The sequence below is a fragment of the Notamacropus eugenii genome, chromosome 6 (assembly GCF_028372415.1).
Source record: "Notamacropus eugenii isolate mMacEug1 chromosome 6, mMacEug1.pri_v2, whole genome shotgun sequence".
In the NCBI taxonomy this organism is placed as follows: Eukaryota; Metazoa; Chordata; class Mammalia; order Diprotodontia; family Macropodidae; genus Notamacropus; species Notamacropus eugenii.
The window spans coordinates 314,103,639-314,225,534 of record NC_092877.1 but is presented as its reverse complement, the minus strand read 5'-3'; the positions used below and the strand labels follow the sequence as shown (position 1 = coordinate 314,225,534).

At 37.4% G+C, this 121,896-nt stretch overlaps 3 protein-coding genes across 4 annotated transcripts; 2 read left to right on the top strand and 1 right to left on the bottom strand.

Moving 5' to 3' along the window:
* Window positions 1–4,976: 4,976 nt before the first annotated feature.
* On the top strand, window positions 4,977–29,509 carry LOC140512381 (peroxisomal trans-2-enoyl-CoA reductase-like). Its single transcript, XM_072621517.1, has 8 exons — window positions 4,977–5,008; window positions 6,806–6,968; window positions 10,921–11,086; window positions 12,200–12,281; window positions 17,506–17,602; window positions 18,304–18,414; window positions 19,866–19,977; window positions 23,790–29,509. Exons 1-8 carry the CDS (start codon window positions 4,977–4,979, stop codon window positions 23,867–23,869), a joined length of 843 nt encoding a protein of 280 aa, XP_072477618.1. The 3' UTR covers window positions 23,870–29,509.
* Window positions 29,510–45,995: 16,486 nt separating this feature from the next.
* TMEM169 (transmembrane protein 169) lies at window positions 45,996–70,686 on the bottom strand. Of its 2 annotated transcripts, none has more exons than XM_072617603.1 (3): window positions 70,511–70,686; window positions 57,599–57,909; window positions 45,996–48,010 (listed from the first exon to the last, which is right to left on the bottom strand). In XM_072617603.1, exons 1-3 carry the CDS (start codon window positions 70,684–70,686, stop codon window positions 47,388–47,390), a joined length of 1,110 nt encoding a protein of 369 aa, XP_072473704.1. In that variant the 3' UTR covers window positions 45,996–47,387. The 2 variants fall into 2 exon arrangements, with proteins under 2 accessions (XP_072473704.1, XP_072473705.1); XM_072617604.1 differs by having other exon boundaries at window positions 57,599–57,993; window positions 70,511–70,604.
* A 203-nt stretch (window positions 70,687–70,889) lies between these two features.
* Window positions 70,890–88,454, top strand: LOC140509749 (peroxisomal trans-2-enoyl-CoA reductase-like). Its single transcript, XM_072617605.1, has 8 exons — window positions 70,890–71,027; window positions 73,685–73,818; window positions 77,273–77,438; window positions 78,791–78,872; window positions 80,146–80,242; window positions 80,893–81,003; window positions 82,452–82,566; window positions 85,661–88,454. The coding sequence occupies exons 1-8, from the start codon at window positions 70,901–70,903 to the stop codon at window positions 85,741–85,743; spliced, it is 915 nt and encodes a 304-aa protein (XP_072473706.1). The 5' UTR covers window positions 70,890–70,900; the 3' UTR covers window positions 85,744–88,454.
* The last annotated feature ends 33,442 nt before the right edge of the window (window positions 88,455–121,896 follow it).

Here is a 121,896-nt window from a genome sequence, read left to right as displayed (position 1 = left end):
ATAGCAACGGCTACACATCTGGGCTTGATTTATTGTTTTGTTGATTGACTTAAGAAGGTATTGATAATGCAGATTTACCTTCAAAGTGTGTGCGCATGTGCTTTTTACCTAGAGAGTACAGTTGTCAAATATTTAGCATACCCTTCTAATGCTCTATCAACTTTCCTTGGCCCCAGGTATCTTAGTGATTAGAATCAGCTGATAATATCTAGTGTTTATATGCACTTTAAAGGTTTGTGAAATATTATACAACCATCAACTCCTCTGAGTCTCATAGCAGCCATTTATATAGACCTGGTTACCTGGATGATATCTGTAATCTGTCCCATTCATCCCTGAGAGAGATGCAATTTCTGCCTTGCGGGAAGCAGGTGAAGGGACATGACTGAGCATTTGCTCTTTTCCTCATCTATCTGAGGGGTATCAAACTGGATTTATATTTATCTTGGTCCTCAAATATTTGTAGTCTAGAGGCCTAGTTTTTAGGGGACAGAAGGAAAGCTGCTTCTTTAGTTGCTCTTAAGGGTCAGGGCATTCCTTAACTTAAAATCTGCTTAATGCCTTCCTACCAGATTTTGGTTACATAAGAATTCATTAAAAATAGTGAATAGTCAAGAAATACTTTTATCCAAGTACAACAGTCAAGAGAAATTGGAGCTCCACTGATTAGAACATACCGAATACTACCCAAGAATGAATGAGTTCTTCTGGGAGAGAGGAAAAATTTTGTAGTTTCTAAGGAGGCAGGCTGAAAAATCAACATTTTAAGGAGCCAGCTTCCCCTACAAATCTGCAGCTTTTCCCTCCTTGTGTCTCTGTCACCATGTGTATTTCAATCTAAGACTTTCTCTGAAGCTGCTTTTCAGAAGTCTTTGCAACCAGTGCTGGCCCTTATGCAAAGACATATCCCAAAGTCCAACTCCTGTTAGTTATTGGGAGTCATATCTTTCTTCATATCCTCATTCCTCATGCAAAATGTCTCAGACTTAGTTGAAAGCCAGTTTATATTTAATTGACATTATCTTTTCCTTATTAATCATTGTCAGGTACTGCATAGAGTCTACATGTGGAAAATGAATTTAGGATAAATACACACATATGCTTAAAACTTTAAAGTATAGCTATTAAAATTGGTTTAGAACACTCTCTGGATGGAGGTTTGGGGTTATATAAGCAAAAATGTGCAGAATGGAAGTCAACTCCCTGGAACACTGGTGTGAAGCTTTAGAACTGAATTCCTTTGAAGGACTCTTCCTAGTTGGAATATTTCCTGTTTCTGAGGACAATGACCTTGAGTATAGCCTTAGCCATAGTGTCAAGAGGCTGCTGTGATTAGTAACTGATCTATTCAGGAGGGAGGAAAGAATTCTCTCCACTGATTGCTCATCCCCACCTTTGAGACAACCCATCCACACTGAGGTAACCACTAACCCCTTTCTGGCTCTCAGAAATCTGGCCATACACTTCACTGACCTCCTGATAGAGCATACTGTATAACATTTTATTAGAATATTAGGAAAAAATTATGTTCACAAATCAGTATCCACAATCTAGTTCAGGTATACTACCCTCATCCTATACAAATCCTCTCAGATGAGGTAGCCAAAGTCTGAAAGTTCAATCCCTCCCTCAGTTCTTCATATGGGGAGCTGGCAAGGCTCTCCTATAGAAAAAAGTCTGTCGATCAAGGCCCAGTCTTTTGAGAGATGATTCAAGACCTCAAAAGAATTCTGATGTTTTCTCCTGACCTTAGGCAACACAGACTCCTGAGGAAGGATCCATCTGATGCTGATCTCAACTCAAAGTAGGTGATTCTACTCATTCATCCTAAAACTATTTAGTTACACTCCATTAATTTGTATCTCTTTCCCTTTCTCATTGGGAAAAGTGTGTGTGTGTGTGTGTGTGTGTGTGTGTGTGTGTGTGTGTGTGTGTGTGTGTAGATTTTTCTCTAATAGACATGAAATGTTGGCAAAATCCTTTACAGGAAGGCAATGGTGGTGGATGCTAGACTCTGCTAGAAGGATGTCAATTCTTTTCCCATCTGTCACCCTCAAACATCCTCCTGCTATTCCCTCTCTGAAATTACAAACTTTCTTTCTGCTGTCCCATCAGCTGTAATGATTATTGAAATTTGAATCAGTCAGAAAAAAGTTCAAAAAAGAAATTCAATATATTGGCAGGTGCTTGTTAGACAACTAATTAAAGTACTCCTCTTTGTTTTCCAGTCATTGAACTTGTTTAATCTTATTCTGTCCAATTTACCCCAATTTCAGCCAATCAACAGTCTCTCCCTTAATCATGTGGTTAGCAGACAAGAACTAGTCCAGAATATCAAAGCATGCTCCATTTCAGGGAATAGGGTCCTTCCTTTTCAGGTCATGATGTCCTTTTGGAACCTCCCTAGCCTCTTTCAAGTGGGGATCATATTAGATGAGCTGCATGTACATGTTGACCATCCTTATTCTCCCTTTTCCACCTTAAACAGAAAATTTTTTCTATGTGTTGCTAGTTAAACTTCCATTTGCAAAGATAAAATTGATGTTCCTTTAAGTCTATCATGCTAGTAATGATCATCTGCCCAGAATTGTGTGGTCTGAGTAGGAATACAAGATAAATGTATGTAGGACTTGTGCATGTGCTCTGTTCCTTTTTGGCAAAACGTGCACATTGTCTGGTGTAAGGACAAGTAATTTGCTTTGTGATGAAGAGCAGGACCATGAATACTGGTATAGTCTTTGTGAGGTGGCATCCAGAATAAGATAACAATTATGGCTTCCTTCAACACACTAGCAACGTCTTTCTAGGGCCATCTTTTGGGTTGGATTTATGGCGATCAATTCTCATCAGCAATGATAGTGAGAGTAATGTATTTGAACTGCACCATCTCAGTGTCTGATGTACAGTGTTTGGAAATAGTGCCAGCCATTCACCAATTCATATCACCCACCTTATGCCACCTCCCACCCCCAAACTAACTCTACTTTGTATCAGTCAAGGAAAAAGTTTGACAAAATAACCAACATCAACTTCACCTGACATCAACAATCCACACACTTCTCTACTGAGAGGAAAGGAAAGTAAGTTTCACTCTCTTTCTTTTGAAAGGCAGGTGGTCATTGTACTTCACCTGAATTCATTTCTCCTTTCTTCATCCATCTTTTCCCTTTATTTCTTCCCCACACCATAACTGATCCTGTCTTTTGCCACAATCTGATCTTACTGTGCTAACTTTTATGACTAACCAGGCATTGATGTTCCTCATATTCAATGTGTCAAGTTCATTAATTTAAAACTCTATTACATAAAAAGAAAGCCTGAAAGGACTGGTATCATAGAGAAAACTACTAGAAATGAGAAAAAAAATCAATTTCATACTGAATCCAGTAAGTCACTGACAGCAGGCAATGACCTAGATAGAATCTGAAACCTATTAAAGTAAACATGTGGTATTCATATCACCTTTCATTTTTGGACCTCAGCATTTAAGACCTAGTCTGTTAGCACTGAAAACACAAAAATCTGAATGTTAAAATTATGTGTATTTTTATTTTCTTTGTCTCTATTACACAAGAGTACCAAATTGTACAAAAACACAGACAGCTAGCTGAAGATAAAGCTTAAAAAAAGAACCACACTAAATTCCCATCATATTTCAGTCCTCCTTGAGCGTGGGGTTCAGCACCAGAACTAGGGCTGATATGACCTGAGTGAGAATCTAGCTTCACTCTACTTCTAGCCCAAGTAGACCAAGAGCTGAGATAGGAGAAAAAGGCTGAACCTCTGCAGATAGGAACTGGAGATACTCACTTTCACCTACTTTTTTGGGGTAGATTTTAAAAATCAAAATAAATCTTTAAGCAAGAGAGAGGGAAAAGGTAGACCATTTTATAGGGGCAGTGAATGACCTAAACTATATTAATTTGGGTAATTAAGCCCTTGGTGCCAGAAAGATAAATCAAAGTTCTCTGTCAGATGCAAGACTGTACTTACTGTTCCATGCTAGAATCCTCTTGGCTCTAAGGGTAGCTTGACTCAACTCCTGCAGAAAGTTTGATTTTTTCAGATAAATGGCCATTTGGTCTTACTGTTTTGCTAGCCACTGTGTTTAGTAATCCAACAGGTACAATTCCAACCTTCAGGGAATGCCCATTTTAAAGGAAACAGCATAGTTGGAAATACATTTCCCCATAAGAGAACTAACTATGCTGGTAATTACACAAGCGTTTTCCCACCAACATCTCCCCCCAACACTCTGCAAATATTCTATCTTATACCTCCCTTTACAAAGTTCACATTGCCATTTTTCTAGGCCCCCTTTATGTAATATGTAGCTTAAAGAAAAGTCAACACTATCATCTTGTGGGGTGAAACTCTCAAAGCTCTAGGACAGTAACTTACTTCATAGTTCATACTATTTACTAGCTGTTATATTCTCTGTGAAGTGTGATGGTTCTTTCCATTCTAAATATTTGGTGCTCTATCCTACCTCCTACCCCAAGTCTGTCAATGAACTTGGTCTCTATTGGATTCTCCTTCCCTACAGTCACTTGAGTCATAAACTGTTATGAGGTTTAAAGAATGTAACCAAATTGAGAACTGAGGCATTATTCAGGCTGCTGTCACAAAGCCATTATTATTTTCTTCTCTACTCCAGATGTTATCACTTTGGGGTAGGGATGACAGCCAGCCTTGGCACACTATTTCCCCACCCACTCATCCACCCTATCTCCTCTCCCTGGCACCAGGGGACCCAGATTGAGCCAACAAAGTAGGAAGATTGACAGATGCTAGAAGGAATGTCTAGAGAAAGTTAATTTTACTCAGAAGAACAAGGATGGTATCTTTGGTCCAGGAATCATTCTCATGTACTCCTTACAACTTTGAGGTGGCACAGTATTACTGTTTGAGGTGTTTGAGAAGAATCAGTATACTGTAACACTAAATTTGACAGAAAAGACACAGGAAAAATCGAGATGCCTCCTTGTCTTGCATTACCCAGGCATAGGTAAGGAAGTTCCTCTTGCCTCCATCTCACATACTTGCAGAGATAGAAACTCAGCATGATCTGCTTTTAAGAAAATCTGTTATCGTGCAGCCTGAAGTGAAACTAGCTCATCTCAGATGATTCTGAATCCATCATCCCCCTCCTTCTTTGTTCCCTGTGGGTGCAGATGGTAAGGCACTGGCTTAAGAGAACTGGGAGATACTTTCCTCATTTTTACCGAACTCTTCCATTATGGTCCAATGTATAAGCAGATGCAAATGTCAAGAAACCCAAGCAAGCACTAAACCTAGCACATCGGCAAACTGGAAGAAGACACTGGAATTAACCCGCTGCTCCTGCCACATCTCACCTCTGCAAAGCCTGTTTCTTGTCCCCTGACCCGCTAGTATGCTGCTCATAGGACCAGCAAGGACACCCATTGCGGGAGATGGAAAGTGGCCCAAAACGAATAAGTTCTAGTCGCAGTCGGTGAACCCAGGGCTACGTGTATTGTTTTTATCCAAGACTTCAAATGGAAATGGTTATTTTTAGTTGAAGAAAGTGCATCATATTACCCCTGGTCACTCTTTTGTTGCCCTGGGTTTTTCCTTCCTCCCCCCTTTTTTTTAACTTGGCATCAAAGCTAAAATGAAAACCAAAAACTAAAACCAAAACAGAGCCAGAATCTGTCACCAGAAGCTGCATCTGAATGGAGGGTGGGGAGATGATGCTGGATTGCATAAACTACCCTACCTTTTCCACAGAGTTAGTAGAACATTCAGGGAACTTCTGTGCAAACAAAGCACGAGGGTGAGATGAAAAACCTGGTGGGATTTGGAGTGGAGAGGGAAGGGGCAGAGAGGAGGAGAAAGAGGAAAGGGGCCAGAACGGCCCAGCAATTTCTCTTCCCCACATGCGATCACCAGGAGCACAAGTGGGTGGCCCTAAGTGGGCGGGAAATTGATCATATCCTAGAGTTTTCAGCCTACCTCTGAACTGTTGCATTCCCTGACCAGGATCAGATAAAAAGCTAGCCTGGGAGGGCATGAAGGCTGTCAGACTGGTGTACAGGTCTCTCTGCTTGTCTTCCTTTAGGCCTAGGATCATTTGCTCTGTGGGTCAGGGACAAACCAGATGATGGGGACAGTGGCTAAGATCAAGAGCTGTCTGGCTGCAGGGCTGTTATAAGATAATGTTCAATATAAAATTTTGGAATAATTTCTTTGTTCTCTCTGAAGCAAACTCAGAAAATGCCTCTTCCTATGTCAACAAAAGCCAGCCAAGGTTGACTTAACATTCCTTGGGAGACCTTTAACCTAAGACACTATCTTGAATAATGGGACGTTTTCCATATCTTAATATTTGTAGACATATACTATGTTATGTCATGTTAATGGTAAAGGAAATGCAGACATCTTAGGTCGTAATTTCTATTTGAACTTTGTTTACTCTTTCCTATGTCAGCTATTTTGAATATCTGTTTAGGACAGGAAGCCTGCCACTCACTAGTTGTGGGATTTCCTTTCTTGTCGTATGTCACCGAGATATATGTTTACCCAGCCTGGAATCACAAGGCTCAACTGACATTGCTCTATTAATTGTCTTGACTTACTGAATTTATGATTTGTTCAACTAAAAGAGTTCCTTTCTCATGGCAAAATGTATATAAACCAGAAGATTTCTGTACTGGGTAGCCAGAACATTTTTTCTGGCTCCATAATGCATTATGTTACTGTTTTCTTTAATAGGAAATTGATTAATTAATTAATTAAATCATAAAATGTATGCATTTAGCCTGTTGCCTTTTCTTTAACCAAGTTTTCAGGTCAACATATGGAACCAAGTGGCTATTGTCACCAGCGGTAGCTTGGGCATTGGCAAGGCTATAGCCACAGAGCTGCTGCACCTAGGTGTGTCCGAGTGTCAGGCCAGCGGGAGTGCAGGGGAGGGCAAAACTGGGGACATTGGGAGAAGGGGCAGGGTTGGGGTAGAGGTCTCTGGGAGATGTTGAGGCAGTTTGAAGGATTGTTGGGATGATGCCAGGACGCTGAGGGAGCAGTGCAGAAGACCCTCAAGGAGAGATGGGTAAAGGGAAAGCAACTCTGGGGGAGAGGGAAAGGCATTGAGGTGAAAGGGTAGGGGCCGAAGGTAGGAGTTGGTGGGACCCTAGGAGGGGGTCGAGGGAGCATGGGATGATGTGGGAAAGGAACTGAGGGGACGTTAGGAGAAGGGAAGGGGTCACTGTGGAAAAAGGTCTGGGGAAGAAGAGCGGAGAGGGAGAGGGGCTAATGGGGCATGGACTGGGGGGCCAATAGGAGAAGTGGGATAGAGTTTGCTTAAGAGAGACAAGAACTCAGGGGTCAGAAACTGGGCTAGGAACAAGGTGGAAGGGAGCAGGCTCAGGTCCTGGAGGGTCACTGGCAAGAAGAGCCCTGGTTGGCAAGTGTAGGGGAGGAATGGAACTTCTGGGACAGGAATACTGGCAGGGGGTCTAGTGATTGTGGGAAGCTGGGAATTGTATTGGCTTGCTAAAGAAAAACTGCTGATGGCAGCATCAGCTTCTGATATTCTAACATTTACTTTTTATAACATTTCAAGCCTGTAGTCCAGAATCAATTGGCAGCATTCCACCCACAATTTAGAATAAATTAGTAACATCTTTCACAGTAGAAAGATCAGTGTAGAAAAGGAGAGTCATTCAAGGGAGGAAAGAGAAGACTTCTGGGGGAGCATTTTCCAAGTAGCTGGCTAGTTTGTTATTGGAATGAGAAGACATTCACTGTGGAAGGGCAGGCGTGATAAAAGGAGGTGACCAAATACTTTAACAACTGTGAAAGTGGCCCCTTTAGACAAAACTAGACCAGACTTCAGCTGGCTCTCATCTAAAGACTAGGACAATAGTTATTGCAACAGTAGATCAGATCATTTACTGTATTCTTGCATAGATCATTATATCATGTTTCTTCTTTAAAAGCAGTTGAGGGCTTTCCATTACTAAATCACCAGAGGGGTGAGGGAGGTCTTAATATTATTTGTTCATCAAAATGTTGCAAAGTGACTGTGGTTTCTATCTGAGTCTAGAGAGTGAGATTTGACTTGGAGTCAAATGTGACTTGGGTTTGAATGATGCTTTGCACTTAATTGCAGTACTGTAACTATGGGCAAGGTCCTTAACTTCACCTTCAGATATCTCCTCTGGAACAAACAGAAAATTCTTTTAGCTTCTACCTGTCAGAATTGTTGTGAAGATCAGAGGATAGAATAGTTTGCTTTGCAAACATTAAGTATTGTATCTTTATTTTCTTGTCACTCTAGAAGAGACAGAAGGGACTGAGAGGAAAATGGAGAGAGGGTCAAGTAGGTGAGGAATATAGCATTGAGAAAAGAGCATTTTAATTGTAGTAAAGTAGATGGCATGAGGGTTTCACATATTCTTGGTATTATATCACTCCTCAGTATGCCTGACATTATATTCATTCTCTTATTTTCATTTTTCATCCCTGCCTCTAGAGAAATTAGGGAAGCTAGGTGGTATAGTGGATAGAAAGGGCATACAGTCAGGAAGAGAAGGGTCCAAATCCATCCCCAGACATTTATTAGCCATGTGACCCCGGGAAAATCATTTAACTTTGTTTGACACAATTTTCTCATCTGTAAAATGGAAATACTATCTTTAATACCTACCTCAATGTTATGGGATGAGATAACATAGGTAAAGTGTAACCTTTAGGACATTTACATAAATTGAAATTATTATCTTCTAACTATTTGCTTTCAGTCAGTCATCTAAGTGACACTGCACTGTGAGAACTGGGGTAGATACAAAGCTAAACAAGCTGTCTAACCATTCCTATGTTCCACTGGTTCATTTCCCTTCCTTAGAATACACTACGGGTATCCTATAAGGTTCTTCCCTGGGTTTTCCTTCCATCTCTACATTCTTTCCCTTGTGATTTGATCCACAGCCTTGTCCTGTATTCAATTATCACCTCTTCGTCGATGACTCCAAACTATATATGTTACTTTTCCACCTGAGTCCCTGGCCCACATTTCTACCCACCTAATGGGCATTTTTGCATACAGGTCCCAGTAGTCCCTCCATCTCAAGACATCCAAACCTGAACTCATCCTCTCAACTTCTCCAAATCTACCCCCTCCTCCCTTTCCAGTGTCCCTATTTCTGTTGGTGACACCACCATCCACCTGGTTACTCAGGTTTGAAATCTTTGGCATTAATTCTTTCTTCCCTCTCCTTTAGTCTTAACATCTATTTAGCTGTGAAGCCCTACTTATTCCACCTGTGAAATATTTCTCATACCCATCCCTTTTACTCTGCTAACTATCCTGCCACCCTTATTCAAGACTTTAGAATTTCTTCTTGGACTCTTGACTGCTCTCTGCCTCCATTCTTTCCCTTGGTTACTTCTTCCTTTTAAATAGCTGCCAAAATAATCTTTCTTGTCCTTAGATATGACCAGGTCACACTTCTGCTCAAAAACGTTAGTGTCTCCTTATTGGAGTTAGGAAAAAATATAATTTTTTAGCCCTGCATTCAAGGCCCTCTGTCTTCTATCCCCAAATTACCTTTCCAGTCCTATTTGTCTCTGTCCTCCTTTAAGTATCTATGTGCCAGCCAAGTTAGTTAGCAGTTTCTTGATCTTTTTCTGGCCTCTCCTATCTTTTCTAATTCTTGCAGATCATCTACCAGACAGGGCATGCATTTTTTCCATAGCTCCATCTGCTGAAATTCCTTTTTCAAGGCTCAATCTAGGTGCTACTTCCTTCATGAAGCCTTCTTTTCACCAGTCCAGATGAAAGGGATCCCACCCTCAAATTGCTTGCAATCCACTGTCTGGATTTTTTTCTTGGCACTTGTCACAGACAATATTGATAAAGAATGTGTAAAGAACTTACTTCTTTTTTTCATACAAGCTCCTTGAAATCAGAGACCCTCATTTTGTCTTTGTATAGCTACCCAGTGCTATATAGCCTTTTTCTTTTGACTCTGACTTGTGATTTCTTCAGTTTGGGATATTCTGATGTGGACATTCCCTCTGTGTTTTATTTTTTAATTGATTTTTGTAAATATTTCTCAATTACATTTTCATCTGGTTCCAGCCACACTTAGGCATGTCTTGGGCCAAGTGTTTGACACCTCTGCTCTAGAGAAATGTCTGCTCTTCTTGACTGTGTCTTTGAAATGTCACCAGCCCACCAAATTTGGGGTTAGTGTGGATTTTACGTGCTGTGGCAAGGTTTCTAGCATCATTTCAAACAGAAGCATCACCCACTTCACCATATTTAAACATTTGTGTTTTTCTCTAAAATTTATGTGAATTCCTCTCCTTATTTATAACAGCCATCTCTGTGTCCTTCCTAAGTCATCTAGGTGTTGAGAATGGATGAAAGTCTCATCTGAAATGCAGGTGAATGATTGACCTGCTTCAGCTCTCCATGGGCAGCCTGCTCTGAACTACAATCTCAAAGATAATTTTTCTCCTCAAATAAGGATTCCTGTGAGCAGAAATACAAGTGCAACTCTGTGAAGTACTGAAATAGGCAAAGCTATGTGGCTCTCAATTTTAACTATGAAAACTTGATTACTTAATTTTTATTGCCCCTTCTCAAGTGTCCAAAGAGAAACTTCAGTTAATTAAAATGGATTTATATTCAAATTATTACTGCAAAGACTGCACTAAGTATACTTCTCCCTTCTGGGCACTTGAGAATTTTACTTGTCTTTTTTGTTAATTTAAAAAATATACTGAATTTATGTTAAAAAACCAACTGTGCAAATGGATCTCAACATAAATCTCACAAACCAGAAATGAGAACTCATTGTGGAGGAACACCAGTCATGCTAATCTTCATTGCTGGGTCACCAGTAACAGTTTGGGCCCATTGGCCAGTTTACTTTCTTATGGTTGCTTTAGGTCAACAATTTGGTTAAATCTACATTAGATGTCCACGGTAAGGTCAATTTCCTGGTGAACAATGGAGGAGGTCAATTCTTATCTCCTGCTGAACTCATCACTTCAAAGGGCTGGAATGCTGTGGTTGAAACCAATCTTACTGGCACTTTCTACCTTTGCAAAGAAGGTAGTAATGGGAAATAGTCAGAGACACTAGGTCTTTCTTCATTTTTAGATCATAAACCCTCCTAAGAAGTATTACTTGCACTGAGGTGCCCAATACTTAAAAGAGCTTTGACTCTGCAAATGTGAGTGTTCCCTGCAGTGATGTCCCTTGAAGCCTCTCTACACTTTAGTAGCTGGCCTTTGTGAGTAGCTAAAATTCTATCATCTTGCAGCCTTCCTAGGGGTGAATACCTCCAGACGGGCTTAGACTGGTCCTCAGGAAGTGAACCTGGAGGCCTTCCCCAAAACATACTTGGGGTGGAGGTTTGAACTGTGACCTGTCAGAAGGAAAAAGCCACACATAAGTGGAAAGTTGGCTTTTATCTAAGGGAAGAATAAAAGAATTAACTTATGTGGTGTTATTTAACCTGGAGATGGTAAATTGAATGGTTAACTGAACAGCAGTCTTCATACCCAGCATTAGTTTGCTAAGGATTACATGGGAAAGCCATTTGCTCTCTCTACTGACTTCAGAAATAGAGCAAATGGAGGAGAGTGGGAGAAGCAAAGTTCTGATGATAGCAGGCTGGGCTAGATTTGGCTTTAGTTACCCAACTTCTGAACGAGGTTCAGAAAGTTCTTGTTCTAATTTTTACATTCGGGGAGCTTATATTTAAATAGAAGATATTTAACATTCAATTTCTTCATCTGTAAAATAGGAATATAATACCACTTGCCTCATGGGGTTATAAGGACCAAATGATAAGACACATAGAATACTTTGAAAGTTGAAAGCATAATGTAAGTACTAGCTAAATATTATGAAGAAAACTGGTAGTGTTTTGTTAATTTGCATTGATTTGATGTTTGGATGTCCTAAAAAGTGAATGCTTGACAGAATAAGTGTCTTGGGATGAAAGATCTACAGCTAGATGGATTGTTAGAGGTCATCTTGTCCAACTCCTTCATTCTATAAATGACAAATCTGAAGCTCAGAGAGGTCACTTGTCCAAGGTCACTTAGGTAGCATGTGGCAGAGCAGGGATTTGAACTGAGATGATCTGATGTCACTCCTTACTTTATTACCCCATGGTGTCTGGAAATGATTTAATTGGATTGTCTTTTGTCAATACAGTTTACAGGTCCTGGATGAAGGAACATGGAGGGTCTATTGTGAACATCATAACCATGTTAAATGGTGGATTTCCTCATGCTGTGTAAGGATTTTTATATCCTTCTTTTCTCTTGGGATCTTGCTTAAAGTCTTATAAATAGAGTTTTAATGCCTCCTGTGATTTCAGACTGCCTTTTTTTTCCTTCTGATCTTCAGGAAGATACTTTGAAAGTATTCCTACACTCTTGGCACCATGCTTAGGTCCACTTTTATTATAGAATTGCTTCTTTGGTAAGGTGTAATATTATGCAACCTCATAGTCCTCATAGCCAACACTGCTAAAGGTTCCTTCCTCATGAATGCCATAAATGTTTCTTATGATCTAATGTATATTCTCTCTGAGATTCATATCATAGACACAACATGCATGCCAAGATCCTGCCTTTCTTCACAATGATTTACTTTGTTAACTGTCTACAAAGAACTCTAGGATAGAGCCAGTTTTTTAAACCTTCTCAGGTTTCGGCCCTTTCTTGATGTGTGTTGCAATAGATGCAGGTCAAATTTTCTGTAAAAATTCTTAGGTACTACTTGGAGTGTGTGTCATTTTGTTTGAGATGTTTTTCTGCCTTTTTGCTTTTTCATGTTTCAGATGAGTTGAAAATACTTTTTTTTGGCAGGGGTAGGAAGTGTTCTTCTAAGAACTGTCTCTTAATTTTTTAAAAAATTAATATTTTATGTTTCCTCAATTACATGTAAAATATTTTTAACATTCATTTTTTAAAAATTTGAGTTCTAAATTTTCTTCCTCCTTCCCCCCTCATTTGGAAGGCTATCAATTTGGTATAATTATAAGTGTGCAGTCATGAAAACACATTTCCGTATCAGTCATGTTGCGAAAAAAATACAATTAATAAAAAAGCAATTAAGAAAAATAAAGTAAAACAAATGCTTCAATTTGCATTCATTCTCCATCTGTTCTTTCTCCAGAAATGGATAACATTTTCATCATAATTCCTTCAGTATTGTCTTGGATCATTGTATTGCTGAAAATAGCTAAGTCATTCACAGTTAATCATCATGCAACATTGCTATTGTTGTATACAATATTCTCTTAGTTCTGATAATTTTATGTTGCATCGGTTCATGTACATCTTTCCAGGTTTAACTGAGAGCATCCTGCTTGTCATTTCTTTTGTCACAATATTATTACCTGACAATCATATGCAATCACTTGTTCAGTCATTCCCAAATAGATGGATGACCCCTCAATTTCCAATCCTTTGCTGCCTCTAAAAGAACTACTGTGAACATTTTTGTATATATAGATACTTTTCCTTTTTTATCTTTATCTCTTTGAGATATAGACCTTGTGGTGGTATTTCTTGGTCAAAAGGTATGCATGGTTTTATAGCCACTGGGGCATAGTTCCAAATTGTTCTACAGACTGGGTAAATCAGTATACAACTTCACCAACAGTGCATTAGTTTTAATTTTCCCATATCTCCTCCAACATTTGTCATTTTCCTTTTCTATCTTATTAGCTAATCTCATAGGTGTGGGTGTAGCTCAGAATTGTTTTAATGTACATTTCTCTACTCAGTAGTGATTTAGGTAATTTTTCATATGACGGTAGCTTTGATCGCTTGTTCGTATTCTTCGACCATTTATCAATTAAGGAATGGCTCTTATTTCTATAAAATTCAGTTCTTTTCTCTCTATATTTGAAAAATGAGATCTTTATTAGAAAATTTGCTATACATTTTTTTCAATTTTGATTACTATATATTTTTCTCCATCTGATTTTTCTCCTACTTTCTCTCTCCTCTTACCCTGTCCATTCTCAAAGGTATTTGGCTTCTGACTTGTATCTTTCCCAATCGAACTTCCCTTTATTCTGTGCCACCCTGCCCCATTGTTCACTACCTTTTCTACCTTCCTGTATGACAAGACAGATTTCACTATGCAAGTGAGTATTGATATTATCTTTTTGAGCCAATTCTGATGAGAGTAAGACTCATGCACTCCACGTGGCCCCCATCTCCACCATCTTCTCCTCAGATAGTGTTCCCCATTCTACCTCTCCCTTTCCCCTCCCCCAGTGCATTTCTGTTTCTCACCCCTTATTTGTATTTTTTTAGATAATATCCTATAACATTCAGCTCACACCTGTGTTCTGTTTTTATATATACTATTCTATAACTGGCCCAATAATGACAAAGTTTTTAGGAGTTAGAAGTATCATTTTCACATGTTGGAATATAAACAGTTTAACCTTTTTGAATACCTTATGATTTCTCTTAACTGTTTATGTTTCTGTGCTTCTATTCAAATTTGTACTTGAATGTCAAATTTTCTATTCAGCTCTAAGTTTTCTATCATGAATGATTAAACATCTTCTATTTCATTGAATGTGCATTTCCCCCACTGAAAGATTATACTCAGTTTTGCTGGGTAGATAATTCTTGGTTGTAATTCTAGGTCCTTCACCTTCAGGAATATCATATTCCAAGTTCTCTGATCCTATAATGTAGAAGCTACTAAATCTTGTGTTATACTGAGTGGCTAAATGATATTTTAATTGTTTCTTTCTTACTGCTTGCAATATTTTCTCCTTGACCTGGGCACTCTGAAATTTGGCTATAATATTCTTGGGAGTTTTCATTCATCTCTTTCATATGGTGATCAATGGATTTTTTCAATTTCTATTTCAGCCTCTAATTCTAGAATATCAGGGCAGTTTTCCTTGACAATTCCTTGAAAGATGGTGTTTAGGTTCTTTTTTAGGTCATAGCTTTCAAGTAGTCCAATAATCCTTCAATGATCACTCCTTGATCTATTTTTCAATGTCAATTGTTTTTCCAATGAGATACTTCACATTTTCTTCTATTTCTTCAGTCTTTTGATCTTGTTTGATTGTTTCTTGAGGCAACATGGAGTCATTAGCTTCCACTTGCCCCCATTCTAATTTTTAAGGAATTATTTTCTTCTGAGATCTTTTTTATCTCCTTTTCCATTTGCCCAATTCTGCTTTTTAACTTGCTGTTTTCTTCAATGAATTGTTGTTCCTCTTTTACATTTGGCTAACTCTGTGTCTTAAAGTATTCTCTTCAGTGAATTTTTATACATCTTTTTTGTATGGCAAATTCTGCTTTTCAAGTCATTTCTCTCTTCATTAGATTTTTATGCTTCTTTTACTATTTGGCCTATTTTGCTGGTTTTTTTAAGGTGTCATTTTCTTCAGTATTTTTGATGTCTCCTTTACCAAACTGTTGACTCTTTTTATCATAATTTTCTTACATCACTCTCATTTCTCTTCCCAAATTTTCCTCTGCCTTTTTCACTTGATTTTTAAAATCCTTGTAAAGTTCTTCCATGACCAGAGGCCAATTCATATTTTTTGAGACTTTGGATATGAGAGTTTTGACTCTGTTATCTTCTTTGGTTTTGTGATCTTCCCCATTCCCATGATGATTTTCTATATATAGAGTGCTTTTATGCTCTTTGCTCATTTTTCCAGCCTATTATTTCAGTTTTTATTCTATGTTAAGCTGGAATTTTATGTTAAGCTTGAGTGGAAGGGGCATTGTTCCAAACTTCAGGAATTTTGTACAGATTTATTCAGAGATAATTCTGAGGACCTGTAAATTTTTGGTATTTCCAAGGAGATATGATCTAGGGTGAGTTGTATTTACTACTCTACTGTGCTCTAGTTTCTGAGGGACCACAACCACTCTTTTCTGCCTGAACTGTGACCAGGATCCCAGCTCCTCTGTGACCGCTAGCTCTGGTTTTCTAGTGCTTGTCCTCACCCTGGAACTGAGACACAAGTTGGCAATCCAGATTTATGTATGGAGAATACAACAGAGTCCTGCTCCTGGTGCAAGCACAAGGGACTCCTGTAACCTCCTTTTGAACAATTGTCTGACCTCTTCACCATCTGTGGGCTGAGAGGTTCAGAAACCATCAATGGGCATTACCTCCCTCTGAGTATCTGAAAAGGCCTTAGCCTAAAAAAGGCCAAAGTCTCCCATTGCATCCTGGGGCATCTGCAGTCATCCTGATGAATATCTGGTCATTGGATTCAGATGGCTTAGGAGGAGAAAGTGAACAAAGTCAAGTGCAAGTCATGTCACCAATTCTCTGATGTCATGGTCTTCTTTGAAAATGAGGGATGAACACAACAACTTTTTGTCTTTTATCTTCTCAAGTAAAAGTTTTACTTCTATTCTCAAAATGTCATTCCTTACATCAAAAGTATCTTAGTGAAACAGTCTAACTTGAGAGAGTTTTTAGTCATGAAACCTGTCAGATAAAACAAAACCAAGACAGTGATAAACATTTGATACCAGGTTACAGACTGAGTTGAGAACTTTAGGTAGAATGGAATGAAACAAATCACCAGAAACTAAAACATCTAGTAATTTTTAAAAATGATATCAATCCTAAATTCTTTGTTTTTCTACAAAAGTTGTGCTACTCTTAAAATCCCAGTTGTTCTTTATTTCTTACCAGCATTTCTACTTGGAGAAAAGATACAGGAGGGAATGTCTTTACATCAAATAACTTCGTATAATTAGATTTCCAAGCTCCAACCATGGGCTGTGCACCACCTCTATGATATTAAAGTTGCTTTTTTAAATTTTTGAGTATGTGTTCCTGGTGCTTAACAAAGCTTTTTAAAGATTTATTTCTCTGCTTATTTTGATAAGTTTAAGTAGATACATATAGAGTTTTCTTTTAAGATCATTTGGTTTCCTGAATAACTTCTTGGAGCTTGCTTAAATGCTAAAGTGTTTCCTCTCATCTTCTAAAAGACAGTCAGTTGTGGTGTAATTCCAAGCATTTCTAAGCAGGAATATCTTATTTGAACTGTTCTTCTGTGACTTAATGCACCACTTCATTTGAACGGGATTTATTGGGGCCATTCACCCCAAGCCGACAGGTTTATCTGACCAGCACAATGAGGCGGGAGGCAAAGATGTAAGGCAACTCCGTTTATGCAAACTAGCTCAGGCACTTATATAGTATCATGTATGCCTTAGTTACATAAGCAACACAAGCAAGATTAAACTAGTTTAAGCAAGTTTTGCTACTGCTTTCCAGCCATGTTTCATGAAGTATCTGGTGGTGAACAGGGGCGGAACCCTTCCTCCCAGCGCCATCTTGTTCATGCCTTACCAATCTCCCCTCAGATTACCTGAGCCGTGATTGGTGTACGTCGTCCAAGAGAGCTGAGGGTTGGCAATTCCCTTACATTCATTTTCATGAAGATTTGAATGATTAGTGGAAGTTGAATGAAGTCTTTAAATTTTTTTCTTTAAAAGGCACAGTGGAGCAGCAAGAGCTGGTATGGAAAATAAGAGCAAAACTTTAGCAATGGAATGGGCCTGCCATGGAAAAAGAATCAATTGTGTCATTCCAGTAGGTAACTAGTTATGTGTATACAATTTGTGTACTTGCTACTTTTTCCTTGTTAGTCATAGGTATGTTCTAGGTTAATATTAACTACAATATAAGACATTAGGCAATATACTTGTTAGAAGGAGATTCTACATATTGTCAAAGTATTCTTTGATGTACAACAAAACTCATAAAGAATTATTCTTGTTCATTCATGCATTTTGTCTTTAGTTTGGCTTTATCTCCATGAGAGAGGTTGGAGGCAATGGACTTCAAGTCCAAGTTGTAAGGAGGGAGAAAGAGTACTAATTCTACAAAACATATGTAAACTAGTAGGAAAATATTCTGTGTATAGTAAAAGACCTAAACACAAATCTCTTTCAAAGGTGAAGGGTATCTGGACGTTGGACCTTTTTTAAAAATCTAGGACACACTTCCAAGAAGTACTGGGAAATAAAGTCTCTCCTCTTTCATCCTCACTATTGGCTGACTTGTCAAGTAGGTCAGAGACCCCAGTTGGTATGTATTTCTATGTTAGTAGGCAATCCCCTTGGGGAGGATAAATTTTACATGCTATTACTGAGAAGCATAAAGAGTAGCTCCAGGGACCTCTATAGCTAATCTCTTCAGCTGTTTACGTCTCTTTGTTGGTAGTTCTAACTGAAACTCAAGTCTTCTTTAGCTTAATTTTAAAATGTTTCCCTTTTTGTCCCTCATCCTAGGGAATAATTTATTCTGCAACAGCTTTCAGCACCTATGAAGATTTTGAAAAGGGCAAAATTAGAAGATACTTTGAACGTTGTGCAGCTAAGAGATTTGGTGTTCCTGAAGAGGTAATCTCTCTTTCTGTTTCTCTCTGTGTCTGCTTCTTTCCCCCTCCTCTTCTTCTTCCTCTCTTCTCCATGTCTATCTCTTATCCTTTTTCCTCTGTTTCTTTCATCTTTCTTCCCTTTCTCTGTCCCATTTCTTCTCATATAGCCACAGGATGTTAGAGCTTCAAATAACATTGAGGGGATGAAGGAGGAACAGAGAATATTTGAGGGAACATCATCTGACTCAATTTTTCAAAAAACTTTAAATAGTTAATTGATTCATTAATGTTTTTGGTTGATAAGCTCTTCTGGAATGCAAAGTACTCAGTTGACAGAAATTAGTTGTGGAAAGATCTCTACACTAGGCTGTGTGAATAGACAGAAAAGAGACATGTGGTCATCAATGCCTTCAAATGCAGTTAGGGAAAAACTATCAAAACCATATGCATTTCATGTACTAATCATTTGGGGGTAATGCACATACATGTGCACTTTCTCAATTAATGTAGTCTTTCAGATTAGTGAGCTGTTAGGAGGCAAGGGCTAGGTCATTTAATTATGTATACCAACTAACATCCAGCTTTCTTAAGTTAATTATCTTGAGATAATAGATAGGAAATTTGGAGTATGTATGTTTAAATGAATAGATAGAAGACTTTTCATATGTGCTGGGAGGGACAGTACTTAAGGTGAATCTAAAAACAACAAAAATTTTTATCCTAATACATGAACAAAAATAATGCTGGCTTTACGTTGTGAAAATATGAGTCCTATATATAATCAGATCTGATATTGAGGGTATCTAATAATGTGAATAAATCATATATATGACAAATGAAAATTCATTTTCTTTCCATATTGTATATTGAATGTATACATATATCTGATTTTATTCAGGCAGTCCCCACTCCATACTATTTCATATTTCACTATTAATTAATTCCAAAGAGATTAAACAAAAGAATTGGTCTTTACTTTTTCTACTTTTACCCTCTTATTCAGTATTTCCCACAATTATTGAGACAAAAACAACCAAGCAATATATAGTTCCACTACACAAAGCACATATGTAGTCAGAATTTTGCTTTAAGTATCTAAAGTAGAAACCATATATGTGTGTAGGGCCATGGGCCTAGGAGCTGTATCATGTTGATTTCCAACAGAAGGAGAAATTTTCTAGCAATGAAGGCTAGCTAAAAAGAAAATGATATTCAGAAAACTATTGATTAAAACAGAGTTGATATAACCAATTGACCATGAAGTTATAGAGGGGGTTTAGTTTTAAGTAGGTGGCACTAAATGATATCTAAGAATCATAGTTGTAGACTGATTCTTATATGAATGTGTGTGTGTATAAATGTATATATACACACACATACACATACATTCAGTTAGAAATGTGTGTGCACATATATATGTGGATCTATATGTCATGTTGCATGAATATAAAATAGTTATATTTCATTTCTTAGATCTCGTCCATCGTGTGTTTCTTGTTATTTCCTGCTGCCTCATATATTACAGGACAAGCAGTGAATGTTGATGGTGGTAGTACTTTATATTCGCAAACTTGGGACATACCAGGTGAGTCATAAAGAAAAATGATGATCAACAACTTTGTACTTTGCTGTTTGGGATTTATTAAGATTCTCTCTCTCTCTCTCTCTCTCTCTCTCTTTCTCTCTCTCTCTCTCTCTCTCTCCTTCTCTCCCTCTCTCTCCCTCTCTCAGGACATGGAAGGAAGGAAAAAACTACTAAATTTATGCTAAATAATTTGAAAAGGCAATTGTTTTTTAACATAAACTCTTTGTAGAATTTGGATATAGAAAATCAGTTTTCTCTCTTTTTCAGTTTAGGTCAATCAGTCAAAATGTATTAACTATGTATTGACTGTCTTGACTGACTGGGTTGGTGGAAATAGTGTCCCCCAAATAATTCTGTATGTAGTGAAATGTTTGACTAGTTAGAACAAAATTATATCAGTACAAATAAGAATAAGTACCAATAAAGGATAAGAATGAGAAGAACTCTGCTTGTTTCAGTGATACCATCATGACCTATTAAAACAAGCAGTTGATGCTGATAATTAGGATATATGTAAAGAAAAAGACATTATTGTTGATCATCACTGTCGCCTAAATAGTTTAGCCAATGTAAAATAGAAATCACAGCAGGAAAGTCAAAACAGCTCAAAACCTTCTTAACAACATTTAAGATCTTTGCCAAACAGAGACACCCAACATCCAAATATAATACTATTTTAGGATATAAGTTCATTTGCAGAATTCATTTACAGAGAAAGAGAGGGGAAAATTATGATTGTTATCACCTCACAAATCAGTGCAGAGAATGGAGGGGAAAACAATCCTGAAAAAAAACTTTACTTAAGCCCTAAGTCAGATTATATTGAGAGAATCCAGAAATGAAATTAGTACAACAACAAAAATGGAACAGCTGTGACAGTATTTCCATAATAGATTATGTCCATCATGAGCTTCCTCTTCTCTTGTGGCTACTTAGTCAACTCCAAAGTGTACCCTATTGCTTCTAGAATAAAATGAAAACTCCTTTTTAAAAAATCTTTTAAGCTTCTTTACAAAGTGGCACCAACCTAGTGTCTTAACTTCATTGGACATTATTCTCCTCCCACAGTCTAATCCAATCATACTGGCCTTCTCTGTGTTCCTCACACATAACATTCCACCCACCCTTTGCCATGTTTTGGCATTAGCCACTCCAAATGTGTGGAGTGCACTCCCCTCCTACATCCATCTCATAGAGTCCCTTTCTTTCTTTAAGACTCTTCTCAGCCACCATCTTCTGCAGGAAGCTTTTCTTGACCCATCTTGACTGCTAGTGCCCTTCCTCCCAGACTCTCTCATATTCAAATACTTTGCACATATTTCTATTTATTAACTTTATATGCATTGTATTTATGCATATACTTGCCTCCCCCATTTTAATAGCTATTTGGGAAAGCATTTATTAAGCATTTCTGTGCAAATCACAGTGATGAGTGTAGGAGATATAAATCAGCCCAGAGGATGTCCAATGGAGTGTGTGTGTGTGTGTGTGTGTGTGTGTGTGTGTATGTGTGTTTGTCCCTTGCTGCCAAAGAAGACCATGCCATCAGAGAAATGATGACATGATTTGCACTTGACTTTGTTTTGAGTGAGGAAGGGCTGTGCAGGTCACCAGCCTCACTTCTCCTCCAGAGCCATCTGAATCCAGTGACCAGATATTCATCAGGATGACTAGAGATGATCCAGGATGAGGCAATTGGGTTTAAGTGACTTGCCCAAGGTCACACAGTTAGTGAGTGTCAAGTGTCTGAGATGATATTTGATCTCAGGTCCTCCTGACTCCTGCACTGGTGCTCTATCTACTGCACCACCTAGCTGCACCCCCCCCCCCCCCCCATGGAGTGTACGTTTCCTGTGCATAGGGATTCTTTCACTTTTTTGTACCAGCATCTAAGATCTTGGGAGAATACATCACATGTAGTAGGCTCTTAATAAATACTTTTTGATTGATTGAACGATCGTGTTGGATTTTTCATACCCCATCACCAATGTGACATATTAAGAAGTGGAAATGGTACACAGTAGATAAAGATGCAAAGAACAGCTGAATCATACCAACTACTTATGGAGGAAAGGTGTAGTGAGTGTGGTGCAATTTTAAATGCATTGGGGAATTGATGTGATAATATGAAAAAAAGAGAAAAAAATTGGAAAAAATCAAAGCCACTCTTATCACCAACAAAAAGGCTATCCAGAAAATATTTGTAACTACAGACCCATTTGTTTTCTTTCTCATCTCTGTAAAATCTTTAAGCGACAGATCTACACATTTATCAGTTCAATACAGCAAATATATTAAGCACATATTATGGGCGAGGTAAGGTAGTTAGTAATGCAAGATAGAAGTTCGGGAGAGAAATTTGGGCTGGATATAGAAATGATTTGGGTCCAACGCAAAAGGAATATACATATTTGGACATTTTTTCTGCATAGAGGTGAAAATTGAACCCGTGGAAGCAGAGGAGCTCGTTAGGGGAGTAAGTAGTTAAAATAGGTTGAAGATAGGTCCTTGTGGGACACTCATACTTAATGGGTAAGATAGGATGAAGAGGATCAAAAGATTGAGATCTAGAAGTGGGAGATACCTGAGAGGTGGCTGGAGCTGTCCAAGGTCATACCTGTCTTCTACTTAAAACCCCACTGCCTGTCAAATAAAGCAAAATCTCCTTATTTTCCAAGTCAGAGGTCTTCCAATCTGACTCCTACTTTCATGTTCAGTCTTATAGCATTCTCCTTCAGGTATTCTGCCTTCTAGCCAAATTGTACTACTCTCCATTTTTCAGGTGAATTCTCCTCTCCTCTTTCCATACCTTTGCTCACTCTGTTCCCCATGCTTGCAATGGATTCCTTTCCTCTGTGCCATTTCCATGTCTTGAAATTCTTCCTTTTCTTAAATGCCCAACTCAGGTGCCACATCCTCCAGGATGCCTTAATATCTCCTCTCCTTCACCCCTCCATCTCTCTATTAAAGTGATAGTTTGCTGCCATGACTTTTTCTAGCAATGTTTAACACCTCACAGTTAAGGATAATTTTGACAAAAAGAGAAAAAGAAAAAGTTTCCCTTTATGTGAAAAAATGAGGTTGGAATAGATGTCCTCTAGGGTTGCTTCTAGATCTAGATGTATGATACTATTATCATAGGGCTTCCTCATAACAAACCTGGGAGATAGGTGCTATTATCCCTATTTTACAATGAGCAAACCAAGGAAAACTTACTTGCCCAAGGACACACAGCTAGTAAGTGTGTGAGGCCAGATTTGAACTTATCTTCCTTAGGCCAGACCCAACACTCTATTCACTGTACAATCTAGCCAGGAAGCAGTACCAACAATATTAAGATTTTGGATCTGTTGAAGCACTAAAGTATGTTGTGCTGAATATACGTCACCTTTGCATAAAAGCTGAATCCCCCAAAGAAGATATTTTTTCAATAAAAAAAAGTGCTGCCACTAACATAAAAACCAAATCCACCAATTATAGTCCATACTCATGTTTTTTATGTCATATTTTGATTATACAATATAATCTCTGTTCAAAACAATGTCATATAATGCTTTAATAATGAGTTAAATAACTCATTAGCGAATGTGTTCAATGTTGTGATAATGATGGGGATAGTTTTAGGGGATTTAGATAGGCAGATTTAGATTAGACAGATTTAGGGGATAGTTTACTAGTTTTAGGGAATTTATTGGAAAGATAGTCCTAAATCTGGAATGGGTTAAGGAATAGGCTTATTTCCTCAAAGAAAAAAAATCCACACATTTGCCAATAATAACCCAAGGGTTATTTAGCTCATTTAATCTTAACAGACCATGACAACTGGCCTGATGGACTATGGGACCTTTCCACAGTCAAAAGAATGAAAGCTTTCTTTAAGGAGAAATCCTAGCCTTAAACTGAGGAAGATAAGAAAATGGAGTCTTTTCTACTTCCAGCTAAAGAATGAATTTTAGTATTTTCTGGGAATTTGTTCTTTTTATGCAAAATTGCTTATTACTTTTTAAAAATTATATGAAGGCACAAACTATGCCCTGAAAGAATTTTTAGACAGTGCTTTGGCCTGCATATTTTTCAATGTTTTTAAAATGTTGATTCAGATGACTAAGAAATTAGAAAAGTATAAACCTCAAGTGATTATCTCTCTTACCCTGATCCTTACTTGTTATAATTTGGAGTTTATAGAGAGATTAACTATGCCTATTTATCCTTTTAAGCAGTTGACTGAAGAAAAAAATAATGGTAGTGTTCTCTCTTCCTTCTTAGCTCTCTTGTATTACCCCAAAGTGAGAGAACCAGTCAATAGAGATGAGATTCTGATTATTGCAAGCACTGATACTTAACTCAGTTAATAGAAGTAGAAGCTTTTTATGGATTAATAAACTTATGCTTAACGGTGTCTGTTTTTGTTTTGTTTCTAAAACCAAACTAAGTAAAAATTCCATCAGGTACACATACACACACTCATACATATGAAAATCACAACCTTTATTGTAATTTTTTGTATGCACTTGATAAATGTTTCAATTAATTTTTTAAAAATAGAGATGATATTATCAGAAGAGTGAGGCTTCTTCACATATGCAAAAGCACCCTTGTAACATCAGCAGGAAAGAGAAGCCAAGTGGAGCCCCTAAACTTCTAGGGAAATTTGGACTGAATGAAAAAAAAGTGTCATTGCACTGAATTTTTCTGAAGTCCATCCTTAATCTTTCACTTTTTCCCTGGTTACAAATAAAAACAAGTTTTAATCTTAAAAAAATTTTTTTTTGAGTTCCACATTTTCAGCCTCCTGAATCTAGGGGTCAGTATTTTATCCATTGTGCCACCTGACTGCCCCTGTTGAAGAATATTCTTAAAGAGTTCTTCCAATTATCCTCTTCTAACCCTGTAAGAAGAAACTATCCTCATTACCCTTAAGAACAGAAAGCCTCAACTATGTGAGGCAATCATTGAAGAAGCTACCATGCTGCTATAGACACCACTGAAGAGTCTACCATACCATTATAGGAAGCCATGGAGGAGGATACTGTACCTGTACAGCTTGCCATTGAGGAAGCTGCCCTCATAACAACAGGTGGAAAGCATTTCCTCACAATTCTCTCAAGCAGAAATGCAGGAGTCTTTTATCTCTTGGACCATTTTTTTTCACCAGATAGGTTAAGAAAAAGTAAGTTGTAATAAGAGGAAACAAGAAGGATTAAGTATAATAAAGTAAATTTTGATTAAAGCACCATACTATGTACATTTAAATTTTAATAATTTTAATTATTATGAGAAAAGAGATTATGAAACTCTTTTGTCCCTTGAAGCTAGAAATCCTCAAAATTTTTTTATCTTGAGACCCCTTTACAGTCTTAAAAATTATAAAGGATCCCAAAGAGTTTTGGTTCATGTAGGTGATGACTATAAGATTATACGTTAGAAATTAAAAATGGTAAAATTTAAAAAAATAACACTTTTTAAAATATTAAACAATGATGCATAAATATAACATATTTTGTGAAAAATAACTAATTTTGTGAAAAAAATTTATTGAGGATAGGATTATTTTATAAATTTTGCAATTTTTTAAAAAGTCTGGCTTAATAGAAGGAAACTGGATTCTTATTGCTTCTTGTTCATCCAAATTTTTGCAGTATTTTGTTATGGTTTAAGTATGTGAAGAAAAACTATAGTTATGTAGTTGGAAAAGGAAGAAGTATTTTAATAGTGAAGTAACATGTTACTATTTTTATAGAGCTAGATTTTACCACCTGGATCCCAAAAGAGGTCTCAGGGAAATTTGAGAAATATTGCTTTAAGGAATTATTTGACTGCCCCTTCAAAGTTGAGATTTAGAAGAAAAATACTTTTCTTCCTGATTTGATTTCCCCCCACCACTTATGTCTTCATTCATTTTTCTAAAAATAATACTATAATTTTATTAGTAAAGCAAATTATACATTTTTTATGTTCCTAAACTAACAAGGTAACTTTAGACTTGAAAAATAAGTTTTTAAGAAGATGATATTAGAGATATTATTATACATTTAAGTTACTCAAGCCCAAGTCATGTCTGACCACCTCCTTGCAGCTGCAGTTATCAGGACTGGCTGTGTTGTTTTAGGATTAGGCCCATTCTGGTAAAAGCACAACTAGGACAAAGGATGCTATTAACTCTTCAAAACTCACTGATAACTTTTGGGACACCATTTTCATCAGGATTTTTTAATGGATAAGTCCTGAAATAACTCCATACCTGCTTCCTCCTCAGCATAAGTTGTTTTTCAGGAATATAGAGGGCAGTTAGAAGCCAGATATTACTGCTTCATTTTCTAAGAGCTTACAAAGCATCCGTCTGCTAATCCTTTATATAACTTTGCTATTGCACAACGTGGAGCTCATTGACTTGTTTCTGGAATTCAATTTTTTTTTCTGAACATGAGGACACCATTTGTTAATTTAATAATGCTTGCCTTCATTCTTTCTGATTTTTCTCTTTTTTTTTAGAATTTATATAAGTACTTTATTATTTATATATTAATTTTATTTATTTTCAGTGTTTTAAAATCACTACCATATAACTTAGAACTTTTCCCCTCCCTCTCTGAGACGGCATACAGTTTTATATAGATTCTACACATACATTACTATTAAATGCATTTTCACTATAGTCATGCTGTGTAGAAGAATTATAATGAATGGGAGAAATCATGTAACAAACCAAAACATAATACACACAAAAAAATGATCTGCTACATTCCATGATTGAATTCCACAGTTCTTTCTCTGGATGTTAAAGGCCTTAAAAGACGATTGGGAATTTTTTTAAGTTCTTGCATTGCTATGAAGTTCCAAGTCTACCAGAAAAAGCTCTCACACACTGTGGACATTGCTGTGCACAAGGTTCTCCTGGCTCTGCTCTTTTTGCTCAGCATCAGCTCATATAAGTCTTCCCAGGCCTCTCTGAAGTCTTCCTGTTCATCATTTCTTATAGCAAAATAGTATTCCATTACATTCATATACCATAATTTATCCAGCCATTCCCCAGTTGATGGGCATCCCCTTGATTTCCAGTTTTTGGCCACCACAAAGAGTGCTGCTATAAATATTTTAGTACATGTGGAACCCTTTCTCATGTTTATGATCTCTTGAAGATACAGTCCTAGAAGCAATATTGCTGGGTCAAAAGATATACATATTTTTGTGGTCTTTGCGTATAGTTCCAAATTGCTCTCCAGAATGGTTGGATCAGCTCACAGCTCCACCAACAATGTATTAGTGTTCCAACTCTCCCACATCCTCTCCAACATTTATCATCTTCCTGTTCTGTCATGTTTGCCAATCTGATAGGTGTGATGTGGTAGCTCAGAGTTGTTTTGATCTGTATCTCTCTAATCAAAAGTGATTGGGAGCATTTTTTCCATATGACTATAGATATTTTAAATTTCTTCCTTTGAAAATTGCCTGTTCATATCATTTGACCATTTATCAATTGAGGAATGACTTGCATTTTTTGTACATTTGACTCAGTTCTCTATATATTCTAGAAATGAGGCCTTTATAACAAACATTACCTGTAAAAGTTCTTTTCCAGTTTTCTATATCCCTCCGAATCTTGGTTGCATTGGGTTTGGTTGTGCAAACTTTTCAGTTCAATGTAATCAAAATTATCCATCTTGCACTTCATAATGCTTTCTATCTCTTCTTTAATCAAAAATTCTTTCCTTCTCCATAAATCTGATAAATACACTGTTCCTTGGTCCACCAATTTGTCCAAAGTATCAATCTTTATACCTAGATTGTGAACCCATTTGGATTTTTCTTGTGTACAGTGTGAGGCATTGGTCTGTGTCTAGTTTCTGCCACACTGTTATCCAGTTTTTCCAGCAATTTTGTCGAATAGTGAGTTCTTATCTCAGAAGCTGGGGTCCTTGGGTTTATCAAACAGTAGATTGTTATATCCATTGTCTACTGTGTCTTGAGTACACAACCTATTATATTTGTCTATCTTTCTGTTTCTTAGCCAGTACGAAGAGGTTTTGATAATTGCTGCTTTATAACACAATTTGAGGTCTGGTAACGTTAGGCCACCTTCCCTAGCATTTCTTTTCATTAGTCCCCTTGATATTCTGGACGTTTTGTTCTTCCAGATGAATTTTGACATTCTTTTTTCCAGTTCTAGAAAATAATTATATGATAGTTTAATTGGCATGGCACTAAATAAGTAAATTAATTTAGGCAAAATTGTCATTTTTATTATATTGGCTCAGCCTACCCATGAGCAACTGATGTTTTTCCACTTACTTACATCTGACTTTATTTGTGTGAAAAGTGTCTTGTAATTGTGTTCATATAGTCCCTGGGTTTGTTTTAGCAGGTAAACTCCCAAATATTTTATAATGTCTGCCCTAGTTTTAAATGGGATTTCTCTTTCTATCTCTTGCTGTTCAGCTTTGTTATTAATATATAGAAATGCAGAAGATTTGTGTAGGTTTATTTCATAACCTACAACTTTGCCCAAGTTGTTTATTATTTCAAATAGTTTTTCACTTGAATCTCTGGCATTCTCTAAGTATATCATCATATCATCTGCAAAGAGTGATAACTTAGTTTCTTCTTTGCCTATTTTAATTCCTTCAATTTCTCTATCCTATCTAATTGCTATAGCTAACATTTTTAGTACCATATTGAATAATAGTGGTGATAATGGACATCCCTGATCTTATTGGAAATGTATCTAGCTTATCTCCATTGCATATAATGCTTGCTGCTGGTTTTAGGTAGATACTGCTTATTATTTTGTGGAAAGTTCCTTTTGTTCCTGTGCTCTCCAGTGTTTTTTAATAGGAATGGGTGTTGTATTTTGTCAAAACTGTTTTCTGTATCTATTGAGATAATTATGTGGTTTCTGTTAGTTTTGTTGTTGATAGGATCAATAATGCTAATAGTTTTTCTAATACTGAACCAGCCCTGCATTCCTGGTATGAAACCTACCAGATCATAATGCATTATTCTCACGATAAGTTGCTGTATTCTTTTTGCTAAAATCTTATTTAAAATTTTTGCATCTATGTTCATTAGAGAAATTGGTCTATTATTTTCTTTTTCTATTTTGTCTCTTTCTGGTTTAGGTATCAAAACCATATTTGTATCATAGAAAGAATTTGGGAGTACTCCTTCTCCAATTTTTCCAAATGGTCCATATAACATTGGAATTAACTGTTCTTTAAATATTTGATAAAATTCATTTGTAAATCCATCTATCCCTGGAGATTATTTTCCTAGGGAGTTCATTTATGGCTTGTTCAATTTCTTTTTCTGAGATGGGGTTGTCTACGTATTCAACTTCCTCTTCTGTTAATCTGGGCAATTTATATTTTTTAACATATTCATCCATCTCATTTAGATTTTCAAATTTACATGCATAAAGTTGGGCAAAGTAATTTATAATTATTGTTTTAATTTCCTCCTCATTGGAGGTGATTTCACCCCTTTCATTTTTGATATTGATAATTTGATTTTCTTCTTTATTTTTTTAAATCAAATTGACCAAAGGTTTATTAATTTTATTAGTTTTTTCATAAAACCAAATATTAGTTTTTTATATTAGTTCAATAGTTTTTTTAATTTCAATTTTATTGATCTCTCCTTTAGCTTTCAGTATTTCTAATTTGGTATTTACTTGGGGATTTTCAATTTGTTCTTTTTCTAGCTTTTTCAGCTGCATGCACAATTCATTGATCTCCTCTTTCTCTATTTTATTCATGTAGGCATTCAAAGATATAAAACTTCCCCTAAGAACTGCTTTGCAGTATCCCATAAGATTTGGCAGGTTGTCTCATTATTGTCATTCTCTTGAATGAAGTTGTTGATTGCTTCTATGATTTGTTGTTTACCCACTCTTTTAGGATTAGATTATTTAGTTTCCAATTGATTTTTGGTTTATCTATCCACAGCCTATTATTATTTATTATAATTTTTATTGCATTATGATCTGAGAAGGATACATTGACTATTGCTGCCTTTCTTCACTGGATTGTGAGGTTTTTATGTCCTAGAACATGGTCAATTTTTGTATATGTGCCATGTACCACTGAGAAAAAGGTATATTCCTTTCTATCCCCATTCAATTTTCTCCAGAGATATACCATACCTATCTTATCCACTTATCTTATTCACTTCCTTAACTTCTTTCTTGTTCATTTTAAGGTTAGATTTATCAAATTCAGAGAAGGGAAGCTTGAGGTTCCCCACTAATATAGTTTTGCTGTCTATTTCTTCCTGCAACTCCCCCAACCTCTCCTCTAGGAATATGGATGCTATACCACTTGGAATATACAAGTTCAGTAATGATATTGATTCATTGTCTATGGTGCCTTTTAGCAGGATATAGTTTCCTTCCTTATCTCTTTTGATTGGATCTATTTCTGCTTTTTCTTTGTCTGAGATTATGATTGCTACCCCTGCTTTTCTTACATCAGCTGAAGCACAGTATATTCTGCTCTAACCTTTGACCTTTACCCTGTGTATATCCCCTCTTTTCAAACGTGTTTCTTGTAAACAACATATTGTTGGACTATGGCTTTTAATCCCTTCTGCTATCCATCTCCATTTTATGGGAGAGTTCATTCCATTCACATTCACAGTTATGATTACAATCTGTGTATTTCCCTCCATCCTCTTTCCCACCATTTGTACTTTTAGTTCTCCCATCTCCCTTTCCCTCCTCAATAGAGTTTTTGCTTTTGACCGCGACCTCCTGAAGTTTTCCCTTCCTTCTTTCAGCCCCCCTCCCTTTTGCTCCCCTTCACCCTTACTACTTCTTTTCCCCCCTTTTAGCTACTCCCTTTTCTTCCCCCTTCCCCTCCTATTGCCTATAGAGCTAGTTAGATTTATATACTTAATTAAGTTCATTGTTCCTTCCCTGAACCCAATCAGATGAGAGTATGTCTCAAACAATGTCTCCTCTCCCTCCCCTCTTTCCCTCTACTGTAATATAATTTTGCACTTCTTCCTGTGATGCAATTTATCATTTTCTGCTTACAATCGCTTTGCATGCTTGAATTGCATTTTTATCATCACATCATTTACTTTATACACTTTCCCTCTATCTTTGTATATCCCTTTTATACTTCATAATGGACATACAATTCTCAAAATTAATATGTATCATCTTCCCTTATAAGAATGTAAACAGTTTGCCCTATATTGAGTAACAAGTTTTTCCTTTCCTCTGTTTATCTTTTTATTCCTCTTTGAGACCTGCATTTGAAGATCGAATTTTCTGTTGAGTTCTGGCCTTTTTGTCAGGAAGGTCTGGAAATCCCTTATTTCATTGAATGTCCATCTCCTTGCCTGAAGTGTTATGCTGAACTTTGCTAGGTAATTCATCCTTGGTTGTAGTCCCAGCTCCTTTGCCTTATGGGATATCAGATTCCAGTTCCTTAGATCTTTTAATGTAGAAGCTGCAAGGTCCTGTGTGATCCTGACTGTAGCTCTTCAATATGGCTGTCTGTAGTATTTTCTCCTTCACTTGACAGTTCTGGAATTTGGCAAGATACTTCTTGGTATTTTTAGTTTGGGAACCTTTTTGGGAGGTGAACGGTGGATTCTTTCAATGACTATTTTGCCCTTTGGATCTAGCACTTCTGGGCAATTTTCTTGGATTGATTGATTGATGATTTCTTGGAAGATATTGTCCAGAGTCTTTTTTTCATCATGGCTTTCTGGTAGGCTAATAATTCTCAAATTTTCTATCCTGGACATATTTTCCAGGTCAGTTGTTTTTACAATTAGATATTTTACATTTTCTTCTATCTTTTCATTCTTTAGATTTTGTTTGACTGATACTTGATGTCTCATAGAGTCATTAGCTTCTATTTGTCCAATTCTAATTTTCATTAAATTATTTTCTTCAGTTAACTTTTGCATCTCCCTTTCCATCTGTCCAATTATTCCTATTAAGGAATTATTTTCTCCAATAAGTTTTTGTACTTCCCTTTCCATTTGTTCAATTTTCCTTTTTAAAGAACTATTCTCTTCATGGAATACTTTTTTCATACTTTTAAAATCATTGGCCATTTTTTTCTGCTATTTCCTTCTTCAGTTGTAACATTAGTGCTCTCTGCGCATTCAAGCAGTTCACAGTCCCTTCTGAAGTTTCAGATAGGAGTACAGTCTCAACACTGATCTCTTTGGAGGGGCGGAGCCAAGATGGCAGACTAGAAAGACACACATATGCAGGCTCTCCCCACACAACCCATAAAATACCTGTAAAAAGGGACTCTCAACAAATTCTGGAGCAGCAGAAGTGGAGAACAACAGAGTAGAGGAGATTTCCAGCCCAGGGTCACCTGAAAGGCCAGTGGGAAACATCTGTTGCACCAGAGGCAGAGTGGAGCCCAGCCCAGCCTTGGCCGTGAGGTGCTCAGCTCACTAATAGCCCTTGGGGGTGGAATCTCCAGTCGCAGCAACAGCAGTTCACGGATCCCTCACAGGAAGGGAGAAGCGCCTTCCCATAGCTCTGGCCTCAGGCAGCAGGCTGCAGAGGCTGCATCAGGCAGGCAGCAGCAGTTCCCACAGCAGCCCCTACAGCAGCCCACATCCACTATTGGATTGTAAAACCCCTGGGGGCACTGAGCAGCCCATTCTTGCCTCAGCCCTGTGTAGAGGCCCTGAGGGAGCTGATCTTTATCTCACACTGAATGGCGGCCCTGCCCATGCAGCTTATGTGAATCTCAGCCCCCAGTGCTGGCTTGGAGGAACTGGAGGCCAGGTGGCTGTGGAGAGGAAACTCTGCTAATAATATTCTGGGCACAAAAATCTCTCCCTGCTCCCACACCAGTGTACATGCTTGATTTTGCTACCTTGGAGGGACTGAGATCTTACAGCTTCCCAGAGTATACCCTACTCTTGACAAAGGACCCAAAAGTCAAGTAACTGGTTGGGAAAATGCCCAAAAAAGGGAAAAAAATAAGACTATAGAAGGTTACTTTCTTGGTGAACAGATATCTTCTCCCATCCTTTCAGATGAGGAAGAACAATGCTTACCATCAGGGAAAGACATAAAAGTCAAGGCTTCTGTATCCCAAACATCCAAAATAAATATTCAATGGACTCAGGCCATTGAAGAGCTCAAAAAGGATTCTGAAAATGAAGTAAGAGAGGTGGAGGAAAAATTGGGAAGAGAAATGAGAGAGATACAAGAAAATCCTGAAAAGCTGGTCAACACCTTGCTAAAGGAGACCCCAAAAAATGTTCAAGAAAATAATACTTTGAAAAATAGGCTAACTCAATTGCCAAAAGAGGTTCAAAAAGCCAATGAGGAGAAGAATGTTTTAAAAAGGAGAATTAGCCAAATGGAAAAGGAGGTTCAAAAGCTCACTGAAGAAAACAGTTCTTTCAAAATTTGAGTGGAACAGATGGAGGCTAATAACTTTATGAGAAACCAAGAAATCACAAAACAAAACCAAAAGAATGAAAAAATGGAAGATAATGTGAAATATCTCATTGGAAAAACAACTGACCTGGAAAATAGATCCAGGAGAGATAATTTAAAAATTATGGGACTACCTGAAAGCCATGATGAAAAAAAAAGAGCCTAGACATCATCTTTCATGAAATTATCAAGGAAAACTGCCTTGATATCCTAGAACCAGGGGGAAAAATAAATATTGAAAGAATCCATTGATCACCTCCTGAAAGAGATCCAAAAAGAGAAACTCCTAGGAACATTGTGGCCAAATTCCAGAGTTCCCAGGTCAAGGAGAAAATATTGCAAGCAGCTAGAAAGAAACAATTTGAGTATTGTGGAAATACAATCAGGATAACACAAGATCTAGCAGCTTCTACATTAAGGGATCGAAGGGCATGGAATAGGATATTCCAGAAGTCAAAGGAACTAGGACTAAAACCAAGAATCACCTACCCAGAAAAACTGAGTATAATACTTCAGGGGAAAAAATGGTCTTTCAATGAAATCGAGGACTTTCAAGCATTCTTGATGAAAAGACCAGAGCTGAAAAGAAAATATGACCTTCAAACACAAGAATCAAGAGAAGCATGAAAGGGTAAACAGCAAAGAGAAGTCATAAGGGACTTGCTAAAGTTGAACTGTTTACATTCCTACATGGAAAGACAATATTTGTAACTCTTGAAACTTTTTTCAGTGTCTGGGTAGTTGGTGGGATTACACACACACACGTACACACACACACAGACAGAGAGCACAGGGTGAGTTGAATAGGATGGGATCATATCTTTAAAAAATGAAATTAAGGGGTGAGAGAGAAATATATTGGAAGGTGAAAGGGAGAAATGGAATGGGGGCAAATTATCTCTCATAAAAGAGTCAAGTTAAAGACTTTTCAGTGGAGAGGTGAGAGAAAACCATGAAGCTTACTCTCATCACATTTGACTAAGGGAAGAAATAAAATGCACACTCATATTGGTATGAAAACCTATCTTACAATACAGGAAAGTGGGAGAAAAGGAGATAAGCAGGGTAGGGGGGGGGATGATGGAAGGGAGGGCAATGGGAAGAGGGAGCAATTAGAAGTCAACACTCTTGGGGAAGGACGGGGTCAAAAGAGAGAATAGAAGAAATGGGGGGCAGGATACGATGGAGGGAAATATAGTTAGTCTTACACAACACAACTATTATAGAAATCATTTGCAAAACTCACAGATATGGCCTATATGGAATTGCTTGCCTTCCCAATGGTGATGAGTGGGGAGGGAAGGAGGAAGAAAAGTTGGAACTCAAAGTTTTAGGAGCAGCTGCTGAGTATTTTTCTTGCATACAACTAAGAAATAAGAAATACAGGTAATGGGGTATAGAAATTTATCTTACCCTACAGGACAAAGAGAAGATGGGGATAAGGGAAGGGAAAAATGTTAGAAGGGAGGGCAGATTGGTGATAGGGGTAATTAGAATGCTCAGTATTCAGAGGGGAGGGGAGAAATGGGGAGAAAATTTTGTGGAAATGAATGTTGAAAACTTAAACAAAAAAATGAAAAAAATACTGACCTCTTTGGTATTTGTGTTTTGGTTCTTGTCCCTGTAAAAAGATTCTATGGTCTTTCTCTTCTGGCTTTGCTTCTTCTTGCTCATAGTGGTGAGGCTTTGTGTGTTGTGGCCTCTGGTTCTTTCAGTTAGAAGCTGGAGAATCTGTTGTTGAGCTACTGGTGTGGGAAAGCTAAGGGCAGGTGCTTTTGTTTTTCCTTTTGTTTTGTGTTTCCCTGCTTATCCCTGGGGCTAGCTTGTTAAGTGTCAGGGAGGGGTGGTCTGGTCACTGGAGATCTCCTCAGCTGAGCTAGAGCAAAGGCAAGCTGGTCTTAGGCCTGGGTCCTAGTGGGAGTTTCCATCCTACCTCCTAGCACTGAGACATGCCTGGGTCCTAGTGCCAGTTTCTACCCCCTCTGGGGCTGCTCTCCTTCTGGTTAGCCTTTGCCACAGTAAGAGGAATCCCCCTTAGCTATTTTCTTAGCCTCAGGTGCTATGAGACTGTTTGCCCCTTCAGCTGTTCCCACTGATTCAGGATTTTTCTGGGGAAATATTTTATGGTTCTTTTGAGGTCAATAAGGGGAGAGGGAGAGAGGATTTACCCATCTGTCCACCATTTTGGCTCCTGGAAGATCAAGTAGGTGACTGACAGGTCTATCGCACCAGGCACAGAGTACAGTGCAGCTCAACCTTGGCCATACTGCTGCAGGGACAGGACTGGAATGGACTTCAAAGCACCACCAGGAGCAGCTGCAATTCCCAGAATCTTCAACCCACAAATGCGAAAAGCAACTTCAAAGGTCAGTGAGAACTGAATTCCCCTGGGAAAACTGAGCTACTGATCTGCATCTTAACCCTGAGTGTTGACCCCAGAGTGAGGAGGAGTGCTGGCTGGCATGGTGCAGATGGTAGAGGTTCTGGAGAGGGAATTCTACTGGCAGATCCTGGGTAGAAAAGAGGTTTGTAGTTGCTCCCAGACCAGAGTGCAGATCAGGAGAGGAGTAATTCCTCTCTCTTGTTTGTGTCACTTTGGAGGAACTAAGAACTCACAGGTTCCCACGGTATACCCTCCTCTTGACAAAAAACTAAAAAGTCAAGTAACTGGCTGGGGAAATGCCCCCAAAATGGAAAAAGAATAAGACAATAGAAGGTTACTTTCCTGGTGAGCAAGTATTTTCTTCCATCCTTTTAGATGAAGAACAACAATGCACACCATGCATCCAAAACCTCCAAAATAAGTATGCAGTGGTCTCAGGTCATGGAAGAGCTCAAAAAAGAATTTTGAAAATCAAGCAAGAGAGGTGGAGGAAAAATTGAGAAAAGAAATGAAAGTGATACAAGAAAATCAAGAAAAGTGAGACAACAACTTGCTAAAGGAGACCCCCCTCAAAAAACCACTAAAGAAATTAACACCTTTAAAAATAGACTAATCCAAATGGCAAAAGAGGCCCAAAAAGCCAATGAGGAGAAGAATGCTTTAAAAAGCAAAATTAGCCAAATGGAAAAGGAAGTTCAAAAGCTCACTGAAGGAAATAGTTCTTTAAAAATTAGAATGGAGCAGAAGGAAGCTAATGACTTTGTGAGAAACCAAGAAATTACAAAACAAAACCAAAAGAATGAAAAAATAGAAGACAATGAGAAATATCTCATGGAAAAACAACTGACCTAGAAAATAGATACAGGAGAGACAATTTAAAAATTATAAGACTATCTGAGATTGTAGTCCACTAAACCTTACAGTTCTTTTCCAGAGCAATTTCTATCTCTGCATGCCTCCCTCATGCTCTATTTATGAAGGTAGTTTTTTTTTATCCAAGTGTAAGACTTTACATTTATCCTTATTGAATCATCTCTTATTAGTTTCAGCCCAATACTCTAGTGTGCCAAAAAATTTTTGGATCCTGACTTGGTCATCTAGGATGTTAGCTATCCCTTCTACTTTTGTGCCATCCACATATTTGGTGAGCATACTATTTATGTCCTAAATATTCTCTCTCATATTTCTCTCCATAGATTCACCACTTTCACCTCTTTTCATTCAATGCTGCTCCCCAACTCAGAGACTACTCCAATTACTAGAGCTGGAACTTGTAGCTTCATTAAAGATACCTGAGGGAAGCATGGTTACCATCTCTCTTTCTGGTGGCAACCAGGAGTAGGCTACTTGCTTGCTTGCAACATGAGCACCATTCACTAAGCTGGGAGCAGGGAAAGCCCACTTTCCCTTTCCCCTTACATGTCATGGGTCAAAGAAATGGGCTTGGGGTTCATCTTGTTTGTCCTCTTCAGTTCTAGGGGGGTGGAAAGGAATCCCTACATTCATAAGTGTGAGCCATGGTGACCCTGGAGGTAGAATTCTTGGCTGGATTTGGCTGTCATCCCAACAGGGAAGTCTTGAGAAATGGATGCCTGGAACTAAGCCCAGGAGGGCTTTGGATTTGGAATTTGGTCGAACTATGTTATATCTGAACCATGTTAACCTATAAACCTAATTCCCCTGCTTTCCCCAGAAACTGAAATTGTACATGGGGGATTATACATCCTTGGTGTTGGGAGGAATATTTGTATGATTGTTTTGGCTATATTTTAAAAATTGTCATTTTACTTTTCTCAATTATGTGTAAAAATATTTTTAACATTCATTTAAAAAATTTTTGAGTTCCAAATTCCCTCTATTCATTCCATCGCTTCTCCTTCCTTGGGAAAGCAAGTCATTTAATATAGATTATACATGTGCAGTCATATAAAATATATTTCCATATTAACCATGTTATTGCTATACTTTCAAAGCAAATGTTCCTCTGTAAAACCTAACCCTAAATGAATGCTAATGCATTGATCCAATTCAATAGTCCATGTTGAGAGCCAAGGTGAAGTGCAGGTAAAGTCCAGAGTTTCTCTGAAACCTGTCCTATAATCTGTGCTCACAAACATCTGTTATGGCTCTACATGACCTCTTGCTTTGTTGTATCCATGGGAACCCAGAGAATGTGCAGAGTACAAGGACCTTGAGTAAAGAGACAAGAGTTCCTGAAGACAACTACCCTGGGAAACAGGATATAGATCAGGAAGCATAAGAAGTAAACTAAAAATGTTCTCATGGGAATAACCTTGCTTACTTGATTGCCTGTAAGAATCTATATAAACCCCTGCCCTCAGTTTAGTAAAAGGGAATTGTCCTTTATGTTCCTTGCTTGATCCATTGTCTTTCTTCTTTGTCACTGCTTCACTGAACCACAAGGGGACTCTGGCTGCCCTCTGCAAGTCCACACATTAATTTCCAGGCAAACAAGAGGAAAGTAATCCCACCAACAAAAGGGCTAAAGTAAGAGGAGATAGGCATCCAGTTCTTTGAGTCAGGGAGAATTTAGCAGTTGTGCCAGAGCACCCTTTGATGTTGGCTAGTGTATATCATAAAGGCTAATTAACACTTAAGTATGTCCCCAAGATTTATCTAAATAAATAGCAGGGGTTTGAGGGAGTCAACTTGAACTGGCTGGAGAGAGTGCCTAGGCAAAATTTTAGTATCAACATTTATATTTTGGAAATAACAATGGCTACATATCTGGCTTGATTTATTGTTTTGTTGATTGACTAGACTTAAGAAGATATTAATAATGCAAATTAACCTTCAAAGTGTGTGTGCATGTACTTTTTTTCTAGAGAGTCCAGTTGTCAAATATTTACCAGCGCACCTGTCTAATGCTCTATAAACATTGCTTCACCTCAGGTGTCCTAATGATTAGAATCAGGTAATAATATACAGCATTTGTATGTACTTTAAAGGTTTGTGAAATATTTTACAGCCTTCAGCTCCTTTGAGCCTCATAACACACCTTTATAGGATTGCTTACTTGGATGATATCTGTAAACTGTCCTACTCATTCCCGAGAGAGATGTAATTTCTGCCTTGAGGGAAGCAGGAGAAAGGCCATGGCTGGGCATTCGCTCTTTTCCTCATCTACCTCCAAGAGGGGCATCAAGTTGGATTTATACATATTTTGACGATCAAATATTTGTTGTCTAGGGGCCTAGTTTTTAGGGAAGAGAAGGAAAGCTGCTTCTCTAGTTGCTCTTGTGGGTCAGGGTATTCCTTAGCTTAAAACCTGCTTAATGCCTTCCCAACAGATGTTGGTTACATAAGAATCCATTAAAAAATGGTGAATAGTCAAGAAATACTTTTACCAACTAAAATAGTCAAGAGAAATTGGAGCTCTACTGATCAGAACATACCAGAAATGACCCAAGAATAAATGAGTTCTTCTGGGAGAGATGGAAAATTTGGTAGCATCCAGGTAGGCAAGCTGGAAATCAGCAACATTTTAAGGAGCTAGCATCCCGTACAGATCTGCAGCTTTTCCCTCCTTGTGTCTTTGTCACCATTTGTATTTCATTCTGTAAAGTTCTATGAAATTTCTTCTCAGAAGTCTTCGCAACTAGTGCTGGCCCTTATTCAAAGATCCAGCACAAAGTCCAACTCCTGTTAGTTACTGGGAGTCATGTCCTTCTTCATATTCTCATTCCTCATGCAAAATGCCTCAGACTTGGTTGGAGGCCAGCTTATATTTAATTGCCATTACCTGTTCCTCATTAATGAATGTCAGTACTGCTTATACTACTCCCTAATTTCTACATGTGGAAAATGAATCTGGCATAAACACACATACACACACACACATTTTAAGGCGTAGTTGTTAAAATCTGCTTAGAGTACTCTCTGGATGGAGTTTGGGGGAATATTTTTTTCAGGTTTGTGTTTGTTTATTTTTGCTTTTGGCATTCCTCCTTCTGATCAGAACTACTCTATTTTCTTTGGTTGTGTATTTCAATTGTGATATCTATTGCATTGTTATGTAAGCAAAAATGTGCACAGTGGAAGTTAATTCACTGGAACACTGGTGCAAACCTTTAGAACTGAATTCCTTTGAAGGACTCTTGCAAGTTAGTATGTTTCCTGATTCTGAGGACAATGACATTGAGTATGGTCTTAGCCATGATGTCAAGGGGCTGCTGTTATTAGTAACTGATCTATTTAGGAGAGAAGAACAAGTTTTGTCCATTGATTGGTCATTCTCACTTTTGAGACAAGTCATCCACACTGAAGTTAAAAATTAACCTGTCTCTGGTTCTCAGAAACCTGGCTATGCATTTCATTGACTTCCTGATACAGAATATTGTATAACATTTCATCAGAATATTAGGAAAATATTATGTCCACAAATAAGTACCCATAATCCAGTTCAGGTGTACTTCTCTTATCCTATATAATCCCCCTCACATAAGGTAGGCAAAACCTGAAAGTTCAATCCTTTCCTCATTTCCTCACATGGGGACCTGGCAAGATGTTGACACAGAATTTTTCTCTCTTATAGAAAACCTCTGTCAATCAAAGCACAGTCTTTTGAGAGGTGATTCAGGATCTTAGTATGATTCTGATGCTCTCTCCTTACATTAGGCAACACAGCCTCCTGAGGCAATTTCTGCCTGATGCTAATCTCAAATCCAAGTAGGTACCATCTCTGCTTCTTCATCTCAACACTATTCAGGCACACTCCTTTAATTTGCATCTCTGTCTCTTTCTCATTGGGAAAAGGTGGGGATTTTTACTTAAAGGGCATGAACTGTTGGCAAAATCCTTGAAAGGCAGGCAATGGTGGTGAATGCTAGACTCTGCTAGTAGGGTGTCAATTCCTTTCCCATCTGTCACCATCAAACATATTCCTGCTCTTTCCTCTCTGGCATTACCACCTTTCCTCCTGCAGTCCCATTATGTGTGATGATTATTGAGATATGAATCAGGCAGAAAAAAAGAAAAAAAACCTGAAAAGTATTTCTGTGGATTGGCAACTGCTTGTTAGACAACTAATTGAAGTCATCTTACTCTGCTTTCCAATCAAGGAACTTATTTTGTCTAATTCAGTCCAATTTACCTTAGTTTCAGCTCAGCGGCCAATCAACAGTCAGTCTCTTAATCATGTGGTTAGTAGGCAAGAACAAGTAAGAGAATATGGGGACAGAAATGATCAAAATACAAACTCAGAAGAGGATAACCTTGTCAACATATCCACATTGGAAACCCCAAAGGGGAATGTGAGTTGGTCTCAAGCTCAAAAAGCTTTGCTGGAGGAGCTCAAGAAGGATTTTAAAAGTCAAATGAGAGAGGTAGAAGAAAAATTCAGAAAGAAAATGAGATGTATGCAAGAAAGAGTCAACAGCATGAAAAAAGGACAAAAATTGACTGAAGAAAACAACTCCTTAAAAAGTAAAATTGGCCAAATGGAAAAAAAATCACAAAAGTTAACTGAAGAAAAGAATTTCTTAAAGACTAGAATTGGGCAAGTGGAAGCTAATGGCTGTATAAGACTTCAAGAATCAGTCAAAGAAAATTGAAAGAATGAAAAATTACAAGAAAATATAAAATACTCCACTGGAAAAACTACTAACCTGGAAAGTAGATCCAGGAGAGATGATTTAAGACATATTGGACCATCTGAAAGCCATGATTTAAAAAATGGACATCATCTTATAAGAAATTCTCAAGGAAAACTTTCCTGAGGTAATCAAACCAGAGGGCAAAATAGTCATTGAAAGTATCCACTAATTACCTCCTGAAAGAGACCCCAAAATCAAAACTCCAAGGAATATTGTATTCCAGAATTATCACCTCAAAGACAACATACTGCAAACACCTGGAAAGACACCTTTTAAATATTGTGGAACCACAGTCAGAATTATACAAGACAGTAGCTTGTACAATAAAGGATAAGAAGACCTGGAATATGATATTCTAGAATGCAAAGGATGTTGGATTACAACAAGAAATCAAGTGAACAACAAAACTGAGTATAATCTTTCAGGGGAAAAGGTAGAAATTCAATGAAATAGGTGACTTTCAATCATTCCTAATTTAAAAACAGCAACAACAACAGCCTAGGATTGAAAAAAATTCATTTTCAAATAGAAGACTCAAGAAAAGCATACAAAAGTAAACAGGAAAGAAAAAAAGATGTTATTCAATAAGGTTAACTGTTTACATCCCTACATGAGAAGACAATAAATGTAACTCTTGAGAATGTATATTTATTACAGGATTTAGAAGGAGTATACATAGAGAGTATGGATATATGTTGACTTTGATGCAATGCTTTAAAAAAGATTATTTAAGAGGTGAAAAAAAAAAGATTGTACTGGGAGAAGAGGAAAGAAGGAGGCAGAAAAGGGAGAATTGCATCAGAGAAAGAGGGATAGAGACCTATTACAATAGAGGAAAATAAAGGAGTGAGGGAAGCATTGTTTGAATGTTGCTCTCATTGGATTTGGCTCAAAGAAGGAATAATATACACACTCAATTGGTTATAGAAATCTATCTTACTTAATAAGAAGTAGGAGGGAAAAGTGGAAAGAAAAGGGAGTGGATAGAATGGAGGGCAGAAGTAGTAGGGAAAAAAAGGAAAGACAAGGGAAGGGGACTGATAGAAGGAATGGCAGAATAAAGGAGATGCTGGTCAGAAGCAAAACACTGGTAAGGAAGAAAAGGGAAAAAAGAGAGAGAAAAGCATAGACGGGGGAAAATAGGATGGAGAGAAAGATACAGTTAGTAATGATAACTGTGAATGTGAGTAGAATGAAGTCTCCCATAGAAGGGAAGCAGATAGCAAAGTGGATTAAAAATCATAATCTTGAAATATGTTGTTTACAAGAAATACATTTGAAGTAGAGAGATACATGCAGAGTGAAGGTAAAAGGCTGGAGCAGAATATATTATGCTTCAGCTGAAGTTAAAAAAAAGTAGGGGCAGGATTCTTGATCTCAGACAAAGCAAAAATAGATACAATTAAAAGAGATAAGAGGAAACTACATCCTGCTAAAAGGTACCATAGACAATGAAGTAATAGTAATACTAAACATACCTGCACCAAGTAGTATAGCATCCAAATTCTCAGAGAAGTTAAGGGAGTTATAGGAAGAAAGAGTGAGCAAAACTATAGTAGTGAGGGATCTTAACTTCCCCTTCTCAGAACTAGATAAATTTAACTACAAAGTAAACAAGAAAGAAATTAGGAAGGTAAATAGAATTTTAGAAAAGTTGGATATGGTAGATCTCTGGACAAAATTGAATGGGGATAGAAAGGAATATACCTTTTTCTCAGTGGTATATTGCACATATACAAAGATTGACTATGTACTAGGGCATAAAAATCTCACAATCCAGTGCAAAAAGGCAGAAATATTAAATGCATCCTTTTCAGATCATGATGCAATAAAAATTACATGTAATAAAGGGCCATGAAAAAGTAAAATAAAAATTAATTGGAAACTAAATAATCTAAAGAATGAATAGGTCAAACAACAAATCATAGACACAATCAATAACTTCATCCAAGAGAATGACGGTAATGAGACAACACACCAAACTTATAGGATGAGGCAAAGCAGTTCCTAGCGGAAATTTTATATTTCTGAATGCTTACATGAATAAAATAGAGAAAGAGGAGATCAATTAAGTGGGTATGCAACCAAAGAAGTTAGAAAAAGAACAAATTAAAATCCTCAATTAAATACCAAGTTAGAAGTAGTATCAGTTTAAAACCATCAGCAAGCATTATATGTAATGGGGATAAACCAGAAGCATTTCCAGTAAGATCAAGGGTGAAATAAGGTTGTCCTTTATCACCAGCATTATTCAATATTGTACTAGAAATGTTAGATTTAGCTATAAGAGAAGGAAAAGAAATTGAAGCAATTAGAATAGGCAAAGAAGAAACAAAACAACTCCACTCTTTATAGATGATATAATGTTATACTTAGAGAATCCTAGAGAATTAACTAAAAAACTACTTGAAATAATTAACAACTTTAGCAAAGTTGTAGGATATAAAATAAACCCACATAAATCATCAGCATTTCTATATATTACTAACAAAGCCCAGCAGCAAGAGATAGAAGGAGAGATTCCATTTAAATTTACTGTAGACAATGTAAAATATTTGGAGTCTACCTGCCAAGACAAACTCAGAAACTATATGAACACAATTACAGAACACTTTTCACACAAATAAAGTTATATCTAAATAATTGGAAAAATATCAATTGTTCATAGGTAGGCAGAGCTAATATAATAAAAATAACAATTCTACCTAAATTGATTTATTTTATTCTGTATCTTATCAATCAAATTATCCAAAAATTATTTTACGGAGCTAAAAAATGACAAAATTCATCTGGAAGAAAGTAAGATACAGATTATCAAAGGAATTAATGAAAAGAAATACAAGGGAAGGTTGCCTAGCTGTATAAAAATGTATTATAAAAGCAGAAATCATCAAAACTACTTGGTATTGGCTAAGAAATAGAATGTAGATCAGTAGAATAGATTAGATACACAAGATATAGTAGTCAATGACTATAACAATCTACTGTTTGATAAACCCAAAGACACCAGTTTCTGAGATAAGAACTCACTATTTGGCAAAAACTGCTGGGAAAATTGGAAAACAGTATGGCAGAAACTAGGCATAGACCAATATCTTACATTGTATACCATGATAAGGACAAAATGGGTACATGATTTAAACATAAAAGGTGAAACTATAAGCATATTAGGAGAGCAAGAAATAGTTTACCTGTCAGATCTATGGAGAAGAGAAGAGTCTATGACTGTACAAGAGACAGAGAACATTATGAAATGCAAAATGGATACTTTTGATTACATTACATTAAAAAGGTTTTGCATAAACAAAGCCAATGCAACCAAGATTAGAAGGGAAAGAGAAAACTGAGAAACAATTTTTACAGCCAGTGTTTCTGATAGAGGTCTCATTTCTAAAATACAGAGAATTGAGTAAAATTTATAAGAATACAAGACATTCTCCAATTGATAAATGGTGAAGGAATATATGAAAAGGCAACTTTCAGAGGAAGAAATTAAAGCCATCTATAGTCATATGAAAAAATGCTCTAAATAACTATTGATTAAAGAAATGCAAATTAAAACAACTCTGAGGTAGTATATCACACATATCAGACTGGCTAACTTGACCAAAGAGGAAAATGATAAATGTTGGAGAAAATGTGGGGAAATTGGGACACATGCATTATTGGTGGTATTGTGAACCAACCATTCTGGAGAGAAATTTAGAACTGTGTCCAAAGAGCTATAAAATTGTATATACCCTTTGATCCAACAATACCACTACTAGGTCTATATCCCAAAAATATCATAAAAAGGGAAAAGGACACACATGTACAAAAGTATTTACAGCAGCTCTTTCTGATGGCCAAGAATTGGAAATTGAGGGGATGCCCATAAGGTGGGAAATGACTGTACAAGTTGTGGTTTGGGAATTTAATGGAATACTATTGTCCCATAAGAAATTGTGAGGAGGTGGATTTCAGAAAAATGGGGAAAGACTTGAATGAACTGATGCTGAGTGAAGTGAGCAGAACCAGGAAAACATTGTATATAGTAACAATAACATTGTGAGATGGCTGAGTTTATTACACTTAGCTCTTCTGAGCATGGAGTAATCCAAGACAACTCCAAAAGACTAATGATGGAAAATGCTATCCACATTCAGAGAAAGAACTGTGGACTCTGAATGCAGATGGAAGCATATTATATTCTCTCTTTTTTGTTTTTTCTTTCTTGTGGTTTTCTCTTTTGCTCTGATTCTTCTTTCACAACATGATTAATGTGGAAATATGTTTAATATGATTGTATATGTAGAGCCTATATTAGACTGCATGCCATTTTGGGGAGAGGAAAAGATAAGGAAAGAGAAACTTTAGAACTCAAAATCTTATAAAAGTGAATGTGGAAAACTAAAAATAAATAAGTAAATAAACTTTAAAAAAAGACCCAAGGGTATTTCAAAATGAATCCAGCAAGTCACTGGCAGCAGGAATGGACCCTGATGGAATCTAAGACCTACTAAAGTAAACATGAGGCACTGATACCACCTTTCATTTTTGGATCTCATTTAGTATTTAAGACCTAGTCTCTTAGCACTGAAAACACAAAATCAGAATGTTAAAATTATGTATATTTTTATTTCCTTTGTCTCTATTACACAAGAGAACCAAACTCTGCAAAAAACACAAACAGCACCAGTGTTACCATCTTTTCTCCTCAGAAATGTCCAGCTAAAGCTAAAACTTTAAAAAACCCTAAATTCCCATCATATCCCAATTATCCTTGGGTATGGGGTTCAGCACCAGGGCTATACCAGGGCTATATGCCCTGAGTGAAGATCTAGCTTCAGTCTACTGCTACCTCAAGAATACCAAGAGCTGGGATAGGAAAGAAGGATGAGCCTCTCTAGACAAGAACTGCTTATTCTAAGCTTCACCTACTTTTTAGGGGTAAATTTTAAAAATAAAAATAAATCTTCAGGCAAGACAGGGAAAAGGTAGACAATTTTATAGGGGCAGTGAATGGCCTAACCTACATTAATTTGGGGAATTAACCCATTGGTGCCAGGAAGACAAATTGAAGTTTTCTTTCAGATTCCCCATTGTACTTACTATTCAGTGCTAGAAAGGATCTGTCTGTCTCTAAGGGTAGCTTGACTCACCTTCCCCAGAAGGTTATTGATTTTTTCAGTTAAATGGCCATATGTTCTTCCCATTTTGTTAGCACTGTGTTCAGTAAATCCAACAGGTGGAGTTCCAACCTTCACCCTAAGAGATCTATTCTGCTAATTATACAAGTACTTTCCCACTCTGTACAAATTATATTCGATATCTCTATTTACAAGGGGCATACTGCTGTTTCTCTAGTCTCCCTTTATGTAATAAGCAGCTTAAAAAAATTAACACTGTCATCCTTCTGGGCTAAACTTTCAACTCCTTAGGAAAGTAACTTTATACTTCAAACTATTTGCTGTTGTATTCTCTGTGAAATGTGATGGTTGTTCCCTTCTAAAAGTTTTGCCCCTCTATCCTGTCTCTCACCCTAGATCTGTCAATGAACTTGGTCTCCTTTGCTTTTCTTTCCCTACAAAGTCAACTGAGTCATATACGATCCTGGGTTTGAAGAATTAACCAAATTGGGAACTGAGGTATGGATTCAACCTGCTGTCAGAAAGCCATTCTCATCATCTACCTCTCTACTCCAGATGTAATCACTTGGGGTAGGGATGAAAGACTGCTTTGGCTCACTATTTCCCCACACAATCATCCACCCCCATCTCCTTCTCTCCCTGCCATCAGGGGACTCCAGATTGGGACAACAAAATAGGCAGGTTGACAGATACTAAAAGGAATGTCTAGGGAAAACTAAGTTTGCTCAGAAATACAAGGAAGTTTTCATTGGTTCAGGTATTGTTCCCATACACTGCTTGCAACTTTGAAATGATATATAAAGAGTGATACTATTGGCCCATTATGGAAGAGAACAAGGGCCCAAGGGAAATGGGGGCAGTTAGACAGCAGAGGTTTCTTCCCTCTGTGTGGGATCCTTGGTGGAGAGGCTGCCAGAGATATTGTCAGACTCTAGCAGTTCCACAATACTGTAGGGTGAACAGTCTTCCAGACCAAGCTTGCTGCAGAGCCAACCACAAAAACCCTTCTCCATGTCCCGGGCAGCCAGCCACCATGCTCCCCAAGACCACGAGAGCTGGACCACAGCAGCATAGAGACCCAGAGAAGAGGCCACAGCCATGATGAGGACTGGATAAAAGAGAATGAGGCAGGGACAGCAGGAGATCTTGTGCCAAAAGGTCCTCTCTTCATTGTACACCAGGAAAATATTGTACCAAGTGATGGTACCATAGTAGAAAGAAACAATGAAAGAAAGGACAAAAATCACAGGCAGGCAGATTACTGTCCACAAGACCACATGGGGACCTCGGTCTGCTCCTATTTGGCAGGCCTTCTTTCCCTCTGGTGCAGCATCATTTGCTAATTCCTTGGACTTTGTCAATTCCTGCAGCTCCTTCTCTGTTAAAGTGACATGGATGTCTACCATCTGACCCTTTTTCTTCCCCCGAGTGATAGTGCCTGTTAGTGTGACATAGCGGCTATCTTGGGGCATGTTCCACAAACCTGCAGAAGTAAGAGAGGAAGAAATCAAGGTCAGAATCATGGAATTTTCATCACATCATTGCTACATCTCAGATGGAAGTTTCTCAAGACCTATCATTTCATTGCCACTTGTGAAACAGTTGGCTTGCTCAAGCTGATCGTGGGATCTTTTTTACGTGTATGGGAAGAACATTTGCCAAAACTGAAATTCATTACCTTTGGTAAGAGCTTAAATTCATGAAGTAGTTCAATTACTGAGTAAATTCATCATCATAAAATATAGCATGGTATATGCTCTACTTTGTAAACTTTAAAAGCATTATAGAAAAGTGAGTTATTATTATTGGGAGGCAGCATGTGGGAAAAGCATACTGTTAGAAGTAGATGACATTGACTACTTGTGGGCCTCAAGCAGCCAATTAGTCTCCTTGAGCCTCCATTTACTCATCCACAAGGATAAGGACTAGACCTGTGATTCCACTCATATATGAAAGTCCTGGAGGAGCAAATACTGTCTGTTAATGCAGGTCAGCATTTTCTCTGCAACTTAGTCTTGGAGAACTGAGACTTAAAAAGTCATCCACAAAACTGAGAAGTTAGGTTACATTGTCCCAATGGGGTCACATATCTCACTGCTGCATAGAGTAGGGATAATGACTCTTCCAGGGTGATTTTGAGAAAAGTGGCACATATATTTTTTAAATTAATTAATTTTTAGTTTTCAATATTCACTTTTATAAGATTTTGAGTTCTACATTTTTCCTCTTCCTTTCCCTCCCTCCTCCCTAAGACAGCATGCAATCTGATATAGGTTATACATGAACAATCATATTAAACATATTTCTACCTTAGTCATGTTGTAAAGAATCAGAATCCAAAGGAAACTCACTTTAAAAAAACAAAAAGAGAGAAAATAGTATGCTTTGATCTTCATTCAGACCTCATAGTTCTTTCTCTGGATGTGGATAACATTTTCCATCATGGGCCTTTTGGAACTGGCTTAGATCATTGTATTGCTGAGAAGAACTTAGTCTATCAATGTTGGTCATCACAAAATGTTGTTACTGTATACAGTGTTCTCTCATTTCTGCTCACTTCACTCAACATTAGTTCATGGAAGTCTTTCCAGGTTTTTCTGAAGTCTGTGTATTCATCATTTCTTATAGAACAATAATATGCCATTCCATTCATATACTACAACTTGTTCAGCCATTCCTCAGTTTATGCACATCCCCTTGATTTCTAATTCTTGGCAGCCACAAAAAGACCTGGTATAAATATTTTTGTACATGTGGGTCCTTTTCTCTTTTTTATGATTTCTTTGGGATATAGGTCTAGTAGTGGTATGGCTGGATCAAAGGGAAGATGCAGTTTTGTAACCCTTGGCACATAGTTCCAAATTTCTTTCCAGAATCATTGGATCAGTTCACAATTCCACTAACAATGCATTATTGTTTCCATTTTTCTCACATTTCTCCAACATTTATCATTTTCCCATTTTTTCATCTCTAAGCACTATATGAATATGGACTCCAGAATTTCCACAGTCTGATTTTTCCTTCTAGAGTAGAGTGTGTGTGTGTTCGTCCTTCGTTGCTGAAGAAGACCATGCCATCAGAGAAATGATGAAATGACTTGCACTTGACTGTTTTGAGTGAGGGCGGGCTGTGCAGATCACCAGCCTCACTTCTCCTCCAGAGCCATATGAATCCAGTGACCTGATATTCATTAGGATGACTGGAGATGACCCAGGATGAGGCAACTGGGGTTAAGTGACTTGCCGAAGGTCACACAGCTAGTGAGTGTCAAGTGTCTGAGGTGAGATTTGAACTCAGGTCCTCCTGACTCCTGCACTGGTGCTTTATCCACTGCACCACCTAGCTGTCCCCTAGAGTAGAACCAGCATACTCAAAGAGAGCTGTTTTTGTTTTTGTTTACTTCTGTGTGTATACTTTAACACGTCTAATAATATTAGAAAATCATACAATTTTCATTCATCTATTCATTCAATGACATTTAGATAATCATATAATAACTTTAACAATCATCTACAGAAACAGATAAACAACAATTTAGGAAACAAATAATTAAATAAATATAACACCTAGAAAGACTCTCCCTCCTTCAAACTTGCACAAACATCCATCCTGACAAGCTACCTCTGGTCCAACCTATTTTGTAGGTTCATAACTGCAGCAAACCATTGTTAATGACCCATTCCTTCCATATATGTTTACTTTTAATAGTAATAGTATAAAATTAGATAAAATTAGCCAAAACCAAAGGTATTTCAATCAATCAATAAGTCTTTATAAAGCACTTACTAGTGATTTACTATGCTAAGCAGTGGAAAAAAATGAATTCCCATAGTAAAAAAACGTAACAATAAACTATCTCCTCCATAGAATTCTTGAACACCATTCCATAAACACATATCATTTGAAAGAGTAAACATACCTCAGGAATACATGATGATAGACACATATGTACAAAACTTCTGGAATAGATGCAGAAAAGAAAGGAAGCCTACTTCTGGTCATGTTGTTGGTCTGATCTTACTGGGTCTGCTCCCAATGAAAACAAAACTGATGCAGACCTCTAAGATTAATAATACATGGTTATTAATATGGGGCAATTGTCAGAGGACATGATCAGATATTTTCCTAAGGAGGAAATACATTTACTAACATGAAAAGAAGCTTAATTCTCTAGTGCCCAGATAAATATAATTTAACAACCTTAAGGTACAACTTCATACCCACTAAAAAAAAAAAAAAAGATAGGGGGGAAATGATAAATGTTCTATGTCTCATAAATTGCCTATGATTTATAGATGATAACATCATTCACAAAAGGAGATATTTTAACTACTTCATTGCTAATACTTATACCTGGGCCTTACTGTCTGTTCAACTGTTGCACCCTTAGATTTTCAGTCTTTTTCATTAGCTGAATGCTTTTATATGTTATCACCCCCAATTAAAGTGTGAGTCCCTTCAATGCAAGGAATGAATTTTCTCTTTGTATTTTCAGGACTTAGCATGATGCTTGGTAAGTGATTAATAAATGTTCAATCATTCACTTTTTTTTTTCATGCCTTGTTGCTACTACAGTGTTTTCTTTTTTTAAAGACCAAGTTTATTTAAGCTCCACCAGATAAGGTAGACTCTTACGGAGCTGAAGCATTTGTGACATTTGTATTGATAAATGGGTCACACTGAATCTCAACTAGGTTGAGTCTCAGCCTACTGCAACGTTTTCTAAAAGTGATGTTGACTAGGAGTGGCAAGAATGAACATTCCTATTTAACAACAATTTTTGATGGAAATGCATTTGGTGTTTTTATAGTTTATATAATACAGAGTTTCAAATATATACTTTAACCTAACATGGAAATGACCCTCTTTTTTTGTATTAAAAAAATTTTTCAGCACAAATACCATGCATGTTTTATTGAAGGATTCTATTCATCTAGTAGTATGATGCTAAAGTCTTTTTTTATCTTATTAATGTAGTTTATTATTTTCATTTCCTGTTATTTAATCACTCTAAAATTTGATGTATAAATCCTTCTTGATCACAGTATATAATTTTTTGTGTACTGTTATGTTCTATTTGGAAGTATTTATTTTCCTCTTTTTGTGAATTGATACTCATTAATTATATTGATCTTTTCCAGCTTTGACTTCAGGGGTCAAAACTGCCAAGGTATTCCATAAGTCTTTGTAGAGTTTAAAGATTTCATAATTTAAAGCTCACCAATAGCTTAGTAATAACAGTTCCTAATAATTTAGCATTTCCCTTATGGAATGAACTGGGTAACCTACCATCTTTATGTTTTAAAGCAGCCTATTAAGCAAATGAGTTAATTATTCTTTAACATTTTAGTAGAAAATACTTAGGAACATATCTGGACCCACTATTTTAGGGTTTTTTTCTTTCTTTATTCATATGCTGTTTAACTGATTTTATAGATATGCAAGCTTTTAAAACTTGGTCTTCCCTTTTGTTGAAGACAGAAATTTAATTGTACTATATAGTAAGACTGCTATTGGTTATTTGTACGACATTTTAATGATTGATTTTCCAATGTATCTATTTTTTCATTATTCTTGATTTAAAAAAAAACCCCAGTATATCTTAATTATAGTTTTATTTCTTCCTGTGATTTTCTGCTTTCTTCTAATTCTTTTTTGTTTTTGGACTTGCAATTTTCTTAAAATAGCTCATTATTACTTAATATTTTTTGATGTCTTGCTTATACATTTGAAGTTATCTCTCAAGATATCTTGTGTGGCTCCTTTTTCCACCTTTATTGCTTCAAAAACTCTAGATGATTCAGTTGCTGCTTTAGTAATTTTAAAATTTTCCAACAAAATTTGAGGGTTTTTTTGTAGCTGTCTTCCTCCTCATAACGTAAAGTGCTTTAAGTTTATTAGTGTCTCAAGTTTTTTATTAATTAATTTTTAGTTTTCAACATTCATTTCCACAAGATTTAAGTTCCAAATTTTCTCCACATATCTCCCCTCCGCCCGCCCCAAGACAGCATGCATTTTGATTACTCCTTTCCACAATCTGTCCTCCCTTCTATCACACTCCTCCTTTCTCTCATCCCCTTCCCCTCTATTTTCTCGTAGGGCAAGATAGATTTCTATACCCATTGCCTATATGTCTTATTTCTCAGTTGCATGTAAAAACAGTTTTTAACATTGGTTTTTAAAATTTTGAGCTCCAATTTATCTTCTTCCCTCCCTCCCCACCCATCCCCACTGAGAAGGCAAGCAATTCAGTACAGGCTATATATGTGTCATTTTGCAGAAGACTTCCACAATAGTCATGTTGTATAAGACTAACTATATTGCCTTCCATTCTACCCTGTTTCCCCTTTTTTTCTATTCTCTCATTTGACCTTGTCCCTTCCCCAAAGTGTTTACTTCTAATTATTCCCTTCTCCCATTTGCCCTCCTTTCTGTCATAACCCTCACTCCACTTGTCCCCTTGTCCCCTACTTTCTTATAGTATAAGATAGATTTTCATACCAAATTTAATGAGCATGTTATTCCCTCCTTAAGCATATGTGAAGAGAGTAAGCTTCACTTTTCCCCTCTCATCTCCTCCCTTTTCTCCTCCATTGAACAAGATTTTTCTTATCTCTTTTATGAGTGATAGTTTGCCCCATTCAATTTCTCCCTTTCTCCTCCCATTATTTTCCTCTCTCACCCCTTAATTTTGTTTTATTTTTTTATGGATATCATCTCTTCTGATTCAACTCAACTTGTACTCTCTGTCTATATGTGTGTGTGTGTGTGTGTGTGTGTGTGTGTGTGTGTGTGATCCCTCCGCCTACCCAAATACTGAGAAAAGTCTCAAGAGCTACAAATATTATCTTTCCATGTAGGAATGTAAACAGTTCAACTTTAGAAAGTCTTATGATTTCTCTTTCCTGGTTACCTTTTCATGTTCTCTTGATTCTTGTCATATTTTCTCTTCAGTTCTGGTCTTTTCATCGAGAATGCTTGAAAGTCCTCTATATCACTGAATGACCATTTTTTTCCTTGAAGCATTATATTCAGTTTTGCTGGGTATGTGATTCTTGGATTTAATCCCAGTTCCTTTGACTTCTAGAATATCCTATTCCAAGACCTTTGATCCCTTAATGTAGAAGCTGCCAGATCCTGTGTTATCCTGGCTGTATTTCCACAATACTTAAATTGTTTCTTTCTAGCTGCTTGCAATATCTTCTCCTTGACCTGGGAACTCTGAAATTTGGCCACAATGTTCCTAGGAGTTTCTGTTTTTCAGGTCTCTTTCAGGAGGTGATAGGTGGATTCTTTCAATATTTATTTTGTCCTATGGTTCTAGAATATCAGGGCAGTTTTCCTTGATGATTTCATGAAAGATAATGCCTAGGCTCTTTTTTTGATCATGGCTTTCAGGTAGTCCCATAATTTTTAAATTGTCTCTCCTGGATCTGTTTTCCAGTTCAGTTGTTTTTCCATTGAGATGTTTCACATTATTTTCTATTTTTTCAATCTTTTGGTTTTGTTTTGTAACTTCTTGGTTTCTCGTATAATCATTAGCTTCCCTGAATTTCACTCTCATTTTTAAAGAACTATTTTGTTCAGTGAGCTTTTGAACCTCCTTTTTCATTTGGCTAATTCTGCTTTTTAAAGCCTCTTTCTCCTCATTGGCTTTTTGGACCTCTTTTTCCAATTGAGTTAGCCTATTTTTAAAGGTGTTATTTTCCTCAGCATTTTTTGGTTCTCCTTTAGCAAGCTGCTGACTGACTTTTCAAGCTCTTCTATGACCTAAGCTCATTTCATATTCATTTTTTACTTCCTCTGACAGTATGCCTTGTTCTTCCTCATCCAAAAGGATGGGAGGAGATACCTGTTCACCAAGAAAGTAACTTTCTATGGTCTTATTTTTTTTTCCTTTTTGGGGGGCATTTTCCCAGTCAGTAACTTGACTTCTGAATCCTTTGTCAAGAGGAGGGTACTACTGCTTCTCCTCCCTCCAGGACTATGCTCAGGGCTGAGGTTCAGATCAGCTTAATTTCCCTAGGAGCTTTAGGCAGGGGTGGGGTTGCTACTGAGAGCTGAGGTTCGGATCCCCTGCTCAATTTTCCTGGAGTCTTTAAGCTGAGCAGCTCAGACAATGGACGCAGGCTGCTTCCACAGCCACTGTAGCTTCCCACAGCCTACTGCTGCTGCCGCCACTGCTGTTGCCTCTGCCACCACCTCAGGCCAGTGTTGGAGGGACCCTGCTCCCCTTTCGCCCAGCTAGGAAAGCCCTCCCACATTGACCTTTGAATCTTTCTTTGTCATCTGTGGGTTGAGGGATCTGGGACCCTCCCTGCTGGGGATTCTGCCCTGGAGGGCTGCTCTAGTCCTGTTCCTCCCCATGCCATGTGGCCAGGGCTGGGCTCCACTCTGCTCAGCATCCCATGGGATATACCTTTCCTGTTGGCCTTTCAGGTTACCTTTGGCTGAAAATCTCTTTCATTCTGTTGTTCTGTGGATTCTGCTGCCTAGAATCTGTTGAGAGTCATTTTTTACAGGTATTTTGTGGGCTGTTGGAGAAGTGCTAGAGAACATGCATCCTTTTGCTCCGCCATCTTGGTTCTGCCTCCATCATGATTATCTTGTATCACTCTTATTTCTCATTTCAGTTTTTCCTCTTCTTCTCTTTCTTGATTTTCAAAATCCTTTTTGAGTTCTCCCATGGCCTGACACCAATATATATATTTTTCTTGAAAGCTTTGGATGTAGGAGCTTTGACTTTGTTGTCCTTTTCTACTTAAATATTTTGGTCTTCCTTGTCACCAAAGTAAGATTCTATAGTTTGATTCTTTTTCTGTTTTTTTTTTCTCATTTCCCCAATTATTTACTTGAATTTTGAGCTCTTTGTCAAGGTAGTTCTTTCCTTCCAGTGGGGGCATGGGGGTGTATGGTCAACCTCCTGATCCCCCCACAATCTGTGAGCCTAGAGCTCTAGAGACAGTCACTAAGGCTGCCCCTGCTGCTGTGGCTGCTGCAGACTCCTCTGTCCCCTCCACCACCCATGAGTTGGGGCCAGACCACTCTACTCTTTCACACAGATCTGATAGGCTTCTTTCTACTGACCTTCTAATTTGTCCTTGGTGCTTTGGGGTCATGAAGTCTAGAAACCACAACAGGTGCCAGTGAATCAGTTCCCCCCCAAAGCCTGCTCAGGTCCCATATGTGCCTGTGTCTGCTCCCAGCCCAGCATAATAGATGTTTCGTGCCCACTTTTCAGCCTGTCTTGGGCTGGAGTTTTGCTTCACTCCATTAGTCTGTGAGTTCTGCAACTCCAGAATTTATTTAGAGTCATCTTTTACAGGTATTTGACTAGGTTTGGAGGGAGAGCTCTAACAAGTTCCTGCTTTCACTCCATTATCTTGGCTCCACCTTCCACCTGAAGTGTTTTAAATGCCAAAAGAGGATTTTATATGTGGATCTGGAGGTAAGTTGGACCTAGTGCGGATTATTGTATGAGGGCATGGAGTTAACATACTTAGTCTATGCTTTAAGATAATTACTTTGATAGATGAGTGGAAGATGTACTGGAGTGGGGAGAGATTTGAAACAAGAAGATCAACCTGGAAAAGAACTGAGGGCTGGAGGTTTTAAAGGTCACAGAGATAATGAACAGAATCAGGTTTTGCGAGATAGAGGGATAGGTGAATAACAACAGATTATGATCAGATACAGAATTCATGAACATAAAAGTAGAACACTTGTGGATGATGGCAAAACCAAGAGTATGACCACATCTCCATGGTTATGACAATACCTGATGTAGGGTAAGGAAACAGATGATAGGAACTGATCAAATTGGAGGACTGGGAAATGAGGGTGTTGGATGTTGAAGTCCCGTAGTATGATAGTAAGAGCTGAGAAGAAGACTATGAACCAGTCATTGGATCATTGAAAAAGGAAAGAGAATATTTGGGAGGTTAGTAGTTAACAGTTATCAGCATCTTAATTAGGTGATGACTATGAATTGAATGAACCTCAAAGGAGGAGAAGTTCCTGAGTGATGATGATGGAGAGAAAGTCTGGAAGTAGCAATGAGGAAGAAAGAATATATTGCTCTCTCTCTTCCACAACCAGGAGTTTCAGGGATATGGTTAAAAGTAAAATCAATGCTAGAAAGGGTGGCCAGTGAAGCTGTGTCATCAGGAAGGAACTGGGTCTCAGTGAATGCAAGAAGATGGAAAGAGTGAGAAAGCATGTGTGTGAGCTTTGGAAAATCATTCCAGAGAGCACAGTGTAAGGGGCAGATCACTTTAAAGTAGGATGCTGAGGTGGATTGGGTTGAGGTGGATGGAAATAATGAAGCACACAGTAGCGGGGTGATAGAGAATGGGGCTTACAATGACATATACAACGATAGCTATGCATTAAGCATCTCTGGCGTGAGTAGGGTGTGACAGTGAGAATATGCTAATCTTTGAAGAATTTAAGTGAAGTCAGCTCTAAGGGATCTAAGATCAATAGTAATACCATATGGTCAAGGTGAAAGGGCACATATATTTTGAATTGTCACATACACAAACAAAATATCAACATAGAATGTGATGTGCTATCAGACATAAGAACCAATTAGGTAGTTTTAGAATCATAGATGATGTGATCAGGGACTAGAGAGCTGCAAGGGACCTCAGAGACCATGTTGTCCAATCTTCTCATTTTTCAAATGAAAAAACTGATCCATGATGGTTAAGTGACTTCTCCAAGGACACACAGTTGAACATCAGAGTCAGAATTTGCACCCAAGTCCTGCGAATGAATTTTCATAAATGACATGTTTCTTCTATTAACTGTTTTCTGAAAATATACCTTGTAAAGGAGGCCCATTTGGGTGTTTGTTAGGAAGTATCTACTGTGTCAAAATCAAAATTTATCAATTTTTATTGAACAGATCAACCTAGAAGCGGCCACCCTACTTTTTAAAGTATAAATTAGAAAGAATACAAACCCTTTAACACTTCTAAAAGAAATGAACCAACTGGTACAAACTGGTTGATTTCCTAAATGATCATTTTCCCAATGATGGGAAGCCAGTGACCCTAGAGAAACTTACCTTCAGCCATAGGGTGGCCAAGGAACTTGTCCCCCTCCTCCTCTATGGAACGTTCTCCTTCTTCATATTCTTCCAGTTCCTCATCTGTTTTCTCATTTTCTAACCGGTAGACAATAATAGATTCTGGTCGACATTCCTTCTTTTTCTTTTTCCTTCGACCCATTGTGGTTTCTCCATCAAGGGCCAGGGCAGCAGCCATTGCCTTCCTGAGAGATCCATGATGAGGACTTGGTGGCTGACTTTTTTCCTCCACAGGCATAGGTTCCTCCATCTTAGTGTTGATCCAAACTAACTCTTGAGAAGTGTTCGTCCTAAAGGTAAGCTCACAATTAACACATCATACAGTCTCTGCCTATATGGTGTTGAGCAACAGACACCCCATGACCATGTTCAACCTGAAGGAGAAAAAAAAACACTGAATCTATCAATGAGGGAACAAACAGGTTTTAAATACATGAAAGAAAAAAACCCAGAAGATTCAGTTTCTTCAAGACCCAATCCAAGATTTGACACTCCTTGGTACTGTCATATTGGGAAAGGCACAACAATCTTAGTCTACTGGAAATTAACATGTAATGCTTGATCATAGTATATCTGTTACCCAGATTAAATTCTTTTATAATTTTCCTGTCAGGTAAGCATCCAGCTATGACTTACATACCACCAGTCATGGGAACACTTTACCCTGAGGTAACCTATTCTGATTTTTTGATAACTCAGATTGTTAGGAAATTTTCTCTAATGTTGAGCTGAAATTTATTTTCTTGTAATTTTTCATTATAGCTACTTCTGCTTTTGGGGTCCAAAAAGAACTAGTTTGTTTCCTAAGAGCCATTTAAATATTTTAATGAATGAATGAATGAAAAGCAGTTCTTAAGCACTAATGTTCTAGCTACTATGTTAAGCAATGGTTATACAAAAGATAGATGGTGCCTATTCTTAGAGAGTGCACATTCTAAGAGAAGACAACACATATGTGGGAGTGGTCCCTAGGAAAAGATGTTTGGTTTGGGAGGATAGAGGAATGGGAAGTAGAACCACAGGGTAGTTAACTCAAACGGCCTTTCTAGAAGCAAATCACAGAGTTGGTTTGATTACTGTCCCCAGAGCAAGAGATGAAAAAAATGGAAGGTGGATGAGGTAAGAGTAGCTGGATGTGGTGGCATGGCAGGAGAATAACAGGGTCAAATTCCTCCTTGTCAACAATCATGTCCTTATTTTGTGTGTGTTAAATAGCCTATATTTAGATGGATAATTGCTGTATGCCACAATATTCTCATTGAAGGCTTTTTTTTGGTTGTGGTGGGAATACATAGATACATAAATGGTTGCTTTCAGGCAAGGAAGGGATGACTACTCTGATATCTTACTGACATATTTCTATGAAAAGGAGCCTTACACATTAGTACCAGTCAAACTTACTATGAAAAGTGTCCATAACTTTTGACTCAAAGATGAAAATCTGATATTTGTATAGCGTTTTGCAAATAACTGGCATCTACCCATGCACAACATTCACAGAATCACAAAATCTCAGAGCTATATAGTCTTAATTGTACCTGAAGAGAAATCCCCTTTACAATAGCGCCAACAAGTGGTCTTCCAACCTTTGCTTAAAGACTTCCAGGGATTAGGAGTCCATTAGTTCTTGGGCACATCATTCTCCTGTAATGGAGGGGATTTCCTTCTCTATCTTACTTGATATGTTTAATTGTTTTTTCGTCTTAGCTGACTCTTTGTGATCCCATTTGACATTTTCTTTGCAAAGATCCTGGAGCTACTTGCCATTTCCTTCTCCAGCTCATTTTACAGATGAGAAAACTGAAGTAAACAGGGTTAAATTAACTGCTCAGGGTCATGCAGCTAGTAAGTGTCTAAGGCTGAATTTGAACTCAGGAAGATGAGTGCTGTATCCATTGAGCCACCTAGCTGCCTCACCTATGCCTTACAGCTTTTATTATACTATATATCATATAAAATTATATATTATATAATTTAAAATTATATATTATATAAAAGTTCCTTTAGCTTTTATTAACTTCTTTGATTGGGTTGGGAAGAGAACAGCAGAACTGACAGAGCAAACAAGCTAGCCATATTTCTAAGACGAATATCAGTAATGGGAGTTCAATAGTTAATTGCAGGCATCAGAGCATTTTATAGAGACAGCTGTACCTGAGGTCAACAAAGCAGGAGGACATTTTGTCTACTCCCTTCTCCAGCTCAACAATGACAGTGGAACTGGTAGAAGACAACGTACACAGCAAAGAGCAAAGACACATCTGTGGACACCAATGGATGGTCACTCAAAGCAGGAAGCAGCTCCAGAAAGTCTGACCCCTTGCATTAGAGAAGAGTGTTGGCTATTGACTAGAGAAAGAAATGGATCCTAGCAGTCTTGGTGAGCAGCATCCCTAGCAGTGACCCTGCACTGAAAAAACTACTTGAAGACTCTACAAAAAAAGAAGTGACTTACAAGCAGTGTCAGAAGTTATGAGGTAATCTTTTGCCACAACAATACCCTCTATACATGCTTCACTAACATAGTACTTTAAGTTTATGCTTACTCTTCCCATGAATACTATGTATATTTGTGGGAGAGTGATCCCTCAGTTTTTTAGGGGAATGCTTTGTGCCAATTGTTTTTGCATTATAGTAAATGCCTTACCTAAAAGCTAATTAAATTACTGACTGATTGTTAATAGGAAGCACCCTGCTGGTGGCTGTTAAACTTTTTCTTTCTATACTCTTTTTCTTAGTGGTTTTATAGAGTTTTATCACTCATATGAATATATACCACTTATAATCTGTATAGTTTTACATTGTCAGTGTATTATGATTTTGATTTATTCATTTTATGTAACTTCATACGCACACTCACAACATATCCACCATATTTCATTATATTCTTCATATTTGGGGTGTACGTGGAATAGAGGGGGACCAGAACTATAACTTTTTTGGCATAGGAAACTTCCTGTGATACAACTCTCTTTATCAGCACAGATCCATACACATTCTGCATCTTAAAATTTTAGAGATTTGCCTGGAGTACTGAGAAATTAAGTGACTGACCTAGGGTCACACAGCCAATATGTGTCAGAGGCAGGTCTTATGCCCAGTCTTCTTTGCTTCAGAGAAGTTTATTGCTCCCCATCCATTATGCCATGATATTTATCATGCTGTAACTTCTTATACTACAATAATTTTTCATGATTTTAATACAACACAATCTTAAACCATTCTTTAATCACTGAAAAAAATGGATGATTTCCTTTTTTTTGTTGGCTATTCCAAATCTCACTGCTATGAATATTTTATATAGATCAGGATTTTTTCTGGTAGTTTCTATAATATTGTTGAGGGCCAGGTTGGAGTGTGGTTGACAAGTTCAGGATAGACCTTTGAGGAAACTGTTCTTTGAGACTGTGCTCATTATCATCCAGAATGGCTCTCCATGCCCCCCAGATGTTGCTGTCTCCAGAGATAGATAAGAGCACTACAGAAAATAAGGGATATGTAAAATAGATGCCCTCTAGGCTAACAGTCTTTAAGACAATAAGACTGACCAAACCACTAGGACAGGAGATAAGCAGAATGTCACGTAGACTTGCAGTTTCTGTCTATATCCACCCTGACCCTCAGATCAATAACTGGAGTTGGTCTCTCTTCTCCCACCTCCCGTGTCTTCCTTCTTCACCACATCACCGAGCCGTGTGGGGACGCAGGCCATCCTCTACATAATGCTTTTAGAGTCTACTTCTAGGACAAACTAGCTTTTATTTAATTCTTTAAAATCATGAACGTAAAAACAAATAAAATGAGCATTTACATATACGTAGAATAGAAAAACTTGGAGTTGTGCCTCCAATAAACATCCTTATGTTCTTATTTATTAAGAAAACAAAAGATCAAAATGTTCTGCAAAAGTCAACAGAATATAATAACAATAACTCCCAGCCAGGTACTACAGAACCCACGGGCACATGCCCTGCTCTGTATTCTGTCCCTCTTTTCTTTCTCTATCACTTTTCAGCCTCCCAGGACACCCTGCCTACCCAAGGAAATCTGTTGGTTACAGGGCTCCCACATCACCTCCTATACAGTTTCTTATACCCCATTTTCAACACTTCTCAGATCTAAAGGGCTGAGATTTTTAAGTAGGTCAGAGTAGGTTCTGTAAAGGTATTAGAAACCTGTGTTTTTAGTGGTGATGATAGGAAATCATGGAATTTAAGAAAAAAGTAAGCATAGAAAAAACCTGTTTTCTGTTGCAGGAGGGCTATAGGTAGTTTTGGGGGTATAGGGAAAGCAGACAGCTCTCAAGAAAGCAGGAACAGAATATCATAGGATGATCATTTAAATAAAGCCCAAGGTAGGGAAGAGGAAAGGGAACTAAAAAAGGGAAGAGAGCCCTGAATTGAATGATCTGACAGAACACAGAGCCTTCACTATCCTTAGAATCATAGTGCAGAACCCTTTGTGGGGTTACTTTGAAATCTCCCACTTGTTTGGTCAGATTGGATCTCCAGAGGTCAGTTGATTACTACCCTCAAAAGTCTGACTTAGGATTTCCTAGTACTACAGCTTATGAGTCCCCATAGATATGCTTCCCATTTTAATTAGCTAGTAGATATCAACAAATTTTTAGTGCAGAATATTTACTAAGGTGGCATAGTAAAAACAGTTGATTTAAAATAAATTCCCCTCCAAATTTGGCACACTTTCTCCCAAAAGTACATGTAGGTCAATGGGAAAAGTGGGTTCAAACAGAGTACTATGGTAATGAGGCACGTATATCACATATATTTGTGGCACACATACACACACACAACAAAAGGCATTCACAGCTCTTGGGCACTTGCAGTCTTTTCTTGAGTTCTGATAATGTTTAATATAAAATTTTGGAATAATCTCTTTGTTCTCTCTGAAGTAAACTCAGAGAAAGCCTCTTCCTATGTCAGCAAATGCCAGCCAAGGCTGACTCTACATTCCTTAAGGAGACCTTTAACCTAAGACACTGTATCTTGAATAATGAGACTTTACTTTGTATCTTGTTATCTATAGACACATACTATGTTATGGCATATTAATGGTAAAGAAAATATAGACATCTTAGGTCGTAATTTCAATTGAACATTGTTTACCCTTTCCTGCGTCAGTTATCTGTTTGGGGCAGGAAGCCTGCCACTCACTAGTGGTGGGATTTCCGAGACATATGTTTACCCAGCTTGGAATCTCGAGACCTGACTGACATTGCTTTGTTAACTGTCCTGTCTTACTGAATTTATGATTTGCTTAATTAGGAGAGTTTCTTTCTCATGGCAAAATGTACTTAAGACAGATGATTTCTGTACTAGGTAGTCAGAGTCACCTCTGACTCCATAGCGCTATGTATCTGTTTCTTTATGGGGAATTGATCAATTAATTAATTAAATCATAAAATGTATGCATTCAGCCTGTTGCCTTTCTTTAACCAAGTTTTCAGGTCAACAGTTCATAGTTGACATCACTTTTAGATGCAAGAGTTCACACTCCTTGAAGCTGCACCATTCCTTGGCTGACAATATTGCCATTCATCTGCATCCATCTTTCTCCTCAGTGTGTCTCTCTCTGAAAGAATTTCTCCTTCTTTGGATACTGTGCTGTCTTCCTCAGTGACCCTTCCTTCTTCTTCCTCTTAGTTTTAGTCAGTGTTCTCCATTCTTAACCCTTTTCTCAGCACTCTGGAAACTATTTCCCCATTATAAAGATGGGAAAGACCCATAGGATCACAGATCTGGGGTTGGAAGGGACCTCAAAGAGCACCTAGCTCAACTCTTATATTTGATGAAAATAATTGTCCTAGAATGCAAACTGTTGTTGGACAGATGTTGGGAGTGAAACCTGAGGAAAACTGTAGGCTATAGTATATTTTTTCTCAGGCTCATGATGCACACATAATAGTTCTTTTACTTGCATTGGCACTTTAAGTTCTCAAAAATGCCTGAGAATTTGTTCTTCTGTGAAAATGGAAGCCTCTCTAAAAATCAAGGATAATAATTGTGGTGACTTTTATTTGAGAAGAGAAAGAAAATATCTAACCTCCCAGGCTCAGAAGGGCTCATGACAAAAAGAATAACCAGTCATTTTTCTTCTTCATGTCTAAGGAGAAAAGAACAAGATGGTCTCTGATTGCATATAAAGGAAAGTCTTCCTGACAGGGAGGAGAATACTTAGTCTTTAAAAGGGATAACTGAAGGACATCCACTGAGGGGACTCTAAGAACATGGGGCAAGAATCTCCTCTGGCTGGGATGGTGATTTTGTTTGAATACAGAGAGATGGCCCGAGTGTCTCCTCTGCATTGCTGTCAGCATTCAGACTCTGTGATTCTAAATGAGGAATCCTCCATGATCAGTTGGCAGGGCAAGCATCTGTTCTATCGTGGGGGAAATGCATGGAGTTGGGAGACAGATGGGAGAGCAGCAGCAAAAATGTCTTGGGAAATGAAGTGCAAGTTTTCCTGGTTCAGAGTCATTCCTGGTAGCTGGGTGTCTGAAGGGGAGACACTGGAAGTGTAGCCGCTACTTTGCCCTCTCTCCTGAACAAGGAGTGATTTTGGAGAACTTGTCAAGTCAACAAGCACTTCATAAGTGCTTTTTATATGTCAGAAACTATGCCAAGCACTATAAATACAAAGAAAGGCATAAAGCAGTGTCCTGTTCTCAAGGTGTTTACAGATTAATGGAGGAGACAACATGACAACAATGATGTACAAATAACATACGTGTGTGTGCATATAGAGTATTTAGACATATATCCATATGGCTACATACACACATATGTATGTATACATACGTATAAAAATTGGAGATAATCAACAGAGGGAAGGCAACCAAGTTAAAGAGGACTGGGAAAGGCTTCTTCTAAAAGGTAGGACTTCAGTTGTCTTGAAGGAAGACAGAAGGTAGAGATAAGAGTGAAGAAGATTGCAGATATGGGAGATAGCCTAGAAATAGTAAAGTCAAGTGACTTTTTTCTAATTAAAGTATTTAAATTCCTTTGTGAAGTTGTTACCCTAAAGAGTGATAGCATTATATGAGAAATGACTTATGATTAGAAGCATTGATCTACCTCTCTTCTGGCATCAGTAGAAGCAATGCAGATGGATTGAGGGAGGTGATGACAAATTAAGAGACCATCCCTTCGTTTTCTTCACAATTCATAGATTTACAACCACAAAGTCTTGTGTTATATCACTTCACTAAGAGGAAGAGCTCATTGATATCCATCCTTCACTCTTCCTGTTCTACTTTAAAAGTACATTTTTTTCCAATCTTAGAATCCTTCTATTAAAAAATAAGTGTTTCATTTCAGTAAGCTGTTCACCAGCAGGAGTTATTATTTTATATGCTAAATGAGTTCATTGTTCCATGGCTGTACTTAGGCTTCAGGGCTCCCAGGCCCACATCCCAACATCCTGGCAAAATCCAAAGAGTATGCAGGGATTGCGGGAATCAAATGTGGTAAGCCTTAGGGAACTATTCCAAGAGATAGGGAGTAGCCTAGGTCAAAGACCACATAATGCTCTGTGATTTATAGGGAAAGGTGTTTAAGGTCATCTTTAGAATTAGTTTAGGAACCAAAGGAAAATGAGATTGAGATTTTCTAGTAAGAAACGTATGTATCACCTCTGGTAATTAATCTTTTAATAATCATTAAAAAGAAGGGAAGGCAGAGAAAGGGCAGGGGCTTGCTTGGTGTCTCCAAATTCCATTCCAAGAAACTTTAAAATAATGCTTCAAAATGAATTCTAGAACATCAGAACCAACAGAAGGTATGGGTAAAATAATTTTCCAGCACAAGGTAAGTTCTACAGGAAAGATTGGTCACACCTGGCTAAGAGAAGAGTACAGGCTGCACACACCCAGCCAGCAGCAGACCTTGGGGGCAATTGGCCAGCTTCCAGAACTTTCAGTCTACAGTTAGAAAGGCTGTCAGACAACTGATCAGAAGGAGATTACAGGGGTCCTTTTGCTAGGATTGGATGCAAGACTCTGCTTCATTGCTCATATTCAGATCCATGTTGAAGTCCTGGATACCAGGGTAAGGAGGAATAGTAGTACAGCAGAGCTTGATACCACAGAGGAGTGGCAATCCTGGTCATAGTTCCAGAGTGGAAAAGAGTGCATGTGGTCATTCGCAGGCCAGACCACAGGAGAGTAGTAAACGTAGCTCTTCTTAGATCATATTGCCCCCAGGAAAGATCCAAAACTTATAAACCCCTAGAACTAGTTCTGAAAACAGTTGTGTAAAAAATCTAAAGCTTAGGACAGTGGCCCCTCTGCCCCAAGAGTAGAGTCGAATTTTAACATAAAGTTAAAAGTTAAGAAAAAGGCTAGAAAAATGAAAATATACATACACACATACATACATGTATATGAAAAAGATCCCAAAATGAAAACTCCCAGGAATATTATAGCCAAATTCCAGAGCTGCCAGGTCAAGGAAAAAATATTGCAACCAGCCAAAAAGAAACAGTAATATCATGGGGCCACAGTCAGTATAACATGAGATTTAGCAGTTTCTACATTAAAGGGTTAGAGAACTTGGAATATGATATTCCAGAGGCCAAAAGAGTTAGGATTACAACTAGGAATCACCTATCCAATAATACAATCCTTCAGGGGAAGAATGGATATTCAATGAAATAGAGGACTTTCAAGCATACCTGATGAAAAGAAAAGATCTGAGTAGAAAATCTGATTTTGAAATACAAGATTCAAAAGGAGCATTAAAAGGTAAACAGAAAAGAGAAATCCTAAGGGATTCAATAAGGTTAAAGTGCTTACATTCTTGCATGGGAAAAGTCATTCTTGCAACTCCTAAAAACTTTCTAATTATTCAGACAGTTGGAAGGAGTATACATGGACAGAGGGCACAGTTGTGAGTTGAATATGATAGGATAATTATGTAAGTAAATAAAATTAAGGGGTGAGAAAGAGGAATGCACTGAGAGAAGGGAAAAGGGGAGGTAGAATGGGGTAAATTATCTGGAATAAAAGAAGTGCAAAAGTGATTTTACAGTAGAGGGGAAGTGGCAGGGCAGGAGGCACACTTGAAGCATTTTCTCATTGGAATTGGTTCAAAGAGGGAATAACATACACAGTTTGGTGAGCTCTATTTCCAAATCAATTAAAAAAACAAAAAGGAAAAGAGTTTATATTTTTATAATATTATAGTAGCTCTTTTAGTGGCAGCAAAGAATTGGAAACTAGTGGGATGCCCATCAATTGGAGAATAGCAGGAAAAATTGTAGTATATGATTGTGATAGAATTCTATTATGCTACAAGAAATAACAATCTGTATGCTCTTAGAAAACCCAGGAAAGACTTACATGAACAGATGAAAAGTGAAGTGAGCAAAACCAGGAGAATATTATGCACAGTAACAGCGATGTTGTACAATGATAAACTGGGAATGACGTAGTTATTCTCAGCAATACAATGATGGAAGACAATTCCAAATGACAAAAAATGCTATCCGTCTCCAAAGAAAGAACCGATGGAGTCTGATTGCAGATCAAATCATACTTTTACTTTACTTTCTTTACTTCTTTTGCATTTTTTTGTTTTTTTCTTTTATGACACAACAAACATGGAAATAGACTTTGCATGACTGCACATGTATAATCTATATTAAATTGGCTACCTTCTCAAGGAGGGGGGAGGGAGAGAATTTTGAATTTAAAATTTTGAAAAATGAATGTTAAAAATTGTTTTACATGTATTAGGGAAAATAAAATATCAAATAAAGGACAAAAAAGAAAACATAATCATTAAGAAGTATAATATTTATGAGGAGTAGGGCAGCTAGGTGATGCAATGAATAGAGTGTCAGGTCTGGAGTCTGGAAGACTCATCTTCCTGAATTCAAACCTGGCCTCAGACATTTATTAACTGTGGTAAGTCACTCACCCTGTTTGCCTCAGTTTCCTCATCTATAAAATAAGCTGGAGAAGGAAACAGCAAACCACTCCAGTATATTTGCCAAGAACATCCCAAATGGAGTCACCAAGAGTCAGACACTGAAAGAACTGGACAACAAAAGGGGTTTTGAGGGGCAAAGGTCCTGGAATAAGTTTCGGTCACAAACATTGTTCTGGGATACTCTGGTAATGATGAGGTGCTTGGGTACATGTGCTTGGGCCCTAATTCTAAAATCATATTTCTCTTTAAAAATCACATTTCTCCCTAGCCTCCAAACATTACCCCAGGCAGTTCCTCCCCAAACCAAGGGTACAGCCTGCCCCAGCAGCAACAGTTATCTCCCTTCCTGCTATAGTAGCCAGCTGGCATCTATAGAATTTATTAGTCTAAACCATCTGTGTACTGTCTGAACTGGCTGTGCATTGGGTCATAACGACATTTACTGCTGACTGACCAGTCACATATCCTAGACTTAGACATATCTATACTCCCCTACATTTATCTTGTCTAACAAGATATTGATGAGAACAATCTGGTATTTCTGAGTCAGCCCTGACGGTTGGTTGACTTAGTGACTTCTCAGGCCTAAAAACCACACCTCCATGTAACACCCCCCACCTTGGGCTTTTTCCCCAATGACCTCTGAGTAAAATATCTGTGCAGTAGATACAAAAGTGCATGTTCCTTTAAGAACTGACCACTCCTTAACCACTCCCTAATCCCACCCCAAAATACCTAGTTAGCATATTTGGCACGTGTCCTACAGAATGTTCTATATAAACTTTCCCTGTACCCTTATAAGGTTGCAGGTTCCCTAAGAAGTCTTGCCAGCTGAAAAGCATAATAAATCTTTACCTTGACCTCAACAGTGCTTGAGTTAAGTGAATTTTCCTCCAGGCGACCTGCCCCTGGTACTTCAGTCCTTGTGGGGGTTTCACACCCCTTTTCCAACCCTCATCAGTAAGACAGAGCTCCCAGAGTAGAAACTTTCTATATTTCAATGCAGATCAGCAGCTGGGATCTAAGCATGGTCATTGAGAGTTGCCTGGGGGCACTGTGGAGCAACTTGTCCCCTGTGCATCAGAAAGGCAAGACTCAAGACTTGATCTGAGTTTTCCTGACTCCTAAGCTGGCAGCAATTCACTAGATTTCTCTATCTTTCTTGGTAAGTCTTCATAAGCTGGAAGGGCTTCGAGTAGGATTTTAGTGACAGACTGAAGTCTGCTTTCTGAGGTGTATCACTAGGTTCATTACAAGGTGGTGGATTTTTCAGTCAGTTTCCCAGACCATCTACTAAGTCAGTGAGGGAGATGAGAGAACATTGAACTGCATGATATGGTGAAAAGATGGGTGGACTTGGATTCAGATGTCTCCTCCAGTAATCCCTAGCTGTGAGATGGGGGCAAATCAACCTCTCTCTAAGTTTTAGTTTCTTCATTTGTAAAATAGCAATGATGTCTCTCCCCTTGTGGAGTTTTTGTGAGGATCAAATGAGATAATAAATGTAAAATACTTTTAACAAGTTTTAAAGGATCTGAGAATGTCAGCTGTTATTGCAACATAAAATTGAAACAGTCTTTTCAGAGTGCTTTCCTTGGAGATTTTTTAAAGAGAAGTCCATTTCCTTCTTCAAAGGGCATGAACTGAAATCTAGTAACTACAAAGAAACAGGGAAAAAGTTCTACTACTAATAAATCAGAATGAATAAGACAGAGAAGAGATCAAGATGGGGAGGGGTATGATTGTCCTCTAGGAACTGAAGTCCCAGAGGCTGGGTGGGATCCAATGGTGGAGGGAGCTATGAAATTCTATCTACTAGGCCAGCCAGGTTTCCAACAAACTTTATAAAGCCACACTAAAAATGTGAGTGGTATGCTTTTTATGATTTTTATATTTAATTTTTGTAGAGGTGCTAATATCTTACCTGGGGAAAGAGTTGCCTTCTCAAAAAGAACTGACTCTTTAAAAGATTTTTATTGATATATTTTTGTTGCTGTTTTTATGTTTATATTTCCCCTTGATTTTCACACACACACCCCATATTCCATACAGAGACATAATAACTGACCTTTAAAAAAAGCATTCTTTCTATTCTATTGAGTTACTGACATCCCTTAGACACTTCACATAGCCCTGCCAAATTTTCAAGTAAAGGGATATAGCTTCACCAGATGAGATCCATTTGCAAACCATTACTGTGTTGCATGCACGAAATAAGATGAACAGTCTAAGAAGAGTCAGTATAATACAACACCCGTTTCGACACAAAACACACAGGAGATAGCGAGCTACAGCCTTGTCCATCCCTCTTGCATTCATTACCCAGGCATAGATAAAGAAGCTCCTGCTGCCTGCATCTCACATACTGGCAGAAACTGAAACTCTCCATCGTAATCCCTTTTCAAGAAGAATCTGTTGTCAAGCAGCCGGAGGTGAAACTGGCTCGTCTCGGATACTGCAGAATTCATCATCCTCCCCCTCCTGACTTCCATGACTCTTCCATTATGGTCCAACGTGTAAGCAGATGCAAACGCCAAGGCACCTGTTCTAGCCCTCAGTCTTGCTCTAGCACGTATGAAGACCGGGGGAAGACCCTGGAATTAACCCGTCGCCCCTGCCACCGCCCTCCTTGGCAAATCCTGTTTTTTGTCCCCTGCCCCAATAGTCTGTTGCCCAGAGGACCAGCAAGGACCTAGAAGGGAATGGAAGGGAACAAAAGCCAATCAATTCTAGTCCCAGCTGGTGCGTTCAGGAATGCGTGGATGGTCTTCATCCTAGAGTAACAATGGAAATGGATCTTTTTGTAATTGGGGAAAATGCATCTCATTCCCACAAGGCGCCAAGTCCTTGCCCCGGGCTTTTCCTTTTCTTTTCTCCTTTTGGCACCAACCTTAAAACAAACAAGAAGACAATAAAGCAAAACCGAGCCAGACTTCCTCACCTGAAGCTGCACCTGGATAGAGGGCGGGGAGGGAACGCACGGATTGCAGAAACCACCTCACCTTCCGCCCCAGTGTTCAGAGATCCCTGGTGGTGTCTGGGCAAAGCATAGCGTGAGGGTGGGGCCAACATCCTAGCCGGCTTTGCGGGGCTAGAATCTCTCCTCCCCACAGACATCACATGGTGCGAAAGTGGGTGGCCCGGCGTGGGCAGGGAATGGGTGGTATCCTAGGGTTTTCAGCCCACCCCTAAACTGTTGCATTCCCTGACCAGGATCGGATAAAAAGCTAGCCTGGAAGGGCACGAAGGCTGTCAGACTGGTGTGCCAGTCTCTCTGCCTGACTTCCTGCAGGCCTGGGATCTTTCTGTCTATGGGTCAAAGACAAAGCAGATGATGGAGACAGTGGCTAAGATCAAGAGTTGCCTGGCTGCAGGGCTATTGCGGAACCAAGTGGCTATCGTTACCGGTGGTGGCACGGGCATTGGCAAGGCTATAGCCGCCGAGCTGCTGCACCTAGGTGTGTCTGTGTGTCCGATCCGGGCGGGGGTGCAGGGTAGGGCAGAATTGGGACCGAGGACCCTGGGAGATACTGGGGCGGTTTGGGGGACCTTGGAGATAAAGCAGGGACGCTGAGAGCGAAAGGGGCAGCGCAGAAGACGTTTGAGGAGAGACGGGTAAAGGCAGGGCAACTCTCGGGGAGAGGGAAGGGCACTAAGGAGAAAGGCTAGGGCCCGAAGGTGGGACCTTGGAGACGAGGGTCGAGGGAACATGGAGAAGGGACTGGGGACGATGTGGAGAGGAACTGCGGGGACTTTAGGAGAAGAGGAAAAGGGGCTGGTGTGGGTCACTTTGGGATACAGATGGTACGGATAGGGGGAGGGGGCTACTGTGACTAGACCTGGGGAGCCAATGAGGAGAGAGGGATAAGGTTTACGTAAGAGGAGCAGGAACCCTGGAATAGGGAGGAGAGGGGGAAGGACCAGTTCGCGGGGAGCTGGAGCTCAAGTCCTAAGGTCACTGGGGAAAAGGGCAGTGGTTGGCAAGTGTTGGGGTGTTTTTCCTTATTGAGAAGAATGGGATCTCTGGGAGAATCATATGGGCAACGGGTTCGTGGATTGTGGGTCAAGGTTGGAAGCCAAACCGAAGGCAGGGCATTGTATTAGCTTGCTAAAGAAAAACGGTTGAGTGCAGCATCACCTTCGGAGGACTGTAAAATTACTTTATATAACACTGCAAGCCTATGGCCCAGAGGCAATTGTCAGTATTACGCCCACAGTTTAGGATAAATTAGTAACTTTCACAGTTGAAAGAGCATTTTAAAAAAGTGAGAATCATTCCAGGGAGGAAAGGGAATAGCTGCCAAATAGCTGGCTAGTTTGTTTTTGGAATGAAAAGACATTCTCTCTGGAAGGACAGGAGAGATAGAAGGAGGTGACCAAATACTTTAACAACTGTGAAAGTGGTCTGTTTAGACAAAATTGCAGAGATGAGGGACCAGACTTCAGCTGTCTCTTATCTAAGGACAAGGACAATAGTTACCAAAACAGTGGTTCAGACCATTAGAATTTGCTGTGTTTTGCATAGCCATCATGTGATATTTCTTCTTTTTTAGCAGTTCCTGGTTATTATTCTATTAAACTTTCCATTATTAGGTCACCAGATGGTTGGGGGTGGGGGAGGTCCTTATATTATTCATTCATCAAAATATTGCAAAGCAACTGTGGTTTCTCTCTGGGGCCGAGGTCAGACTTGACAGGTAACAAGCTCTTTGAAATCAGAGACTGTAAATTTTCTTATGTATAATTACCCAATGCCTTGTTTGGACACTTTTTTCCTTTGACCCGTGATTTCTTCAGTTTTGTAAATTCTGATGTGGAAGTTCATTCCACCCATGAAGACTTACAATTCCTCTGTAACTTAGAGCTGCAGAGAGTTGCCTGTGGAAGAGAGAGGTGAAGTGATTCCTGTGGTTACACAGTCAATGGTGTCAGAGAAAGGACTACAGTCCTCTCCCTGATTCCAAAAGTTGGCCCTGTATCCACTATATCACACTGCTTTTTTGCCCTCCAAGTAGCAACTGTTTAATAAATGTTTGTTGAATAAAAAAGAGAAGAGAACATTCTTGGACTGACAACTACAGTGTGAGATCAAGGGACTATTTTCTTATTTTAAATCAAGCAATCAATAAACATTTATTAAGCCCTTACTGAATGACAGATACTGTCACAAAACTACCCTGGATGCATTCACAAGGAATTCCTTTATGTCAGGGGCCCCTATCCTGAGGCCAACAGATCCCAAAGGGCCTATGGATAGATTTCAGGGGTCTGTGAACTTGTTTTTTAAATATTTTGAGTAATGAATATTAATATAATTAGTTTTCTTTGTAATATTATGTGTTTAAAAATGGTGTTCTGACAAGAGGTCCCTAGTTTTCACCCTTCCTTACTCAAAACACACAAAAACATAGCAGTCTCTCACTCAAAACAAAGTCAAGTGTAAGTCATGTCACCATTTCTCTGATGTCATGGTCCTTTTTGAAAATAAAGGACCAACCTAACAATTTTCACCGGACTGCCAAAGAAGGATCATGGGAAAAAAGTGTAAGAACTCTTGTGTCATAGCAAAGGCATACAAACATATCATCAAGCTGTATCATGAATATAGCAGTATGGCAATGAAAAGTGTCGTAGATAAGTTTGCATTATCTGAAGAGATCTTTACCTCATGGCCAGGCATATCACAGGTTTGACAATTGAGCAAAAAAAAAAGTTGCTTACATCTTACATTATGTATTCTGCAGGAACATGTTAAATTTTTGGGAGGTCAATATAATTGCTGTTTTAGAAATATCCAAGTCATTTTTGTCTTTCTGAATTCATGCAGGTCATCCAACAGAGAAAGGCCAACAGTACATTGGATAGATTCTTTATGAAAGGCCTATGGAAAGGCAAATAAGAATTGCATGGAATGAGAATGCAAACTTTAGGTGGACTTTGATTTGTTAATGAAGTGTGTGACCTCAATGTCACTGAAATGTGTGGTTACTGCTCAAGTTGGCAATAGCTAAGATTTTTAAAATTTTTTAATAATAAGATTTTTAATTCAATTTATTTTTTATATTCAATTTTATTCCTCAATAAGATAGTTTTATTTATTTGGTTTTCTTGCCAGAATGTAATGTAGTTATTGCCTCCCGTCAATTTGGTGTATTAAAATCTGCGGCAGAAGAGTTGAATGCTTCCCGCCAGACCTCCAACTCAGCCATTGTTACCCCCATCCAATGCAATATTCGAAAAGAAGAAGAGGTAAAGTTATCATCTTTAACTTTTGTTTCTCTAAAAGTTATGAAAATTATGTGGAGAATATAGTATGATCCTAAGTACTTCTTTTATATATTTTTCTCATCGTAATGTACTATTGATTAGTAAAAATGCTTGGGAAATTGTTTATTTTTCTTCATCAGTTTTTTCTGGTTAATAGCAGATTAACCATAAATATTTTTTTCTTTGAATCCTTGTTGATAATTTTTCTAAAACATTCACTTTCTTACTTTTTTAAGTATAGGGCATTCAAAAGAATTAAATCTAGCAAATTAAATGCAAAGTACTACGCTAGGTACAGGGAATGAAAGACAAAAATGCAACAGTCATACATATCTGCAAAGTCATCCTCTTTCACACTTATTTCACATATTAAATCCATTGTCAAATCTTTGTTTTTGTCTACTTTCACAAGATCTCTCCTATGTGTCTCCTCTCCACTCATAAAACCACCACCATAGTACAGATCCTGCCCTCCTACGTAGATGACTTCAATAATTTTCCAATTGGTTTTCTTGCCTCCAGTCTCCTCCTCCTCATCCATACTGCATTCAGCTGTTAGTGATTTTCTGTGTTCTTTTTTTTTTTTTTTTACAATAATTCAGAATTTTTTTTCTAAGGGCTTAAGTTATAGTGTTCATCTAAATGAAAACTAAAACAAGCCTATAAAAGTTGATTACCTATTCTGTTTTGAAAGTAGTGAGTTTTCCACATCACCAAACAAACCAGTTCTGAGTTTTTTCCTCAGAGAAAGCTTAACAGCACTACCTTCTCTAGTGTCTTATCAAAATAATAATAGCTAACATCTATATAGCATTCCCTAAGTGCCAAGCACTGTGTTAAGTGCATTACAAATGTAATCTCATTTGATTCTCACAACTCTTCAAGGTACGTGTTTATTGCCATTTTACAAATGAGGAAATGGAAGGAACAAAGAGAAAATGATGTCACACAATTAGGAAGTATCTGAGGTGGGATCTGAATTCAAATTTTCCCAATTCCAGTCTAGGCACTCCATCCACCAACTGCCTGGGATAAAGACTGAGAAAGGTCCTTATTTTAGTGACATAGATTGTTTTTTCCCTAATAAGATAGTTTTGTTTGGTTTTCTTGCCTCCCTGTAAAGACTTTTAAGGGGCAGCTGGGTGATACAGTAGTGGGTGGTACAGGCCTGGAGTCAGAAAGACTCATCTTTGTGAGTTCAAATCTGGCCTCAGACACTTACTAGCTGTATGACCCTGGGCAAGTCACTTAACCCTGTTTGCCTCAGTTCCTCATCTGTAAAAACTGAGCAGGAGCAGGAGATGACAAACCATTCCAGTATCTTTTCCAAGAAAACCTTAAATGGAGTCACAAGGAGTCAGACTTGACTGATCAGTCGCAACAATAACAAAGACCTGTAAATTGCAGGTAATTAAGATGATCAATTTCAATTTTTGTGATGTTATCTATTGCTTGATTGACTATGAACTCTTCGCCCTAGTCATAGCCATGACACACTTGAGCCCATCTTCTTCTAATTTTTTTTGGTGTTATCTTTTATATTTAGTCTGTGTAACTAGTCTGAACTTTTTGTGGTCTATGCTGTAAGATGCTGGTTGAATCCCAAAGGGAGACTTTTAGGATGTCGATATTGTAGTACAGGGCATGCATACTATCTCTCCTTTTGCTTCCTACTTTTTTCAGCAATTCTCATTCAACAGCAAATTCTTCCCTAAGTAAGTAATTTAGATTCTCTGACTTACTGAGCCCTGAGTTTGTTTCTGATTTTTCCTTAGCCAGTATGTTCTTTTGTTCAGATTTTCTTTTTACAAAAATGCCAGGTAATTTTGGTGATTACTGCTTTTATGATATCATTTAAGACCTGGTTTTCTTATTCTGCTTTTATTCTAATTTTTTCTAATATTTCCATGAAAATGCTAAGCTTTTCGTTCTTGTAAATTAATTTTGTTACTCTTTTCAACTCACAATAAAGTACCTATAGGATATTTTTCAAGAGCTCTTAGAGGTTGATAGCATTTGCCCTCTTTTTTTTTTCTAATTTCACTTCAAAATTTATGGTTTTTCTTTTCCTTGATGTATCCTAGACTTATTACTAGCACCAGTCTTAAGTTTATTAAACGATTAGCATTCTTCTTTCTGTGCATGTACCAAAATGTCAGAAACTTTTACTGTGATTATTGCATGGCAAGACAAAGGGGAAGGAGAATTGAACTAAGGAAGATACATGTGAAAGCAGATTATCTCAGGTGGAGTCCGTCACTTAGCTATGAGTGGTGAAAGACAGTAAGAAGGGAACTCTGTGTGTGTGTGTATGTGTGTGCGCGCATGTGTATGCATATGTATATGTGTGTATGTATGTGTATATATGTATATATCCATATATATGTATACATACACGTTCTTTCTTAAGGGAAAAGAAAGAAGACCTCTGGCAATAGATAATTACCAGACTATTAATTTATATTTTTATGACACTCTAGAGGCAGCTAGTATAGTGAACCTGGAATTAGGAAGCTCTGAATTCAAATCTGTCCTCAGTGTGAATTTGGGCAGGTCACATAACCTCACTTTCTTCAACTATAAAATGGGTATAATTATGATAAAAATATAGGGTTGTTGAGAGGATCAAATGAGATAATATTTGTACCATAGTAGGCACTGTTCCTGAAACATGGTAGGTGCTATATAAATATTTACTCTCTCCTTTCTAAAGTTTGCAGAGTATAGCCCTTGCAACAGCCCTGGAATACATAGAGAGTACAGGAATTATTATTTCTGTTTTATAAATGGGGAGACTGTTGTCGAGACAAGTGAAATAACCTCCCCAAGGCCACACATCTAAATGATAGAGCTCCATTTGAACTATGTTTTCTTACTCACTTAAGCTCCGTTGGCCTTAATTCACCAGAGAAGGAAATGGCAAACCACTACAGTGTCTTTGCCAAGAAAATCCCATGGACCCTGTGGTCATGAAGAGTTGAACATGACTGAATGACAGCAGCCACCGCTTCTTTCTCCAGATCTCATACTCTTTTCCACATTGCCTCTAGGGCAAGCATCATTAGCTACAGTGTAAAGATCATGAAACTGAGGCCCAGTCCTTTGCCCACTGGTTCCTGTCATTGCCATTAACAAACATCAGCTGAGTCCTTGAGGTGTGGTGGATGAGAAAGGGGAGTGAGTCCCTAGCGTTATGATCTTGGATGTTTGGAACTGGTTAGACATGAGTAAGAGGCAGAACAATTGATTTTCAAAAAGACATCCTTTTTTTTTTTTTAAACAGATTTGTGAGCTGCAGGCTTTTAGTTCTTTCTGATGTGTATCAACTAACTTAGGGCCTGTTGTGGAGGGATTCCAGTCATGCTAATCTTCATTATTAGGTTATCAGTAACAGCTTGGGTTCTTTAACCAACTTATTTTCTTGTGTTTGTTTTAGGTTAACAATTTGGTTAAGTCTACATTAGCTATGCATGGTAAGATCAATTTTCTGGTGAACAATGGAGGAGGCCAATTCTTATCTCCTACTGAACTCATCACTTCAAAGGGCTGGAATGCTGTGGTTGAAACCAATCTGACTGGTACTTTCTATCTTTGCAAAGAAGGTAGGAATGGGAAATAGTCAGAGACACTAGGTCTTTCTTCATTTTTAGATCATAAACCCTCCTAAAAAGTATAACTTGCACTGTGGTGCCCAATTCTTAAAGGAGCTGTGACTTGGTAAATGTGAATGTTCCTTGCACTGATGTACACTGAAGCCTCTCTATAATTTAGTAGGTTGCCTTCATAAGTAGCTAAAATATTCACCATCGTGCACCCTTCCTGGTGGTAAATATCTCCAAATAGACTGAAATGGTACCATAGGCAACAAGCCCAGAGGCCTTCCTCAAACCATACTTGGAGTAGTGCCGTACTCCGAATAATACCTGTGTCTCGTGGGATAACCTTTGAAATCCCATAACTGTACTCCGAATAATACCTGTGTCTCGTGGGCATAACCTTTGAAATCCCATAACTACCTCCATGTCTTGGAATGTGACTTATAGGTAGAATTTTAGAAGAGCGAGATGTACCCATATTTTCCTATCTCATTCTCATTTTGAAAATCATGCATTTGATTAAGATTCTTTGGAAACCTCCAAAGATATTATTTAATATCTAATAATAGTCTAGGAGGCACAGTGGATAGAGCACTGGACTTGGAATCAGGAAGACTGAATTCAAATCTGGCTTCAGACACTTACTAGCTGTATGACCCTGGGCAAGTCACTTAACCTGTTTGCCTCAGTTTCATCATTTATAAAATGAGATGCAGAAGGAAATGGAGAAAAAAACCACTCCAGTATCTTTGCCAAGAAAACTTCAAATGGGGTCATAGTCGGACACAACTAAAACTGAACCACAACAATAGTATGATAGACTAGTAGTCTAACATGTTCATAGTTATATTATTAGTTGGGCTATATTAGATTATTATTCCAATAAGTTTAGGAGCAGTTATATTATTTATAATTATTCAGTCATTTCAATTGTGCTGTAATGCTCTCACTTCTCAAGGGTCCACACCTCCAATTTGGAAAACACTTGTAGTTCTATACCATTGTGGCACTGATAACTGTTCTGTCCCTTTAGTCACTAAATACTTTACATGTTGAGGTGATACTCTGAACTGTGACCTCTGAGACATAGGAGTAAAGCTGCCCTGATGTAGTAAAGACGCTTTTATCTAAGGAAAAATCTGAAGAGTAAGCTGGTATGTCATTATTAAATCTGGAAAAGATAAATTGGAGTGTTAACTAAGCAGCAGTCTATACTCAGCAACAGTGCTGAGGAACATGAGGAATATCTCAAGCTCACATGGATAGCAAGTGGCAGAACAGAGATTTGAATTGAAAAAGTCATCTCTTATTAACCTGTGTTGTATGAAAATGATTTCATTTTATTATCTTTTGGACAGTTTTCAAGTCCTGGATGAAGGAACATGGAGGGTCGATTGTAAACATCATTGTCGTATTAAGTCAAGGATTTCCTAAGGCTGTGTAAGGACTTTTACATTCTTCTTTTTGTCTTGGACCTCTGCTTTACTGTTAAAAGAAAGTTTTGATGCCTCTCATGATTTCAAACTGCCTTTGGGGCTTAAAGAAGATACTTTTCAAGTATTCCTATACACTTGGCACCATGCTAGGTTCTTTTTTGTTTTGGGATTGCTTCTGTGCCCAGGGGTTAGATGATGCAACCAAAGGATATGCTAAGCATTGACACAATTATTCTTTAATCTGGATAGGTGAATGCTCACGGATGTCACAGATGTGTCTGATGATTTCATTTCTACCCTTTCTGTGTGTCATACCATACACACAGCGTATATATCTTCTGTCATCATCCTGCCTTTCCTCATTATGCTTTTCTTTAACTATCTACATAAGACTCCAGGATAAAACCAGCTTTTTAGACTTTTTCAAATTTTAGACCTTCTTTGATGTTTTTGCATTGCCCGAAGGTTGAATTATCTGTAAATCCTTAGGTGCTGTTTGGAGTGAGTGTCATTCATCTTGAGATCTTTTTCTGCCTCTTCCTTTCCATGTTTCACATGCTAGTTGAAAATCCTTTTTTAGGGGGGAGAGGGAATCTCTTCTAAAACTGTTTCTTCATTGTTCTTTCCCTCTCTAAGGAACACTTTTTCATATCTATATTTATTATATAGTATATGTGCAATCACATAAATCATTTCCATTTTAGTTATGCTGTGCAAGAAGAAGAAAGAAAGAAAGGAGGAAAGGGAAGAGAGGAAGAAAAAGAAAGATAGCACTCATCAGTCCATATTCAGATACCAGTTCTTTCTCTGGAGGCATTTTCATCCTGAGTCCTTTAGGATTGTCTTGGATCATTGTATTGCTGAGAATAGCTAAGTCACTCATAGTTCTTCATTGTACAATGTTGCTGTTGCCATGTACAATGTTCTCTGGGTTCTGCTCACTTCACTTTGCATCAGTTCATGTAAGTCTTTCCAGGTTTTGCAATACCTTTTAAAAGAATGATTGACTTACTTATTTCCATGAGTTTGGGTGGATACATAGAGATTTTTCTTTTAGCATCATTTGGTTTGCAGAATAACTTCCTGGAACTTGCTTGAAATGCTAAACTGTTTTCCCTCATCTTCCAGAAGAAAGGTAGTACAGCCCCAAATATTTCTAAACAAGAGTGTCTTTTTTGAACTGTTCTTTGTGACTTAATGCACCAGTTAGTTTTCATGTAACTATGAATGATTAGTAGAAGCTGAATGAAGCCTTTAATTTTTTTTTTCTTTAAAAGGCACAGCGGAGCAGCAAGAGCTGGGGTTGAAAATATGAGCAAAACTTTGGCAGTGGAATGGGCCCAATATGGAGTAAGAGTCAATTGTATCAGTCCGGTAGGTAACCAGTTATATGTATATAATTTGTCATCTCGTTGTCACATTTTTCTCGTTAGTCATAGGTACATTCTAGGTTAATATTAACTATAAAATAGGACATTAGGCAATAGGCAAATTAGAGATTCTATTTGTTGTCAAAGTATTCTTTTATGTGCAATAAAATTCATTATGAATTTTTTAGTGCATTAATGCATTTTGTTTGTTTCTTTCCCTTTAACTTCTTGAGAGAGACTGGAGTCAGTAAATTTAAAGTTAAAGTGGTAAGAAGGGTGGAAGAGTAATAAATCTACGGACATAAAGCACTTGCACAATGTGAAATGTCCTTGGACATTAGATCTTTTTATTTGGGGAATATATTCTAAAAGGTACTGAGAAATAAAATCTTTCCTTGTTCACTCTTACTATTAGTAGCTTAACCTCTAACTGGCAATTAGTTCAGAGACCCCAAGTGTTCTGTATGTCCATGCAAGTAGGTAATGCACTTAGGGAGGATAATTGTATCTCTATAACATTACTGAGAAGCAGCTCTGTGAATCTTTATATCTAATCTCTTCTGCTGTTTAAATATATATGCTGATAGTTCTAGTTGGAATTCAACCATTCTTTCACTTATTTTTTTTAACTTTCCTTTTTGTCCCCGAACCTAGGGAATAATTTATTCCCCAACTGCCTTTAGCCGCTATGAAAAGGCTGGAGAGACTCATGTAAAACATATCCATAATTATTGCCCAGCTAGGAGATGTGGTGTTCCTGAGGAGGTAATATCTTTCTCCCTCTTCCTCTCCCTCTTCCTCCCTTCCTCTCTCCCTCTCCCTTTCCATCTTCTTCCTCATGTCTATCTCTCATCCTCTTTCCTCCTCTTCTCTCATCTTCCTTCACTCTCTTTGTCCCATCTGGTCTCTTTTCATATAATCATAGAATGTTAGAGCTTCAAAGAACCTTGGAAGAGGGACAAGAGAGAATATTTGAGGGAACATTGTCCCATTCAGTTTTTAAAAGAACTTTAAATAGTTAATGAATCCAGTAAAGTTTTTGGCTGACAAACTCTTCTGGGATGCAAAGTACACAGTTGCTGGAAGATAAAGATAAGATAAGACTGTGTGAATAAACAGAAAAGATGTACTTGACCTTTAGTGCCTTCAGATATGGTTAGAGGAAAACTGTAAATACCATATGCATTTCACAACTCATTCATTTTGGGAGAAATGTATATCTGCTCTTTTTTGGTTAACGTAGTCTTTCAGGTTAATAAAATCTAAGGCAGAGTCCAAGTCATTTAATTGTGTATACCAACTATCATCCAGCTTCCCTGAGTTAATTAAGCTGAGATAATGAATTCAGTGATTTGAAGGATGTATGTTTAAATGAATAAAAGGAAGACCTTTAATCTCTACCAGGGGACGGTACCTAAGGTGAATTTAAAAACAGTAAAATTCTTTATCCTGAAATGTGAACAAAAATAATGCCAGTTATGTGTTGAGAAAACATGAGTTTTGTGTACTCAGATCTGAAAGTATAGGATAATTATATGGATATGTGTGTATACATTTAGGGTTAGGGTTAGGGTTAGAGTAGGAGGCATTTAGGGTTAGAATTGGAGGCATTTTATTGATTTCTTCATTATTTCAATCTATACATGTATCTGATTTTATTCACTCAGCCCCCAATCTCTACTACTTCATATTTCACTATTAATTCATTCAATATAGGCTTTAAAAAAAATCATCTTTTACCTTTTGCAGTTTTTACCCACTTGTCCAGTAATTTCCACAATTGTTCAGAGAAAATAAAAAAACTAATACTTAGTGAGGATACGTAAAGCACATATGTAGTCAGAAATTTTCTTGAAGATATGGGATTCAGGAGTATCTAAAATAGAAGTATGTGTAGGTCCACTGACTAGGAGCTATATCATATTTCTCTTCAACAAAAAGGAAAACTTCCCAACAGTGAAGATTTTTTTTTGGTTCAGAAGTTGGCTTGGTAAATTATTGATTAAAACAGTTCATATGATCACTTGCCTATTGATGTCACAGAAAGGATTCAGTTTTAGATACATACTGCACTAAATTATATCTCAGAAGGTGTCTAACATTGTGATGCTGTGATATATATGGATGTGTGTATATGTAGATGTACATAGAAAAGTATAAGTATCTATACAATTGCACACATGAATGTAACATAGGCATATTTTATTTCTTAGATCTCTTCCGTCGCATGTTTCTTGTTATCTCCTGCAGCTTCATATATTACGGGACACACAGTGGTTGTAGATGGTGGTTTAACTTTGTATTCCAGAATGGCGGCGGACATACCAGGTGAGTCATCAAGAAAAATGACTGATCAAAAAGTTTGTGGCTCGCAGTGTAAGATTTTAATTTTAATAATTAATTTTATTTTATTTATTTTTAAAATAATTTTATTTTATTTATATTAATTATTTTATTTATTTTAATTAATTTAATAATTTTAATAATTTAATTTTAATAATTCTTAAATTATTCCTTGAGTGGTAAGATGGCTCTTTCACCCTTTTAAAGGGTACTACAAGAGAGGAAACTTGTAAATGTATGATAATTAATTTGAAAAAGAAATTACCTTTTTATATAAACTCTGCAGAATTTCACAATATAGAAAAGCATCTCTCTCTCTCATGCATGCACACAGTCAATTAATAAACATGTAATAGGTGTTTTTTGATTGACTGGGTAGAAATATAGCCCCCTCAAATAATTCTATATGCAGCCAAATGTTGACTAGTTGCAATAATGCTTAAAGTCAGTACTAAGTAAAAATAAAGGAAGAGGTTGAGGAGACATTGCCTACAATGTTAATGAGATCTTCAGCTCGTGAAAGAAGCTGTTGATGGTGATAATTGGGACACGTGTAAAGGAAAAGACATTGACATTGATTATAAACATGTTTCACAAAATGTTAACAAAAATCCCAAATCAATGTAAAACAAGTCACAGCAAGGAAGCCAAAACAGCTCAGAACCTTGTTAACAGCCCTTGAAATCTTGGCCAGACAGAGAGAGAGAGCATCCAAGTATAATACAATTGTAGGATAGAAATTGATTTGCAGAATGTTACAGAGGAAGGTGGTGAAGAATTATGAGTGAAATTATCAGTGCAGAGAAATAGAGGAGAAAACAAGATTGAAAAACATTTTATGTGAGAACTAAGTCATACCATCTTGAGGGAATTTAAAGATAGGACAACAAACCAACAAAAATGGAACAACTATAAAAATAATTTGTAAGTCTTATAACAAATGATTTTCATCTTGAACACCCTCTTCTCTTCATCTTACAACCCCTTGATATCATCTCTGTGTAGATGAACTCCAGATATACATTCAATCCCAGTGTCCCCCTGACACCTCAATCCCATGTCATCAGTTCCTTCTTGGATATTTGAAACTGGATGTCCTTAAGACATCTTCAGTCCAACTTGTCTTAAACTGATTTCATTCTCTTTTCTCTTAAACCCTTCTCTTTTCTTAATTTCTTTTTTCTGTTGAAGCTACCACCATCCTTCCAATCTCCTAGGTTCCTAACCTTGGCATTCTCCTCAACTCCTCACTTTTCTTCATGCCACACATTTACTCAGTTTCCAAATCTAGCCATTTCTACCTTCACAAGATATTTCATATCTGACCTCTTCTTTCCATTCACACAGCTACCACTTTAGCTTGCTTAGACTGTTGCGGCAACCTACTTACTCTAAGTCCCTCATCACCCTATTCCATCATATGTATGGCTGCCCAAGTAATTTTTCCTTAAGCACAGATTTGATTATATGATTTTATTAGACAGCGTCAGTTTGTGCCCTGTTGCTCCTAGAATAAAACATAAACAAACGCTTCCGTTTATCTTTAAAGTTCTTTACAACTTGGCCACAACCTGTCTTTCCAGTCTTATTGGACATTACTCCTCTCCCAATATTCTAATACAGCAATTCCATTTGTATGTGCACACACACACACACACACACACATTCAAATTCGAATATAATTGAATAGGAGGAAACAAGTGGACTGTATTGAATATAGGAAATTATGTACTGAACTCAGTGATCCTACAAAATCTTTTCAATAGCAATATTCTGATAATTATATGGCTACAAATCTTAGACTACCTTAGTCTCTTAAGAATCAAAATTTTGAGTGATTGAGAGGGCAGTGGAAAGATGTAGTTGGTCTTAAATAGGCTATCTATCTATTTCTTTATCTATCTACCTACTCAACCCCTCAATACACATAATATACACACATGCCCACACACATATGTATATATAACCAATTGTGACTGGAATATGCAAGATTATATAAAAGATACTATTTAATAAGTATATAATCAGAAATTCATGTGGTAAAGGCAGAGACACTGCCCTACTGTGACACTATAAGCATGGGAAGATAAAAGAACGAGAGCAGGGTTTCTTAACCGTTTTTTGGTGTCATGACCTTTTGTCAGTCTGGTGAAGCCAACCTTGTCAGAATTATGTTTTTAAATCCATAGAACAAAATCCATGGAAACAAGGAAATCACCTTTATAGAAATACAATTATAAAAATATATTATTTTAAATTCCTGGTCGCCAGCTTAGGAGCCTGTAGCAAGAGAAAGTCCTGCAATGTGTTGACTAGATTCTTTTTGAAGGATTTATGGGACAGTTTTGACAAGAATCCTGCTAGATAAAGTGTGAGTGGATTGTAATCCAGAAGTTAAGAAGGAAGGAAACAGGCATTTATTAAATACCTACTATGTGCCAGGCACTGGGCCATGTACTTTACAAATATCTCATTTGAACCTTACAGCCCCAGGAAGTAGGTGCAATTATTATCTTCATTTTTAAAGATGAGGAAACGGAGACTGAGAAAAATTAAATGACTTGCCCAGAGTCTCACAGCTAGGAAGTCTGAGGCTAAATTTTAACTTGGGTCTTCTTGACCCTAGGCTTGATGCTCTATCCACTGTGTCACTTAGGCAAGAAGTAATACCCACATTGTCAAGCTTCTGAATCTGTTGAAGCGTGAAAGGATATTGGTCTTTTGTATACAAGCCACTTTCCTAAAATGTTATCTTTTTTCAAAAAAATGCCCAAACACCAATTATATGTGGTACAAATTCTGTTTTTTTTTTTTTTACAGGCCAGAGCTTAATTAGACAGTATGACCTCTCTTCAGATCAATGCCATGTAATATCTTAATGATATGTGTTAAATGAATCATAATTAATAGATGTATTCAATGTTCTGAGCATGGCGAGGTTTCTCCCAGGAGTTGTTGAAGAGACAGTCAAAGGCATGGGATGGGTTTAGGGATATGTTTTATTTTCTAAAAGGAAAAGAAAATTCACATATTTGCCAATAAAAACTCAATGGTTATTTCATTCATTTCATCTTAACAGACCATGACAACTGGCCTGATGGACTATGGGACCTTTCTGTCAAAAGAATGAAAGCTGCCTTAGAGGAGAAATCCAAACTTTAAACTGAGGAAAGTAAAACAATGAAGTCTTTTCTACTTTCAACCAAAAAATGGATTTTAGCATTTTCACGGGATATATAATTTTTACGGAAAATTACTTACTGCTTTTAAAAATTGATAAATTGTATCTTGGAACAAAGTATGACTTCAATGACTTTAAAAATATGCCTTGATAGATGAGGTCTGGGGACAAATGGGAGTCATCCAAGCCCCTACTGTCCCTAGATAGCTGTCCTGGGTATCTTTGTGTAAGTTTCAGATGGCTTAAGTATGCTGAAAGAGTGTGAGGAAGTATTGTAAGAAGAAAGAAAAATATGTAATTTGATTCAATAATTAATAGCTCAGTTAAATTTGAGATGGCCCTGTCTGAAGGACACCAGCCCACACTTACCCTGCTTCTTGGCCATTGTCCTCCTATTCTTTTCTAGCTCTTGTTTGCTTACCCACCTTGCCAGATTTGTCTCCTCCGGGGTAGTGCCCTCTGCTTAAAGATGATTGCCCAGGCTGGCTGTCACCCTCTGTCTAATACCACGACACATCACCCTCGTGACCTGGCATGGACCAAGTTCTGGATTCTGACTAAAGAACCAACCCTTTGAATGGGACGTCTTGAGCAGGATCAACTCTCTGGCCAATCTCATCAGGAAGCAGTTTCAGAAGCTGTGACCTTCATCCCTTACCCCAAAAGAATTTGGATCCCATTTGTTTGGGGGGGGGGGGGGGGCTGATTGGGTGTTTGTGCTCAAACCCCAGCCCTAGGATCATGTATTGTTTATTGTTTTATCATTTTTCAATTGTTATATGTTTTGTCATCTAAAACATCTATACTCTCATGTGCTACATCTTAATATCACATTCCCTAAATCCCTACCATGCTACTGGCTAAGACAGTATGGTATGATACTCTACTTGGTGGAGCAGGAACAAGTTTGGGTATAGTAAATAATGTAGATCTTGAGACCTTAGCCATCAGACTTCAAAGTGGTGGAAAAGATAATTGCTTGTTCATTACAAAGCATATATAGCTTGATGTAGAGAGAAAATGTGTAAAGACAATTGAGTTCACAAAATGAAAAATGGTGACATAACATGTTTTCCCTATACATACAAAAGACCAAGTGGATTTCATTAGAATTTGAGAACTTCAAATGTGAAGATACTTATTGTGTGGGAACCATAATGAATGATCAAACCTTCTCATCTTGTATGATGTGTTCATTTTATGTTATCCCTTCTGAATTGTTATTTTGCTATGCTTCACATATATGGGAATTATGTTGATCATTAAAATAATACTCATTTTTTTATCTGATTGTATTACTACTAGCAATGGTAAAGTATGTACTATGATCACTAGACAGTTGGAGCCCTGTCTATTGGATCACTCATGCAATCTCTGTGATATAACCTTATCCCTTGTTTCTAATTTCTCTGTACTTCATGCTGCTTGAAAAGAATTGATTTTCTCCACTTTCAGGGTGATGATCTTTCCCCTGAACCAGTGGATGATGTTAGGCTTTCTTGGGCACCTACTTCTTTACCTTTATCTTCTACTTTATATATCTTTACTTATTTCTTCTAAGGAAGTAAAAGAGATGTTAATAAAGAACCAGAAATTTGTAAATCAACACTTTGATATGATTTTATATTCAAATACGAGTTGCCCTTCAGCCTGTGTAATTAACATGTCAGATCTTGGGGCTGAATGAAGGGTTAATGAAATATAAAGATCGTCTCTGTACATTTATAGGCCTACATGACTACATATGTTGTCCTTTCTCCTTGGAACAGGGGCTGAATTCCCAAAACTGAAAGATCAGCTTTTACTTGATCGATTCCTCTTCCTGGAAGAGTTGGCCACCCTTCTAGGACTATGTATACTCAATCCTGTGTCCTTTGGAACAGACATTTTGCCTTATCAATCATAGATGTCTTCCTCCTTTGAACTCTGGTGCAGTCCACAGTAGCAATATATCCTGTGCTGAGTCACAGAGAGCCCTGGTGCTGAGCCAACCAGGTGCTAAGTCACATGGGTAGCCTCTAGCACCGAACCTATCAATTGTTATATTACTCCATGTCAATTTTTTTTTGTTTGAAACTGGACATAATCTGGAAAAATTGCTATATTCTTTGGAGTCCCACCTGGGATTTTTCCCAACTTGGACTCTGTGGGCTGAAACCAAGGAACTCCCCAACATGTGAACCCAGATGTTGATGCTTCCCTGGTTTAGTGATGTATGTAAATAATCCTATTATTCTGTTAAGATTTTTCTTTATCTTACTATATTTTTAATACTGCTTTATATTGTCCTATGTGCAGAATAATAGGCCAATTAAAACAAATGCCTTGACCTATATGTCTTTTTAATGTTTTTAAAATGTTGATGCAGATTAGAAAAAATGTAAACCTCAAGTGATCACCTTTCCTGCCTTGATCCTTCTTACATATTAAAATGAGGAATATAGGGAAAGATTAAAAAAATATATTTGTTTGTGGTGCATTACCCCTTTTAGTAGCTGGGTGAAGCAAAAAATAAGTTAAGAATGATTAATGTCTTCTTTTCCTTCTTAGATTTGTTGTATAGCCTCCAAATGAGAGATCAAGTCTGAATATTATGGGACTGGATGTTACAAGCACATTTACGCAACTCAGTCTTTTTGGGACAGCAGTGTCTGCTTTCTTTGTATCAATAAATGTTACTTTTAAAATTAAACCAAGTATAAGCTCCCTTTTAATGTTAATGTAATGTTAATTGTAGGTGGGGGGAAATTAAAAATCTTCCCCACTTGTTAAAAGGACTCAGTACCTTTTGTTAATTTCTATTGAGGCACTGAGTCAGAGGATCGTGGTTTCTGGCTCTGAAAAGTGTATAAATACTCTGAGGTGAGGTTTTACTTTGCGGCTTACTCATTGGAAGTGTTTGTTTGGCCAGATGAGACTCTTGGTAGCCCCTAGGGACCCCCTCCCACCTCCTCCCATTTGAAAACACAGATGTTGGTGCTTCTCTTTCTGGTCACTATGTACGTATGTTGGATCTGTCTGTTGATATGCGATGTATGCATTGCTTATGGTCAGACAGCTGGAAGCCCTGTCTGTTGGTCTTTATTTCTCTTTATATTTTCTCTGAAGTTTAGGGTGCTGACTTTTCCCCCTGAACTAAGTGAATGAACTATGTGCTTAATTTAAGTAGATTGTCGATCCCTCAAAAGTTGCTTTCTTTTTAGAAAAGCAGATCTAAGAATATGTACAATAGGCCCTCTTGTGTGTGCTGAGGTCCTTGCTATTACACTCCCTCTATCACACACACATGCTCACACATATGAAAATAGCCACTTTTATAGTAATCTTTGAGATGTGCATGAGAGAAGATAAAGGTATCTAGGAATGCAGAATCTTCAGAGGAGAGCCTGGTGTCTGTGACTGCAGAGAGGTGAAAGGATATGAGAGAATCAGAAGTCAAATGAAAGGCCATTTTTACGTGTTTTTTAAATATAAAAATTTTCTAATATCTTTGTATTTTTTGCATTTCAGTCATTTCTCTATATTCCGTTCCCCTAGCACTTAGGATCTTCCCTTATAATAACAATGAAAAAGTTAAACAAATCAAATACAGCAACTGTTTGTATCAACATCTGCCACATTGGGCATCTATTGTAATCTGACCTGGATTTATTGTTAGACATTATATTTGTTGGGAATTTAGTTGCCTTTTTGTATTTCCTTTATATTATTTTAATAATTGTGTATCCTTTTCTCTGAGTTTTGGTTATTTCAGTCTCCATAAGTTCATACAAATTGAAGAGCCATTTGTTAAAAACAGTGGAGGATAAGGCCATATTAGTTCTGTGTGATCGGGACTTTAGAAAAGATTCTAAATTTTTGCTAACTCTTCTTTTAAGAATACGTTTTCAGAGTTTACAAGGAGTCAAATTTAAACTCTCTGGCTTAGAATTAGTATTCTACTTTCCCCCCTTCTTGAAAACTGAGGCAGTGTTTATTTTTCTTCAGGTCCACAATATTGCTCCCATTTTCCACAGTCTCTCTTTCATTGTTGTGGTTTTTTTTATCCTGAACTTAACATCAAACAAAATGGAAACTTCATGTTTGTAGGAAGAATTTACATGAAACTACAGATTTCTATTATGTATACCTTGCTATTCTCTTGAGGTATAATGTGCAATGAATTCAACCTGTAACTTTGAACACGGTCCTGACTGTGCTTCAAAATGACTCAGTGACTCTTTCTTCTTTCTTTTCTTGTTTCCCTCCCTCCCTTCTTCCTTCCTTCTTTACTCTATCGCTGGTTTTTTTTCTCTTTCTCCCATCTTTCCTTCGATCCTTTCTTTCCTTCCTTTCCTTCTTTCTCATTTTCTCTTTCTTTCTCCCTTTCTTCTGTTCTCCCTCCTTTTGTTTCTTTCCTTCACCTTCCTTTTCCTTTTCTTTCTCTTTCTTTCTCCTTCCCCTTCTTACTTTCCTTTCTTTCTCTTTCTTTCTTTCTTTTTTTCTCTAGCCTATCCCCATCCCTACTGGCAAAAAAAACTGGGGCATCATTTCCCATAACTTAAGACCAGACCTTGATCATATTAACAGCTGCTAAAAGCAAAATAAAACAAAATTAGAATGAGTAAGAAGAGAAGAAAAAAACTCAACCACAGATAGCTACTGTGGGGATAGAGAAGATCTGGATTCATATTCAATGGAAGATAGTGGAGCTTAAAAAGCCAATCTTTTTTCAATGAGAAATGTCAAATGGTCCTAAGCCCAGAAAGAGTTCTTGGAAGAACATAAAAAGGACTTTAAAAAGCAAATCAGAGAGATAGAGGGAAAATTAGAAAAAAAAGAGAAATCCAAGAAAACCAGGAAAATTATAAAAAGAAAGTGAACCAATTGGAAATAGAGAATCAAAAACTTAAGGAAGAAAATAATTATTTGAAAACTATAATTGGGCAAGGAAAAGTTAATAGCATTATAAGACACCAAGAAATAATGGAACAAAATCAGAAAAATGAAAAAAAATTGAATGTGAAATGTGCACAACATATAAATATTATATATGATATATATTACATAAATATATTATATAAATGTTATATAGATTTTCTTGAAATGGAAGTTTATTGTTTTATTTGAATTCTCTCATTCTGTTGTGTAAATGGAAATGTTCTTTTTTTCTTTCTTTTGTTTTGCACTTAAGTTTAAAATGAATGAAAAAATATACAAAACAAAATAAATCTAATTTCTGTCAGATTGCTTTCTAGTTTTCTATTTTTTTAAAACAGGAAATCCTTACTCCAGTAGTTAGGGACTTTGGGTTTATTGAAAACTATGTTATTATATTTGCTTACTTTTGAATGTTGTATTATCTATCCCATTGATTAATTTTTCAATTTTTTTTAACCAGTATCAAATTATTTTGATGATTACTGTTTTGTAGTATAATTTGAGATCTGATACCACTAGGCACCTTTATTTACCACTCCCCCCACCCCATTATTTCACATGAGAATATTGGTCTTTCATTACATGAATTTATTTAATGTTAGTTTTTGTAGCTCTCTAAAGTAAGAAAATTTGACTATTTAGAATTTAGACTATGCTGTAATTTTTACATTGGCACCACCCAACCATGAGCAATTAATTTCTGTTAACTTATTTAGACCTATCTTTATTTCTGAGAAGAAATCTTAGGTAATTTTTTTCATATAAGGTTTTGTGGATAGATTAGTAGGTAGACTGATTCCTTTAATATACTCCATAATTATCTTGAATGTAATTTCCCTTCCTATTCCTCCTTGTTTTTTATAGCTTTATTTATTTCTTTTTAGATTTCGACATTCATTTTCACAAAATTTTGAGTTCCAATTTTTCACCCCATCTCTCTCCTCCCCCCACCCCATAACACCTTGCATTCTAATTACCCCTTTACTCAATGTGTCCTCCCTTCTATCACTCCCCACCCTTCCCTTATCCCCATCTTCTCTCTTTTCTTGTAGGGCAAGATAGATTTCTATACCCCATTACCTGTATTTCTTATTTCCTAGTTATATGCAATAACAATCTTCAAAATTTGTTTTAATACTTTGAATTCCAACTTCTCTCCCTTCCTCCCTCTTCACCCATCCCCGCTGAGAAGGGAAACAATTCAATACAGTCTATATATGTGTTGTTTTGCAAAAGACTTCCATAATAGTCATGTTGTGTAAGACTAACTATATTTCCCTCTATCCTACCCTGTCCCCCCTTTATTCTATTCTCTCATTTGACCTTGTCCTTTCCCAAAAGTGTTTACTTCTCCCATTTGCCCTCCCTTCTATTATCCCTCTCATCTCACTCATCCCCCTCTCCCCTACTTTCCTGTGGTGTAAGATAGATTTTCATACCAAATTGAGCATGTTATTCCTTCTTTAAGACATATGTGAAGAGAGTAAGCTTCACTTTTCCCCCTCATCTTCTCCCTTTTCTCCTCCATTGAGCAAGATTTTTCTTATGTCTTTTATGAGTGATAATTTGCCCCATTCTATTTCTCTCTTTCTCCTCCCAATATATTCCTCTCTCATCCCTCAATTTTATTTTTTTATAGATATCATCTATTTGATTCAATTCAACCTGTGCTCTGTGTGTGTGTGTGTGTGTGTGTGTGTGTGTGTGTGTGTGTGTGTGTAATCCCTCCACCTATCCAAATACTGAGAAAAGTCTCAAGAGTTGCAAATCTTATCTTTCCATGTAGGAATGTAAACAGTTCAGCTATAGAAAGTCCTTTATGATTACTCTTTCCTGTTTACCTTTTCATGCTTCTCTTGATTCTTGTGTTTGAAAGTCAAATTTTCTCTTCAGTTCTGGTCTTTTCATCAAGAATGCTTGAAAGTCCTCTATATCATCGAATGACCATTTTCCCCCCTCAAGTATTATACTCAGTTTTGCTGGGCATGTGATTCTTGGTTTTAATCCCAGTTCCTTTGACTTCTGGAATATCCTATTCCAAACCCTTCAGTCTCTTAATGTTGAAGCTGCCAGATCCTGTGTTATCCTGATTGTATTTCCACAATAATCAAATTGTTTCTTTCTAGCTGCTTGCAATATTTTTTCCTTGATCTGGGAACTCTGAAATTTGGCCACAATATTTCTAGCAGTTTTTCTTTTCGGGTATCTTTCAGGAGGTGATAGGTGGATTCTTTCAATATTTAATTTGCCCTCTGGTTCTAGAATATCAGGGCAGTTTTCCTTGATAATTTCATGGAAGATAATGTCTAGGCTCTTTTTTTGACCATCGTTTTCAGGTAGTCCCATAATCTTTAAATTGAATCTTGAATCTATTTTCCAGGTCAGTTGTTTTTCCAAAGAGATATTTCACATTATCTTCTATTTTTTTTAATTCTTTTGGCTTTGCTTTCTAACTTCTTGGTTTATCATATAGTCATTAACTTCCCTCAGCTCCACTCCATTTTTAAAGAGCTATTTTGTTCAGTGAGCTTTTGAACCTCCTTTTCCATTTGGCTAATTCTGCTTTTTAAAGCCTTCTTCTCCTCATTGGCTTTTTGGACCTCTTTTTCCAATTGAGTTAGCCTATTTTCAAAAGTATTATTTTCTTCAGCATTTTTTTTGGATCTCCTTTAGCAAGCTGTTGACTTCCTTTTGAAGCTCTTCCATAGCCTGAGCCCACTGCATATTCATTTTGGAGGTACTGAATGCAGATGCCTTGATTTCCTCTGACAGTATGCATCGTTCTTCCTATTCCTTCTTGCTGGTTTTTTTTTTTTGATAATATATAGGAAAGCTGATGATTTGCAGAGTTACTTCTGTATCCTTTTATTTTCTAAAGTCATTAATTGCTTCAACTAACTTTTGTTGACTTTTTAGGTTTCTCTTTATAGATTATTATCTGAAAAAAACTATAACCTTTTTGCTTCATGTATGCTTATTCTCTCAATTTCTTTTTTCTTAAGTTACTGCTATAGCTAGCATTTCTAACGTTATGTAAAATAATATTGCAAAATAATGGAAATTCTTGCTTCACTCTTGTTTTTAGTTGAAAGACCACTAGTTACATGCAACTTGCTTCTAAATACATATTGTTAGTCATATTAAAGAAAGATCAACTTATTCTTATGCTTTTTTAGTGTATTTTTTTAACCAGAAATTGATATTTTGTGGATCAGTCATTTCAATTATGTCTAACTTTTGATGACCCCATCTGGGATTTTCTTAGCAAAGATACTATAGTGGTTTGCTATTTCCTTCTTCAACATATCTTACAGATGAGGAAACTGAGGCAAACAGGGTTAAATGACTTGCCCAGGTTCACACAGATAGTTTCTGAGACCAGATTTAAAGTTAGGAAGATTAGTCTTCTGGACTCTAGGTCCAGCATTCTATCCACTAAACCACCTAGCTTCCCCAGAAATTAGTATTTTATTTTATCAAAAACTTTTTCTCCATCTATTGATATAATTACATGATTTTTATTGTTCTTGTTTTCAATATAGTCTATTATGGTTGTAGTATTCCTAATATTGAATCAATTGTCTAATCTTGGCATAAATTCAACCTGGTAATATTGTATAATCTTTTTGCTATATTGTTGTAGTCTCTTTTCTAATATTTTATTTAAAAGTTTGTATTGATATTTTTTAGGGATACTTATTTTTAGCTTATTTTCTCCATTTTCCTTATTTAAGCATGAAGATCATTATTTGTGACAGTTTTTTGTAGGATCCTTTTTCTTATTCTTACAAAGAGTTTATGTATTTCTGGAATGAGTTGTTCTTTAATGTTTGATAGAATGAACTTTTCTGGTCTGATTATTTGTTACTAGTCACTTGTCATTAGTCTGGTCCTATGGGTCTCTATCCTCTTTTAGCATTTAACTTATGATCTGTTACATTTCTTTTTCTGAGAATAGGTTATGTAAAAAATTTATTTCTTGTTCTGTTGATCTAGGCATTTTATATTTTTATAGATATCCATCCATTTAATTTAAATTTTCAGATTTTTATCTTTGCTGAGTGAAATGGTTTTCTAATAATTTTCTTTATTTCATTTTTGTTTTTCTTTTTTTTTGGTGGTTTCTTCTTTTTCCTTTTTGAGACCAGCAATTTGGTTTTCTTCTCTATTTTAAAAATCAGATTAGCCAATGTTTTCTTTCCTAAAATTCCCCAATTTCATCTTCCAGTTCAGTGTTTTTATTTTTAAAAACCTTTCAATTTAGTTAATCTCTTCTTTTGTTTTTTTAAATTTCTCTTTTGGTATTTAACTGGGGTTTAAAAATGTTGGTTTTCCAGCATTTAAAAAACTATACTTAATTTATTGACTTATTTTTTCTTTTATTATTAATGAAGATATTTAGGGATATGCATTTTCCCCTCAAGACTATTTTATTTATTTCCCAAACATTTTTCTATTTTGCTTCATTTTTGTAATTTTCTTTTATTATTATAAGTTATCTATTCTTTCTATAATTTGTTTTTTGATTTTTAGGATTAAGTCATTTAATTTCCGAGAATTCTTAATTCTTTTTTACCAAACTCCTTTATTTAATATAATTTTTATTGTGTTATAGTTGTAAAGGAAATAGTTAATATTCCATTTTTCTGCATGTTTGTGAAGTTTTATATCCTAATACATGATCAGGTTTTATAAAGATGGTATGCATAGCTGACAAACATAGATATATGTATATATATACACATATGTGTATATATATGTGCACACACATACATATGTACTACAAACTAGTTGACACACACACACACATCCACCTATATCCTGTATATCTAAGACCTATCCACATATGTGAGTGTTTCTGTTCAACCGTAATTCTCAAAGATCAGTAGCATTATAGAGTGATGCCTTGATTTGCACATGAATTGGATTTAAGTGAGTCTGAGTCACACAAAATCATCAGCCTCATTCTCTTTTCCAGAATCATTGAAGTCCAGTGGCAAGACAAGAGTCAAGATGTTTGGAGATAGCCAGAATGTAGTGGATGACCTTGGCCTTTTTAAATTAAGGTCTTTCCCAGGTCTCAGTTTGTCTGAGACCATACTCATTCAATGACTAAGGCCTACGTAAGAATTGGGACAAAAGATGACCTAATTTACCAACACAAAAATATCAGTCTGGGAGGGAAAGAACCTCAGAGTTTCTGGCCAGAAGTTCTAAGTTCAAGTGAACGTCACATTCCAGGGTTCTTTCCAACACATCACATTTTTCCCCCATTTACTGCTAATTGCTTTGCTTCATTTTGGCTTAATCATCTTCATCATGGAAATGATTTCAACTTTGCTACTCATAGTTGATCAGGACCCTCAGTTGTTTCTGCCTCTTTGATTGGAGGGCTAGAGGATAACCTTGCCATATAAAAGGTTCAAAATGCCATTCATCTCTTCATTTGCCATCAGCTGCTCTACTTGGTTTCAACTTCACCATCATTTTCATCGTGCCCCTGTACCAGGTATCTTCTGGCACTCTCCTCCCTTGCCCGTTTTCAATTTCTTTTTGTATATTGTTATCTTCCATTAGATTAAAAGCTCCTTGAGAGTAGGAAATGTCTTTTCTTTTTTGTATCCACAGAGCTTAGCACAGTGCCTGGTACATAAGAGGGTCTTAATAAATGTTTATTGTATCATATTGTAATGTGTGTAGGTGTGTGTGTACTACTCTATTACCATGCAATAGTCACCTGAAATCTATTATATATAACTTTAAAAAAAATATATTATATTCTGGTCCTTAACTTCTTTCTTGTTCATATTTTGGTTTGATTTATCTTGGTCTTGAGTTACACTGAGATCTCCAACTATTATATTCTTATTGCATATTTCTGTAAATTGTTTTCATTTAATTATTTAGATTTTATTATATTCAGTGCATATATATGTATATATATGTATATAAATTGATGTTAATTCATTGTACATGGTCCTTTTAAGCATAACGTTTACCTATTTTTAATTTTTACTCAAATCTACTTTTTGTCATCTCCTTTTCTGAGATCATGATTGCTGTGTTTGCTGCTTTGAATTGATCTGAAGCATAATAGATTTTGCTTCAATCCTTTAATTTATTTCTCTGTGTGAACATTTTTGTTTCAAGTGTATTTCTGCTGTTCTCTTCTGTTTTCTGCATAAGTTCATCATATTCACATTTATGGTTGTTAATTATATATTTCCCTCCATCTTATCCTCTTATAATTTTTCCTATCTTTGTCTTCTCCAACCCTTCTTTAGAAAAAAAGGCAGTGAGAAAGAAAGGGTATGTTCAAAACTAGTGATCTGTATTTGATGCAGTTGATTTCTATCCCACTACACTTAGTTTCTTCTCCTCACCCAGTATCTGGATTCATCCTCCCTCTTAATTCTCACCTCCTTTTTAAAATCTTATTCCAACCTGATTTCTTGTTGAATTTAAGACATTTCTTCACGAAACTCTGTTTTCCTCCTTCTCTTTCTTTTCTCTCTTTGTAACTCCCCTCCTTTGTTTTAGAGATGAAAGTGAGGCTCATGTATGCTTTCCTGATCACTTCCTCCATATTTATATGGTCTTTTCCCATATTTCAGTTATGTGAGATAATAAGTTCTGCCTCCTTCCTCCCTCTTTCTTTAATGTTTCTATTTTTCCTCCTTCCATTACATTCTGATAAAGTTTTGTTGAGGATTTTTATTTGTAAGTGTAATCTTTCATCAGATAGTTTAAATACATCATATCTTGCATCCGAGAATGCAAATATAATTCATGCAGACCATTATTTGAGTTTCCTTAGAAACATTTCCTATGGTTTCCAGGATCCTGCAGTGAGAAACAAGGAAGACAAAATTTCAGTGACTTCAGTGATAGAACTTGATTCTCCTCCCATGTAACCTCCCCACTAATCGCACCAGTTTAATCACTACTCCCATGTTTCAGAGGGAGAATGTGGCACAGTTGGGAGAGCACTAAATACAGTCAGGAAGACCTATATTCAAATCCGGCCTCAGATGGTTACTAGCTGTGAGAGGCTATAAGAAAATCACCTCATCTCTCAGCTTTAATTTTCTTAATCATTCAACGGGAATATGCTAGCATCTTCATCATACTTGTGAGGATTAAATGGGATAATGTATGTAAATCTTTCCAAACCTAAAAATCCTATATAAGTGTGAGACTTTTCCTTATAATCTTGTCACTAGTACTATTCCTCTAATTACTTTGTATATAATATGTATATGAGCTGTTCTCACAAAATAAAAGCTCCTTGAGAATGACTGTTTAATTTTTGTTTATCTGAAGCGTGTAGCACAGTTCATGGTATATAGTGGATATTTAATAAATAATCATTGAATGCCTGTGCTACACTTTATTTCTGCCTCCAAGTTTTTGTTCATGTCGTCATTTCTGCTTGGAAAGCTCTCTCTCCTTCCCTTAATTTATCTAAATTAGCCTAAGTTTCAGCTATTCCAGGCATTCTTTCCCAACAATCCTACCCCATTTTGATTTCTTTCTTAATTGATTTCATTTTCCTCCTCTGTCAAATAAAGGGATTGAAATAGATGGCCTTTGAAGTCCTTTCCTGCTCTAAATTGATGATCCTATGAACTCTGGTACATGGTATAGAGGAAAGATGAGTGGGTTCAAGGTAGCAAGATCTGCCATCAAATCCCAATTCTCCTCCTTATTACCTATTAAGCAGTGATGTAAGTGAGGTCTAGGGAATATAACATTTTTGTTCAGTCATGTCTGACTCTTGGTGACCCATTGGTGGTTTTCTTGGCAAAGATACTGAGGCAGTATGCCATTTTCTTCTCCAGCTCATTTGACAAATGAAAAACTGAGGCAAACAGGGTTAAATGACTTGCCCAGGTTCACACAGCTAGTAAGTGTCTGAGGTCAGATTTGAACTCATGGAGATGAGTATTCTTGATCCCAAGCCCAGTACTCTTCTTTTACATAATATAATGCTTATAATATACACTATCACATACTCAAAAATATTTAGGCATAGCCTGGAGTGAAGGTTAGGATTTCTGCAGTCATTGCTAAATTACTTAGGATCTGTCTTCAATTCCTAAGGTAGGACCAGTAACTGAAAGGGACCTCAGGGGTCATCTGATCTAACCCTGTCATTTGACAGATGAGGAAAGAAAGTCACTTGTCTACGGCTCCAGAAATAGTAAGTAACCCAGGTTGTTCATTTGCAAATCCAGTATTTTTGATGCTATGTCAGAATTTATTATCCATTGGCTACATGCAAAACACTATACTAAGCACTGGAGAAGATACAAAACTTTAAGAGGTTATACTCTAGAAGGGGAACATGGTATATACATAAACACACAAACATAATCAGAGTTCAGGATAATATATGTAAAATCAATTAGAGGTGTTAAGAAAGTACAACATGAGTTCTAGGGGAGAGGATCTGGAAGGTTTCACAGAAGTATCATTTGACATAGGCTTTAAAAGCAAGCAGTAATTTGACAGCACATAGGTAGAAAAACAAAGATTATGAATAGGATCAGATAAGAGCATCCTGTTTAGCTGGAACAGAGGATGGGGAGTAAAGGAGAAGGTTAGGAAAATAGGGAGGTATTAGAGTTGGAGGACCTTAAATTACACCATAAGGAGTTTAAGCTTTATTCAATAAGGCACTCCTGGAAAGTCTGGGGCAGAGGCCTGACCTGATCAGACCTTTAGCAAGGTTTAAACAGACAAAAATTGACCCAGGAATGTGTGCATTGTAAAAGGTTATTTTTGTTTTTACCTCATTTCAGTTCTTTCCAAAAGGGCTTTTGCTGCTGTACTGTTGACTTTCAGCAAATTTTGGTACATGCCAAGAGACTGTCTATATCCCAACAGACCATCAATAGTCATGGGTATTTTACTTTGTATGTTTCTAACCCTGAGAGATGTGAGAGAAAAAAAAAAGTCAATGACACATTAATTTTAAGTAAGGTTAACTTCTCCTGTGGAATATGCCCTTAGAGAGGGTTTTCTTTTATTTTGGCATGCAGCCTGTTCAATCAATTACATATATTCCTTTTTTACATTACTCAAAAACAGTGTTTTTCTAGTAGAAGTCCTCAAAGCAAGATCCAGCAGGAAAAAGGATTACTTGTAGATGGTGAGGTCTTTAAAATGTTTCTCTTTTCAAATACCAAAAATCTGATCATCAAGTCACATCAAGTCACAAGATTTGATAAGACATCCTCAATCAAACAATAGCTATTAATTAAACATCAACTATGTGAAAGTCACTGTTAGGCATGTGGAATACAATTTTTAAAAAATACAAGATTTTAAGGGAAAAGAGATTAATAGTTGGGAAGGATTCCATTAAGAAACATGTAAAAAGTTCATGTAAAGGATGGCATTTGAGCTTAGCCTTAAAGAAAAGTAGGAATCTCAATGAGATCCATTATTACTTTTTAAAAAGAGCAACCTAATAATTCTAATTAGAAAAATCAAATGGATGAAAACTATCTCATTTTCATATCATGATAGTCATTTGGATAACCATTATGTTGAGGCAGTACATTGGTACATATATCTGGGACAGGCACTCAGATTGACAATGAATTGACACCAGAATTTTGATGGGAAAGAGAGCGCAAAGCTCCATCTTTTTAAAATATCAATTTCCTTCAAATAATGCTGAATGGCTGCAAATCTTGGATCACTACCACCTCAGAGGACACATATTACTGGCTACGTGAATGGTTATGGAGAGGCCTATGGTAGCTCTGTGTAAGCTGTAGCACAGTGTCCAACAATGATAAAGTTTTAAGAAGTGGCCTAAAGGATATCATCTAAGTGATGTGTTATTGAAAAGGAAGATGGGCTGGTCAAATAGCTGGTCAAGAGTGAAGGATTAACATGATAGCTCAGGCACTGTTCTGGTGTTCAAGAAATATACCAAGACTGAAAAGGGAGGCCTCAGGCAGGTTGGGTGGACACACTGTGGAGGCTAGGCTCTCTGGAAAAACATGGATAAGAATCATACAAAATGAAAAGACATAAATGGGTTATGATCTATTCTAGGGGAGGGAATAACAATAATAAAGGGGATTATTGATCTTTTAAAGCATTGATAGATCCTTAAAGCAAACATCTAGATGTATATTTATATTCATTTCTCACCTATTTTTGTCTTGTAAAGTCATAGAATCATATATATCCTTGTACTCAGACACTACAAGCTTTATTCTTTCACTGGCATCACTGTCAACAAGGAAATGCATGGTCTAAGGAGAAAAAAGGCAGAAGAATTCAGTTTATAGGGAATAACAATCACAGAATGATAAAACTTCCTAGTGCACTTCTAAAACCATCAAATATTTCCCCCCAAATGGGATTTAAAATGCTCATCTTTGGGAGGAGAAAAGTCCAGGCACTGTGGGTTACAGGAATCAGCTCTAGGGCTTTGGGAGGCTGCTCATTCAGAAGGATGAATTAGCACCAAGGTTGCAAGCTTGAGTGACTTGGGAGGAATGTGGTGTCTTTGATAAGAATAAGGAAGCTGGAAGAGGAGAGGATTGGGGGTTAAGATAATGAGTTGTATTTTGACCATGTTGAGTTGAGATGCCTACAGAATACCCAATTGGAGGCAGTTAGTATTGTGGGACTGTTGTTCAGTCATTCAGCCACGTCCAACTCTTCATGACCCTACAGACTATACTGTCCATGAGGTTTTCTTAGCAAAGATACTGGAGTGAGTTGTTATTTTCTTCTCCTGAGGATTAAAGGAAAACAGAGATTAAGGGAGTTGCCCAGGGTCACACAGCTAGTAAGTGTCTAAGACTGGATTTGAACTCAGGTCTTCCTTACTCCAGACCCAGTTCTCTAGCCACTGAGTCACCTAGTTGCTTCCTTTTGCAGGATTAAAGTTAAAAAATGTTGTTTTTTTTTTTAATGGGCTTCATATTTGGAACTGGAGAATATCCATCTAGAGATGATAGTATAGATTAAATAGAGAAGAGTGTCCAGGACAGAGTCCTGAGGGATTTCCACATTTAGGGGGTATGACCTATCTGAGATCTAGCAAAGAAGCCTGAAAAATTAGAGATAAGAAGGAGAACCAGGAGAGAATAGTGTTACAGAAATGTAGAAAGGAGAGCATGTCCAGGAAGGTGTGGTGATTAAGTGTCAGCATTGCCAGAGGTCAGTTAGGACAAGGATTGAGAAAACGCAATTAATTTTGGCAAGGGATCAATGGATAATCATAGAGAAAACATTTTCAGTTGAATGTTAAGACTACAGAGGATTTAGAACTGAGTAAGAGGGCAGAGGTGGCAAGTAGGTAGGGAAGTAGAGAGAGAGTGAGACCTGGAGTCATCTTCCTGAGTTCAAATCTGGCCTCAGACAGTCACTTTGTGACTCTGGGCAAATCATTTAACCTTGTTTTTCTCAGTTTCCTCATCTTTAAAAAGAAATTGGAGAAGGAAATGGCAAATTCCAGTACCTTTGCCAAGAAACCTCAAATGGAGTCACCAAGAATTGGACATAACTCAATAACAGCTACTACAACAAGAGGATAGAAACTACAGACATTTAGTGCAAATTGCTTTCTCAATGAGTCCAGCTATGAAGCAAGGTGAGGATAGCTGTATCCACAATAGCAATATCATCACTTTAAAATGTTTCCTAGTTCACAGGTTGTGTTTATCCTTTGTTTTCAGAGAAGACCATGACATCAGAGAAATGATGACATGACTTGCACTTGACTTTATTTTGAGGGAGGCAGGGCTGTGCAAGGTCATCAGCCTCACTTTCTCCTCCTGAGCCATCTGGGTCCAGTAACCAGATATTCATCAGGATGACTGGAGAAGGGCCAGGATGCAATGGGACTATAGGTATATGTCTATACTTATAACAGTAATAAAATCTGAGAAAAAAAGCTTAAAAAATCAGAAGATGACTTGGAACCTAATAAGATTTATTGTTATTATTACTTTTTTAAAATTTATTATATATATATATATACATATATATCTTTTTCTGAAAGTCCTTTTTAATGGTGTCTATATTTTGAATTCTTGTTTTTGCTGATGGTTATTAAGTTCAGTTTTAAAAAATACACATTAATGGGTCCAGACCATTCTCTCCCTGGTCAGCATCAAACTCTTACCTCATTCACAATTTCTTCAAGTTTCTCTGAGTAGTCTTGGTAATGCACATTCACGTAGGGAAGGTATGTGCTGAGGGCTATGCGACCATGAGGTTTTAAGACCCTTTCTACCTCCATCATAAAAGGTCCTATGTTGAACCAGTGGACGGCTGCAAAAGAAGTGATAAGGTCTACAGAACCATCTTCCAAGGGGAGTTTTTCAGCAAGGCCAACTCTAGATGAAGAAATATGAGAGGAGACTGATGTAGAGATTAATGAATTATACTCCTTATGGGAGAAATTCAGTTTTAATAAACATTTGCTGAATACTTAGTATGTGCAGGGCACACAGGGAGATCCACTGGGGAAAGAAAGGCAAAATTTAAATAGTTCATATATTCAAGGATCTCACTTTCTACTGAGGGGTTACAACATTTATACAGATAAACATCAATATAAAGTAATTTGAGGAGGGAAAAAGCATTAACAACTTCAAGATCACGGAAGTCATAGGAAGAATCAGATGAGCTGATATATCCAGGTTCCAGTTTCTAGTAACACTCTTCCAAGGATCTTTGTTGATTTTCAACAGCTATATGGAATCTGTCCCTTTGACCTATTTTAGTCTTTGATAATCTTTTATTTTATTTATTAGTTATGTGCCTTGCTTCATAGTGTGTATCCTTCTCTAATTGTCTGACTGAACAATGAATTACTTGAGGAATTATATCTTGTTTCATCTTTCTGTCTTATGCAACATCTGGCATAGAATCTTGAATAAAAGAATGCCCAAATAGTTGTCTGTTCGGCCTAGAGGCTGATGGGCTACCTGAGTCTTCTTACCTTTTGCAGGTCTTCGGTGATCAGCCAGATAAACGTATTGAGAGAAGAGACTTTCCAGAGTCAAACAAGGGTTAGGCTTTATTCAGGGTCTTAGTTACGTATCCATATGCAGGGTGAAATTCTTCCTCAGGAGAGAGGAATCCTCCTCCTCCCAAGGGGCAAGGATCATACAGTAAGAGGATGGGAGTGGAAGAGGGGAGGGACCCTCTTCCCTCTAAGGGCCCCGAAACAAGAAGAGGGCCTTCAGGCTTTCCTGTCCCTATTTAAGCTCTCCTGCTGCATAGTTTGCATGTGAATACTATGCTCTCAGCCCCTAGCTAATTAACAACAGGTGTGCTCAGACCATGGACCAATCTCAAGGGTGGGATGCTCTTCCCAGCAAGTTTCCCACTGAGAAGAGGTGGAAATACACAAGATAGCTCGTGTTTCACGCCTCAATCCCCAGCTGTTCCCTGGGGGGCCTCGTGAGAACTCTGAGGTTTAGAAGTCCTCACTTTTACCTGCCCGAGACTGTTCACATGAAAACTGAGCTTACACCCCCAACAGCTGTCCAACAAATAAATGAAAAAGTAAGTCATTTTTGATCCACCTCTTCTTTGGTCTCTGAAATAATATCAGTCCTTCTCATCAATCCACTACACTGCTGTGTTCCTGTTTTATTCTATTTATCCAGCATTAGAACTAAAAGGGACCTTAGAGAAATCCTTGGTCCTTTCTACATAGGTATCAAACCCCAGTGTGCTACCTGGCAGATGAAATGGGCCCTATACTTAATAAGTATAGGCAGTTATTATATTTCCTTTCATTACTCAATTTATTCCTTTGACTTTATTAAATTGAGCAATTTGGTATTTAGAATCCATAAAATTAACTGTGGAAAGCATTTTGTGCAGATTACCTGAAAAAGAAAACCATCCAAATATAAAAACAACTGATTTCTCCTTTGCTTGGGGGTACATGGGCTTTTGATTTGCTCTCCTAAATTGCTGTCAAGATAGAAGGTTTTTTTTTAAGGTATGTTTATCTTAGCAAATAATTCTTATTTAAAAAGGAATGTATGAGCTTTTAATAAAGATAAAACACTTGGACAACTGTCATGAATATGATGCTAAAAGAGGTGGTGATAATGTAGTGAGTTTCCAAGCTCAAATTCTTTTTCAGAAAACGCAACTCCAATGGGCTTGCTATGTTGCTTGAATGAAAGATGTGCACTTGCCAAAAAAACTATTTTATGAAGAACTCATATAGGGCAAGTGTTCACATGTTGGTCAGAAGAAGCGAAATAAGGACACTCTCAAGGTCTCTCTTAAGAACTTTGGAATTGATTGTGTGACATGGGAGACACTGGCACAGGACCACTCATCATGGCGTGGCCACATCAGAGAAGGTTCTGTGCTCTATGAGCAAAGCAGAATTGAAACAGCTCAAAGGAAATGTAGGATGCACAGATTTAGAGCATCCACCCCAAATGTTCACATGGACTTTTGTGCCTGACCTGTGGTGTGCCTGCCCAGCTCATGTTGGTCTGATCAGCCACATTGAATCAGCACATTGAAATTGACTCTAGCATAGTGATGTCATTTTGGTCCTTTTTGAGAACAAAGGACAACAGCCAATAGTTAGAAAGAACTGAGTTCAAGTCAAGTTTCTGACATATACTAGTTCTGTCACTCTGGGAAAATCATAGGAAACTTTCCTCTAATATTAGAAGGTGTCACTTGCATTGGGAAAGGGAATATTCTTACTGAGAGTTCTGTACATCAATGAAATCCCAGGTCTATCCTCACTTCTCTCCATGCCTTCTAGAATTTTTCATTTTGATCTCTGCCAAGCACAAAACAGAAAGCATTCTTTTTTGAAAAGTTTATGAGGATTCTTTGATGTCTACTGAGGATCCCAGGATTGCCCCTACCGAAGTCATATTATGATGGTAAATATTAGCATGGAGATGACCCATGCCAGTGGAGCTCAAACTCTGGCAGACCCCACCTAACTCAAAAGTCTTCTAACACATGTCTAATGGCAGACTGTGTATCTGTTTAAAGCAGAGACTCTTAATTGTCTTTGTGTCATGGACCCTTTTGGCATTTTGGTAAAACATGGACTCCTATTAGAATAAAACTTTTCAATGCATAAAACAAAATATGTAGGATTGTGATGGAAATCAAAGTTTTGTGAAAATAAACATATGCTTTTGTTTTTCTCCCTCATTCAAATTCACTGACCCCATGAAACCTATTCATGGACTCATTGGTGAAGAACACTTGGCTTAAAAGATGAGCCTTGCTAAGTTCATCATCAGATTGGTTATAAGATGATTATTTTTGGCCACAGCAACTCATGAAGATTCGCTGTTAAGGCATGTGCCTAGTGGAGGGAGTGTCCATTTACCAAATTAAGACTCTTTGAAGCACCAAAACATTTGCAATCACAAACAAATTAGAATGTTGATATTTCTGCTACCTACTAGCTTGAGATTTGGAGCACACCTGAGAGAGGATTCATATCCCATTGAACTTACATGTAAGAAATGTTGAGAGCATTAGGTGACTCCCTTGCCTGGTTGATCTGGGCCTCACTGATGTCTATTCCCACTACTTTATCAAAATAGGGAGCCAATATTCTTGTGCCTTATCCAGATCCACAGCCAACATCCACAGCAAGCTTGTAGGGTTGTGTTGTCTAAGGAAAGATAGAGAAGGTTTAAACCAGTGAATCACTAATATTTTCAGGTCAGTTGACTACATGGAGGAATAATTTGAATTTGAGAAGTAAAACCTTTCTCAACTGATGATGTGGTTTTATTAAATGAAACTTTTGCTATATAAAGCCAGTAACAACAATCAAATCCATGTTTCTGTTTGTAAGTAAGAACTGACTTATTTAGGACTGAGCAAGACATCTTCTCTTTGCTCTCTCTCTTTTCCAACAAGAATCCTCCTCATCTGATTAGGAATGCTTAAGATACTTTTATTGGAAAGACATTGTCTTTTATTCCACAATTAGCGCTAGGGATTACAGTGAAAACACTCTAGAAAAAATAACACCGGATCATTGTATAGCAGAACTCACTTGGGAAGAGATCTCCATGATCATCTAGCTCACTCACAACCAAAAGGAATCACCACTAGAACATACCTAAGAAGTGGTCCTCCAGCCTTTGCTTAAAGAACTCCTAATAAGATCCTAATACATTTTTGAGGCAGTCCTGTCCATTTGGGGCAACTTTAATTGTTATGAAGTTTTTCCTGAAACTAATTGGCCTTTTCACAACTTCCATTCATTACTCTCGGTTCTGCTCTGTGGGACAAAATGGAAGAAATCTGTTCCCTATTCTATATGACATTCCTTCAAATACTCAAAGACAGCTACCATGTCCTGTCCTCCTCTCCCCAGAGTCTTCTCCGAGGTAAACATCCTCGTAAGTCATGAACTCAAGTTCCTTCACCATCCAGATTTCTCTCTTCTAGACACTTCCTAGCTTACCAATGTCTTCTTTAAGTTGTGATTCTCAGAACTGAACATGATACTCCTGATGAGATATGATGAGAATAGAATACAATTGTTCTTTAGTCATTTCAGTTGCACTGAACTCTTTAAGACCCCATCTTTATGACACCCTTTCTTGACAAAGATACTGGAGTGATTGCAATTTCTTTCTCCAGCTTATTTTACAGTTGAGGAAACTGAGGCAAACAAGGTTAATGGACTTTGCCTAGGATCCCAAAGCTAGTAAGTGTTTGAGGCCAATTTTGAACTCAGGTCTTCCTAACTCTGGGCTCTATCCACTGTGCCACCTAGCTGTCCTAGTAGAACAACAGGAACTATCACCTCCTTATTCCTAGAAGTTATTTCCCCTCTTCATGCAGCTCAAGATCACATTAGCTTTGTTGCTGTCACCCCTCGTTACTGACTCATTGAACTTGTAGGCCACTAAGATTTCAAAATCTCATAGAGACAAAATCTGTAATTATGTCTCTTACACATTATACTTGTGAAGTTGATTTTTTTGGTACCCAAATATAGAATTTACATTCATCTCTATTAAATTTCAACTTTTAAATCAAGCCTATTGCTTTAACTTGTCAAATTATTGATTTAAATTTTATGGAACTATAAATGGCAGATTTCACATCCTGTCTTGAGAGCAGGGGAAGGGCACTGAGTGCCTGAACTGCTTGAATTGGAAAAGTAGATCACAGAAAGGGAATCAAATGCAATTTGTTTGCTCTCTACCTGGGATAATAGAAGAGCGCTGGCATTGGAATCAAGAAGACAAGGGTCTGGACTCCACCTCTGACACTTGCTAGCTGTGTGTCCCTGGGCAAGTCATTCAGTCTCTCTAACCCTCAATATTTCAGCAGAGAAATGAAGATAAATAATAATCACAACCTTGGGAAGTGAAGCTGAAATGAGTTAAAATAGGCAAAGCATTTTGCAGACCTTAAAGTGCTGTATAAATGTGAGCTATTGTTCTCATTAACACAGGATCATCACTATCATTCACTCGGTCTGAAAAAATAACTGATATTTTGATGGACCTAAGATGTCATCAGTTATGGGTACTTTCTCCTTTGGTGTAGGAACAAATGATCTAAACTTTCTCAACCCATTACAATTCTTTTCTATGTCTTATAGTTTACAGAGAAAATAATTTTAAAAATTTGGGATTCTCTCCCTACATTCCTACATGTGAAAAAAATCCAAACAGAAGATTTTTTACTTTGTTTACCTTTTCTTCCAAGTAGGAGAAGATTATCTTTTGTAGATTTTCAGGTGAACCAAATCTATATTTCTGATAAAGAAGTGCATGATCTTTCCCTTCAAGCAGCCTTGCTGCCATGATCTCTTCTATTTTTGAACATTAGCATTTGAAAAATGAAAGAGAAAATAATCATTAAATTGATTTGTAATGTTAAAGTAGAATGGTTGAACAAATCAGAAGATTAGAATTCAATGTGAAGTTGTTTTAATTACCAAAAGTAATAAGATCAGTAATTTCTGGAAATGCAAATGATATCATCTGAATTTATTGTTGTGTTATTTCTAAAAGTGTATTGTATTTCTGAATTTCTCTTAGATTGAGAAATTTGAGAGACCACCGTGAGGTAGAAATCTTGTTAAAGCAATTTCAGTTTGGATCTTGTTGCATATGAATTGGGCTTTTAAAAGAAAGTGATGAAATTAGATAATTTGAGATTTACTATGATAGCAAATATTTTTCACCTGAAATCTTGGCTATTATGAAAAAAATATGCTGCTGTAAATTTTTAGTTTCCACATATTATGCAAGGTGATTTGGAAGTGCATTGACTTAAAGTTCTTATAAACTTCAAAGTTCACAATTACATTAGAGAAAGATAATAATATTGTATGTAACATGGGCAGTCATTACGCTAAGCATTTTACAATCTTTACATCATTTTGATCCCATGACAACAGTCATTATTGTTTTTCCTTTTACAAATCATGAAATGGGTCAAACAGAGATAAAATATATTTTTGCAATTGAAACAGAGTATTGTGGAGTTTACCAAGAGCAGAGAGGTTGGTGTCCCAGTGGTAATAATTCTTGTAGGCAGGGCTTAGGGAATGCTCTGCACAGGCTGGACATATCCACCTCTCCCTTGCTCTGCAGCTGCAGAATTTACAAAGCTTGGGGCAGCTTGCAGCTGCTGGGACAGGATGGGCAGAATGGATAGGACCTAGGTGACATTCCCAAGCCTTACCTAGAAGGGTAGGCTACAAGGTGCCCAAGGGCACAGAATGGTTAGACTCACTGCCAGTCTGCAAATTGCTGCCCCTTCACTTTTCCTTCATTCTCTTCTCTGTAATTTGATCTGGGATGAGAGGGGTTAGCATGAACCCTTGTGACTGTTAAAAATCCCCATTCTGAGATACTCTCTTAACTCTGAGAGGGAGTAGGGAATGCTAAGTGATCAGAATTGGGAGGAGGTGTTTTAGCAAGGTGAGCTCTTGGAGCTACCCACAGTCTTAGTTTTCTCAGTAATTCCAACTGATCAGTTTTCAAACTTTTTAATGATTAATCTCATAATCTACAAAATCTGCTAAGATGTTTTTAGCTATATTGAATTTTCATTGTAATTCCAAGTTGGCCAGACCTGAAAAACAAGGAAAATTCTTAGTTTTGTTTGTTTCCCTAGCTGCAACCCTTAGACGTCTCTAGCTGCCTGCATTTTAAATCTTACAAGTTAACGGACTCATTCACAGCACACATGATAAAGACAGAGACATACGCTTACAGACAAATTGACAATTAATGACAGGACAAATACAAACACAGCTCACAATTAACAACAGAGAGGGAGGGAATCAGAATCTTGTTAGAAATCCCCATCATGAATTGGCTATTATAATTCTGAGGAAAGGGGTTTGCAAGGATTCAAGATCTGACAGAATAAATAAGGATGGATCTTGCAACTTTTGTTCAGAGCACCTCTATGGTCGTTGGAAGGGTGAGGAGTCTTGGTGCCCCCAAAGTTTCTGACTGTCAGGTCCTATATTCCAATTTTCAATGCCCTGGTTTCTTACCATAGTGACAAATACCAGGTTTGTGGTCCCTTACCACATTAGGGATGAGGAGTGGGTTTGAGATGGGAGCTGTTTGAAACTCCCTTTTGGCTTTAAAGTCCTCAGCCTGTGTTTCTAGTATTTTGGCAAGCTGGAAAGCAAGCTCAGCTATAAACTACAGGAAATCCGTAAAGGAAAGGTAAGAGAGAGGAAATGGGGGATTGTTGGAGGTCTATAAGTTAAAGGTAAAGGGGGAATTGTAGTAGTGTTAAGAGCATCCTCTGGACATCTTCAATGGTTTCAGGGCCTGTTTAACTAGGCCCCAAGTAGATATTATGGAGGGAGGGACAGGCTTGCCACTAGTATGTGCTTGTTTTATATTTTCACCTATTTTATCCCATTTTTCAGAGTCTGTGGTTCTTTCCTTTAGGAACCATGGGTTAAGCTTTATGATCTTATCTTCCATTTCTTCAATTCTACCTTCCTGTACTTTAATCCTGACTGCTTTGCTAAGCGTGTCAACAAGTCAACATAACTTCTCCTAGTAGGATGTTTCTGACCCATTATACGTCCCTGGTCTACTCATGGTTGCTACCCCAGGAGAGATTGGGCTGCTGACTCCTGCTGCCACCAAATACATCTCTTCAGGTCCCTGTTCAGATGCCAGATGCTGTGTCCCATGCATCAGGAGTCAACTTTTACTTAGAGATTGACATTGTGGTTGCATCCCAAGATAAGAAGAGTCAAATATACATTTCCTGGGAGAATACACAGAAATACTTTTATAATATATATATATAACTTTTACAACCCTTAAAACACTTTACTTTTATGACCCATTGTCCTGTCTTCATGATATAGCATTCTATACAATTTACTTAGGAGATTTTCTGTCCAACTGTATTCCCAAGGGGGCATGCTTGACCTTACAGTCATGTCCCTGCTGTTGCAGGAAACGTATACCTCATATACAACTTTTGCTGCTTTTTGAGGCTTGTGAAATCAAAGTGCAGTAGGTTGGAGTCCCACAATAACCCTGTTTGTCTCAATTTCCTCATCTGTAAAAAGAATTGTAGAAGGAAATGTAAAATGTAAAACCACTCCAATACCTTTTCTAAAAAAAACCCCAATGGGGTCACAGCTGACCAACTACAAAGCCTATAGAAAGTGATACTTCAGCTTAACTTTAAAAGAAATTGGGAATTTTCCTGGGTACTAATTGGTGAATGAAGTATGTATGGGTCTTTCCTGAAATAGTGGTCCTGGAAAAACAGTTACAGATCAGTAGAAAGGATCTGCAAGGTGAAAGTTCTACTAGGGTATAGTCTTTGAGTTGGTTGACAAGGTAGTTGACTATGCATATATTCTTAGCAATGTGAGCCCCAGAAAGATGGGGGAAATATTTTGTTGATACTGTTCTATGCCACTTGAGTAAATGCCTTTGGTTTTAACTAACTGTTGATGTGGTTTAGGGGTGGAGGGACTCCAAAATATGGAGGTTCAAAGTGGAGGTGTATGGAAAGAATTCATGGATTCAAACAGTCTTCTAGTTAAATGGCAAAAAAAATTATTGTAAGGCTAATATGGTGGATAGAGCTCCTTAGGGAACTTATGACTTAATAAGAGTGATGCTAAAGCATCACTAAAGCATCATATAGGAAAAACAGTGTATTTTGTCTAACTATGTTAATTAGATGATGAACATATAGTTTCTGTACCTGGGGCACAGGAGTTATTCATTACTGGCATGGCCTGGCGTAAGGGTGGGGGGGACCTAAAGGGTGTGTTTTGGCTCTATTACCTCTGTCACAAGGTCACCTTGGGAGCTGACATCTACAGCTTGACCTCTGGGCTGTATACAGCAACTGTGGGAATCAGTACACTATAGTACTGCTGGTACAAGACAGTCTTGTTCATACAAGGGAAATTCTATTGAGGTCTGCTTGTTCTTTAATAGTTTGCCTCACTGGGGTCCACTCATGAGTCATCATCAGAGATAGAGTCTTTAGGCTTGGGAAACATTTAGTTCTAGGGCTCATGAACCATAATTTTATGTTTCCTATAGTTTAGGAGGTTTCTGTTACATGCGGAGGAAATTTAATATTATGCTATATAATTTAATGATCATTATTACTCTGTGATCTCTTATTCCCTATTTGTCAAACCCTATTTTTCATTCTAGTTCAAAGGTTCATAAGCTTATTTGGCCTACTGCCCCCTCTAAAAAAATTATTTATCACCCCTCTTGAAATCTGATTTTTAAACCCTTTAACATTTTTTTTTGAAATTTGTGTTATATCAAAGAAATATAAAATATATTTTTAAAAATGATGCAGCACAAATTTAATAATTTATTGTAAATTTGTGGATTTTTTCCTCCATTGAAATTTTGGTGACACAATATTGTGTCATATAACCATATGGCATCATAATGTAAACAAGTCATACACATATTACTGCCTATGAATGCTGTACTTCCCAACAAATGCTCACCTGCCAATGCTTGCTTGTTAAGATCTATCAACAGACCTGATCACTCCTTGGTTATGTTAAAATTGTTTGTACATGTTTCATCTGTTGTGTAGCATAGGTAAAGTTGTAATGTTTACATTAAATTCCAAATAAACACAAAATGCATATTTTGTTTATTTAGAAAATAATATAATCACTATGACTTTAACCCTGTTATACAACAGAAGAGACATGTACAAATGGTTGTTCAAGATTTTCTTCTCTTCATTTGTTATGTTTCCACCCTTATTTTTATTCAGTGACCCCCAATTTCACCAGAGGCTACTACTTCCCCACTCAGATCATTCCGGTACCCCCTGTAGGTGGTATCACCCACTTAGGTAACCTATGGATTCTATCTCAAAAGGCAGTTTCTACCAGAGGAAACTAAAAGTATTATTGAATAATGTGAACACTCCTAGACCCCAGGGAATTTTCTAGCTAACCAGTTTAAGATGGAACCTTTGTTTTGGTTACAGGTTAAAAAAAAGAACAAGTTTGGGCTGGGTCAAGATTACTAGAAATGAATGAGGTCTGTAAAGCAATTGTTCAAACATTTTTTTTCCATTATATCAAATGTTTGGTGACTATACTTGGGGTTCTCTTGGCAAAGATTCTAGAGTGTAAAAACATGAGAGAGTAAGAATAAATGGAGATTTCCTTAAAATTATAAGTAGTATCTATCTAAAAACAATCAGTAAACATTTTATGTAACGAGGAAAAGCTAGAAGAAGCATTTCCAATAAGATCAGGGGAGAAACAAGCATGTCCTTCATCACCACTGATATTCAATATTGTGCTAGAGATGTTACTTTTCGCAATGAGATGAAAAAGAAATTGAAATACTTAGAAAAAGCAATGAAGAAACAAAGCTATCACTCTTTACAGCTGATATGATGGGGTACTTAGAGAATCTACTGATAAACTACTTGAAATAATTAACAACTTTAGTAGAGTTGAAGCATATAAAATAAGCCCACATAAATCATTGGTATTTTTATATATTACAACCATAGTTCATCAGCAAGAGATAGAAAGAGAAATTCCATTTAAATTAACTGTAGAAAATATTAAACATTTGGGAGTCTACCTGCCAAGACAAACTCAGGAACTACATGAACATTTTTTTTACATTACAGAACATTTTTCACACAAATGAAGTCAGATCTAAATAGTTGGAAAAAATATCAGTTGCTCATGGTAGGCATAGCTAATATAATAAAAATGAGAATTCTACCTAAAATAATTTACTTATTCAATGCAATACCAACCAAAAGAACCGAAAAATATTTCATAGAGCTAGAAAAAATAATAATAAAATTAAAGTGGAAGAACAAATGGTTCAGAATATCAAGGGAATGAATGAAAATAAATGCAAGGAAAGGTGACCCAGTCATACCAGATCTAAAAGTATATTAAAATACAGCAATCATCAAAACCACTTGGTACTGTCTAAGAGTGGTGGATCAGTGGAATAGGCTAGGTACGCAAGACTCAGTAGTCAATGACTGTAGTAATCTGCTGTTTGATAAACACAAAGACTCCAACTTCTGAGATAAGAACTCACTATTTGGCAAAAACTGTTGGCAAAATTGGAAAATAGTATGGCAGAAACTAGGCACAGACCACCATCTTATACCATATGTCAAGATAAGGTCAAAATGGGTAAAGGATTTAGATATAACTGGTGATACTATAAGCAAACTAGGGGAGCAAGGACTAATTTACCTCTCTATGGAGAACAGAAGAATTTATGACCAAACAAGAGATAAAGAACATATTATGAAATGCAAAATGAATAATTTTGATTACATTAGATTCAAAAAGATTTTGCAAAAAGTCAATGCAACCAACATTAGAAGGGAAGCAGAAGGTTAAGAAGCAATTTTTATAGCCAGTGTCTCTGATAAAGGCCTAATTTTAAAAATCCCAGGGCTGGTTGGATTTACAAGTGAATTCTATCAAACATTTAAAGAACAGTTAATTCCAATATTATATTTGGGAAAATTGGGGAAGAAGGAGTCCTCCCAAATTCTTTTTATGATACAAATATGGTTTATCAAAACCAGGAAGGGCCAAAGCAGAGACAGAAAATTATAGACCAATTTCTCTACTGAATATAGATGCAAAACTTTTAACTAAGATTTTAGCAAAAAGAATACAGGAAATTATCACAAGAATAATACATTATGATCAAGTAGAATTTATACCAGGGATGCAGGACTGGGTCAATATTAGGAAAACTATCAGCATTATTGATCATATCAACAACAAAACTAACAGAAACCACATGATTATCTCAATAGATGCAGAAAAAGCTTTTGACAAAATACAATACCAATTCCTATTGAAAACTCTGGAGAGCATAAGAATAAATGGAACTTTCCATAAAATAATAAGCAGTATCTACCTAAAACCTTCAGCAAGCTCTAGGCCCAGAGCTCTAGCTACTGACCTATCAAATTGTCTAGCAAAAGCCTGAATAACCATTTGCTGATTATATTGTTGAGGTAATTCTTTCATAGGTAAGGGCAAGATGACCACTGAGTTGAGTTCTAACTGTGAAATTTTGTGATTCCATGAGTCAGAAGACTTGGGTTGAAATCACAACTCTACTATTTTGCTCTTAAAACCATTGACCCAGGTATATTTTGGGAGACTTTTAATTCCTCTGGTTTGTCACTCTGAATGATGAGAGTTGGAGAGACAGGGGTATAGGAGCTCTAAGGCTGGAGTTCAACACATGGGCCATCTGGAGAAGAATTCAAGGACTCAAGCATTGTTGAGGTCAAGGTAATAAAGATTTATTATGCTTTTCAGCAGGAAAGAGTCCTTAGGGAACCTTAGAGGAGCACTGGTAAAGTTTATATAGGATATTCTATAGTAAAATATGTGCCAAATATGCTAATAAGGTGATTCAGGGTGGGGTTAAGGAGTGGTTAGTTCTTAAAGGAACATGCACTTTTAGTATCTGAAATTTTCCAGGTTATATGGCAAGAGGAGTTTATCCCCCAGGAGTTCAAAGATGCCCCCGTTGTCCATCTCTATAAAGGTAAAGGGAATAGATTTTTCTGCCACAATCCCAGGGGGTCTCTGTCTTGGTCATTGCTGGCAAGATTCTTGCTAGAGTCCTCCTTAATAGGCTGATCCTTCATCTGGAAGATAGTCACATACCTGAGAGTTAGTGTGGCTTCAGAAAGGGCCAAGGAACAGTTGATATGGTGTTTGCTGCCTGACAATTCCAGGAGAAATGCCAGGAGCAGAACAGAGGTCTGTACACAATATTTGTAGATCTGACCAAGGCCTTTGACACTGTTAGTCACGAGGGCTTATGGAAAATTATGTCAAAATTTGTCTGCCTGGAGAAGTTCATCAGTACAGCACATGAATTTCATGATGGCATGTTTGCCTGGGTTCTGGGAAATGGACAATGCTCTTGTGCCTTCCCAGTCACCAATGGAGTGAAACAGGGCTGTGTGCTTGCTCTCATGCTTTTTAGCATGATGTTTTCAGCCATGTTGTCAAATGCTTTCAATGAGGATTAACATGGCATCAAGGTCAATTCTCATACTGATGGTAAGTTCTCCAATTTGAAGAGGTTACAAGCCAAAACCAAAGTGGAAGGAGTGTTGGTGCATGATTTTCTGTTTGCAGATGATTGTCCACTCAATGCGGCCTCTGAAGCTGAGATGCAACAAAGTATGGATCAATTCTCTGCTGCCTGTGCTAATTTTGGCCTAATAATTAACACCAAGAAAAGACAGGTGCTCCATCAGCCACCACCATACCATTCATACGTGGAACCATCAGTTACAACAAATGGAGAAGTTTTGAATGCTGTGGATACGTTCACTTACCTTGGTAGTATACTTTCTGGGGATGTACACATAGACAATGAGGTGAGCTAGCTCAGTGTTTGAGAGGTTCCTAAGAAAAATTTGGGAGACAAGAGGTATTAGACTGACCCACCAAACTGAAGGTCTACAGAGCCTCTGTGCTGACCTCACTCTTGTATGCCTGTGAAACATAAACAGTCTACCAGTGCCATGCCAGGAAACTGAATCTCTTCCTTTTAACTGTCTTAGGAAGATTCTGAAGATCACCTGTTAGGATAAGGTACCAGACACTGAAGTCCTTGTTCAAACTAAAGTGTCAAGCATTCAAACTATGCTTCAGAGAGTGCATCCCTGATGGGCTGGCCACGTTGTTCAAATACAAAATGTACGCCTGCCAGAAAAACTATTTTATGGAGAACTCGCATGGGTCAGGAGATTTCATGGTGGTCAGAAGAGGTGATACAAGGACACTCTCAAAGTCTCTCTCAAGAAGTTTGGATTTGATTGTGTGACATGGGAGACTCTAGCACAGAATCACTCCACATGGCATGCCCACATCAGAAAGGGTACTGTGTGTTCTATGAGCAAAGCAGAATTGAGACAGCACAAAGTAAAGACAGGATGCACAAATTTCGAGTATCCACTCCAAATGTTCACACGGACTATCTGTGCCCAATCTGTGGCAGAGCATTCTGAGCTCATATTGATCTGATCAGCCATAGCTGGACACACTGAAACTTCACTTTATCATGGTGATGCCATTTTGATCCTCTTTAAGAATGAAGGAAAACAACCAACGAGGGAGTGGTTAGCTCTTAAAGGAACATACACTTTTAGTAACTACTGCACATGTATTTTACCCAGAGTTCATCAGGAAATAGTGCAAGAGGGGCTACATGGAGGTGTAGTTTTAGGCCTGAAACATCACTAAGGAACCTAGTGATCAGGGCTGACTAAGGAATATCAAGATGCTCCCATCAATGTCTTATTAGATAAGATAAATGTGAGGGAGTATATATACATTATATATACATATATATATACATATATATATACATACATACATACATATATATATACGATTGGTCAGTGAGTAAATAAATGTCATCATGGCCCAATATACAGCTGGTTCAGACTAATAAGTTCTATAGGTGCAGCTGGCTACTATATCAGGAAAGGAAATAAAAGTTTTGCTGAGTCAGGCTGTCTCCTTGGGCTAGGGAGAAACTGTCTTGGGATAGTGTTTTGAGGTTAGGGAGAAATGTGATTTTTAAAGAGAAATGTGATTTTAGAATTGAGGTCCAAGTACATGCACCCAAGCACCCCATCACCAGTAGCTGTTGTTAGAGAGGGACAATCAAAGATTTACCTCCAAAGCATTTTTATTCTATACTGTGAACCCTGATGGAATCAATGAACCTTGAGAAAACCTGGCACAGTTAGCATTTATAGCATTTAATTATAATCTCACTAAAAAGATGACGCTATCTTTATTCAGGACATATTGATGTTGGCAAGAATCATAGTTGCCTGCCAAGCTGTGCATTCACCTGTATCAGAGGGTGGAGGAGATCTAAAGGTAATCACCAGATTAGAGAGACCTGATTATAGCCTGAGCCCAGAAGAGCATCCGTGAGCTTGTCAGAAATGCCTGCTCGTGGTGGGGATCTAGGATATCTCTGTTTTGGTGTTCCTAGACATTTATAGGGCATTGACAGCCCCTGTAGGCCTCCAGCAACATAGAGATGATTAAGCTTAGCATTTAGTCAGTAAAAATAATTAGAATTAAATCTAAAATAATTAGATACCAGATGATCTGCTTCCTCCTAATGGTTGCACATCATCTCACCCCAGCCCCACCCTGTCCCCCTCCACTCTGTAAATACCCCCCAACTCTTGCAGTGACCTCCTCAGTTGTTCATCCTTTGCTTTTGAGGAAGACCAATGACCTCACAGAGTGATGTCTTGACTTGTGGGTAAATTGGATCTAAGTGAGGCACAGTTGCAAAGAGCCTTCAGCCTCACTCTCTTCCAGAAGTGACCTCCCAATATCCCCGCTCCTGCTCCCACACACTCCACCTCTCCTCCCACCATTCAATTGAATTTGTCTCTTAAAGCTGATTTCGGGGCACATTTTATGACAAAATTGCTTAGTTAGGGCTCTGGTTTTCCCCTAGATAATATGGAAATTTCAGTAGTTGTCTCCTTTCTCCCAAACAGAGCAAATTTTACCAAATCACTTTATACAGGCTTTCAAAGTTCAAAACATGAACAGTTTCATTTACAAATGAAGGTGAGCCAATAGCTCATGTCAGAGCCAATAGAAAATAGCCACGAGCAGCCCCCACCAGATGCCTCTACAGCATCAGTCCCTCTCAGTACTATTGATTGCACTCTAGTAGGGGCATCTCAGTTTTCTTCCTCTACATCAGTGCCTTTCTTCATAGCGATTTTGTTGTCTTTGCAGTATTTTTCTTTCTTGCAACTCACACCTGTAGCCATATTCAGTGGCAATCACTCCCTGTTATTATATCCTTCAGTCTCCAGCAGATGGCAGGCATGTGATCTTTTTTTGCAACCTTGTGATCTTTCTCTGCAGTCCCTCCTGTAGTTCCTTGATTTCCAGGAGATGGTGCCAGATCTCTGTCTTGTCACAGTGTGTTTGCAACTCAAAAATGTTTCTCCATCCTGAATACTTTTTTGTGAATCCCTGTCTTCTGTGTGGTGGTGATCTCCCCCAGGTCTCATATATAGGAAACCTGCCAAGGGAGTGTTGAACTCTTTCTCCTTGCTTCCTACAAGTAAACCTTTCTATGATGCCATGTTGTCTTAAGGTGACATTGCAGTTTGCATCCTCTCTTTTCTAGAGTCTGGGTGGATTATTTCCCACCTGCATCAGTACTTTCTACTGGATTGAAAGGTTCAGAGTGAAGACCACAGTTTGCTTCTACCTCTGAATGCACAATTGTTCTGTCCTCTGCTGGGGAAAAGCTTTCTTCAGATCCACTAACCTGTAATCTAAATTTTCATGAACGACTGATAGTGAGTAGGGTTACCTTTTGTCCTAAGGAGATATAAACCATAGATAGCCTCTGGTACCATGGCTAGAATCTACTGTAGAATAGCAGGCAGAATGGGACTTCTCCTTCCTCTTTCCAGTCAGGGATTCCTATAGGTGAAGGCAGCATTCCAGATTCTCCAGTAATCCTGGAAGTCTCCCACATGCTCTACATTCTTTCATAATCATGTGCTCATTCTTGGCTTTCTCTTCATCAGGATTTTAGCCCAGATATTGTTCATACGAGTCCTTCCCTGATGCTAGAAGTCTGGGAGAGGGAATCAATTCCTTGTTTCTCTTAAGTTCCTATTCTTCTGTCTTTTGAAGAGTCTAAGTTGGTCCCCTAATGGACAATATGTGGTTGTAATACTTCATCTTTGTAGGATCATGGTCATTATCTAGGGCCATTTTGTTGACTAGTAGACTACTTAGCCTCTGAACTACGATGACCTTCCACTAGTCTACTGTTTTACATTTTCCAGAGATACCAAGATTTTGTAATAGGACTTTCATCCCTAGCTGGAGTTTCTGGCAACAAACTCAAAACACTGAACCTCTTCAGCACTCAGGCCATGGTAGGTAGTAGACCTCTTCAGTTAGTCTTTTGGTCAGGTTATATATTAGTTTTAGGTCTCCAGATTTCCTCCATTCTCTTATCAAATATCTGTAAAACGCTTAACATGGTGCTAGGCACCATGTAGGTATCAATAAGTGTTCATTTTTTTCCCCTTTCCTTCCCTTTGATATTCCAAAACTCAGGTCAATGAGCAACTATCAATGTATTCAGAGCAAATCCTGTGTCATCTTTCTTATTATAATCAGGTACCAGTAATGCCACATACTGACTCCACCAAGACTTCTGCTCAGGGATTATTGTTCCCAGCATGGATCACAGGATGTAATTAAAATGCTGTGGCTAAAGAACTCCTTGGAGATTGTATGGCATAGTTTTAGATTACTTAATTTCTGCCAGGTTGAGCTATGTCCTTGAGCAATTTGCTTTCAAAATCTAAACCTTGCTAAGATTTTATCCTGGCAGAAAAATCATACCAAAAACTACTTCTGTGTGACACTTTGGCCACCATGGAAGCTTTCCGATTCTTGTTCAGCTAGGCTAAGAATTTCTAAGTCACCTTGGGATGTTGTTTACATTCTTTTGATCTAAAAATAGTAATAATGATGGGTAGACAGATAGATACATAGTGTTTATGTCACACTTTGAGGCTTGCAAAGTGCATTACAGTATTTTATTTTGTCCTCACTACAATCCTGAAAGGTAGGTGCTATTATGACTCCCATTTTACAGATGAGGAAACTGAGTCAGACAACAGTTAAATGACATGCGCAAGGTCACAAAACTAATAATCTTGACCTTAGGAGAATATCATCTCAATATTATAATCTGACTACAAATACATGTTGTAAGATGTTTATGCTTGCATCCTATTATAGTAACTCAAGGATGTTCCATTATCAATCAATTATTTAATAGATTTAGTATTATAATCATGAAACTTCTTGATTATAGAAATTTGCTGTAAAAGGAAAAAGAGGACATGGTCACAACCATGTCATATATCATGATGGTGGGGGGGAACTCTCCTAGCTCTGTTTAATTTCAGGCATGAGTCATATCTGACAGCCAATCGTGTAGTCACAAGGTATAAAAAGAAAGATTTAGGATTAAGCAGATGGGGAATTTCCTTCTCAGAAAGGAAATAGCACAATGGGGAAATGGAGGCAGGAGGATCTTACCTAGGCTGTGCCAGGGTTATCCCCAAAACTTTTCTGAGGTATAAACATCCAAGTTTAGCAGTTTCTAGACTGTAGTACATGCCATTTTCTACTACTGGCTTCATGACAATTCATGACAATTCAGACAACTAACCTGTAGTCAAAGCTCAAAATAATAGTAAATTACAGTTCCAAGAATTTTTACCTTACATTTTACCTTAAATAGCAAAACTTCACTAACCACTTAGAATTTTGATACCTTTCCTGATGTTTCCCCAAAAGTTAACTTTCTACTTGTCCTTTACTCATAATGAAAACCACTTATATTCTGGGGCTTCAGACATGCACCAAGTAATTGACTCATCAGCAATATGTTATAGTCACATCTTTAAACCACTCTATAAACTTTCATAATAGCCAACAATTTCAAATGAAAATTTACTATTATAGTAAACTTGTTGTTGCTGTTATTATCTTCTTTATAACAAAATATACCTCATTAAATATTTAACAGCTTTCAAATACCTGTTTTCTTATCACATTCTTTTAAAAGCTCAATTCATGT

What these genes read in the sequence shown, in the direction of transcription:
- LOC140512381 (XM_072621517.1), top strand. Translation starts at nt 4,977, where the DNA reads ATGCCTCCTTGTCTTGCATTACCCAGGCATAG. An exon ending in TTTCTACCTTTGCAAAGAAG is followed by an intron (nt 11,087 to 12,199) that starts GTAGTAATGGGA and finishes TTGTCAATACAG; the next exon opens with TTTACAGGTCCTGGATGAAG. An exon ending in GATTTGGTGTTCCTGAAGAG is followed by an intron (nt 18,415 to 19,865) that starts GTAATCTCTCTT and finishes TTCATTTCTTAG; the next exon opens with ATCTCGTCCATCGTGTGTTT.
- LOC140509749 (XM_072617605.1), top strand. Translation starts at nt 70,901, where the DNA reads ATGATGGAGACAGTGGCTAAGATCAAGAGTTGCCTGGCTGCAGGGCTA. An exon ending in CAAGGATTTCCTAAGGCTGT is followed by an intron (nt 78,873 to 80,145) that starts GTAAGGACTTTT and finishes TTTCTTTAAAAG; the next exon opens with GCACAGCGGAGCAGCAAGAG. An exon ending in AATGGCGGCGGACATACCAG is followed by an intron (nt 82,567 to 85,660) that starts GTGAGTCATCAA and finishes TCATCTTAACAG; the next exon opens with ACCATGACAACTGGCCTGAT.
- TMEM169 (XM_072617603.1), bottom strand. Translation starts at nt 70,686, where the DNA reads ATGTCTGTGGGGAGGAGAGATTCTAGCCCCGCAAAGCCGGCTAGGATG. An exon ending in CTATCCAGGTGCAGCTTCAG is followed by an intron (nt 57,910 to 70,510) that starts GTGAGGAAGTCT and finishes GCTTACCTTTAG; the next exon opens with GACGAACACTTCTCAAGAGT. An exon ending in TGGCCACCCTATGGCTGAAG is followed by an intron (nt 48,011 to 57,598) that starts GTAAGTTTCTCT and finishes TTACTTCTGCAG; the next exon opens with GTTTGTGGAACATGCCCCAA.